This window comes from Myxozyma melibiosi (assembly GCF_037950935.1).
Source record: "Myxozyma melibiosi strain Phaff 52-87 chromosome Unknown BZA70scaffold_13, whole genome shotgun sequence".
Classification (NCBI taxonomy): Eukaryota; Fungi; Ascomycota; class Lipomycetes; order Lipomycetales; family Lipomycetaceae; genus Myxozyma; species Myxozyma melibiosi.
This window is the reverse complement of record NW_027042927.1, coordinates 1-124,681: the sequence shown is the minus strand read 5'-3', so window position 1 is coordinate 124,681 and position 124,681 is coordinate 1. Positions and strand designations below refer to the sequence as shown.

At 49.3% G+C, this 124,681-nt stretch overlaps 41 protein-coding genes and 1 non-coding gene across 42 annotated transcripts in view; 19 read left to right on the top strand and 23 right to left on the bottom strand.

Annotated features, from left to right (window-relative positions):
• The window catches only part of BZA70DRAFT_283846 (ATP-dependent RNA helicase eIF4A), a 1,881-nt gene extending 48 nt beyond the window's left edge, over nucleotides 1-1,833 (top strand). The window contains exons 1-5 of the mRNA XM_064913499.1: nucleotides 1-212; nucleotides 275-290; nucleotides 361-413; nucleotides 473-831; nucleotides 903-1,833. The exon at nucleotides 1-212 is cut by the window's left edge and continues 48 nt beyond it. Coding sequence (XP_064766119.1) covers nucleotides 104-212; nucleotides 275-290; nucleotides 361-413; nucleotides 473-831; nucleotides 903-1,556 — 1,191 coding nt within the window. The 5' untranslated portion in view covers nucleotides 1-103 and the 3' untranslated portion in view covers nucleotides 1,557-1,833. The remainder of the gene's footprint in view (nucleotides 213-274; nucleotides 291-360; nucleotides 414-472; nucleotides 832-902) is intronic.
• Nucleotides 1,834-2,639, top strand: BZA70DRAFT_283843 (DnaJ domain protein). Its single transcript, XM_064913498.1, has one exon. The coding sequence runs from the start codon at nucleotides 1,952-1,954 to the stop codon at nucleotides 2,612-2,614; it is 663 nt and encodes a 220-aa protein (XP_064766118.1). The 5' UTR covers nucleotides 1,834-1,951; the 3' UTR covers nucleotides 2,615-2,639.
• On the bottom strand, nucleotides 2,640-3,721 carry BZA70DRAFT_283841 (P-loop containing nucleoside triphosphate hydrolase protein). The gene is made up of 5 exons (XM_064913497.1): nucleotides 3,586-3,721; nucleotides 3,487-3,522; nucleotides 3,352-3,423; nucleotides 3,066-3,268; nucleotides 2,640-2,987 (listed from the first exon to the last, which is right to left on the bottom strand). The coding sequence occupies exons 1-5, from the start codon at nucleotides 3,599-3,601 to the stop codon at nucleotides 2,742-2,744; spliced, it is 573 nt and encodes a 190-aa protein (XP_064766117.1). The 5' UTR covers nucleotides 3,602-3,721; the 3' UTR covers nucleotides 2,640-2,741.
• Nucleotides 3,722-3,776: 55 nt separating this feature from the next.
• Nucleotides 3,777-6,771, top strand: BZA70DRAFT_81218 (kinesin-LIKE protein). The gene is made up of 4 exons (XM_064915430.1): nucleotides 3,777-4,630; nucleotides 4,695-5,823; nucleotides 5,884-6,445; nucleotides 6,507-6,771. The coding sequence occupies exons 1-4, from the start codon at nucleotides 4,033-4,035 to the stop codon at nucleotides 6,663-6,665; spliced, it is 2,448 nt and encodes an 815-aa protein (XP_064766116.1). The 5' UTR covers nucleotides 3,777-4,032; the 3' UTR covers nucleotides 6,666-6,771.
• A 3-nt stretch (nucleotides 6,772-6,774) lies between these two features.
• On the bottom strand, nucleotides 6,775-8,261 carry BZA70DRAFT_283838 (uncharacterized protein). Its single transcript, XM_064913496.1, has 5 exons — nucleotides 7,888-8,261; nucleotides 7,801-7,819; nucleotides 7,637-7,741; nucleotides 7,381-7,579; nucleotides 6,775-7,342 (listed from the first exon to the last, which is right to left on the bottom strand). Exons 1-5 carry the CDS (start codon nucleotides 8,108-8,110, stop codon nucleotides 6,878-6,880), a joined length of 1,011 nt encoding a protein of 336 aa, XP_064766115.1. The 5' UTR covers nucleotides 8,111-8,261; the 3' UTR covers nucleotides 6,775-6,877.
• A 19-nt stretch (nucleotides 8,262-8,280) lies between these two features.
• BZA70DRAFT_81197 (uncharacterized protein) lies at nucleotides 8,281-9,648 on the top strand. Its single transcript, XM_064915429.1, has 2 exons — nucleotides 8,281-8,855; nucleotides 8,923-9,648. Exons 1-2 carry the CDS (start codon nucleotides 8,443-8,445, stop codon nucleotides 9,461-9,463), a joined length of 954 nt encoding a protein of 317 aa, XP_064766114.1. The 5' UTR covers nucleotides 8,281-8,442; the 3' UTR covers nucleotides 9,464-9,648.
• Nucleotides 9,649-30,207: 20,559 nt separating this feature from the next.
• BZA70DRAFT_297249 (uncharacterized protein) lies at nucleotides 30,208-31,034 on the bottom strand (the record flags this gene model as incomplete). The annotated part of the gene is made up of 2 exons (XM_064914559.1): nucleotides 30,659-31,034; nucleotides 30,208-30,597 (listed from the first exon to the last, which is right to left on the bottom strand). The coding sequence occupies exons 1-2, from the start codon at nucleotides 30,986-30,988 to the stop codon at nucleotides 30,208-30,210; spliced, it is 720 nt and encodes a 239-aa protein (XP_064766113.1). The 5' UTR covers nucleotides 30,989-31,034.
• Nucleotides 31,035-31,688: 654 nt separating this feature from the next.
• On the bottom strand, nucleotides 31,689-32,725 carry BZA70DRAFT_283781 (uncharacterized protein). The gene has a single exon (XM_064913495.1). It carries the CDS (start codon nucleotides 32,521-32,523, stop codon nucleotides 31,942-31,944), a length of 582 nt encoding a protein of 193 aa, XP_064766112.1. The 5' UTR covers nucleotides 32,524-32,725; the 3' UTR covers nucleotides 31,689-31,941.
• Nucleotides 32,726-33,391: 666 nt separating this feature from the next.
• Nucleotides 33,392-34,321, bottom strand: BZA70DRAFT_291514 (uncharacterized protein; the record flags this gene model as incomplete). The annotated part of the gene is made up of 1 exon (XM_064914306.1): nucleotides 33,392-34,321. One exon carries the CDS (start codon nucleotides 34,319-34,321, stop codon nucleotides 33,392-33,394), a length of 930 nt encoding a protein of 309 aa, XP_064766111.1.
• Nucleotides 34,322-34,695: 374 nt separating this feature from the next.
• BZA70DRAFT_300095 (Peroxin/Dysferlin domain-containing protein) lies at nucleotides 34,696-35,859 on the bottom strand (the record flags this gene model as incomplete). The annotated part of the gene is made up of 1 exon (XM_064914688.1): nucleotides 34,696-35,859. The coding sequence occupies one exon, from the start codon at nucleotides 35,857-35,859 to the stop codon at nucleotides 34,696-34,698; it is 1,164 nt and encodes a 387-aa protein (XP_064766110.1).
• A 219-nt stretch (nucleotides 35,860-36,078) lies between these two features.
• BZA70DRAFT_283778 (uncharacterized protein) lies at nucleotides 36,079-37,966 on the top strand. The gene has a single exon (XM_064913494.1). The coding sequence runs from the start codon at nucleotides 36,205-36,207 to the stop codon at nucleotides 37,909-37,911; it is 1,707 nt and encodes a 568-aa protein (XP_064766109.1). The 5' UTR covers nucleotides 36,079-36,204; the 3' UTR covers nucleotides 37,912-37,966.
• BZA70DRAFT_81081 (uncharacterized protein) lies at nucleotides 37,958-53,832 on the bottom strand. The gene is made up of 14 exons (XM_064915427.1): nucleotides 53,031-53,832; nucleotides 52,813-52,964; nucleotides 49,824-52,747; nucleotides 46,174-49,770; nucleotides 45,796-46,113; nucleotides 45,380-45,737; nucleotides 45,228-45,322; nucleotides 45,037-45,165; nucleotides 44,880-44,976; nucleotides 44,704-44,812; nucleotides 44,499-44,649; nucleotides 39,901-44,434; nucleotides 39,319-39,842; nucleotides 37,958-39,257 (listed from the first exon to the last, which is right to left on the bottom strand). The coding sequence occupies exons 1-14, from the start codon at nucleotides 53,639-53,641 to the stop codon at nucleotides 38,004-38,006; spliced, it is 14,853 nt and encodes a 4,950-aa protein (XP_064766108.1). The 5' UTR covers nucleotides 53,642-53,832; the 3' UTR covers nucleotides 37,958-38,003.
• Nucleotides 53,833-54,493: 661 nt separating this feature from the next.
• Nucleotides 54,494-56,749, top strand: BZA70DRAFT_291510 (phospholipase B; the record flags this gene model as incomplete). The annotated part of the gene is made up of 2 exons (XM_064914305.1): nucleotides 54,494-54,551; nucleotides 54,609-56,749. The coding sequence occupies 2 exons, from the start codon at nucleotides 54,494-54,496 to the stop codon at nucleotides 56,747-56,749; spliced, it is 2,199 nt and encodes a 732-aa protein (XP_064766107.1).
• Nucleotides 56,750-56,790: 41 nt separating this feature from the next.
• BZA70DRAFT_81069 (RNase P subunit p30-domain-containing protein) lies at nucleotides 56,791-57,868 on the bottom strand. Its single transcript, XM_064915426.1, has 2 exons — nucleotides 57,650-57,868; nucleotides 56,791-57,584 (listed from the first exon to the last, which is right to left on the bottom strand). The coding sequence occupies exons 1-2, from the start codon at nucleotides 57,768-57,770 to the stop codon at nucleotides 56,833-56,835; spliced, it is 873 nt and encodes a 290-aa protein (XP_064766106.1). The 5' UTR covers nucleotides 57,771-57,868; the 3' UTR covers nucleotides 56,791-56,832.
• Nucleotides 57,869-58,317: 449 nt separating this feature from the next.
• On the top strand, nucleotides 58,318-59,400 carry BZA70DRAFT_291508 (uncharacterized protein; the record flags this gene model as incomplete). Its single annotated transcript, XM_064914304.1, has 1 exon — nucleotides 58,318-59,400. One exon carries the CDS (start codon nucleotides 58,318-58,320, stop codon nucleotides 59,398-59,400), a length of 1,083 nt encoding a protein of 360 aa, XP_064766105.1.
• Nucleotides 59,401-59,507: 107 nt separating this feature from the next.
• BZA70DRAFT_80977 (haloacid dehalogenase type II) lies at nucleotides 59,508-60,583 on the top strand. The gene is made up of 4 exons (XM_064915425.1): nucleotides 59,508-59,928; nucleotides 59,988-60,082; nucleotides 60,133-60,251; nucleotides 60,304-60,583. The coding sequence occupies exons 1-4, from the start codon at nucleotides 59,601-59,603 to the stop codon at nucleotides 60,473-60,475; spliced, it is 714 nt and encodes a 237-aa protein (XP_064766104.1). The 5' UTR covers nucleotides 59,508-59,600; the 3' UTR covers nucleotides 60,476-60,583.
• Nucleotides 60,557-61,031, bottom strand: BZA70DRAFT_291506 (magnesium transporter; the record flags this gene model as incomplete). The annotated part of the gene is made up of 3 exons (XM_064914303.1): nucleotides 60,557-60,641; nucleotides 60,703-60,824; nucleotides 60,900-61,031. The coding sequence occupies 3 exons, from the start codon at nucleotides 61,029-61,031 to the stop codon at nucleotides 60,557-60,559; spliced, it is 339 nt and encodes a 112-aa protein (XP_064766103.1).
• On the top strand, nucleotides 61,009-62,831 carry BZA70DRAFT_283773 (C2H2 type zinc-finger-domain-containing protein). Its single transcript, XM_064913493.1, has 2 exons — nucleotides 61,009-61,031; nucleotides 61,086-62,831. The coding sequence occupies exon 2, from the start codon at nucleotides 61,287-61,289 to the stop codon at nucleotides 62,796-62,798; it is 1,512 nt and encodes a 503-aa protein (XP_064766102.1). The 5' UTR covers nucleotides 61,009-61,031; nucleotides 61,086-61,286; the 3' UTR covers nucleotides 62,799-62,831.
• A 36-nt stretch (nucleotides 62,832-62,867) lies between these two features.
• On the bottom strand, nucleotides 62,868-64,051 carry BZA70DRAFT_241820 (HSP20-like chaperone; the record flags this gene model as incomplete). Its single annotated transcript, XM_064910547.1, has 4 exons — nucleotides 62,868-63,298; nucleotides 63,356-63,421; nucleotides 63,479-63,892; nucleotides 63,943-64,051. 4 exons carry the CDS (start codon nucleotides 64,049-64,051, stop codon nucleotides 62,868-62,870), a joined length of 1,020 nt encoding a protein of 339 aa, XP_064766101.1.
• A 344-nt stretch (nucleotides 64,052-64,395) lies between these two features.
• BZA70DRAFT_283770 (heat shock protein) lies at nucleotides 64,396-67,004 on the top strand. The gene is made up of 2 exons (XM_064913492.1): nucleotides 64,396-64,842; nucleotides 64,900-67,004. Exons 1-2 carry the CDS (start codon nucleotides 64,433-64,435, stop codon nucleotides 66,905-66,907), a joined length of 2,418 nt encoding a protein of 805 aa, XP_064766100.1. The 5' UTR covers nucleotides 64,396-64,432; the 3' UTR covers nucleotides 66,908-67,004.
• Nucleotides 66,961-69,287, bottom strand: BZA70DRAFT_283769 (acyl transferase/acyl hydrolase/lysophospholipase). Its single transcript, XM_064913491.1, has 6 exons — nucleotides 69,005-69,287; nucleotides 68,872-68,940; nucleotides 68,729-68,815; nucleotides 68,508-68,670; nucleotides 68,402-68,456; nucleotides 66,961-68,353 (listed from the first exon to the last, which is right to left on the bottom strand). Exons 1-6 carry the CDS (start codon nucleotides 69,026-69,028, stop codon nucleotides 67,156-67,158), a joined length of 1,596 nt encoding a protein of 531 aa, XP_064766099.1. The 5' UTR covers nucleotides 69,029-69,287; the 3' UTR covers nucleotides 66,961-67,155.
• Nucleotides 69,288-70,305: 1,018 nt separating this feature from the next.
• BZA70DRAFT_291500 (uncharacterized protein) lies at nucleotides 70,306-71,820 on the top strand (the record flags this gene model as incomplete). The annotated part of the gene is made up of 1 exon (XM_064914302.1): nucleotides 70,306-71,820. The coding sequence occupies one exon, from the start codon at nucleotides 70,306-70,308 to the stop codon at nucleotides 71,818-71,820; it is 1,515 nt and encodes a 504-aa protein (XP_064766098.1).
• Nucleotides 71,819-73,412, bottom strand: BZA70DRAFT_283763 (uncharacterized protein). The gene is made up of 5 exons (XM_064913490.1): nucleotides 73,251-73,412; nucleotides 72,883-73,198; nucleotides 72,682-72,829; nucleotides 72,136-72,625; nucleotides 71,819-72,068 (listed from the first exon to the last, which is right to left on the bottom strand). Exons 1-5 carry the CDS (start codon nucleotides 73,306-73,308, stop codon nucleotides 72,064-72,066), a joined length of 1,017 nt encoding a protein of 338 aa, XP_064766097.1. The 5' UTR covers nucleotides 73,309-73,412; the 3' UTR covers nucleotides 71,819-72,063.
• Nucleotides 73,413-73,696: 284 nt separating this feature from the next.
• On the top strand, nucleotides 73,697-75,590 carry BZA70DRAFT_283760 (major facilitator superfamily domain-containing protein). The gene has a single exon (XM_064913489.1). The coding sequence runs from the start codon at nucleotides 73,816-73,818 to the stop codon at nucleotides 75,280-75,282; it is 1,467 nt and encodes a 488-aa protein (XP_064766096.1). The 5' UTR covers nucleotides 73,697-73,815; the 3' UTR covers nucleotides 75,283-75,590.
• Nucleotides 75,591-75,681: 91 nt separating this feature from the next.
• BZA70DRAFT_283759 (cytochrome P450) lies at nucleotides 75,682-77,377 on the top strand. Its single transcript, XM_064913488.1, has one exon. The coding sequence runs from the start codon at nucleotides 75,779-75,781 to the stop codon at nucleotides 77,315-77,317; it is 1,539 nt and encodes a 512-aa protein (XP_064766095.1). The 5' UTR covers nucleotides 75,682-75,778; the 3' UTR covers nucleotides 77,318-77,377.
• BZA70DRAFT_80848 (Alpha/Beta hydrolase protein) lies at nucleotides 77,377-79,320 on the bottom strand. Its single transcript, XM_064915424.1, has 4 exons — nucleotides 79,087-79,320; nucleotides 78,792-79,018; nucleotides 78,124-78,725; nucleotides 77,377-78,072 (listed from the first exon to the last, which is right to left on the bottom strand). The coding sequence occupies exons 1-4, from the start codon at nucleotides 79,266-79,268 to the stop codon at nucleotides 77,437-77,439; spliced, it is 1,647 nt and encodes a 548-aa protein (XP_064766094.1). The 5' UTR covers nucleotides 79,269-79,320; the 3' UTR covers nucleotides 77,377-77,436.
• Nucleotide 79,321: 1 nt separating this feature from the next.
• BZA70DRAFT_80847 (enolase C-terminal domain-like protein) lies at nucleotides 79,322-80,829 on the bottom strand. Its single transcript, XM_064915423.1, has 2 exons — nucleotides 80,628-80,829; nucleotides 79,322-80,578 (listed from the first exon to the last, which is right to left on the bottom strand). Exons 1-2 carry the CDS (start codon nucleotides 80,726-80,728, stop codon nucleotides 79,435-79,437), a joined length of 1,245 nt encoding a protein of 414 aa, XP_064766093.1. The 5' UTR covers nucleotides 80,729-80,829; the 3' UTR covers nucleotides 79,322-79,434.
• A 261-nt stretch (nucleotides 80,830-81,090) lies between these two features.
• BZA70DRAFT_312539 (fungal-specific transcription factor domain-containing protein) lies at nucleotides 81,091-83,859 on the top strand. The gene is made up of 4 exons (XM_064914991.1): nucleotides 81,091-81,266; nucleotides 81,323-81,396; nucleotides 81,451-82,765; nucleotides 82,818-83,859. The coding sequence occupies exons 1-4, from the start codon at nucleotides 81,184-81,186 to the stop codon at nucleotides 83,701-83,703; spliced, it is 2,358 nt and encodes a 785-aa protein (XP_064766092.1). The 5' UTR covers nucleotides 81,091-81,183; the 3' UTR covers nucleotides 83,704-83,859.
• A 342-nt stretch (nucleotides 83,860-84,201) lies between these two features.
• On the bottom strand, nucleotides 84,202-84,273 carry BZA70DRAFT_t85. Its single transcript has one exon. It is a non-coding gene; the product is annotated as a tRNA-Thr (tRNA).
• Nucleotides 84,274-85,484: 1,211 nt separating this feature from the next.
• On the top strand, nucleotides 85,485-87,698 carry BZA70DRAFT_283752 (major facilitator superfamily domain-containing protein). Its single transcript, XM_064913487.1, has one exon. It carries the CDS (start codon nucleotides 85,643-85,645, stop codon nucleotides 87,353-87,355), a length of 1,713 nt encoding a protein of 570 aa, XP_064766091.1. The 5' UTR covers nucleotides 85,485-85,642; the 3' UTR covers nucleotides 87,356-87,698.
• A 1,843-nt stretch (nucleotides 87,699-89,541) lies between these two features.
• Nucleotides 89,542-90,239, top strand: BZA70DRAFT_283749 (uncharacterized protein). Its single transcript, XM_064913486.1, has one exon. The coding sequence runs from the start codon at nucleotides 89,711-89,713 to the stop codon at nucleotides 90,155-90,157; it is 447 nt and encodes a 148-aa protein (XP_064766090.1). The 5' UTR covers nucleotides 89,542-89,710; the 3' UTR covers nucleotides 90,158-90,239.
• Nucleotides 90,240-90,270: 31 nt separating this feature from the next.
• On the bottom strand, nucleotides 90,271-92,434 carry BZA70DRAFT_80287 (uncharacterized protein). Its single transcript, XM_064915420.1, has 2 exons — nucleotides 92,150-92,434; nucleotides 90,271-92,083 (listed from the first exon to the last, which is right to left on the bottom strand). Exons 1-2 carry the CDS (start codon nucleotides 92,244-92,246, stop codon nucleotides 90,384-90,386), a joined length of 1,797 nt encoding a protein of 598 aa, XP_064766089.1. The 5' UTR covers nucleotides 92,247-92,434; the 3' UTR covers nucleotides 90,271-90,383.
• Nucleotides 92,435-92,940: 506 nt separating this feature from the next.
• BZA70DRAFT_80285 (uncharacterized protein) lies at nucleotides 92,941-94,148 on the bottom strand. The gene has a single exon (XM_064915419.1). The coding sequence runs from the start codon at nucleotides 93,950-93,952 to the stop codon at nucleotides 92,984-92,986; it is 969 nt and encodes a 322-aa protein (XP_064766088.1). The 5' UTR covers nucleotides 93,953-94,148; the 3' UTR covers nucleotides 92,941-92,983.
• Nucleotides 94,149-94,160: 12 nt separating this feature from the next.
• BZA70DRAFT_283745 (peptidyl-prolyl cis-trans isomerase-like protein D) lies at nucleotides 94,161-95,609 on the bottom strand. Its single transcript, XM_064913485.1, has 4 exons — nucleotides 95,416-95,609; nucleotides 95,348-95,357; nucleotides 95,084-95,294; nucleotides 94,161-95,030 (listed from the first exon to the last, which is right to left on the bottom strand). The coding sequence occupies exons 1-4, from the start codon at nucleotides 95,518-95,520 to the stop codon at nucleotides 94,214-94,216; spliced, it is 1,143 nt and encodes a 380-aa protein (XP_064766087.1). The 5' UTR covers nucleotides 95,521-95,609; the 3' UTR covers nucleotides 94,161-94,213.
• A 985-nt stretch (nucleotides 95,610-96,594) lies between these two features.
• On the top strand, nucleotides 96,595-101,797 carry BZA70DRAFT_291488 (uncharacterized protein; the record flags this gene model as incomplete). Its single annotated transcript, XM_064914301.1, has 3 exons — nucleotides 96,595-97,283; nucleotides 97,346-98,902; nucleotides 98,953-101,797. The coding sequence occupies 3 exons, from the start codon at nucleotides 96,595-96,597 to the stop codon at nucleotides 101,795-101,797; spliced, it is 5,091 nt and encodes a 1,696-aa protein (XP_064766086.1).
• A 237-nt stretch (nucleotides 101,798-102,034) lies between these two features.
• BZA70DRAFT_80385 (general substrate transporter) lies at nucleotides 102,035-104,346 on the bottom strand. The gene has a single exon (XM_064915422.1). The coding sequence runs from the start codon at nucleotides 103,960-103,962 to the stop codon at nucleotides 102,271-102,273; it is 1,692 nt and encodes a 563-aa protein (XP_064766085.1). The 5' UTR covers nucleotides 103,963-104,346; the 3' UTR covers nucleotides 102,035-102,270.
• BZA70DRAFT_283741 (Alpha/Beta hydrolase protein) lies at nucleotides 104,286-106,771 on the bottom strand. Its single transcript, XM_064913484.1, has 3 exons — nucleotides 106,158-106,771; nucleotides 105,456-106,096; nucleotides 104,286-105,396 (listed from the first exon to the last, which is right to left on the bottom strand). The coding sequence occupies exons 1-3, from the start codon at nucleotides 106,636-106,638 to the stop codon at nucleotides 104,707-104,709; spliced, it is 1,812 nt and encodes a 603-aa protein (XP_064766084.1). The 5' UTR covers nucleotides 106,639-106,771; the 3' UTR covers nucleotides 104,286-104,706.
• On the bottom strand, nucleotides 106,772-107,861 carry BZA70DRAFT_283740 (uncharacterized protein). The gene is made up of 2 exons (XM_064913483.1): nucleotides 107,663-107,861; nucleotides 106,772-107,551 (listed from the first exon to the last, which is right to left on the bottom strand). The coding sequence occupies exons 1-2, from the start codon at nucleotides 107,725-107,727 to the stop codon at nucleotides 107,080-107,082; spliced, it is 537 nt and encodes a 178-aa protein (XP_064766083.1). The 5' UTR covers nucleotides 107,728-107,861; the 3' UTR covers nucleotides 106,772-107,079.
• A 131-nt stretch (nucleotides 107,862-107,992) lies between these two features.
• Nucleotides 107,993-109,783, bottom strand: BZA70DRAFT_291484 (multicopper oxidase-domain-containing protein; the record flags this gene model as incomplete). The annotated part of the gene is made up of 1 exon (XM_064914300.1): nucleotides 107,993-109,783. The coding sequence occupies one exon, from the start codon at nucleotides 109,781-109,783 to the stop codon at nucleotides 107,993-107,995; it is 1,791 nt and encodes a 596-aa protein (XP_064766082.1).
• A 2,693-nt stretch (nucleotides 109,784-112,476) lies between these two features.
• Nucleotides 112,477-114,018, top strand: BZA70DRAFT_269313 (cytochrome P450; the record flags this gene model as incomplete). The annotated part of the gene is made up of 2 exons (XM_064911211.1): nucleotides 112,477-113,766; nucleotides 113,821-114,018. 2 exons carry the CDS (start codon nucleotides 112,477-112,479, stop codon nucleotides 114,016-114,018), a joined length of 1,488 nt encoding a protein of 495 aa, XP_064766081.1.
• Nucleotides 114,019-114,130: 112 nt separating this feature from the next.
• BZA70DRAFT_80307 (general substrate transporter) lies at nucleotides 114,131-116,602 on the bottom strand. Its single transcript, XM_064915421.1, has 8 exons — nucleotides 116,045-116,602; nucleotides 115,928-115,981; nucleotides 115,509-115,865; nucleotides 115,372-115,454; nucleotides 115,051-115,304; nucleotides 114,765-114,981; nucleotides 114,438-114,712; nucleotides 114,131-114,378 (listed from the first exon to the last, which is right to left on the bottom strand). The coding sequence occupies exons 1-8, from the start codon at nucleotides 116,131-116,133 to the stop codon at nucleotides 114,244-114,246; spliced, it is 1,464 nt and encodes a 487-aa protein (XP_064766080.1). The 5' UTR covers nucleotides 116,134-116,602; the 3' UTR covers nucleotides 114,131-114,243.
• Nucleotides 116,603-119,121: 2,519 nt separating this feature from the next.
• On the top strand, nucleotides 119,122-120,492 carry BZA70DRAFT_283730 (uncharacterized protein). Its single transcript, XM_064913482.1, has one exon. It carries the CDS (start codon nucleotides 119,392-119,394, stop codon nucleotides 120,313-120,315), a length of 924 nt encoding a protein of 307 aa, XP_064766079.1. The 5' UTR covers nucleotides 119,122-119,391; the 3' UTR covers nucleotides 120,316-120,492.
• Nucleotides 120,493-124,681: the final 4,189 nt, after the last annotated feature.

Genomic DNA, 124,681 nt, shown 5'->3' with positions numbered 1-124,681 from the left:
AGTAGAGCACTACTACAGCTTCCCTTTTTCTGCTATCTTCACCGAAGCAGACCCCCTTTCCTACTCCACTTGTCTTCTTATCAGAGATAAAAAACCACCCAACATGGCCGACCAGCAGCTTACAGATATCGCCGGAGATCAGATTGAGTCGAACTACGATGAGGTTGTCGATGAGTTCGATGCCATGGATCTGAAGCCCGAGTTGCTCAGAGGTATGTGCTGCTACTTCCATTATTTGCATTTGTTTGATTGTGCTCTTGCTAACTGTCAATAGGAATTTTCGCTCACGGGTACGTCTGATCATTTAACAAATAATATACAGTTTGAGCAGCAGGACGTTGAATACTAAAACTTATGCAGTTTCGAGCACCCTTCCTCCATCCAGCAGCGTGCTATCATGCCCGTCATCAAGGGTTCGTCTCTTCTTTCTGAATTTGGCTATCCTCTTAATTGTTGACTAACGGCAATCTAGGCCGTGATGTTCTCGCCCAGGCCCAGTCCGGTACCGGAAAGACTGCCACTTTCTCGATCTCCGTTCTCCAGAAGATTGACACCAACGTCAAGCAGTGCCAGGCTCTTATCCTCGCCCCTACCCGTGAGCTTGCCCAGCAGATCTTGAAGGTCGTCCTCGGAATCGGCGAGTACATGAACGTCACCTGCCACGCCTGCATTGGTGGTACTGCCATCAGAGATGACGTCCGAATCCTCCAGGAGGGTGTTCAGGTCGTTGTCGGAACCCCTGGTCGTGTCCACGATATGATCCAGCGTCGTGCTCTGCGCACTGACAACATCAAGCTCTTCGTTCTCGATGAGGCCGATGAGATGCTTTCGGTAAGTATCTTGACGCTTATTGCTGGCTTTATAGGTTACAGAGACTAATTTTACTTTTTTTATCACCACAGCAAGGTTTCAAGGACCAGATCTACGACATCTTCCAGCTTCTCCCTCCCTCCACCCAGGTTGTCCTTCTTTCGGCTACCATGCCCAAGGAGGTCCTCGAGGTCACCACCAAGTTCATGCGTGATCCCGTCAGAATTTTGGTGAAGAAGGATGAACTTACCCTTGAAGGTATCCGACAGTTCTACGTTGCTGTCGAGAAGGAGGACTGGAAGCTCGACACTCTTACCGATCTGTACGAGACTGTTACTATCACACAGGCTGTCATCTTCTGCAACACCAGAAGAAAGGTCGACTGGTTGACCGACCAGCTCCGCGCCAAGGACTTCACTGTCTCGGCCATGCACGGAGACATGGACCAGAACCAGAGAGATGTCATTATGTCTGAGTTCCGATCCGGATCCTCGCGTGTGCTTATCACCACCGATCTGCTGGCCAGAGGTATCGATGTCCAGCAGGTTTCGCTTGTCATCAACTACGACTTGCCCGTCAACAAGGAGAACTACATCCACAGAATCGGTCGTGGTGGTCGTTTCGGTCGTAAGGGTGTTGCCATCAACTTCTTGACCGACGATGATGTCAAGGTCATGAGAGATATCGAACAGTTCTACAGCACCCAGATCGAGGAGATGCCCATGGACGTTGCTGACCTTATATAAATGCAGTAACCGTTTGTTGGTGATAATACTACTACATTAACCTAGTTGTAGTGAATGAAAATTTGTTGCTTTTTTCTCTCTTTTTCTTTTCCATTCGTCGTGCTTATTTTGTTGAATGATCATTTCAAACGCTTCTTCTTTTTTTGTGTATTCCGATGCTTCTCTTCCCTTTTCTTCACTGAAGACTCTTTGGCGACGTAAAAAGCCTGGCTGTAATGTAGCAATCTTTTCATGATAATATAAAGTCGAGATAATAATAAGCGAAGCGGTGAATATTTATTTGCAGTGGCGGTGCTGGATGGGGCTGGTGGGTGTGGCTAAGCGAAGTTTGGGACTCAGGGAAATTGATTTGTACGTCGTCGATGACCGTCGTCAACCTACATTCGGACTGAACAATGAGAGCATCATCGCTGAGATTCGCAAGCCGGACTTTGAAGACCGTGCAGTGGCAGAGCAGCAGCCGCCTCGGGTGCAGCAGGCTATACAGTGCCGCTTCGACAGACCAGATCGGAGAGGGACGGACTTACTACTCGCTTTTTCCAAAGACACTGAAAGACGGTCCTCCGCCCAAAGGTCCGTTTGCAATCAATAACCGTGAATTACGACGGGAGTTTTTGGAGTTACAGTCACAGAACCATCCTGATCTCGCGAGAAGCGAGGCCGAGAAAGAGTCGTCGGACAAGATATCGTCAGAGATCAATAAGGCGTACTCGACCTTGAGCTCCGTGCTTCACCGGGCTACCTACCTTCTAGAGCTACATGGACTCACTCTAGCCGAGGACGCTGGTCGAACGATGCCGCAGGATCCAGAGCTTCTGATGGAGGTCTACGACGTGCTCGAGGATATAGAAGAATGTGAGACAGATGACGAGGTCGAGCGTATTCAGGAGCAGGTCACCGAGAAAATAGCCGATGCGGAGAAACGGGTAGAGCAGGTTTTTGATACGAATGACCTGGAGAATGCACAACAAGCGGTAACTGTGCTACGGTATTGGGTGAACATAAAGGACTCTCTAAAAGAATGGGAACCAGGTCGGCCGTTCCGGATGATTCATTAGTTGGAAAATTTGTATATTCTGATATGTCACTTTTGAGTGAGCTCTATATATTAAATATGTCTATCATAAAGAGGCGTTTTGTACAAAAAGTCGATCGAAAATTATGAAGATACTGAATTTCACATCTTTACTCGAAGATGAAAGCCTTGAGGTCCTCGTAGCACTTGTCCAAGTTGTCGTTGACGATAATCTTATCATGGGCACCGGTCTTTGCAAACTCCATCTCCTTGGTAGCCTGGTCCATTCTCTTCTGAACGCTCTCAGGGCTTTCGGTGCCTCTGCCTTCCAATCTAGCACGCAGAGTCTCCAAGCTGGGAGGAGCAAGGAAGAGGAAGCGAGCATTCAGGTCGGTCTTCTTAACGGAAATGACACCCTGCAAGAACAAGACAATAGTCAGCAAACTGATGAATACACGAGCGTCTTAACTTGAAGTCAGATGGTGTCACAGTACCTGCATATCGATATCCAGGATGCACGTCTTTCCCTTCTCAGCAACATCCTGCACGGACTTGATCGAAGTTCCGTAGTAGTTGCCAGAGAACTCAGCATGCTCAAGGAACGCATTCTCCTTAATCAGCTTCTCAAAATCCGGTCGCTCAACGAAATGGTAGGCAACACCGTTGACCTCACCGGGTCTGGGCTTTCGGGTGGTGTCTGTCTCCCAGTTAGTCTCTCCCATCTGCGTTGATTACAGAAAATCTGGAACAAGTCATTGATAAGGTGGGCGGTTGACATACGCGAGACCGAGAATCCAAAGGTATCCGGGTAATCAGCAAACAGACGCTTGAGAAGCGTCGACTTTCCGGTGCCTATAGAGTGGTTTCTTGTTAGTCCTGAACAAAGCCAGGGAGATGAAAACTACCGATACTTACCAGAAGGTCCAGAGATGACGATGGGTCGCAGAGAGACTAGAAGAAATATAACGTTAGCCACAGTACCTACATGCTCAATACTCAAGAACAATAACCCACCAGAAGGGGCAACCATTGCTGAAGCAGATACAAGGTAAACTATGCAAGAAAAGGTGAATTGAGCGCAGGTTTGTATGCAACAGGAAGCAGAGCTCCTTTTTACGGTCGCTCCTAAACGACGCCTCACGTAAATTTCTGCTGCGTGCGGCTTTCGCGGCGTGCAGCACCCGGCGCCGCCTAACACAATGACACAAAACCCGCTGCTCACTCAAATTATCCCGTTGCCTTCGCAACCGGGCAATAATGTAAACAAACAAACCGTCAGATCCAGTTCTTATGCTCCCGCTCGACACCTTCCGCTATCCCAACCCAGGCCTGTGATCAACAACTCAACAACTACGAATCGCTGCGTGTATCTGTTATATTCAGCACAGACGCAACAGCTGGCACCAAAACCACACTCTCCTTTTTTGGTTTGGTCTATTGTCTTCGCAGTCATTCAACAATATGGCCGACTCTTCAGCCTTCCCAACAGTGCCCTGCACCCCCATGGCTACAGTCTCTCGCATACCTCAGAGGCAGGTTAATGCCGCTCCCACATCCCCTCTTTCCGGAAAACTACGAGGAGGCAATTCTACGAATCCCTTGGGTGATCTTCCCCTAGGCACTATGAACCGCGGTGCTCCTAAAATGCAACAATACCAGGCCATGCCCAAGAAACCGGCAGCTACTCGCGGCGTCAGCACTACCATCGCGAGCACTCGTGCTTTAGATGTCAACGACAAAAGGGGTGTTTCCAACAACACGAAGCTTGCAGCCGGGCTGTCTCGAAAATCCTCAACTTCGAGCTCGGTTTCGGGCACCACCACTTTCAATGGCGGACATACCATTCGATCCAAATCTGCTACCTCCATGAGGCCAAGACAGCTTGGATCTAGACCAGGAAGTGCGCAAGACGACGTCTCCTCTTCTCGGATCATGCCGGTTTCTGTAGATGCAATCAATGCACCTTGGGATGTCAAAGGCAGACTAGACGGAATGGAGCGGAGCTACGACATGCTTCTGACGAGACTCAACGAGACTAGCGAAGAACTTAACGCTAAAGGTATGCCATTACATAATATTTTCCACCATATCCCCTTCATTCAATCATATTAATGTCTATCTAGTTGCGGCACTCGAGACCGAACGAAGAGGCTCGGAACTGCAGCTTCGACAAATGGAAATGGCAAACATGGAACTTCAGCAAGAGCTGCGCAAAGCAAAAAGCGATATGGATGACGATCAGCGCCGGGCCCGCATTGAAATGGAAGATCTCGAGCGGAAATATCGGAATGAACTTGATGAGCAACGCAGACTGGCGAGAATAAAAGAGGAGGATCTTCACCACGAGCAGCGAATGAAGAGCGAAGAGCTAAAGACGACTTCCCAAAAGACACTAGAAGAACGCGATGTGATGCACTCTAAGGCTGTCGAGGCACTACAGGCTTCCTTTGAATCAGAAAAGTCAGTTCTCCAGACTCAACTGGAAACGCAGGAGCAGCAGCTTCGCGAAAAATACGAAGCCGAGGCCGTCTCGCTACGTGAGGAGCTACAGATTCTTGCAACAAGGCTAGAGTCTGAACGCGCAACTGCCACGTTTGAAGTGTCGAAAAGAGATGAGGAATTGAAGACAACGCGTGCCTTGGTTGCTTCAACCGAGGAGCAACTTCAACGCCAGCAACAGATAACCGGAGATCTGGAAACAAGACTTCGCCAACAAGCTGAAAGCACACTCTCTATGGAGACCACTAAGGCGTCTTTGTTTGCAAAAATAAACGAGCTGGAAAACGTGGTCATGAACAAGGACAGCAGAATTCGCGACATGGAGAAGCAACTTGCAGACGCGACAGATGCAGCTGCCTTGGCCAAAGAGAAATTGATCAAGGAAGAGACCTTGCGTCGTGTATTGCACAACCAAGTCCAGGAGCTGAGAGGAAACATCCGAGTATTCTGCCGAGTTAGACCGCCGTCCGCCAAGGAGAGTTTGGATGTGGCAGATATTCACTATCCTGATAAGGACAGAGAATGCTCGGCAATCGAATTGATTGGACCAAGCAACGAAAGCGCTTTGGGAACAGCTATGGGAACAGTCTCTACAAAGACGCACTCGTTTGGATTTGATCGGGTGTTCTCTCCTGCCGCTACCAATGCTGACGTTTTTGATGAGATCTCACAGCTCGTTCAGAGCGCTCTCGATGGATACAACGTGTGTATTTTCTGCTATGGTCAGACCGGATCTGGAAAGACATTCACTATGTAAGATATGGGCACAGTTATTTTTTTTGACTTTGAGGTCATATGCTAACAGAACTACAGGTCGTCTGACGATGGTATGATTCGACGTGCTGTCGACCAGATTTTCTCGACAGCCGAAGGCTTGCAGGATAGAGGATGGACTTACAAACTGGAGGGGCAATTTCTCGAAATTTATAACGAGACAATCTACGATTTACTAGTCGAGTCCGACGAGTTTGATAAGAAGAAACTGGACATACGGCAAGATATCAAGGAGGGAAAGATCTCAGTACCAGGACTCTCATCGCTCCGTCTGCAGAGTCGGACTGATGTTGCTGATGTACTCAGAAGAGCGGCCAAGAATCGAACCGTTGCAGCAACAAAAGCTAACGAGCGTTCATCTCGTTCACACAGTGTTTTTATTCTCTCGCTGCACGGCACAAATGAGTCTACAGGAGAGGAGAGACATGGCACGCTCAACCTCATCGATTTAGCTGGATCTGAGCGACTGGCACATTCACAGAGCAAAGACGAACGATTACGTGAGACTGTGGCTATAAACAAGAGTCTAAGTGCTCTGCGCGAAGTTATAACCGCCATCGGAACTAAGGACCGTACACATATTCCATACCGAAACTCGAAGGTAATATTTCATTCTACGTTTCTCTATCGATATCGACAAAGTCTAACATTGCTTTACCTAGTTGACATATCTCCTTCAATATTCTCTCGGGGGAAACTCGAAGACCCTTATGTTTGTCAACATCTCTCCGGTCAAGCAGCACATCCCCGAGACCGTGAATTCACTCAGATTTGCTACAGTAGTCAACAATACCCATATCGGACCGGCAAAGAAGAAATAGATCGCTGCACAAGGCAACAACGGCGGATGCGACTGACAGCTTTATTTTTAGTTTGTGCTTTTGTTCAGATGACCGAATATATATCATTAATGACTTTGATGAACTGAATACATCGCAAAAACTTTTCACCCAATTCACACATATCTATCGTAGTACTAGAATGCTATATACATATACTGCGGGCCTCTAGTAGAGCCTCGTAATACTCACACTCAACCTTCTTTCTCTATGACCTTCACCGACGTATTGCCATATTTTCCCGCCACTTTAACACCAGATTTTTCATCCAAACCAGACCAAAACTCAGGATCCTTCAGACGTTCATCTTCTTTCGGTAGACCAAGTCCGTCTCTAACTTTCACAACAGATTCACGAAGCTTGGCTGCTACCAAAGAGCGAAGCTTTCGCGCCTCCTCCCCATCGTATTCAGTCTCCGGAATTTTTTTCCACTGTTCTCTTTCACTGGCGAACATTGCTGGATCCAGTTTTTGCCCAAAGTTAAATCTCAACTTCTGTCTGCTTGCCCCGAACTTGGGAAATATCACCGATCTGGGAATGTATTTCATAACTTCACGGTCTTCCGAGAAAATGTTCTGCAGACCGCAATGGAATATGGGGACAATTTCCGGTAATTCCTCGGATTCCAGAATGATTCTGGACACTCCCCAGTGAAAATACTTCATTGTGGTGTCGTGGGGGGAAGAGCCTGATGCACGAGCGACTCGGGAAATATATGGATCCACTGAGGACTGAGCTGTTTTTCTGGAAACGCGAATGATTCAGACTTTAACTGGGCAGTGGTCATATTCGGGGAAAGCAGGCTAATCGCGGCATCAATTGACCCCTGGTATGGGCCTGTTCCAAATCGGTACGTTGCTAAAACCTGGCCCATCGAGAAAAATTTGCTCGTTACTCTATAATTTTGCGATTAGTTGCTGAGTACAATTCACAGACAAGATCTGATTACTCACGATGTAGTGAAGCAGATGTTGGCAGCGCCTAAACTCCAGCGCAAATTCCTCGGGTTGAACATCTTTCTGATTGGAAGCAGCCCCCAAAGGACGGGATCGTCGACGCTGAAGATGTCGAGTCAGTTATCATTTGACACTTGGTATGGTGTGGATATGCGACTTACACTGAAACATGATTGGAAACTACAGCACAGAATTGTTAGCAATTGAATAATGGCGACACGTCAATCAGCTTCAAGAAAAGCACTTACCCGTCAGGACTCCTCGATTTCTTCGTCGCGCCTCGTCCAGCATATTCTCAAATTCTTTGAGACCTGAAGTTTCCACCTTATGAAACCCGTAGAGAAAAAAACGAGACAGTATTCCTGTCATTGACATAATCATAGTGCTGCCAAATTTCCATGATGTCTTGCTGCGGGGATAGCTGTTGAGAAACTGGAGACCGTTTGCAATCGTTGGATATGGGGGAGCCATGGTTGCCGAATTAAAGGTAAAGAGATTTACCACGGGACGCAAATCTCGACGCAAAAAGATTTCAGATGCCTTTTCCTAAATCCTAGACTTGAAGCCTCTCTAGACCATTGCAGCGTTATGTTGGTCTTTTGATTTCGGTTCAATATTGCACTTCCAAAGAAGCGACAAAAGATGCATCTAAATAGAAAGTCTTTAATCAATGACGCGCTAAGATCACATGACCAACTAAAGCCTTACTGAGCCGCGCCGAGCTTTCAGGACTTGTGTATCTGAATCGCTTGCATTCAGCTTATCGAAGTTGCTTCGGCTCCAACAAGTTGTGTGTTTGCGTAATGGAGAAGTTTTCAATATGGCGCGATAAAGGGACTGGAATAGCTCCATTCCTACCTCATCCTTCTTCAACTTTCCGCAGTGATGGCGATACTAGCGCACAAGCTATCTGCTTGCGCGCCGGTAATATACTTCTTGCGATAGTCTCGGTCGCGATCAAATTACCATTGTGCCTAATCTACTGTATTTTGCATTCAGTGATAGTCTTGCTTCCTCTGCCTCCGGCAGTAAAAAGTTTATCCACAAAAGTCTTGCTTCGCATTATCGGCCTGTTCTACTGGAGAGTATCCTATGCCAGTGGAAGATCTGGTGTCAGATCACGTCGTGCCTCTTCGTCTAAGAAGACACCGAACGCAGGCGATGTTGTGGTTTCCAACTTCGTGTCTCCTTTGGATGCCATGGTATATTCTACTGAGTAAGTTTTTGGCGGAGTAACTGCCTTCTATTTGCAGTATGTCGAGGGTGTCTAACTGGTACCACAGGTTCGATTGCTGCTTCGTGATTCCAACTCCAACCGGTGCTTATCAGACCTACAACACTCTGCAGGCATTTATCGCTGCGACGAGGCTACCTAATATTACCAAGCTTAGTGGATCATCGTCGGTATTGTCGGATATCGTGTCCAAAGCCAAATCGAAAGATAAAGTCGTCGTTCTCTTCGCTGAAGGCACCACAACTAACGGCAGAGGCTTCCTCTACTCTTCTGCCATGAAAATCAAGCTGGATTCGACGTCTACCGAAAATACATTGATCCCTTCCCATATCAAGTACACGCCGCCGGACGTCTCTACACCAGTACCTGTCTCGTCTGTTTTCATATACTTATTGAAGTTGATGTGCAATTGGAAGGGCTGGAGTGTGAGAGTTCAGTTTGGCACACCTGTCCCACAAACCGCAGAAGGAAGTATCGCTCAGTGCATTGATTCTATCTGCACATTGGGCCGGATCAAAAAGCTCGGAGATGAGCTCAATGCCGAGTCAAAGGCTGAATTTGTGAAGGCCTGGACAAAGAGCAGATGCTAAGCTCAGCTGTCATCACTTGGCTTGTCTTCATAGACACAGTAGTATGATGTGTGATCAGCTGTGACTATCTATTTCTTGCAGCTTTTTGGAATTTGTATTATACATCGGTTTGGTTTATATTGAGAAAGAATGGATCTGCTGTATATAAAAGGTTATCATTTTATGATCTATCATTTAACATCACATAAGGATTGCAAGAAAGCTACGTTCTTTGAGGCATCTATTGTAGGAGACCACCGACTACTTTAATTGATCTCTGATGGGTTTGAATCACTTCATCTTTAGTAGTCGGCTTGATCACAAAATGCATGCTCTTTCCCAATTAAGCATGAGAGTAGGTTGGAAAATTCAGAAATGTGCCCTCATCAGTTAAAACCATGGGACATTCTCATCATCTGAAGGCAGGCTATAGTGAGCTGTGAAGTCAGCTCTTTTCACCAACTCAATGTGAATGATTGATTGATTAATAAATCTATTTCGAAGTCTGTGTGCAACAACTAGGCTATGACAGGATATCTCCCCCTTCTCTACCAAATAATACTGGAAACAAAACAAAACAAGACAAAATAAATCTACAAGATCGTGCCGCAATTTTAAATAATTCAATATCAAATAAATCTCCAGGTCAAAAACACAGAGAAACTTTGCAAAACTTGACATATCTCAAATCTCAAATCAAAGATAAATATCAAAAACTTCAAATATAACCATCCAAGCTATTCACTGCTTCAACTCACTATGAGGATGATGATTATGATGGCATATCTTCTGATTATAGAGTCTACATAGAACAGCTACTTATGACAGACTGTCGCCAATTTATCCCATTATTTTTTTGTCTCCATTCTCTAGTCCAACTTCAACACCAAAGTCTCGATTTATTGGCTTCGCTCTGCTACCAAAGTTGAAGGCAGCAATCCCGCTCTTGGCCTAGCCACTCAAGCAGCCTCATCGCCGGACCAGGTCAATCATGACTGTTCATCGCGCAGTATTTGCCAGCTGTATTGTTAGCTTCCGAACTGGACATGGCAGAGAGTCTCGTCCTTCACCAGAGTGGTGGTGTGGAATCTCACTGCAGTCCGTCCAGCATGTGCTTCTTTATTGTTGCAACCACAGAGATGAATAAACTAACACCTTTGAAGGTATCCCTAAGGCCGAACGCACGCTTAACTTCCTTCTGCGGACAGATGAATGTCTTTCTGCACTTGTCCGATATCTTCAGAAGACCCACATTGGCTCTGGTCACTGGTATCACCAGCAAACCGCTCTCGCACAGAGCCAGAGGAATGAGTTGTAGATCAATTGTTTGGTGGATTTGAGAGTAGCACTTGGTGACCTGGAGTGGGATGGGTAACACTGAAGCCTTTTAAGGAAGTCAATAGCTTGGATGTTTATTATTGAATTTGTTTGAACTTTTATCTTTTATTTGAAATATTTTATAGTGAATTTTTGACAAATTTCTTTGTGTTTATTTTGATTAGGAGATTTATTTGTTATTGATTTATCTGTTATTGTGACACAATCTTTGGATCTCTTTTGTTTATTATACAGTGGAGAAGGGGGAGATAGTCTGTCATATTAACGAACCGTCATAACCTAGTTGTTGCAACAGACTTAAAAGAGAGATTTATCATCATCATCACCTTGTTGTTGCAACAGACCTAAAACAAATATTTATCACCATCATCATCATCATCATTTAGTCCAACTTCAATTTTCTGTCTTCTCAATATTATAATCGAAGTATGCCTGCCTGAAGTGGAGGACAGGCTAGCCAGTAGGAGCCTGTCTTCAAATTCTTTTACAGAAAGGGAATGTGTTGCTGTAAAGTCCATTGTGTAACCCATAGAATGCAGCTTTCTTTCACAGCTTTGTTTGCATAATTGGTCCTCATGCTGATGATGACTCAAATCTATTTTATAGTCTGTGTATGACAACTAGGCTATGACAGCCTGTCTCCCCTTCTCCACCAGTGATGGTAGAAAGCAAACAAAATAGGACAAAACAGAACAGATATTGGGATAGTGTCATAATAATACAGAAGTCTACATATATTAAGTCTCAAGGTCAAAAAAGAACAAAGAAGTTTCGCAAAATTCACTAGTTATGACATGATGTTGAGCCCCTTGTAGCAGCATGCTTCTACATAGAATCCAACCGTTCCCCTTTCTCCGCAAAATCCCACACCAACCAACTATGGCATCCGATAAAAAAGAAAACGAAGAACTTTTATTATCACGCTATCTGAAAGAAAAAAAAAAGCGGAACTGTAGAAGCACTCCTGAGGCATATTGATTGCGAAAGTACCCTAGGTGACAGGATGAACAAACAACAGGTTGACAATATTGCCGGACAAATTGCTTTATATAAAATGAAAGAATAGAGTACTTTTATTTGATGTATTTTCAACCTAGGAAGATGAAGATTTCGTTTCATGTTGGCAGACATGGAGTCTCCATATGGCTGATGTTTTACCAGCAGAGCATGATGCAGGATCTCGCTCTTGAGGAATGGAATGCAAGGTTTCAAGCCGCACCGCGATCAGAATATTATCAATATGAAGGCAAGCCTCGACTCTCTATTGACAAGCCCCTTGTGGATATCCCTCACAGCATTGCCAGCTGTATTGTGAGCTTCCGGACTGGACATAGCCTTTTCAGCAGCTACTTTGCAAGGCATGGCAACGAGCCTCGTGCCTCTCCAGAGTGTTGGTGTGGAATCCCAATGCAGTCAGTTGAGCATGTGCTTCTTTCTTGTCAGAAGCACAAAGAGGAACACAAGAGCGCCTTTAAAGGTATCCCTATGGCCGAATGCATGCTCGATCGCATTCGGTGGACAGACAAAGGTCTTTCTGTACTTGTCAAATATCTTCAGAAGACCCACATCGGCACTGGTCACTAATTTCTTGTAAATTTGAGAGTGTGCATTGCCCATGTTGAGATGGAGGAGTAGCAGTGGGGTCTCTTGAGGAAGTTGAGAGCTTGCTTGGTTATTATTGAGATTTGTGAATTTTTATCTTTTATTCGAAATATGTTCTAGTGAATTTTGCGAGATTTTTTCGTGCTGTTTCTCACTTGAGGATCATTTATTTTATATTAAACTATCTTTTATTATGACACAATCTTAGGATCTATGTTGTTTTATCATATAGTAGTAGTGGAGAAGGGGGAGAGAGTCTATTGTAACCTAGCTGTTGCAATGGACTTAAAAAAGAGATTTATCATCATCATCACCAAATAACTAATTACCCATTTTCCCAATAGCTTATCTTTCCGGCTCTGAGTGAGAGAAGTCCTCTGATGGTACCAGTGACTTTAATTATCTGATGGAGATGAGAGAGTTTTTGTAGGGATGAAAAACCCTGAATACGCCCTAAAACCCTAATGCCCTATTGATACTTTGTATCTTTCGATTTGCCCACAACCCCTCATGAGTGCATAAAGCTCACAGATTTGATGATAATTATAGTAAATTAAGTCCGTTGCAACAACTAGATTTTGACAGGGGAGTGTGCTGTGGTAAAGTTCATAGTATGATCCATAACCCAGGGCTTCTCGTCTCTTTTACTGCTCCATTGTGTAACATAATTCCCGAAAGATTCGCTCATGACTAGGGTTCTGCACACCTCCACATGAAAACCCACCCACCCTCTTTTTCTATTCCACACCAACCAACCATGGTAACCCCTTCACACGAAGATAGAATAATACTATTAAGGCTGTTAGGAGAGACCCAAGTCTAATCATTCAAAGCACTGCGAGGGATCATGATATGCCCGAAAGTGTTGCAATAGGTGGTCTGCTGTCTCTACTGTTGCAATAGGTGTTCTGTTGTCTCAAGAGTTGTGGTAGCGAACTCTGGAAGTGCAGGAGTCTCTGCTGGAGTTGCACTCATGATGGTTGGTAACACAATTTATTAAAAGGACTAGTCGTTGGTCAGATACACGTTTGTTCCTTTCGCTGATAATAAATTCTGACAACGAGCTAGGGAGGTGGGAGAGGCTCCTTTTATGTTCACAAAACAGCCCAGTCAGTCAAGACAACCCTATACAACTTCCTGGGTATTTCCTCTCCCACAAACACAAAGTACAAACCCCTCAACAACAACAATGGTTGGGGGAAAAGACTTTAAACAAATCTCAACAACAAAGTACAATAAAATCATGATAAAGAGTCACAACAACTTCATAAAAAGTCACAACAACTCCCCACTTTCAACCCTTTCAACACTTTGAACTCATTGATAGAGTCCAAATCCTTGCCAGTAATAATCAGATCATCAACATATACAGCAAGCAATAGGTTTGATTTCTTGCTTCTGTAAATGCCATAGTCATCGCTTGACTGAGAGAAACCGGTCTGTAGCAAGTAATCATACAGCAGCTCATTCCAGCATCGTAACAAATAAATAACAAGTAAAACTCACCTAGTCGTTGGGAGGTGGACAATGTTTAAAACTGGCAGTGCATTCCTTAAAGGAAGTTTCCAGAGACTTGTATTCTTCAGGGACGCTCATAGTGATAGATGTTGCAAATTGTCTTTGCCAGTGGAAGTTCCAGACATATTGAAGTTGTCAGAGTTATCCATTGATGATGATATTCCTTAAGTGTGCTTTGATAGATAATATTATATGTTGTTGATTGAATGATATGTACAAAACAAGGGAGGGAGCTGGTCAATATATAGACAAAATAAGTTCATACAAAATTTATACAAAGTTCTTCAAGTATCATCTGATCAGTCATCTGACCAGTCATCTGATCAGTCATCTGATCTTTCCAGATCATTCCAGCTCCTTCCAGATCCTTCCAGCTCCTTCTAGCTGCTTCCAGTTCTTTCCAGTTCCTTCTGGTTCCTTCCGGTAGATTCCAGTTGCTTCCGGTCCCTTCTAGCTGTTTCCAGTTGCTTCTGGTTCCACCTAGTAATTTCCTTAGGGTTTCTGTTCCCTCCAAGGAAACCCTTGATCCTGCTGCATAATGGAACACTATTTTCAACACTCCCACTTTTTCCATTATTCAGTTCATTCCCATCATTGATCTCAGCTTTCCAAATTGCTCTCTTGCAATTCCTTTGGTCAAAAGGTCTGCAACCATATCCTTGGTTCCACATCCAATAATGTTGATAATGCCATCAGTGATTGCTTGTCTGGTGAAGTGATAGCTGACATCAACATGCTTTGTTCTCTCATGGAACTGTGGATTCTTTGCCAATTTGATTGCTCCCTGATTGTCTTCTGCGATTTGAATCGGCCGGTGTGAATTCTGGCTCATGAATTCATAAAGTCTCTTCAGCCAAACAGCTTCCTGAGCTGCTAGCTTCAGTGCCATATATTCTGCCTCTGTGGTTGACAAGGCAACTGATTTCTGGCGCTTGGATTTCCAACTCACTGCTCCACCTCCAAGGACAAAGACATATCCTGAGGTTGATTTCCGCTCATCAATATCCATTGCATAATTTGCATCTGAGTAGCCGGTAAGTAAGTTGCCATGGTGTTTGCTGAAGGTGATTCCCATGGATGCCGTTCCTTTGATATATCGCAAAATTCGCTTGACTGCTGTCCAGTGCTGCTTTCCATAATTGGAGTTGAATCTGGAGACTTCTCCCACTGCATTTGCAATGTGTCCCAATAGCCAAATAATTCAGGCTTCCAACAGCACTCTGATAGGGAATTTTCTCCATTTCCTTTTCCTCAGTCTTGGTCTTTGGACTCATTTTCTGAGAGAGTGTAACACTCAAATCCACAGGCGTTGTGACAGGGTTGCTGTCTTGCATATTGAAGGTTTTCAAGACTTCCTCAGCATATTTCTTTTGACAAATTGTGAGAGTGCCTTTGGCTCTGTCTCTGGTAATTTCAATCCCCAAGAAATAGCCTGTCTCACCCATATCAGTCATCTGGAACCTTTTGCGCATGTTCTCTTTGAACTTATTGATAGAGTCCAAATCCTTGCCAGTAATTATCAGATCATCAACATATACAGCAAGCAATAGGTTTGATTTTTTGCTTCTGTAAATGCCATAGTCATCGCTTGACTGAGAGAAACCGATCTGTAGCAAGTAATCATGCAGCAGCTCATTCCAGCATCGTGGTGCCTGCTTCAAACCATAAAGACTCCGCTGTAATCTCCATACTTTCTTGCTGTTCTGAAAATATCCTGGAGGAGGCTGCAAATAAATTTCCTCTTCCAATTTTCCATAGAGAAAAGCAGTCTTTATGTCCATCTGATGAATATGGTAGTCATTGATAGCAGCATGAGCCAAAAGGATCCTGATTGATTCAAATCTGACCACTGGTGCAAAGGTCTCATCAAAATCAATTCCATATTCTTGAGTGAATCCTCTGGCAACAATCCGAGCCTTGTATTTTGTGAGCTGGCCATCCTTGCCATATTTCTTCTTGAAAACCCATTTGGAAGTAATTGCTTTTCTCCCACTAGGTAGTTCACTCCATCTCCACACTTGATTTTCTTGTAGAGAATTCAGCTCGTCCTCGCAAGCCTTGCTCCAGTGTAACCATTCTGGGCTTGCCTTTGCCTGCTGAATTGTCACTGGCTCTGCCGTATCTTTTGTCCTGACTGCCCATGCTTGAAGACTGAGTGGATCCTCAGACTCACTTCTGTCGCTCCTGTCGAGAATCATTCGATCGCTGTTGATCCTGTTGCCGTCGAGCCTTCGTTTCTTTGAATTTTCTCTGATGAATCGAGCATCATCGCCGTCTGACTCTTCTTTGTCGAGATCCATCTCATCGTCTTCCTCATTGTTGTCCTCATAATCGTAGTCATTGAAATCGAATATTTTGAGAGTGCCCTGGGAGTTTCTTTCATCCCTTGCAATTCGCTGTCTGATTCGTTCCTCAATGGCGTCCACATCACGGATTTGCCGTCTTCTCGGCCCTTGGTCCTCATTGCGAGTAACGACTCGCATCTCTCCTTGATTTTCCTCCAAGTCGTGATCAATTTCCATGTCTTCAGACTCCTGAGCCTCGACCGACTCATCCTGAACATCCTCAGCTGGTTCATCATTTTCTCTTCTCCCACTTGATCTATTATCTTCTGATGATAGAGCACTGGATGGATGATGAACTCGAGGCCAAAAACCAATACTGGCTCCAAGTTGTTCAACTGTAACTTCTGAAGATCTTTCCAACCCGCTATCCAAGCGTGCAGGCTTGTACCAATCAAGCCCCAATGTTGTCTCATCGAAGACAACATCTCTGGCAAAAGTTACCCCTCGTGATGGGATATAAATCCTGTATGCCTTTTTGTTTGCAGCATAGCCAACCATCACTCCTCGGATTCCTTTTGGGGAAAACTTGCCACCAGCCTGAGTTTTCGATTTGTGAATCCATGCCGTACTTCCAAAGACCCGGAAGTAGGAAACATCAGGCTTCCTGCCAAACCAGAGCTCATAGGGTGTTGTGTTGGGCGCTATAGCTCTGCTAGTGATCCGATTTGCGACATGAACCGCGCATTTGATCGCTTCTGGCCAAAACTTTTCCGGCATTTTTGCCTCGATCAACATGCTCAATGCTTTCTCAATTAAAGTCCGATTCATTCGCTCAGCGACGCCGTTCTGTTGAGGAGTCTCTGCAACAGTAGTCTGGTGCTCAATTCCTTGTTCATCCAGGAATTTCTCCAGATCTTTCGAGGTGTATTCGCCGCCATTGTCTGACCTAAGGGTCACCATTGTCTGTCCTAGTTTGTTGCTAGACTGACGAATATACGTCCTGATAGCCTCTGCCGCGTCCGACTTATTTTCCAAGAAGTAGACATTCACATAATGTGAGTAGTCATCGATCATTGTCATGAAATACTTCTCACCAGTCAAGGAATTGTAGACTGGTCCACAAACATCGGTATGAACGAGTTCCAGTGGACGCGTCGTCTTGGTAGTGCTTTCCTTGTATGGTAGTCGATGAGATTTCGCAGCAGCGCAAGTATTGCACTTGCAACTTGAGATGTGAGTGTCAAGACCTTTGACAGTGCTGTGTTTTTGCATCTGCTCCAGGATCTGATCAGAGACATGTCCGAGTCTCTGATGCCATATAGAACTGACTGCATTGATTTTGTTGATATCAATTTCAGCAAACTGTCCATCAAACCGGCACAGCTCTTCGAACTTTGAGCGTGTTCCGATCTTGATCTTCTGTCCTTCCGAGGTGCTCACAAAACACTTCAGCCCTGCATCAATTGTCCAAACATCTGAATCCTTGCTCAGCATGCTGGTAGATACAAGACCCATCTTCGCTTCAGGCACATGCAGTACATTCTTGAGAGGCACAGTGTATTCCTTTCCTCTGTCCTGGACTTTGGCAAAGGCATTTCCTTGTCCCACTGCTCTCATATACTGCCCATTAGCAACCTCTAATATTGCTTCCAGAGGTTGATAATCCTGGAGAACGGCTCTGTTGGATGTAATGTGCCTGGTGGCTCCCATGTCGATGAACCACCCACTATCCTCAAGCCTTCCAGACTGATTTCCTGCCACCAACCCTGCCCTTTCCACCCGCTGTTCAGCACCGAGGTTGCTGTTAACCACAGCTGCATGGATCTTGAACTTGTTGTCCTTGTTCTGATCCTTTCCTTTAGGGCAGTCTCTCTTGAAGTGGCCTTCCTTTCCACACTTATAACACTTCAGTTTCTTCTTCCCTGAGTCTTTCACTGCAAGCAAGCTACCTCTGCCTTGGTTTCCTTGAGGCTTCCTGGTCAGGGAGGTCCTGACTCCACTGAAGACATCCTGGACTGTGAGCGTATCCTTCTGCTGCTCAAGGACTGAGATAGTGCCCTCAAGTGCATCTGGGAAAGATCTGAGGAGAATGGAGGCATAGACATCTTGAAGTTTGACATCTAGCTGGTCCATCTGCTCAAGAACCCCCATAAACTCACGCTCATAGGACTCAAAGGCTTCAAGTGTTGCTTCCTCCAACTTGAGGAACAACAACTTGGCCACCAAAGAGGCTTTGACTCCTGCTGCATCACTCATGTATACACCCTGAAGATTTTTCCAAGCCTTCCTAGCATTACCGCATTTCAAGTGCCGATAATCCTTGACTTGTACCGCGCCCATCATCAATATAAGAGCCTGTCTGTTGATTGACTCAAAGTGGGGATCCTCCTCTTGTGACTTTATGTCAAGGTCACTCAAAGGTGTGCCCACAACTCCCCACAGGCCCTTCTGCTCCATCACCATCCTCAAGGCAAAAGCCCATTCAGAGTAGTTGAGAGCATTAAGGATTGGTAACTTCAAAGAGTCATTGCCAGGGCTCATAACCTGTTGCAAATTGTCTTTGCCAGTGGAAGTTCCAGACATATTGAAGTTGTCAGAGTTATCCATTGATGATGATATTCCTTAAGTGTGCTTTGATAGATAATATGATATGTTGTTGATTGAATGATATGTACAAAACAAGGGAGGGAGCTGGTCAATATATAGACAAAATAAGTTCATACAAAATTTATACAAAGTTCTTCAAGTATCATCTGATCAGTCATCTGATCTTTCCAGATCATTCCAGCTCCTTCCAGATCCTTCCAGCTCCTTCTAGCTGCTTCCAGTTCTTTCCAGTTCCTTCTGGTTCCTTCCGGTAGATTCCAGTTGCTTCCGGTCCCTTCTAGCTGTTTCCAGTTGCTTCTGGTTCCACCTAGTAATTTCCTTAGGGTTTCTGTTCCCTCCAAGGAAACCCTTGATCCTGCTGCATAATGGAACACTATTTTCAACATGGGTCCCTGATTTAGCTCCTGCTTTGGGGGCGGAAATCCTTGCATTGGCGTCAGTATTGGGGCTCGCTGAAGAGGCCTGTCTCTCCTCTTGCTGGCTATCCATGGCGTGCTTCTCGTTAGAGTCGTTAAGGGCTTTCAAAAGGTTAATCACTCCGGTGATGTCGAGTCCATATACTTTCACAAGCTGGGCAATGATCGAAATAACATTAGACAATTGGTTAGGTGGCAGCTGCAGTTGCATCCCATCAGGAATTGCTTCAAAGAGCGTCTCCAACTTCTCAAATCGAGCATCTTTTTCAGAGGTGCTCTTGGGGGGTGAAAATTGTTCAACCGCTCCCTTAAGCTGAGTATTCTCAGCCTGAAGTGTTTCAATGGTACGCTCCATATTGGCAAGGCGGTCCTCAATGGAAGGAGATTCAGTAAACAAAGGCTCTGCGTCTTGGCCAGCCTGCTCAGAGGCGCGGTCAGGTGTCGGTTGGGGTGTTGATGTCGGATCATCTGGAGAAGCGGAAAAATTTTCACCTTCTTCAGACATCGCATCTTCGTCAGATTCGATGGCAATTAGGTCGTTCGAGATGGTTTCGTAGTCCTTGGCGTTCGTAGATTCAGTAGATCCCGCTTCCGCGCTTTCATGGATTCGATGGGGCGGCGTAGAAGCCAGTCCATCCGGTGGCAAATCCGATGATTGGCGGTGCGCGTTGTATTCGTTTTCAGCGAATAGAGCCTCTTCCGGGTCCCCATTTTCGAGGAGAGGGGGCAATCCAGTCTCCTGCATCGCTTGAGGACCAGGACGAGGCGGCGTAGGCGATTGTTCCGATGGTTTCTGGCGTTTGAGGCCAATAATTGGAGTCGGAGTTGAGGGCAAAAAACTCAACATTTCTCTGGTTGGAGCCACCACCAGGTCAGTACACTCTGACTGGGGCTGCTCCGAGTAGGCTTCAGGCGGCCTGTCCCAGGACGAGCTTTCCTCTGCCATATTACTTGTTTGATTGTTGTTGCGAGTTGTTTTGATTGAAATATGATGATGTTGGCCTTGTTTGGAGCCACCACCAGGTCAGTACACTCTGACTGGGGCTGCTCCGAGTAGGCTTCAGGCGGCCCGTCCCAGGACGAGCTTTCCTCTGCCATATTACTTGTTTGATTGTTGTTGCGAGTTGTTTTGATGATGATGATGGAACGTGATATATCAATTTTCTGGTGGATTTTTCTTTGGGAAAATTTTGTACATAAAAAGGGCCCCTCCTACCTTCCTAGCTCGTTGTCAGAAAACCATACGACAAACCAAAGCTAATATTTCTGATCAACGACTAGGTGAGGCTTCTTTGTATTGTTGTCAGAAAACCATACGACAAACCAAAGCTAATATTTCTGATCAACGACTAGTTAATAATATATTGTCTACTCTATTGTTGAAAATAGTGTTCCATTATGCAGCAGGATCAAGGGTTTCCTTGGAGGGAACAGAAACCCTAAGGAAATTACTAGGTGGAACCAGAAGCAACTGGAAACAGCTAGAAGGGACCGGAAGCAACTGGAATCTACCGGAAGGAACCAGAAGGAACTGGAAAGAACTGGAAGCAGCTAGAAGGAGCTGGAAGGATCTGGAAGGAGCTGGAATGATCTGGAAAGATCAGATGACTGATCAGATGACTGGTCAGATGACTGATCAGATGATACTTGAAGAACTTTGTATAAATTTTGTATGAACTTATTTTGTCTATATATTGACCAGCTCCCTCCCTTGTTTTGTACATATCATTCAATAAACAACATATCATATTATCTATCAAAGCACACTTAAGGAATATCATCATCAATGGATAACTCTGACAACTTCAATATGTCTGGAACTTCCACTGGCAAAGACAATTTGCAACAACCCAGTCAAGCGCGCGAGCCAGCAATGTTGCCTCTCAATCCATTGCTCGCAAGCCAGTTTCATATGCCTCCAAAGCTGCTGCTAACGTTGCTAAGACGGGAGCAACTTATACGTCTACTGCAGCAGCTGGAGCTGCGAACGCTCGCCCTTCCGGTGGAGAAGAATGGAACACTGTCAGCTCGTCCAAGGCGCGTCGAAACAGGGCCAAGTCTAATGCAGCAACGCCAGCTGCACAGACATCAAAGAGAGTCACTCCTTCTCCTTTGATTTTGACCCTGGCTGCACCTGCCGGCAGCATCGATGCTCGCTCCTTCCGCACACGAGTCAATAGTGCATTGAAGGATGCGAAAGCGCCTGATGAGATCCGCCTAGCCAACGTGACTCTCAGCCAGCGACAGAATCTTCTTCTCCATCCGAACTTGACTACGGAAACTGATATGTTCCTTGCCTACAGGGAGATCTTCAAGCAGGAAGCCAAAGCGGAGGGGCTCAAAGTCGAGAGCGTGGAGATCCAGGAGAGCTGGCCAAAGGCGGTTATTCATGGCGTTAGCTTGTTGGATTACCCCGACAATGACGATGGACTCAAGTTTCTTCAGGAGGAAATTGAGGGCTTCAACAAGGGAATCGCTTTGAAGACTAGACCCTACTACTTGGGAGCGGATGAGACCCGAGAACATAAGGCATTTGGATCGGTAGTTGTGGCTTTTGCTACCAAGCGTGAGTTGGAAAAGGCTCTGGTGACAAAGGTTCAGCTGATGGGCCGCTGGCTCAGGACGTCTAGGTACACTCCTTTCAGGCCGATCGATCGATGCTCGAGATGTCAGTCTCTTGGCCATCAGCAGACCCGCTGCGCCCACCCAATCAGATGCGGAGTCTGTGCTGGAGGGCATACGACTCAGCAGCACCGCTGTGGCGATTGTGGGCAGCGAAAATGCGAGCATACCTTCTTCAAATGTGCCAACTGTGGAGGCCAACACGCCGCCTTCGACGACAAATGTCCAGAGTACATCAAAGCAAGGGACAGCTGGTCACGCCGCTTTGCCAGACAGCAGTCCGACGAGATGGAAATGGACTCGGAATCCTCGACTTCGACTCCTCCAGAAACCTCTCCCTCGACCGACGATTATTCGACGCCCTCCCCTTCCACCGACGCCCAACAACTCAACAGCGGAATGCACCATGAATAGTTACAACCCAACGCCATATCAAATTCGAATCATTCAACACAACACAGCTCATTCTTCCACCTGCATGACAACAGCCTTTCAAAACTTCTGCAACAAGGCCGACATCATCATATTTCAAGAACCCTACATCAACATCCAAAACCAAGCAACAATCACTCATCCATCCTATGACCTATGCCACTCAATCAACATCACAAGACAACGGCGTGTGGTCGCCTTCAAGCATCGCGAGAACCGCCATCTCAATATACGGGCAGCTAATGAAGGAATACCAGATCCAAACTACATTCAAGGCCTCTATGTTTCAACTGAAAAGATCCCAGAGTTTCTCCTCTTGAACATCTACAATGAGCAAGATAGTTCCTCCCCCAATACCTCTTATACTGTCGAGCGTTCTCTGGTCAATTTTGTCCCACCTCCCAGGACAATCATGGCTGGTGACTTTAATGCTCATTCCTGGTTATGGAACTCCAGATTGACCAAAGAGGGGCGTCATAAGGAACTGCTCGCTTACATGCAGCAGTACGACTTTCAGCTGCTCAACGAGCCTGACAGGATCACCAGGCGAGAGGGAACAAGCTCCTCTGTCCTTGATCTTACTTTTGCTACTGATAAAATGATGGATGAGATGGGAGAGTGGGCTGTACTCGACAGACAACCTACAGGATCTGATCATGAAGTGATTCTATTTTCTGTGCTATCAAATGACCTGAGCTCGCCAACAAAAGAAGAAACAGCGCGGCGGAACCTGAAGAAGATTGATTGGACGATCTTTACCGCCCGGCTCAAGGCTCTGGGCGCTGAATGGAGGGAAAGCATTAGCGCTTACAATTCTGATGATATCAACAACAATCAGGGACACATGGAAGCCCTCGCTTGCACAATGCGAGATATTATCAACCAAGCGGTGAAAGACTCGACGCCTGAGCTGAGGTTATGTGCAAGATCAAAGCGGTGGTGGAGCGACGAGATCAACCAAGCGATGAGGGCTTTTCGGCAAGCTCGGAATCGATGGATGCGAGACCCGAAAAATGTGGTGAAGCACAAGGAAATGAAGCGCCTCCGCTTTTGCTACAACAAGACAATTGTGAAAGCGCGCAACACTCCCTGGCGAGACTTTCTGGAGAATTCAACGGGAACTGAGGCCTTTGGTGTGCTGAGATATTTGAAGCCTCAGTCCAGCAATCAAACTCCTGATCTGCAGAAGTCTGATGGGGGAATGGCGACGAGTTTTGAGGAGAAAAGCCAGGTATTTCTTACCTCAATGTTTCCAGACCCGCCTGTCTTTGAGCCATCAGTCGCTGCCGGAAGCGTCAATCAGCATCGATGGGAGCCACTGCAAGAAAGCGAACTCAGAGATGCAATCATGGGCTCGAACCCCAAAAAGGCGCCGGGTCCTGATGGTCTTACCTTTGCTGTCTTGAAACGGGCTTATCATGCGATCCCCGACCTGTTCTTTCATGTCTTTCGAACGCTGCTGGACTCTGGCCATCACCCTCGAGCCTGGCGCGAGGCGATCTGTGTTCTGATTCCAAAACCGCACAAGCCAGACTACTCTGTTGCGAAAGCGTACCGGCCTATTTCTTTGCTGAATTGCCTCGGCAAAATCTCAGAGAAAATCATGGCAAATCGGATGGCGTTCATTGCAGAAGAGAATGGTCTCCTGGATCAGTATCAGATGGGAGGTCGAGCTCAGCGATCAGCGGTTGATGCAGCGATGCTTCTGCTGCACGAGCGTCAGCTTGCAAAGTTGAGAGGAGAACAGACTACAGCACTCTTCATTGATGTTAAGGGAGCTTTCGATCACGTGTCTCGCGAGCGGCTTCTTCAGACGCTTAGAGAGATGGGATTTGCAGCTCAAGTGACGTCATGGGTGGCTCAATTTTTGACTGGGAGAAGTATCGCCTTTGCTTTTGATCGCAAAGTGGGAGAGATGCAAGCTGTGTCGACCGGTATTCCTCAGGGATCACCGCTGTCTCCGCTCTTGTTCCTTCTCTATTTGCGCCCTCTTTTTTCGAGGTTGAATGCGAAGCACAAGCTGGTCTTTTGTCCTAGCTATGTCGATGACGTTGCGCTGGTTTATTCCAGTAAGTCGATCGCAAACAATGTCAGAGAGTTGACTAACGCGCTCGCGACTGCTGTTGAATGGGGAGCAGAGAATGCTGTAGCCTTCGACGATAGCAAATCCGAGCTGATTCATTTCAGTAACTCTCAAACGCCTCCTACCGACTCCCTGACGACTCCCTATGGCACAGAGCTCAAGCCGGCGCCTATCGTGCGCTGGCTAGGCATCTACTTCGACTCCAAGCTCCGATTTCAACATCATGCTCAACAGAGGCTGGGGCAGGCATTGCGCTCGCTCATGTCTTTTCGCCGGTTTGCCAGATCAACAGGCGGTCTCCCGCACTCATCCCTTCGACAGCTCTATATCGCCTGCATCACTTCTCTTGCAGACTACGGTACAGAGCTTTACTGGACTGATCAGAAAGCGGGAATCAATGAGAAGTTCACAGGGCTGCAAAACAAGGGACTCAGGATGATTTTGGGCGCGTTCAGGTCCTCGCCAATCGCAGCGCTTGAATGTGAAGCAGCGATCCCTCCAGCGGCCATTAGACTCCGACGACGAATGCGAAAGTATGCTCTTCGAATGGCAACACTCCCAAGTACTCATCCTTTGGTTCCGAGATGTGATGCTCTTCCCAATCACCCGGAGGAGTCTCGCACGTCTCCTGTCGCTCCCTTTGCGAGATGGGACCAGGCTGAAGAAGAGGAACGCTTCCAGAGTCGATTAGACTATTTGTTATGGACTAATCAGCTTTTCCTTCAACGCCAAACGACAACTGAGACGTTCAACGTTAGAGAATACCCACCCTGGCGCGTTCCGGACATCTCCAACAAGCTTGAGACACTACCGGAAAAGGAGATTTCGGAAATCATTGGCAAAGGCTGGGACATCTACTCTCGATCATTTTACAACACTGAGAACAAGGGTGTAGGCTGGGCTTTCACTGTCGAATATGGAGGACGTTTAGCGCATGAAGAGCATGGCTTTATGGGCTTTCATTCGGATCTGTATTCTGGGGCGATAACTGCCTTAGCGAAGGCCACAGCTTGGACATCAAAACGAAGACTGTCAAACCAAACTATCAGTTTCTTCACAGATGCCCTTAATGTCATGAAACGCCTGGAGAAGCCTCGGCGCGCTTCAAATCAACGGCAAGCTACTGTTATCTATCAAGCCATCAACAGACTGTCCGAAACCAACACAAAAGTCTCCATTTATTGGCTTCGCTCTGCTACCAAAGTTGAGGGCAGCAATCACGCTCTTGGCTTAGCCACTCAAGCAGCCTCGTCGCCAGACAATGTCAACCATGACTGTTCATTGCGCTTCCTTTATAAGCTAGTCGATGACCGCGGTTTTTATGAATGGAATGCCCTGTTTCAACACGAGGTTTTCAGTGCTTATGAAGGCAAACCTCGGCTCTCTATTGACAAGCCCCTGGTGAATATCTCTCGCAGCATTGCTAGCTGTATTGTGAGCTTCCAAACTGGACATGGCTTCTTCAACAGCTACTTTGCAAGACATGGCAGAGAGCCTCGTCCTTCTCCAGAGTGTTGGTGTGGAATCCCACTGCAGTCAGTCCAGCATGTGCTTCTTTCTTGTCCACACCACAGAGATGAACGAAATAGCGCCTTTGAAGAAATCCCTATGGCCGAACGCACGCTCAGCCGCATTCTGTGGACAGACAAAGGTCTTTCTGTACTTGTCAAATATCTTCAGAAGACCCACATCGGCACTGGTCACTGGTATCATCAGAAAATCGCTCTCACACAGAGCCAGAGGGATGAGTTGTGGATCAATCGTTTGGTGGATTTGAGAGTAGGACTTGGTGACCTGGAGTGGGATGGGTAACACTGAGGCCTTTGAAGGAAGATGATAGCTTGGATAGTTATTATTGACTTCTTTTTGGATTTTTATCTCTTATTTGAAATATGTTATAGTGAATTTTGCAAATTTCTTTGTGTTATTTTGACTTGGAGATGTATTTGTTATTGATTATTTGTTATTGTGACACGATCTTAGGATCTATTTTGTTTTATTATATAGTTGAGGAGGGCGAGATAGTCTGTCATAACCTAGTTGTTGCAACGGACTTAAAACAGAGATTTATCATCATCATCATACTTAAGGAATATCATAATCAATGGATAACTATGACAGCTTCAATATGTCTCCAACCCCGGCTGGCAAAGCCAATTGTCAACACCTAAAACTAGATTATTATCTACATCTAATAGACTATAATAAAAAGATTTATCATCATCATCATCATCATCTACATCTTTAAAATAATTATGATCAAGCTCTTATAATTAGGTAGGAAGAGTAGCCGCACCTCGATCAGAATATTATCAATATGAAGGCAAGCCTCGACTCTCTATTGACAAGCTGCTGGTGAATATCTCCCGCAGCATTGCCAGCTGTATTGTGAGCTTCCGGACTGGACATGGCTTCTTCAACAGCTATTTTGCAAGACATGGCAGGGAGCCTCATCCCTCTCCAGACTGTTGGTGTGGAGACTCACTGCAGTCAGTTGAGCATGTGCTTCTTTCTTGTTCCAAGCACACAGAGGAACGGAAGAGTGCCTTTGAAGATATCCCTATAGCCGAACGCACGCTCGATCGCATTCTATGGACAAACAGAGGTCTTTCTGCACTCATCAAATATATTCGGAAGACCCATGTTGGCACTGGTCACTGGTATCATCAGCACAAGTCTCTCACTAAGAACCAGAGGATGAGTTATGGATCAATTTTTTGGTGGATTTGAGAGTGGGGATCGCCAGTAATGAGGAGGAGGAGTAGCAGTGAGGTCTCTTAAAGAAGTTGATAGCTAGGAGGGTTATTATTGAATTTGTTTTGGATTTTTATCCTTTATTTGAAACATGTTATAGTGCATTTTGCGAAATTTCTTTGTGTTATTTTTGACTTGGAGATTTATTTGTTATTGACTTATTTGTTATTGTGACACGATCTTAGGATCTATTTTGTTTTATTATATAGAGGTGAAGGAGGTGTTAGTCTGTCATAACCTAGTTGTTGCAACGGACTTAAAACAGAAATTTATCATCATCATCATCATCATCATCATTTAGGTAGGAAGAGTATATGTAGGGTTTAAAGATGCCCTATAAAAACCCTACTAAAATCTTAAAATGCTGCTATAAACCCTAATGCTATCTGAGACACCTCTATAATGTTTTCCTGAGGTGGCTCTATATCTTTGTTTTCAATCCTGCAACAATTATCCGCCGCTATTTTATTTCATCATTGCGTGTTATTGCAAAATGGGCAATCTCAAAAGTATTTAAGGCTTTCTTTCCTTACTATTTTTCAAGTTATTTCCTTAGCTCAGTTTTGTAGCCTATAGTACAGATATTTCTCTGCCTCTCTCTGGAGAGAAGGGAGCAAAGCAGTGGCCAAAAGTGCCAAAGCCGGACTCGAACCACAGATCTAAAGGAAGTGCTGATGTGGCCAAGCAGTTAGCTTGAACCGCAGATCTAAAAAGAGCAAAACAGTGACCATACTGCTTGGCTTGGCCACAACTGCCTGGTCACATCACAGCTCCCTTTGGATCTTTGTTTCGAGCCCTGCTTTGGCACTTTTCTTGGATTTTGGTCTAATATTGAAGACCGACAACTTTCGCCTTGATAATTTTAAGTGTAAAATTATGGTCTTTGTCCTAAATCTGTATTTGAACCCCCCCTGCGGTAGACCAAGTTGACAACAAAGCAGCAACAGAAATGAAATTCCCCGGGTTTTATGGATTATGGATTATATACTATAACACCTTCCCTTTATAATAATATGTTTGAATAGAAGCATCTACTCGAAAGCCTGTCCTCCACTTCAGGCAGGCATACTTGGATATTCTAATTGAGGGGATGGAAATTTCGAAGTTGGATATCAGAAAAAGGGGACAAAAAAATTGGTGGAATAAGTTGGAGACAGTCTGTCATAACCATAACCTAGTTGTTGCAGATATATTATGAATTAAAAGATTCAGCTGTCATAACCTAGTTGTTGCAACGGACTTTAAACAGTGATATAATTTCATCATCATCATCATTATCCAATGGATTTCAAGTACAGTGACTGTCTTTTCAGTCCAGCTTTTCATATGATCTTCTTTTGAACAATATCCTGGCTTTTGGGTGTCGGAGCTGTGCAGATAGTAAGATTGCACCGCAAACTATTGACAGATTTGAGCGCGCCAACAATAAAAGATACACCGAGGCGGAATCTGGAGAAGATTGAGTACCACTGCTAGCTCATGCAGTTGACTGAGTCCCTGATCTAGCTCCTGCTTTGGAAGTGCTTTAGAAGCGGAAATCACTGTATCGACGTTAGTATTGAGGGCTTTCAGCTGCCGCCTGTCCCTCCTCTTCTTGATTCTTCATATGATGGAATTTCTGCCAGAGCTGCTGGGGGCATTTGAATGCTCAAGCACTGAAGAGAGGTCGAGACGTGATCCAAAGCCGGGCGATAATCGAAACAGCTTCAGACAATTGGTTCGGCGGCTGCTGCGGTTTGGTCCATTAGCATTATCTTTAAAGAATCTCTCCAACTTCTCCAAACGATCATCTATTAACGAGGTGCTCTTGAGAGTAGGCGATCTGTCTCCCTGTCTCTGAAGCCGAGCTTTCCCAGCCTGATATTTCTGGGATTGTTAGTTCTAAACTAGCAATGCGGTCCTCATTGAAGGACAATCCAGTAGACAAAGGCCCTGCGACGCGGCCAGCCTGATCCTAGTTGCAGTCATAAGTCGGCTGGGCTGACGATGCCGGGTCATCCGGATAAGCAGCAGAAGGCGCACTATCTTCATACGTCACTTCCTCGCCAGATTCAATGAAAATTGGGTCGTTCGATTCGGTTTAATACTCCTTAGCGGTCGCAGATTTAATATATCCCGCTTCTGTGCTCTTATCAGTTTGGTTGGGCGGCGTAGAGACCAGCGCATCCGGGGTAGACCTCGACGATTGGCGAAGGGCGTTGTATTCGTCTTCGGCTAATAGAGCCTCTTCTGAGTCCCAATTATTAAGATACAGGGCAATCCGGTCTTCTGCAACAATTGAGGACCAGAATGAGGCGGCGTAGGTAATTGTTCCAATGGTTTCTGGTGTTTGAGGCCAATAACAAGGGTCGGAGATGAGAGAAATAGTATTCCACTGGTCAATTCAATTAATTTACCAAGTCAGTTGTAATATTTGCGGATTCCAATCTTAAGTAATAAGACCAAATATCAACTAGGGAAAAGTATGTATTGAGCGTAAAGACTCGAGAATAAACAAACAGAAGGAGCGTCCCTATTATAAGGTGGCGCTGGACAAATGTCAGGTCACAAGACAAGAAGTGGCTAAAGACAAACTAAAGATAACAAAGTAGAAGTATGAAAGGTAAATGTAACGCTTCTCAACACATACTGAAAAACCCTTAATAATCAATAACAATAAACAATAATAATCAATTACTCATCACGAGTGCAGTGCAGAGCACATACACTACATCAGTGCACTCTGGCCGGGGTTGCTCCGAGTAGGCTTTAGGAGGCACGTCCCAGGACGAGCTTTCTTCGACCATATCACTTATTTGATGCGGGAGAGCTTGATTGGTGATAGAGACTGACTTACCCGAAACATGGGAAAAGCTTTTCGAGTCGACTACGTGATGGGTAGTGGCAGAATAAAGTAGTAGGGACCATTTTTTATTAACACTAATGCTAAAAATATTGGCTATTCCCTGCCCATTGAACTGTGCAATAGCTCCAGGTATACACTCATAGCATTCGGCAGATTTATGACCATTCATGTAGCAAAGCGCGCACTCTGAAGAAGACGAGCGGGACAAACCCCTGTCCGGTCCAAATGACAGCAAAGGAGCCATAGCCATAGAAATAGACAGACTAGCCGGCAATACGGCGGACCAGGGCGTCAAGATTACCAACAGGCATGTCAACTGAGTAATCCGGATGCTTAAACACCCTGTGAACGACGTCCGGAGGAAAGAGACAAAGGTACATAATCTTGTCCGCCTCCATCTCTGGGCGCGAGAAGACAAAATAACGAAGCGACCTGACAAGACGCCCATTATCGAACGCATTAGTAGAAGGTGAATTGGAGATTCGTTCACTGATGTAGGTGACAATTTGATAAAGGCTAGGCGAACTATACAGCTCTTGCATGAATAAGAAGGCACCGCGATGAGGGTAGGTAAATACCCTCTCGCCGTAGAGGAATCCCTTAGCTTCGGTTGTAACTGTATCATCCACAATAATGAAGCAGCAGCGATCAAGCTGATCAAGAAGTCAGAGAATATTCAAACGCAAGGGAATCGAAGACAGAGTTGTCTGTCACGGAAAAGAAGCTCGGAATAGCAGAGAGGCCGTCGCGGAGATAAGCACCAAAGAGACCATCTAGCCCGGAAGCTCGAGTTATCACAAGATCAAGCCATTGCGGATAATTGGCCCAATTTATTAGCTTTGCTTCTTCAGCAAAGAAAGTTTGAGAGCAATCCAGCAAGATATCCCCAACTTGTTGCAACCACGCAGTTTTGCTGGTAACAGCGGTGCGCAACTGCTTGAGATCGGCTTCTGAAAGACTGGGCTTCTCAGGATCTTCAGTTTTCACATCATGGGCAGTGATGGCGACGGGCGACTCCTCAGCCTTGACTTCTGTAGAAGCCATAAGGACGAGTATGGGTGACGGATAAATATTGATAGGGATATCGAAGCGCTACAACTTAAGAGCTGACTAATGAGTGCGGCTTCTCCAAAGTACATACAGATGAAGGGGACTAGTCGATCAACAAACAAACACAAACCCTACTGTCCCAACTCCACTATCAGAAATCTACAAAGCAATATCATAAATGAATATTCCAATTCCAGCATATTCGCTTGTTGAGGCTGTGTGGGAAGAAAGGTAGGATTAGAGATAAAAAGAGTATTATACCAGTTAATGGGGAGAGTCGACAGACCGGCCAACGAAGGCTTGTAGTAGTATGTGTATGTCGAGGACAGGCTGTAGAAGTCTGGTTCCAGCTGAGGCGTTATAATTGCTCAATGACTTTACAGAGATTGGAAATGGATGTATGATTAGTCCATATACACCAATAAAGGTACGACAAAGAAGCACGATCTTTTAAAGATCTGAAGGAAGCTGATATAGTAGACAAAAGGCCCCGCGACAGCCAGCGCGAACGATGTCAAGTTTCACCAATGACGATGGGCGTCGTAGTAATCTTAGGCAGCTAGAGCCTCTTTCAGTCTTTTTGTTGATATTTTTGTTGCGGGAGAGCTCTATGTGCAATCAAGACAGACTTACTTAAAGAGAGTTAAACAATTTGGATTTGACTACGTGATGGGTAGTGGGATAATTCATATAGCAGGAAGGTCAATTCTGAATAAATAGTAACACTAAAGTCTATTTAAATTTCTCGTAGCCACCAAGCTCCTGAACTAGGTCAAAAGCACGCTTGTGACACTGGGAGTTTTCATGACCAAACCTGTGGCAATATCCACACTTGGTCGAGCGCGACCTGGACGCGCCGTTCCTGCCAGTGTGAGTCGTAGCAACAGGCAGGGAATCAAGCACTGCAATATATTTGAAGGCATCCGTAATCAGCCGGTCGAGGTCACTCATAGACATACCCGATTTAAATCGGTGATCGCGACGCACATGGTCGACCACCGCCGGAGAAAGGCAGCTAAGGAACAGAAGAGCAGCCGACTCCTTCGGAGGTCGAGAAAGGAAGACTTTTCGAAGTGCAGCATGAAGTGGACAGGCTCATTATAAGAACAGTGCTCGCCCACCTTTGAAAACCATTTGTTGAAGTAGGGGGGGATCTCGGCATATTCAGTGACACCATAGCGTTTCTGCATGAGCTTAAAGGCGCTGCGGTCACGTCTGGCCTCACCTCTCAAGGTAGATACGTGAAGTCTTTGTGCCTCTGGAGTAGTCGTGTACATCACTAGCATATGGCAGTAATGGTCGAGCATGGTCACAAGCTGGCTGTACTCAGCCATGGATTCGAGAGCTAAGAGAGTAGATTGATCCTTCACTGCGAAGTAGGTCGGGATAGCAGTGCTGCCTTGAAGAAGATATTTTTCAAGAAGACCGTCGATGAGCCCCGAAAGATATGACACATGCCTCAGCCAAGTGATATAATTACTCGAATCACGGAGCCGGTACTCCTCGGAGTCGCACATATTGGGGGTCATTCTCTTGTAATCGATCCATTTTGTTCGTAATAGCAATGCGCAACTGCTTAAGATTGGCTTCTGAAGAACTAAGCTCTTCGATTTTCACATCTTGGCCAGTGGTATCTATGCCCAACTTCTCAGTATTGGCTTCCGACACACTCATGAGGACGACTGTAGATAACAATTGATATAGATCTCGAAAATCACTCGATACAATAACTGACGACTTACGAGGAGCTGACAAGACCCTACACAAACCCCTTTGTCCCAACCCGACAGCTACGAACCACAAATCCAGATTAGGATAAACAAGACTCTCATTTGAATGTCCAAGTGTACTCGCCAGAAGCGAGACCATTTATAATACAGAAAGGTTCTTTGTAATAGTAGGGTCCATAGTAGTACATTGTTGTACTTAAGAAATTGGAGATTCAATCTTGTTACTAATTTAGTTCCCTACAATGTTGTGAATGTTGTATACTACTGTGGCGGGGATTCAGTAATACTTTTCAATGAAGATAGATCTTCAGTCAATCTACAGAGGGATACATTGTAGGCGCTCGATATCAAGCAGGTTTCAATGACGGCAGTGACAAGAAATGAACCGGGAACACCTGAAAGGGAGATGATTAACCAGCTAGTCAATTTCGAGAACGCAATACAGATGTCAGCCCTCTGCGCCTTATCCATGCTCCTACTCTACTGCAGTCATTACTGGCTGGATGAGCGGGATTAAATGCGGGCAGTAAGCAACATCCAGTAAAGTTAAATATGAAGCTATAAAAGAGTATATTATTAAAACAAGATATGTGCAGGAAAACATGTACGCCTTGGAAACAGATGGCCATATTATATATAGTTATGTACAGCAAGCACTGGGAAAAACCTATGAAGTCTTTGGGCCCATGGGCTCGCTGAGTTCATCGATAGCCAGGCGAAGCTTGGTGAGGTCAATGTCACTCCCGTCCATGTTTGCGAGGTCTTCGGGAGTGAACCCTTGACGATAGAGCTCCTCAGCGGTTTCCGCATCCGTCGCGGTGAGATGGGCGAGAACAGCCTTCAGTCTGCGAACGGCGGTCTGGCGGACTGTTTCGTTGACGCGAGCCGCAGGACCAAGGCCGGATTCAGGGGGCGGGGGTCTGGACACTGAGTAAAGTCGACCGGAGACCGAAGATGCGGAGGTTTGGTAGGAGTCGGATTTCGTGGTGTATTCGCGGATGCGACGTCTGAGGCGTTCGTAGTCCCATTCGTCATCGGGAGAAGCAAAGCGGGTGGTAGACTTGTACCAGAACATTGAGTCATCGCCGTCGATATCTGTCTGGACGAGCGAGTTGATGATTGTGCGCACAGAGGCAGGCTTCTTGGGGTCAGTCGGAGATGGTGACCGTCTGGGAGCCGACTTGGCCCAGGCGACACTTCTGACGTCGACTGCGATAAGTGACTGTTGTTTGGCGCGAGAGGGGCCTTCTGGGACGTCAGGCACTTTCAGTTCCTGGCGCTGCTGATCTGCGACGGCGAACCAGTCAATGTCGCCAAAACAGGTGGTCTGGAGAGGATAGCCCTTGTTTGTGTCTAATGGTCGGTCGGGAACACACGGTGTGGGTGGTAGAAGGGGAGTCTGGGTCGGGGCGACTCCATGCATGATTCGCTTGGTGAAGGCCTCGGGAGAGAAGTCTGCGGAGTACTCCTCGTCAGGAAGGTCGCGAAATGCGGTTGAAGATGGACCGGAGGAGGCGGCGGTCTGGCCGAGCTGCCGGTGCTCGTGAGCAGCAAAGAAATGCTGCGTGAGCGTCGACGACGATGCTGAGACTACCATTGCTGCTGGTGTATGTGCTGCTCTCTTGCTGGAGGATTGCGGGGACGGGGTCGGATCCGGAGGTTGCTGGCTTCTTAATTAAGGCCGGGCCCCGGTGGATGTCTGGCGCTACGCGACTTGTGGGCGCCGAGACCGCGGAGTGGACCCTAACCCAAATACCTCATCGGCCGCAGGATGGTCGCGGCTTGAGCCCGGACGATGATGCGATCAGACATCATTCATTCTCTTAAGGTAGCTTCATTTAGCGAAGAGAGAAAGAGGTTTGGTACAGGAAGCAGGGAGTATAATGCTGCTCTGGAATATCGATATTGTATACACTTGCGCAAAGACAACGCAGAGAGAGAGAGAGAGATCTCGGACAGAGAAAAACACTACTACTGACTTACGGGATCAATTGGCTGCCGCTCACACGCGCGTAGCCAGCGTCGCCGGCGCCATTCTCCATGTCTGCCATCTTGGGTGAGATCGTAGACCCACTTAGAACCTTCATCCACTTCGGTCCCGACCACATTCCTCTGCGAGACCCAGACTGACGGCCGCAGATCGAGCTTCCAGGCCGAATCATGCACAAATCTCCATCCCTCTGGCGGCTGCACCTCGTCCAGAAACCTTACACCTTCAGGCCGCTGCTTTGAGATTCTGCGCGAACTCGCCGACTCATACGGACTCGCACTGAACAGCCAATCGTCCCACTCGTCAACATCAATGTTGTGTTGACGTTGCAGCTCAAAGATCTCAACCTGTCTGATCTCTGGTGGCTCATCAATCACAATCTGCTTCTCGACAAGTATATCAAACACACTCGACAGCTCCTTCTCACGCGCCGAAAGATACTTTTCATGCGACATCTTCATCGTCCGTCTCGCGCGCGGATGGCCGGCTGACACGGCCGCCCAGCCAGCGACCAGAAATACAAATCTCCATGGAACATAGGGAGCTCCCATAAATACCACCACACCCGTGGTCATCAGCAGCAGATACACGGCCGATGAGTACGCCTCGTCCTTGAAATTCGTCGGTCGCGACAGAGCCAGCACGATCTTGTCATAAGCACGAGTGAAATCGTCCATAGCATTCTGAATGTCGCGCATGTTCATCAAAAAGTCTCGCGAGAGCTCCGGTACGGGTTTGATCTCCGCGGCTTCAGCGAGTGGTGGACCGCCGGCAGGAACCGGAAATGCCGGTAGCGGTGATGGTGGAGGAGGATGGCGGCGGGTGTAGGCTGGCACCATGACTGCGATCAGTATGATCGCAAGCGGGACCACAACAAGTAGAAACGGATAGAGGCAAATGTATGAGTAGACTGCGAGAAAGGAGAACGTATGTGTAGGAGTGCGCCAGGTGAAAACTCGTAAAGCCTGATACTGAAGCCTGAACACGATCCCGATCCGAGCATTAAGACGAGTGAAATTGCGTGCCATAACAGGCACCGAAAACGGCGGCCTGTTCTTCTGATCCTGCAATCGCTCAGCAACATCTGCCGCATCGACAGTCGCATCTCCTCCAGACGGCAGCGCGGTCGAGAAAAGACGCTCCATGATCTTATCCGTCAGATGATCTTTCCGGCTACCGCCTGACGAAGAAGACGGCGACGCCGGCTCCTCGTCGCTGCCATACAGAATATCCTTGAGCGCCGTCAGCTCCCGGAAGCTGCGAGGAGCGTAATTCATCGTGACTGCATGAACTAGAACCAACGAGCAGGTGTTGTGTCTTTGAATTTCTCGCAGGCAGATCGTGGCGCATGTGAACGCGATGATGATTATCGATGAGTAATGACCAAAGGTCACGTGACGATAGCACTTTGGTCCCAAAGCACGCCCTGTCAGCCCGCCTGCGATAAAGAGATAAATCTGAGCAGGAACACAAAAGATCAGTGAAGGAAGATGGACGAGGAAGAAGAGATTGCGACTGCGCTTTCAGGAAATGCGTTTGACGTGCTGCCGCCGACCGACGCCGTCGCCGAGGATCTGCCGTTCGAGCCCAAGTACGCGCTGATAGAACGTCGGGAGCGCGAAGAAGACAATCTCAAGCTCGGCTCAGGCGCGCGATTCACAGAGCTTTGCGAGGCCTGTCGCCGAGGCGATCTCGAACAAGTCGATAACCTCGTCACGACCTTTGGAGTTGACGTCAATGCGATCGACGAGTGGGACTACACGCCGCTCATTCTGGCTTCGCTCTGCGGCCACGAGGCGGTCGTTCTCTACCTGCTCGAGCACGGTGCCGTCGCCGACCGCGACACTTTCCAGGGCGAGCGCTGTATCTACGGTGCTCTCAACGACTCAATCCGTAAGCTGCTTCTCAGGTTTGACGTCTCCAAAGCTGTCGATGCTGCCCAGCCGTTTGCTGCACACTTCGCCGGTCTGTTGCGCATACACGAGCCCGACACTGTCGACCTGCGCTTCTCCCACCCCGACCTCGACGCGCCTCTCGAAGCTCACCGATTCGTTCTTTCCGCCCGGTCACCAGTACTGCGTCGCCGCCTTACCGGACCCTGGCGCTCAAAATTTACCGTCCCGCTCGCGCTCTCAACCGATCCGAGGGCATTCGAGGTCGTCCTCCGTTTCCTCTATGTCTCGGACATCTCTGCAACCCCTCCAGATCTGCTACCTGCAGTCCGTGCTGCTGCTCGAAAACTCGAACTTCCCGCTCTTTCTGAAGCTTTGTCACCTGCTTCAGCAGATCTCTCGACCCGCCGTCGTCGTGAAATGCGCACTTTGGAAATGCACAACGCCCAGGACGATTTCGAACATTTCGTTCGCAACGACGTCATCGCTTCTGCTATCGTTGTCTCGAGAGAGAAATTCCAGTCTGATAAAGAGTCTGCATGCCGCGTGCCCATCAACTCGACCGCGGACATCCTCCTAGCTGTCGACGACAGCAACGAGTCCGGCGTTGTGCTTTTCCCCACACATCGCGCTGTGCTCATACGATCCGAGTACTACCTCACAATGTTCAACTCGTCTTTCGCCGAAGGTGCTTACACCGCACCATCACCAGCCACCGGATCCGAATTCCGTCAACTACCGGTCATCTCTCTCGCTGCTTCTCGCGAAGTTGCCGAGATCATTCTCACATTCATCTACGCCGATCGAGTTGACATCCCCGGCCAGCTCGCTCTTGATGTCCTCTACTGCGCGGACGAGCTCCTGATAGACAAACTAAAATCCCTCGCCTCCATCGCACTTTCCTCAGACGACAACGTTCTTTTCGCGGATATATACGACATCCTCCGTGCAGGCTGGGCGACTCGAATGGACCGCCTCGAACGTTTCGCCGCAAAGTACTTTGCTAACAACCTCGCCCACTTCATCGTCCAGCCGGAATTTGCCGAGATCGTCGCCGAAAGTGCTCGCCGTATCCGGTCTCGCGATGAAACCGATACCATCGAGCTTATCGATGATGTCAGATTCTATCTTGCCCAAAAGTTTGGCATCATTTTCGAGGATGACTTCCACGCGGACTCTGTGGATCCGGTCACCGGTAAGATCCAAGAAAGTGCCTGGCGCAAAATCACAAAGTACGAGCAACAGTACAACTCTCAGCTCGATCTTATCGACAGTCTACTAGAGAGGTTGGATCTCGACGCTTGAATGATCATATTAATTTTATTTATCCTGTAATATATTACAATCTATATCAAACATTACTATCGTACAAATAACACCAAATTTTGTTCCTATCTTCATGCTAAATCTGCAACCTCTGAAAAATACTGTCGAAGCACAAGAGACAAAACCGCTGGCAGCTCTGCAATATTGCGCACAATAACATAGAACTCAAAGGGGAAAGTATCCAAGTACTTTGTCATCTTCATCTTCTGCGTCCCATCCTCATCTGGATAGTATTTCACTTGCTTCAAATCAAGGATAGACGACGCAGTATCAGAGTTTCCGCCCTTTGTAAGTCCGTCGACGATGATGAACACCATCATAATCTTCTGCTCTCGCGCTCGTCGAACCAGCTGTCGCAACTTTTCGTGATCCTCGCACACTCCGTCGGAAATGATGATCTCCAACTGCCACATATCTCCCTTGGCTGAATCAACTCGCGCCTCATCGAAAAGACTGATCGAGTTCTCAACAAGCGAGTACATATTCGTTCGTGTCTGTGCGAAACCAAACCACTGGAATGCGTGAGCGCCTGCTTCGGAAGTGAACGGCTTTTGGAACGGATGCACAACCTCGCATTGCTCACCAAACCGCACAATCGAGACCTGTCCTGCCTCCAATCTTTCCAAAGCCTTTGATACAAGCGTGAGTGTATCAAAAGCTAGATTAACACTCTTAGACTCGCTCATAGACTTCGAATCATCGAGCGATATCATGATCTGGTACTCGCGCTTGCTCGGCTTTGTTCGTCGGAGCCAAATCTTATCTTTCTTGAATTCACTCGCAATGTACGGGATGATCCGTTTCATATTGAGACGTTTCCCGCTCCGGAAATCACCGCGCAGTTTGGTAGATTGAGTGGGTTCCAAAATGAGTCGCAGCTGCTCGCATAGCGCATTCGATAGATCACCAGTAGTTCGCTCGTGCTGCTGCCATACATCTCGGGCCTCGTCTAAGCTTCGATACGGTGTATCTTTGCTATCAACAACTTGGATAGCCGCAGTGACAGGGGTCTCTTCCTCATTGATTTCATGTTCAAACTCTTGCTTGGTCATGTTGTCAACTTCCATCTCATCCACTGCAGGTTTGCGTTCACCGATTATTCCTCCTGTGACGGTACGCTTGGTTTCGCCATCATCATCAGCAGTTTCGTTCGCATTATCAGTCGCGTCGTCGATCGCTTCAGCAAGGTCTTCGGTCTTTTCGACCTCGTCGTCGACTGCCATTTCTTCGTCGATAGTCTGTTGCTGATCGTTCGAGGCCATGCCTAAAGCTTGAGTATCGTGGCTAGCCTCATTCTCTTCCAAATGTCGGTAACTTTCCGCATTCTGTATAGCATAATGTTAGCACATATATCAAGAAACCAAACAATTCGAGAATCAAACTCACCTCTTGCTTTGAGTCAACATCTTTCTCGATCTCAGCATCTGCGACATCTTCAATCTCCTTGGCAGACCGATGGAACTCTTCCTTTGCATCGCCGAGTTGTCTTTGCGCCTCTCCAGTATTCTCATTCTTCTCGTCTTTTGAGGAAACATCTTGCGTTGGCAAGTCCTTCGATGCAGCTCCGCCTTCTTTCGATGCGGATTCCTCGGTTGCGTCTTGTGCGCCCGAGTCACGTCCAGAGTCTTTCGAACCATCTGCCGCACCCTTCGAAGCTGCCTCGTTCTCTTCTTCATCTGCCTTGGATTCCTCAGGACCATGCGCTCCTTCACTCTGCGAAATTGCAATCTCCTCCTCAGTCTTCGCCTCTTCCCCTTCTGTAACTTCTTGATCAACGCCGTCTGTGACTTGGTTCTCTCCCTCATCCTCAACATCCATTTCTTCCTCATCGCCATTCATATCGTCGTCACTTCCACTGTCTCCATCTCCACCCTCAATATCGCCCTTAGCTTCCTCCTCTTCATTTTCTTCTGCAGTAGAAGTTAGTCATTTGTTCCAGCAAATATTCGAAAAAACAATTTCACATACCATCAACATCCATAGCCTCTGGATCGGGTACGTCTGGGATCTTTTCCTGACCTTCATCATCATCTGCTGGCTCGTCTTTAGAATTCGGCATCTCTTCGATATCCATCTTACTATCAAGTGGATCCTCTTCCGGTGGATATTCATCGTCGTCATCTTTCTCTTCTCCACCTTCGCCTTCCTCTTCGTTGTCGAGATTCATATCCTCAGGAAGATCAAGAGCATCGCCTTCCGGAGCCGTACTTTCCATTTGTTTGTCGTCGTTCTGAACAGCATCTTCTTGATCCATGGCACCTTCTTCCTCTTCTTCAGCATCATCGTCCATATCTTGTTCGTCAGCTGCGTCGTCGTTTTCCTTATCTTGGTTGTTGTCGGTCGGGGCATCCTGTTCATCCTGGTTGGCAGCCAAATCATCCATAGTAGTTGTATCCTGAAGCTGTTGATCGGTGCTTTTGTCGTTGGATGTTTCATCTTTGACATCATCGTTCCACATCTTCTCATCAACAGCAGTCGGATCGAGATCGTCAACTTCTCCAACCTCTTCATCCATCTCCTCCTCTGACTGCTCACCATCACTTCCGCTCTCGTTTTCATCTCCCGACTGATCAACGTCCTCGAGATCGCCCTCCATATCACCATCGATGTCGACTGCATTATCCTGCTCCTCTCGATCGGCTCCATCATCCTTCTCCTTCTTGTCATCAGGTTGATTGGCGAGATCGCTCAGATCCTCATCGTCGCCAACGGTGTTGCTGATATTCTGCTCACCGTCGCCGTCGCCGAGGCCAGTACCCTGTTGAAGATTGGAGCTTTCCTCCTTGTCACTCGGTTCTTGCGGAGAGCAGTAACCGTTAGTAGCAACAGTGTTGAAAGCTTTCAGTAAAGTCAAACCCGACTGAGACATCTCGTTATGTTGAGTAGCAAATTTGATCAGTACTTGGTCCATGAATGATCGATACTCATCGACAAACGGAGCAGTGATTGAGAATAAGGCACCAATACTTTCTGATGACTTGATATCCAAACTGTTGACAACATCAAGAGACTTCTCAATAGCCTTCGAGACATTTCCGATATGCAACTTTTGCAGCACTTTAGTCGTACACTGCATCATTTTCGGAATCCAATCCTCATCATCCACAGAAATCGGTTCAGACATAAGCTGGCGGACTTCCTGCACGACGACGAGAATAGAGTCGGATAGCGATCGCAAAGCCAGTTCCAAACTTTCGATGTCAGCCAACTCTTGTCGAGTTGATGTGACACTTCCCCAGTTGCTAAACTCCTCAGCAAAGAAAGATCGAACGCCAAGCAGAATATAGGCGTACGATTCTCGGGAATCCGAGAGTTCGCTGAATTCCGCATCGCAACTCTCCAGATCCGTCTTGATAGTCTGGAGTATGCCATTTGATGTAGAATTGATGACGCAAAGCGTAGACGGGACTGTGACGGACTCAAGGATTTCAATAAGAGTAGCCAATCGAGATGTCCACTTCGTGAGAGATTGTAGTACTTTATCGTCACTGTCCTCACAGAACTTTGCATGAGCAACAGCAGCCGAACTAGCGACGTTCATAACTGCCCTGCTTAGCTTGATCTTGCGTAGCAAATCCGGCATCATTTGGCCGCGGATGTCAAATTCATGAAGTGGCTCAGACTTGGACACCGTTCGCAGCGAAACAAACTCAAGATAGCGCGAAGTAAAGCTTTCCTGAGCGGTTTTGGCTGTATATAGTCCATCGCGTTGCATAAGCAATACATTCAGCAAATTCTCGGAAATACCTAGTCCTCGCTGAATTTGTCCAGGTGTCAGTTCCTCAGAATGATTTGAAGTCAGAGATCGAACTCGTGGCATGAACTCAAGAACTCTGAAGAACCAGTCTTGCGTATCACTAGGCAAAAGTCCATCCAGAACCTTAGTCCCGCGAAGAATTTTCACCACAGTGTCCTGCCGTTCAACGACATCAGCACGAGCGCGGAATCTGAGACCCATTGCCTTGAGCTCCTTCAAAGTCTCGCTGAGAAGCTTAGTTTTTCTGGCCTTCAAAAACTGAACAGCATGCTTGGTCTCTTCGTTGAGAACGGCGGGTGTCTCCTTTCGTAGCTTTTGCATCTCGTCGACGAGACCATCCGCGTACTCAGCGAGCGAAGGGATTTCCAGAGTTATACAGTCTGAAACAAAGCCTCTGATGCGGCTAATCGTAGGCACGATAGCAGTCAATCGCTCCGGGCGCTCGCTCCAAGAGCTTATGCCCAAGCAGATATGAAGACTTCGCTCGAGAAGTTCTTGGTCCAGAGAGACACCGCTTGCCAGGCTCGTAGCGGAGGGTGTGGACTTAGCCTCCAGACTCTCCAGTCCGCCATCTATCAATGGCCGAACCGGCTGGTCGAGGACCTCACGGAATTTTCTGATTGACTTGTAGAGTTTGTGGTGAGACCTCCGCGCACTCTCCTTGAGGGCAATGAAGTTTGTATCCTTCCAACTGGCAAGTAGAACAGTTTCAGTCACCTCTTTTTCCAAGACTTTCCGCTGCGATGCAATCGATTTGGCCACGATAGGAACAAACTGTGAGTATAGCCGGTCCACTGCTCGTAGAGCCTCACCGACTTGGGATAGTCCTGGAAATGTGAAGGAGTAAAGAGAAAACGCTCGGACTAATTTAAGTCTCTTTTCAAACTGCCCCTTTGGCGAACTTCCAATGAAAGCGGTGACTGCTTGAGCAAGCTCCAAAACATGATCGGAGATTCTCTCATTGTCGGCGCAAAGTCGCACAGGGATTGCAATAGCGTTTTCATAGAGATAGAAGAACCATTTGGCGATGCCATTTTCTGCTTTTGCAACCTCTTCATCAAAGAGACTCGCCCAAGTAGACAACTCAAACTTTCTCCATTCAATGACCAATTTGCTCAGAATATCGATATGATCGGTGACCGAAAACTCCCGACTGGCCACTTTCTGCCACTCGTGAAGAACGCCCAGCTGCTTCTCGACATAGATGAGCATGCGAGCAACAGGCACAGTGGTCGGCAGATCGAGGAAGTCGTCACAAAATCTCAGACAGTCGCCAAGAATCTCGTTCTCGGGCCATCGTTCTACCAGCTGGACGAGACGCACTCTGAGAGTGAGAAAGATGCGCACAGCCTTTTCACTCTCTAGTGCACTGCTGCTGGTGTAGAAGTTCAGCTTTGCAGAACCAGTACCTGAAACATCGTCAAAGACTTGCGAAAACTCTAGCACGACTGAACTGATTGTCGTTCGAATATCAGAGTCTTTGAAAGAGAGCATTGAAAAATCGATCTCGTTGAGCAAACTGAAGGACTTGCGAACTGTGGACTGAACCGATGGATTGGCGGCCATCTGATCAAAAAGTGCCAGAAACGCGGAACACACTTCCTGAGTGAAACTTTCCTCATCAAACTTGGTTTCGACGGATTCAACAGACACAAAGTCTTCATAGTCAGGGAACATAGACTTGAATTCTTCGTCGTCATCTTCGTCGTCGTTGGCCTTGTACACAGTGGTCTTTGCCATCTGCTCTGCCTCTAGGCGGCTTTTGTTCAAAGACCAGTTATAATATAGCTGCTTGAAAATTTGACCAATTCCGGACAGAATAGTCGTATCACGCTCACTTGTGTAGGAGTAGCGGATTTGAAGCCACTGTATCAGCGTTGTGGTAACTTTTGATGACAGTCTCTGCGAGAAATTGAGGCTTTTCACAGTCTGCAAGATATCAGAAATGCTCGCCACACGGTCACTTCCAAAAAGAGAGCTGTCAACAAGCCAAGTGAACGCAGAGAAATCAGTATTTGAAGCTGAAATGCTGATGTCAGAAACCAGTCCAACGCCAAGGCGCATCATAGTCACAAACTCCACTACCGGATCAAACAAATCAGTGTAGTACTTGAACTGAGACTTGAGTCGTTCGATAAATTGAGAGGAGATCCGGTGAAACATCTCGGAGACATTTTTGGATCTCTCGTTTCCAGCACTGATGTCGCCCCAGAGCTCATTAGCCTTGTCAGGCGTAGCATATCCCTGTAAAAATCGCGAAATCTCTTGGAAAAAAGCTTTTGACTGAGAGACTTCAGGTCGATAACACGTAGGCTCAAACCCTTCAACTTCCAGAGAGCTCAACTGCTGCTCGAGTTCAGCCTCACGAATGCTCTTCTCATCACCAACAAATGCGCGTTCAACAATCTGTACAGCTCGCAACTGCGAGGAAACTTCAGATCGCTGTTCGGTCAAAAAGTATGCTTTCACATAAGGTTTTATCGCTGGATCGTGAGGAACATTCGGGATATAAAGATGCAACAGCAGAGACGCGTAGCGTATAAACAGGGCACCAACTCTTTGCTGTGGGTATGAGTCAATCTCATCATTGATCTGATGAGCTTCTTCAACACACTGCAGCAAGACGCTGGCATCGGGAGCGTGGATCTGAACCAATGAAGCTAGCTCCGCATCCGAAATTGTAGAGGCGGATTCTTGATCTCCAACAAGGGGTCGAACTTCCTCGGGAATGTGTGCGAGAAGCATCTAAAGCAAAGAATTAGTATTGTATCACCCAAACAGTAATGCAGTCAAAGAGGCTAGGACTTACATTTCTCATGTGCTCTATGAGGCCCGCCATAAGCCATTTGAGCTTTGAGAGTGATATGATATTCGCGTTCCCGGCAACTTCCTTTCCGTATACTGACAGCTCTTTCCGGATTTCAATGACATCTCGAATACGTCCATATTCGGCAGAGTCCCTAATTTGAGCGTTAGAGAAGTCAAGCTTCTAGTTCAGACTAAGTCAAACTCACAGTTTCATGATGAACTCCTGTAACACTTTTCCGCCGAAAAGCTCTGATACAGACAATGAAAAGTCGTCGAGCGAAGAAAAGAGATGCAAGAAATCCAAGAAGTTTTTGCCTATACATGACGAGATTAACAACTGCCCGCATATGACCCAGAATATCAAACACTCGGAGAAACTCACCAGACATAGTTTTACTTCTGATACAATCAATTCCCACAGACAAACTGATTCCTGACAGATTTGCCAACTTCAAGTCAATGGAATTTCCACCAATGGTCTGAATGTATAAATGTTAGTATGATGGAAACGAATGCCAAAAAAGCAGATGATTACGTACCGCAGATGCTTTTAGGCTCTTACTGGCCAGTACATAGCCCAAGATTCTGCGCCAAGCAGATTTATTCCCCTTCTTCAATTGAGTTTGGGGTAAGCTAGACAAGAAAGAAGCACAATCCATCAATAAGTTCTAGATAACATCAATAGTTAGGATCCAAATCACTCATAAATCGTCAGCTGGAAAGGACTCACCTCAATAGTCGACGTCGACTGTGATCCGTCATATAGTAGAATATCAGCAGCGGCAAATATTCTTCTCTGAAGCCCAATCAGCTCCTCCAAGCCGTCTAGATCAATCGTTGTCAGTACTCTATAAAAACTCATGCAGGATCGACTAAACATACCCATATCCATATCCTTCGTGGCTTCATCCAATTTATGGGAACAAGAGAGCAGCTGACTATACAGATCCCACGTCTCATACGATTTCGGAACAGCAGGGCGTAGTTTTGACCAGATGATTTCCATGGACTTTCCACTCACGAGAGAAAGTCGTTTGGTGAAAGCATCCAGTGCTATCTTCCAGTTATTCCATTCTGAACTCTGAATGAAAGGATCTCCAATCTCTTCTATCCGAAGTGCATAGGCATCAAAGATGTCATGGAAGATCGGAAACTGGCTTTCGTCAACTTGAGCGTGCTGAGCAAGAGCAATGACTCCCCTCAACGTTTTCAAAATTTCCGAGGACACATGAACAGTTTCCTAGAATATATTGTAAGCAACAAGGAAGACAGCATGAAGAAAACTTTCAAACACTTACGGATTGCGCAGTCTGAAGACTTGCAGACCTCACGAACTTGCTAATGAGCTGAATCGTGGCCGAAACAACCTCAAACAGGTGCGAGGAATAGTCTGCAGAACTCGAACGCTTGTAACTGGCCGCGGCAGATCTCTCCAAATAGTTCAGTTTGGAGGCTCTTAGAGTCTTAGCTCTGCTAGTTGTGGCACTCAAGCAAGATTCGAGATCCATCGCTGCAAAAGTTGCCTCATACAACAGCGAGATCAATGATTTCTCACAATCAGTTAATGGATTTTCGAACCAGTATATGCCATGCGGGTTGGACGATGGATAGAAAGACTGTGGGTAGAAATGTTAGAAAGTGGTCAAGAAATGGAGGTATAATCTTGCAGACCGTACCTGAAAAGACTCGTAATTTTCAATGGCAACGCTTTTATACGCTCCAAGAACTTCCGCAGCGTAGGGAAACGTAGCAAACTCCGAGTAAATCGCAGCAATACTATGCGCAAAGGAGGTCTCAGATTCCGCATAGAACTCGAAATAGTTGAGCGCCTTTGACCACCGCGATACTGTGCTCAAGAGCGATATAGGTAGATGTGCGATAGCAGCGACTGCGAGTTCTCGTTCAGCTTTGGGTTCCTTGGAGATCTCGACCGAGTCCAATAGGCCATAAACTCGCATGTCAGCCATGTCGACGGGAAGCTCGTTGATTGCCATATGCTTGCTAGACTTGTTCATAAGAGTCAAGTCTTTGAGATCAAGCGATAACTCGTCCGATTCATTCAGCAAACGGCCATGGGTGTCAGCCGATGTAGATAGAACCTGGAGATCCCAAGAAGTTGCGCGCTGCTCCAAATCGCTGAGATAAATCTCGATACCACGATTCCGCATTGCGCGCGATAACTCTCCATGTCGAGGATCAACAGTCAGGAAAAGTCTGAAGCCAGGGTGCGGTTTGACGATCCTCAGCTTTCCATCCTCGAGACCCTGTTCGTTGATTGCAAGGACTCCGTTCGGCTCCAAAAGTGAGTTGAGCCGGTCAAGAACAGAGGGTCCGCAAAGATTGGCGTTGTCAAGGACTAGCCACTTTCCTGCCTCCATCGCGCGGACAAGAGTACCATCGAACCATTCAAATGCTGCCGCTTGCTTTCCCATGTTTGACAGATATGCCTGAAGGTTCTCAACGGCAACAACAAGCTCTCGGAGGACAGACGACAGCTGACCACCAACAGTATCGGCAAGAAGACCTGCGATATGTGCAGCTTCCAAGAGATCAGAGACAGAAGAATGATCAGCAGTAAATGTCTTCTCGTACAGGGCAATCGCAGTAGGCTTTGCCGTCACAGGAACCTCGCCGCGACCACACTTAGCAAGAACGCTTCTTGCCGTCTCGCTGATTTGACTCCACAGCAACGACATTCTTCTAGTAGCGTCAACTTGCTCATATCCACCAACAATATCCATGCTATCAATATCACTGTTGATTGAGAATTCCTCCAAATCAGCGCCAACAAGACTAGCCAAAAGACGAATGAGACTGCTCTTTCCTGATCGAGTCGGTCCGACAATGATAGCTGGCCACGCCATATCCACACATGTCATCAGAGACTCAAGCGGCTCCATGTTACATTGCAGCGCAACCAGCTTGTTGTCAGGTAGTTTGTAGCCGCTCAGTAACTTCTTCCGCTCGAGAATAGCATGGCCGACTTGGAGATAGTTGTCAGATAGAACCAGAGAAAGATGTCTTTGAGCTAGCTTGACAGAGAACTGATTCTCGTAAAGCAAAGTCACTTCCTGCCGGTCCTCCTTCGTTCGGAAACGCTGCTTGACGATGATATCGAGAAACTCATCGGCCGTCCAGCGGCATTTCCGCCTGTCGGCTTCAATCAGGAGCTGGAACCATCTCAGCGTATCACGCAAGTTGAACTCCCACGGCGCACCAAGTCTTCCAAACGATCTCTTCACAGAAACCTCCCTCTCTAGAGAAGACACAAACTGCACGAGCGACTGCGCCAGTGACTCGTCAATGGATGGAAACAGCTGGTTCGTGATAATCTTCAGATCGAACGGGGTCAAGAGATCGACATAGACAACCGTGAAACGATTGATAAACGACTTTGGAAGACCCTTACGGCCGCCACCCTGATAATGTGGATTTTGAGCAGCAAACACCCGGAAATTAGGATGTTGCACAAACGTTCGGTCCAACTCAGGGATATAGGCCTCGCCACGGTGATCCAAACAAGCATTAAGGCCCTCTAGAACCGATTGCGACGCCAAGTTCATTTCATCAAGGAGAACCCAGTACCCGTTCTTCATCGCGTGCAAGAACGGGGCGTCTCGCCAGACGAATTCACCGCTGCGAGCGCCTTCAGCAGGGGAATCAGCACCGAATAAGTCCATCAAATCAGTCTGGTCCGAGAGATTGATCCGAGTGAGTTCGACATTAGCAGCGGCAGCGAGTGCTGTCATGATACTCGTCTTGCCAACTCCCGGACTTCCTTCGAGCATGATCGGCTTTTTCAGCTGCATACCGCGGATGATTCGCATAGCGTTGAAGGCAGTTGTGGGAGCTTTGAAACTAAACTCGACCTGCGTTGACTTTCCATCAGACGGTACTCGTTTCTCGAGCTCGAACTCGCCAAACCCGATCCGGTCGTCCAGAACCGCGACTTGCACCGCTGAAGTGTAAATAGGACGCAGATCCACCGACGCAATGCTAGACAGGTACTCAACGCATCGCATCCGCTCGCGGGCTAGGAGCTCTGCACTCTCTGAGAGGTAGGCATAGTTGTTTGTACCCAGTGTATCGATATAAACCATGCAGGCACCGTGCAGCAATCGCACTTCTGGAGACTTGTCTTTGACTGTATTCACAAACGCAATCCAGGCCAAAATATCTCTCAAGGAGACAATAGCTTGTGTTCCGATCGAGGTATTGTATGTCTCCGAGAACCAAACCGAGAACTCAACCATCGGTCGACCAAAGAATTTGACTTCACTTGGCTGCATTTTCGACTCGACTATTTGATAAACGTCGTCGACATTCGTGATTGCGGGAACCCAGATTTCAGTAAATCGATTGCGCAGGGCAGGCGATAACTCTTTCTTGCCGTAATCACCGCTGGGATTCATCGTCGCCAGGAACTGAAAGCCATCTTGAGCGGTGATCAGACTCTCGTGGGATCCCTTCTCGGCTAGAAGAATGGACCGCTCGGGCTCGAGCACGCTGTTCAGTCTCTCGAGGACTGAGTCATCGGTCAAAGAGATCTCGTCCAGCAAGAAGAAATTTCCGGTTTTCAGAGCCTGGACCAAGGCACCGTCATGCCATTCAAAGAGAACGTTGAGCTTGTTGCGCAGATTGCCGACAGTCTGTACAGTCTCAGGAGACGCATTCCCATCCTTAGCAAAAGACTCAAAGGCGTCAATGAGATCCGCAATCGAAGTCAACTCAGCAGCCTGGGGACCAAGGACATTCCGAATATGCTCGACCAACATGTTCTGCAGCTCTCCGCGGTTACGAAGCGGTCGCTGAGCGCCAATGATATCACTGGCCTCGGTGTTTTGATGAGCATTGACGATATGCAGAGCCTTTCCATACTCTTTCGCAAGGACTTGACAGATGGAAGTCTTTCCGCAGCCGGTCTCGCCGACTAGTAGCACAGGCTCGTTGTTCTTGATAGCTTCGCTGGCGAGCGTGTACAGACGGCGCATAGCATAATTCCACACAATCCCAGACTCCGAGTCTAGATTTGACCCGTCAAGGCGATAGAGTTCGTCGATATCAAGCGAGACTCTCATGATCTTCTCGATAACCGACTTCACGATCTGCTGCTCCTCGTCGCTGCGGACACGTTCACCAAGAAGAAGGTAGCCGTTCCGGGCCAATTCCTCGTATCCGACAGCAGGCCGATTGGCCCATCTGAAAAGGTCACGCAGGGTCGCAAAGCCGTTCTTTTCGAAAAGTCGAGTCGATTGTCTTTGAGTGGAAAGTGCCTATAAGGATGTTAGTACAGATCTTGTCACTGATTGCAGATAGATCTACTTACTTTGTAAACCTGGACTATGCGCTTTGCGTAAGACGGAGCAATCTCGCATCTTCCTTTCAAAATAGTCTCAAGTTCATCCTCGGGGATATCATCGAAATGCAGCTCCAAAAAGCGATTTCTGAACGCTCGCGAGAGGTTCTTTCGTCCGCCGTACAATCCAGGTGGGTTCTGAGTCGCGAACAGCAAGAAATGCGGATGCGGTTTGACAACTTCTTGCGTCTCGGGGATGAAGATTTCGTGATTATCATCCAGCAATCTATTCAATGCCTCCAAAACATCAGTCGGTGCAAGATTAAGCTCGTCCAGCACGATCCAGTGGCCGTTCCGCGCAGCCTCAACAAGTGCTCCTTCTTGGAAATGGAGTCGGCCTTGGTCATCTGCGACGTAGGTTCCAAGATATTCTTGGAGATCAGTGTGTTCGTGATTGTTGATACGAACGAGCTTATGACCGGTTTTCTTAGCAAGATAGCCAATCATACTGGTTTTTCCGCTCGATGTCGGTCCTTGGATCAACAGAGGGAATCGTCGGGTGGCAGTCGCCCGCACGAGATTCAGCAAGTTCTTCTCCACAAAAGGTGTGACGATGTAATGCGCCTGTTCGTCGACTTCGGAAGGTCCCATTTCGATCCAGTAATGCTTGAATTGGACGTACTCCCCTTCGTCCGGTTTCGGCGGCATTTTTTTCAGCACCGAGCGCGGATTCGAGAGTCTTCCGATTGTGTACTTGATAATGATCGGCACTAGAAGATCCTCTGACGGTTTATCAAGCAGAGTCAAGAACGACATGCAAAAGCCCTCGTAGAGCGCTCTTCTCAGTCCGAATGTGGGAGAGATATCTCTGACGTAAAGAAGCGTGCGGGAGAGCGTGCGAATGCTGAAGTGTGGCTTCTGATTAGCTCCGTCGACAATCTGATGGCTCTCAGCAAGTGTCTTGGCCTCGAAGTACAGCTGCGCGACGTCTGAGCATGCGCCCTCGTTATCCCTTCCAACTGCGAGCTGGCCGATATACTTCTCGACGATAGCGAGCAAGTCATCTCTATCCTGGTCCGGAGACTCGACAAAGACTTCGGTAAACCGAGCTCGGAACCCAGCCGGGAGATCGCGCTTGCCGACATCAGTGGCAGGATTCATGCACGCAAAGAGTCGGAAGTTGGGGTGCGCCATGACGGGCTCCATATCGCCTTTTTCAGATAATCTGATGCACGCACCTTCGCTGTCGGTGGCTAGGAGGTCTGTGATGCTCTCGAGAGTATCGGGGGTAGCTAAATTGATCTCATCAAGCAGAACCCACTCTCCGTTTCGCACGGCGCGGACCAAGGCACCCTCGATAAACCGGTAGACGAATGAGTTTTTCAGGTTTTCCTGCTGCGCCTCAAACTGCTGAACCTTTTGAGAAAAGACCGACCAAGAAGAGACCAGATCACGGCCGTTGACTCCGTTAATTCTTCTCCTTTTGGTGGGTTTGCCGTCGCCAGACTCTGCGTTCTCGGAGGAGTCGGTCTGCATGGCTATAGTTTTCATCGCGGTCTTGACGGACTCTTTCCACAGACGAATAACGTGAACCCATTGCTTTCGGGCAAAGCACTTTGAGAAAACCTTATTAAACTTCTCGTTTTTCTTTGCGGAAAAGGTAGCTTCAAACAGGGTCTCGAATTCCTCGCGCAAGGGAATAGCGACTGATCGCGCATCAACGGGTTTGAATCCACCGAGGAGGTCAGAGGTATCAGTCTGCTGGGACAAGTTGATGACGACGAGCTTGGAGCCGATTGAGGAGGCGAGTTGCTGGACGATTGTGGTTTTGCCAGTTCCGGTTTCGCCGACGAGAAGAAGAGGTTCCTTGAGCTTGACGCAGGTGGAGATCTTTTCGAGGTGCTTGAGGGTATGTTTTGTGTATGCGAACAGAGAAGGGGCCAGTTCTCTCCTCTTGCGCGCGGCCAGAGATTTTTGTAGTCGCACACGGCCGACAACGACTTCGGGACCGCTGTTTTCAAACGGCGGGACGTAGGCGTTGATGTAGTGACTGAGAACGTGAGGATCGATATTCATAGCACTACCAATCACACCAGCGATTAGGTCGCGCGCCTCGGCGACCCGAATACTGCCGGCAAAGCAATCGATAGCCTCGAATAAGACACATTCGTAGGTCGAGGAGGCAATCTCGTTTGTGGAGGAGGATGAGTCGGAGGTGCGCACTTCGGAAAGCACGAGATCGACTCTGCGAGCCCACTTCATCAGGTCACGGGTGGAGAAGATACGGTTTTGAGCGCCTCTTGTAAGAGCCAGAAATCTGTGGTCTTTGTAGGTATCACGGGTGCGAACATAGACATCACGCATGAGCCGAGCCAGCTGCACAAGTCGCGGGAACTGAACTGTGAGGAGCTGTTCGAGTTCTGGGTCGGTAAACATTCTCAGACGGACATGGTGCCAAAGCTCTCTGCCGATGAAATCTTTGGAGACGGAGGACTCGAGTTCGGAAGCGGTTGCAATCATCTGGAAGGTATGACCAGCCTGGATCGATTCGCCGCGGGAGGGGATGATGATTCGGCGCTGCTGGACGAGGGAGAGGAGAATGCTGATGACTTCGTTTGGGGCTTTATCAATGTCTTCGATGACGATTACTTTTCCCTCGCGAACCGCGTTGACTAGAATTCCTTCTTTCCAAACAAACGAGCCGGGAGTTTCGCCGGTCGTGTAGGTACCGATCAAAAGCTTTGTATCAGTTTGGTCACCCAAATGCAGCTTGACGACGTCCTTGGTGGATCTTGAGAGAGCAGAGAGGATGTAGTCTGAGAGAAAGGTTTTTCCACAACCGGGAGGGCCAGTGACGAGAAGTGGGTTCATTGCACGAAGGGCGGAGGCTAGTGATCTGACGTTGTAGATTGTAGTTTCGGTGAGAACGATAGAGAGGGGTGGGGATTCGAGGGCTGTGAAAAAGAGAGAGATTGTTAGGCTTGTTGTGAAGGAAAAGAGTAGATTGGGAAAGACATACGCTTATGACGAGGAACGAGTAGGCCACACAGATTCGCTGTTCGCGCCGAAAGCTGCGAGTCATCAAAGTAGATGGCGTTTGGGGATGGCGAGAGGTCGATGTTTTCGGCAATCGACTTTTTGTAGTAAGCAATGCGCTTTGCTTCCCAGAGTCTAGATGAGAGTAAAGAGGTTAGTGAATTCGGATGGCAGACTGGCGAGAGATAGGTGAGGACTCACTCGAAGAAGAAGAAATCGACATTTGAAGATCCCTCGTAGTCTCCAAATAGCTCGTGCTGGATTCCACCGAGGTGCTGTTCGACCAGTCTATGACGCTCTTGGTCGGATATACCGAGATGCATGGTCCATATTCTGACGGCGAGATATCTAGCAGCATCGCTGGAGGTGGAGTCGATGACGTTGGCGATTGATTTCAGGTCGACGGAGGATCCGTAGACGAGGAAGTCAAACTCCAGAAGACGATAGAGAGCGATCAAATCCTCGAGAGAATCCTTCGCTGACCAGGAGTGGTGTTCGAAGAACGCGATTGCGTGCGAAGCGATGTGAGGAATCAGCGGCAGCACACGGGCAAAAGCCTGGGCGACAACAGAGCTATCGCGCGCACTCGACAGCCAGCGCGCGGAAAGATCGGGGAACAAGGGGTAGAAAGCACATAGCACAGCCTGGGTATATTTCGGATCCAGCGCGCGATCAGCGAGCGCGTCGAGATCGATGGTGCTGTCGCCGACGACTAACTGAGAAAGCTCGAGGTTGGACTTCGAATCTCCGCTGAGGAGGACGTCAAGTCGCTCGAGCGCGAGATCCAGATTGAGATAGAACCTGGTAGACATACTGACTTCTCGACGAACTGAGTAATGTCTGGGTCCAGTCTGGTCTTTGTTTGCAGTCAGGCTGAATTGATAGCAAACAAAATTTTGCCGGTCGAAGATTTGTTTTGGGACTTGAGGATTGGGACTTTGAAAGTTTGAACAAAAAAATTTGAAGGCGGACTGGCGCTGACTTGTTTTCAGGGGTTGCGAGGGGTTGGTAGTGTTAGTAATGGTTATATGTATATATTACTAATACATGACTTAATAAGTAAACTTTCTAATTATGCTAGCCGCCGTACGTCGATGACCCTGCAGTCGGAGTCCCTGCAGAGTCCAACTATCTAGATTGAGAGGAAGAAGATGATGATTATGATGAAGTAGAATAACAGCTTCGGCGATAACAGTAAGATTAGTCGACGAGGGTGAAACCCGTCGGCTGCAGTGAAAGCGCGGCGCAGGAGTTCCGTTCCCCTGAATATCGCGAGTGTGATGCCTTGTTCTGTAGCTGAGCAAGAGCCGGACGGCAGGCCTCATACTCTCATTATCCTTAAATACTCTGAATAACACATATAAGAATAGTAAACGAATACAATTGTTTATAAGCACCGTTATAACTCATCAGCTCATCATCTCATCAACTCCCCAACTCATCAGCGGTCGGTTCCGGGTCTCGGGGCCGCTTAAAGCAAAACAATTAAATTCAAAGTTCCGTCAACAGCACCGGTCTCCGCCTCTTCCGCTGCTCCTCCTCAGCTACTTCTTCTCGACAACTTCCTCTTCTTCTGTTCTTCTACTCTCTATAACAATCTCCTGCTCTTGGTTGACTCTGTGCTGAACGCAGTCGGATCCCTCGTCGCGTTGTTGTCTGTCCTCATGATCTCTCTCACTTTGACCCCGCACTTGCTCCTCCTGCTGCTCCTCATCATACCAGGTAGTCTCCACAACAGCCTTGCCGCTTCCTTTCAGTACACTGACTCTCTTACATTAGCGTTTGCTACCCGCCCTCTGATCACCGAAGATGATCTCGCAATCCTCATCGAGCAGGTCGGCCCCGAGCTCGCCCGTACCGAAGCTGAGCATACCCCGCTCGACATACGTGCCTTCTACGGATCCACAGACTATAGCCCATCTTTCACCGACTGCCCCGACGGCTCACTTATCAGACGCTCGACTGAAGGACTCAGCTCTCAGGAACATGCGTATCTCGACGGCCGCGAAAACATCACCCGCGACGCCCTGATCTCCCTCCTCGACCGCATCGATCTCGAGGACTTTTCTGCTTCTGAGTTCATTGGCTCCAACACCTCTATCCGTGTCGGTCTTGCATTTTCTGGAGGCGGCTATCGGGCTATGCTCCAGGGTGCCGGCGTCCTCGCCGCTGTCGACAACCGCACCACTAACGCAACCGACAGCGGCCACATCGGCGGTCTGCTGCAGGCCTCTACCTACGTCGCCGGCTTGTCCGGCGGAGCCTGGCTTCTGAGCTCCTACGTTCTCAACAATTTTACTTCAATTGAACAAATCCTAGCCACTCCAGATCTGTGGAACCTCACAAGGTCCATGTTGGCTGCTCCGGTCTCGTTCAGCTCAAACAGCAAGTACTACGATTCGATATTCGAAGATGTCGAGAGCAAGTACGATGCGGGCTTCAACGTCAGCATCGTCGATTTCTATGGTCGTTTGCTTTCTTACCAGTTCTTCAACTACACCGATGGCGGCATCGGACTCGTGTGGTCCGACATTGCGGATTCAGATCCGTTCAAGTCTTACCAAGTCCCGTTCCCGATCGTCCACGGTCTGGCTGTCAACCAGCATGAGGCCTACACCATCAACACCACCTCAGTGCTAGAGTTCAACCCTTACGAGATGGGAAGCTGGGACACCGATGTTGCTACGTTCATCAACATCAAGTACATTGGCTCTGATGTAGTCAACGGCACTCCGTCTGACTCTTCACAGTGCGTAACCGGCTTCGACCAAGCTGGCTTCATCATCGGCACTTCATCCAACATCTTTGGTACTTCGCCGCTCAACAGTAGTATTGTTCAGGCAGCTTTCCTTCCCTCTGCGATCGAGAGCTCTATATCAGATCTGAACTCAAACAGCTCGCTCCGAAACGTCGCAATTTACTCGCCCAACCCGTTCTACGACGTCGATGACAATATCTACTCTGAAGGTTCAATTCTAACTGCTATCGATGGCGGAATCGACGGCCAAAACGTCCCCCTGACTTCTCTTCTTCTTGAAGAGCGTGGGGTGGATGTGATTTTTGCTGTTGATGTCAGTGCCGACTCTGACTACACCTGGCCGACAGGCAGTTCGCTCGGTCTTACCTACGATCGTCAATTCCTAGGAAACAGTCCTGCGATGCCATATGTCCCCGACCAAAACACATTTGTCAATCTCGGACTCGTCAAGCAGCCAACCTTCTTTGGCTGTGACATCACCAACAGCACGTCCGACACTACCCCTCTAATTGTCTACCTGGCCAACTATCCGTACACCTATCTGACAAACACCAGCACGGTGAATCTCGCGTACGATACTTCTGAAATTGAAGGCTTTATCACAAACGGGTACAACCTGGCTACCCAAGGAAACGGCACTGTCGAGTCTGAATGGTCAGCCTGCGTTGCCTGTGCCATCATCCATCGCGAGGTCGAGCGCCGCGGTCTTTCTCACACAGACCAGTGCCAGTCCTGCATGGACAAACACTGCTGGGACGGAACTGTTGACGACTCTGAGCCTTCGGAAGAGCTCTATACTCCTGATTATATTATTGGAGCTAATGAGTACGTCGCTGAGAGCTCGAGCTCTGCAAGCGCGTCGTCCCATCACTCTTCGACTGCTTCAGCTCACTCATCGAGTGCCCTTTCTTCGAGTCACGCATCGGGTGCTTTTGCCACGGCTACGGGAGGTTCCGGCTCTTCCTCTGCATTGCAGACTTCCTCCTCTGCCTCTGCATCTCCCACTGCCTCTGCCTCTGCATCTGGCTCTGGCTCTGGCTCTGCGTCGACGAGTGCGTCAGCCTCTGCGACCTCATCGACCTCGGGTGCAAACCATGTGAATAACTACGGCGGTTTTGTGATTTTGGCGGTCATTTTGACTTCTATTTTTGTGTCCTTGTAAGACTATCTGTTGGTTCTAAAAATTGTGTATTTGAGTAAAGACTGCAATGATCTTGTTGGGCTATGTGCATAAAAACTCTGTATTTATCCATCAGTAGCCTTCCGCTTCTTACTATTTCTCCTACTCTTCCCCGTCTCACTCTTCCCCACACCCTTCCCTTTCTCTTCCCGTGTTTGCTCCTCCTTCTTCTCTTCATCACCATCCTCGCCCACAATCTCAACCACCTGCTTATACGACCGCCGTCTCATCCGCGCGTGCGTGCACACCGCGCGCGCGTCTCCCTCGACCGCCAGTTTCCCCTTTTCCTGCGTAAACCCCCACAGCGTCGCCAAATTCGCGACATCGTACGGCCCGCGGCATTCGAGCGCCTGCTGCGCGGCCGAGGAGATGACGATTCCTTTCCCCCGCGTGGCGCGGAAGAGCGCGGCGGCGTTGGAGATCAGGTTGCGGCGGGCGTAGTGGTCGTTTTGCCGCGTGGCGGGGGAGTAGCATATCTCGATCTTGATGCCTCTTGCGACTGCGACGCCGAGAGCTCTGTGTTTGAGGTAGAACGGCAGGCGGGAGGAGAGGTCGACTGAGATGAGGTCGATGTCGAGGTTTGTGCATGCTGCGAGCAGGAGTTTTTCGTTCGTGGGGCGGACGGCGAGGATGTCGAATTCTTTTGTGAGGGAGGGGAGGGATTGCGCTTGGGCGGCGTCGTCGAGGAGGAGGGTGACGCGGGAGAGGAAGGTGATGCCGGGGAAGGAGGCTGCGAAGACGTCTTTTTGGATCGGGGAGGTTATCGATGATGTTTTCCCGGCTGCTTCGTAGTCGTATGCTATCGTCGTGTAGCCCACTAATAATCCATTAGCACACTATTTTAACAAAAGCAACTGATAACAAAAGCAGGAGGAGAAGTACAGTCTACCAGCGTCGCGACTGTTTTGAATAGATCCGCAATGGGACCAGTCGGTTTCGCAAACTCAAGAGTCGCAGACGCGGGCACGTTCTTTGGCCAGGGAATATTCAGGTCGTAGAACATGTCTAATTTTCTTTTCTTATATCAAGAAGAACTATGTAGACATGTAGGATATAATTGTCAAGTGGTGTCGTGTTAAGTTGAATCAGAACACATTTGGGAGACTTCAAAACTTCTCTGTGAGCCGCAGGATTTCTTTTTATTTTTATTTGTTTTCTCGCTCCTCTTTATCTTTGCTATATCGATACACCTCCGACTGACAATTGTATTCACAGCTTGCATCAAGCTGCATCTGCACAATTGCATAATGACTCGCTTTCTATCATCGCGGCCTCTGCTGAGGCGGGCGATACGTTCCCAGCGGTCAGCTATCGGACTCGTCGGGACTCTGCAACATTACCGTCTCGTCCACTCCTCAGCTTCCAGCAAACCACCATCACCACCGAAAAAAGGACAAAAGTTTCCGAACAGCAAGACAAGCAGCAGCAAAAAGACCGACAAGAAGACAATAAAAACCGAGCCACCCAACAGCTCCGTCCTCCGATCGGCAGAAAGCGACCCTGCGTTCACTACTCCCGGCAGCAACATCTTCATCACAAAACCGTTCACGATGGAACACCTGAACGCAAGGATCGACAGCGAAATCCTCGCGAAACCAGTGACGGCTAAACTACCGCACCAGCTATGCGGCGACGCGCTCGAGGCGTGCGAGTTGATGATTACTAAATTTGGCGATAAGAACGACCAGGCGGCCAAGGCGAAGATCTCGTCGCTGCAAGATTTGTTGAAGCTTGCGCCGCCGGCGTCAGCTAGTGAGCTTGTTACGGCTGTGTTTTCTCACCCTGCGGTGCCGGTTGGCAATGAGCTTCTACGGCGATATTTCCTGCTCCGGCCGGATACAGACCGTGCTATCGGCGCTATGCGCGCGTTCTACCAGAACCCCGCCAACAGCAAGACCGGCGCTGTGATTGAGAAGGAGACGTTTATGATTCCGTTTAGGAAGACACTGCGGGAAGAGGACGTCGACGGCGCGTTCAAGATCCTCGATTTGACTGCCGCCAGTCCGCAATGGCTCAGCAACGTCAAGCGGCAGTGGGGTAGAGCAGCAGCCTGGTGGGCGGGCGGGTTTCTTGCAACGATTCAACTATCTGACTTGTTTGTGACTTCGGATTTGATTGCGGTGGGAGGTCTTGAGGGTGGGTTTGTGGTCAAGACTCTGGTGGGTGTATACTTGGTAAACTCGACCTTGCTCGGTCTTGTCGCCTGTGCGTCTAGGCCGGGCGACAACGGCGGCCGGGTTAGTTGGCGCAACGGCGTGTTTCAGAACAAATGGTACCTGCACGCGCAAGAATCCCGCATGCTGAGCCAGATCGTGGACATGGACCAGCTCCGGCTCGAGAACGACGGCGAGGTGTCTGCCCGCGTGCTGTACGAGCTCGACGCGCGGCAGCGGAGACTCAGCGACAACGCGGACGATATCATGCTGAAGGAGTACTGGGCGAAGCAGGGACAGGGGTTTGAGTGGGTTGAGCCGGATATCGATCCTGCCGAGGAAGAGAAGATTGCTCGTGATAATTTGAAGCGGAAGACGAAGGGGATCGCGGATGGGCATCATGAGCGCATGCAGGAGCAGTATATCGAGGGTGAGCAGGACGATGGGTGGATCCAGAGAGTTTTGCAGAAGGATATGTGATTATAGAACCGCTGTATATAACTGTTTTTGTATATAACCATTCAACAAGTTTTACTGTCATATGTGAATATATGCGATAAGGCGTGCGGCTTGACAACCGAGGCAGAGCCGAGATACAACAAGTCAGCATCTACTCCACATTTATATCACGAGAACAACAGCAAAAGCAAACCGCAACTAATAACAATAACAACAACAGAATGCCAGCAGAAATCAAAGCTCTACTGTTCGACGTCTTTGGCACAGTCGTCGACTGGCGCAGCTCAGTGCGCGAGTACATGAAGACCAGCATGTCGGACGCCGCGCTGCGGGAGTCGATTGACTGGGACGCGTTTGCTGAGGAATGGCGGGTGGCGTACTACAAATACACAAAATCAAACGCGAAAGCGGACGATACGACCGCCTTTGAGACGGTGGATCAGCAGCATCGAAAGTCGCTGGGGCCGTTGGCGGAGAGGTATGGGCTGACGGAGGTGTGGGGTGAGGATGATCTTGATCATGTTGCGGATGCGTGGCATTTTCTTGATGGTGGGTTTCGTTGTGTTTAGTTTGGGTTGTTGATTGATGCTGATTTATGAGATATCCAGGCTGGAGCGATACAGTAGAAGGACTCACGCTGCTCAAGTCAAAGTTCATAATCTCCACACTGTCGAACGGCAACGTCAAACTACAAGTCGACATGGTACTTCTCCCTGCTGTTTCTCTATACAACCTAAGCTAATCTGTTTTGAGGCTAAATACGCAAAACTCCCCTGGGACCTTATTCTCGCGGGCGATATCTTCAAGATCTACAAACCGTCGCCAAAGGTCTACCTAGGCGCTGTCGAGATGCTTCAGCTGAAACCGGAAAAGTAAGAGTCTACAATAGCTTTGTCGTTCGTCGTTACTAATTGCTCTGTCTAGCGTGCTTATGGTGGCCGCGCATATATACGACCTACAGGCTGCCGCGAGTCTTGGTTTGAAGACCGCGTATATAGACCGCGAAGGTGAGGATGCTGGAATTACAGTTACGCCTGATCAGGTTGACTATTATGCGACTGATTTTATCGATTTGTATCGTCAATTGACACAATGATTTCTGAATGGATGAGACTAAGTTGAATTGAATATATATCGTCATTAAATATCGTACATGCTCTATGCCGTCAGAGCCTCTTTATGCCTTAATACTATCCTTATAATCCGAGCGTATTTGCTGAATATTGACGAATCCGGCTCTGCGTTCGAGATACGCAAACGGGCTACACCATCGTCAGAATCATCACTAAGACATGAATGTAAAATATAAAAATGAGAAAATACCTATTTCCTTCCTTTTCAACCTGCTTTGCCCATTTCGCAAACGACACCGGCTGCAACGTCGGCGCAGCGATAACCTGGCCGAGACCAAACAACGCAATCGCCACGACTGTCTCGACGATTATCTATATCCCGCCGTTAGCACTAATTCTCGTCACGGTATGTAATTGTTCTCGTCACGACGTGTAGTTCAAACATACATCGGCGGGTAGAGAAGCATTCGACTTGATGGTAAGGTGCTTGAGGTAGTGTGAAAACTCGTATGCCGAGAATCCCGCGTGCGCCAGCAGAAGCAGTGAGATTGTTGTGACGAATTTCGATAACGCAGTCATCTTCTGTGTAGTTGTAGTATGATCTGATCTTGATACAACAAATACAATACTCACGGATCAAATAGTTATGGCGAGCTGAACCTCGACTGTGAACTCGGCACGTCAGCAAGGGGCTGGTACTTCACGTGACCTGGATGACGTTTATTCTGGGTTATTTTCTTGGGACTTTGGAAATTATTTTCTTCTCGAGCAGAGATCGTCGATAGTCAGCAGCAGTTGCTATCTTCACCACAGCATCACACTCAGCACATAGAAATGGCAACTACAGCAGCAGCAGCAGCAGCAGCGTCTGCAGCAGAGGCAGTGCTGTACACATGCAACAGCTGCGCCGTCGGGTTCCCGACCGCAGATCTCCAGCGTCGCCACATGAAGACCGACTGGCACCGCTACAACCTCAAGCGCAGGGTGGCCACACTCCCTCCCATCTCCGCCGAGATCTTTGCCGAGCGCGTGCTGCAGCAGATGGACGTCACGCGGCAGAACGAGGAGCGCGCGAGTTATCTGTCTGTGTGTCGCGCGTGCGGGAATAAGCGGTTTACGTCGGCGGGTGCGTATGAGAACCATATCTCGAGCGCGAGACATCGCGAGAATGCGAAGCGTGCGGAGGAGAACCGGGCTGCGGGAGGAGAGGGGGAGGAGGAAGAGACTGGAAGTAGTAGTTCAGCAGCAGCAGCAGGTAGCTCGAATGTGCCGCAGATCGCCAAGGACAGTTTGGCAGGTAGCGCGTTGACTGTTGCCGACGCCGAGAGAGAGACTAGTTTCAAGGCTCTCTCGTTCCGGGAAACTAGAGTCGGCGGCGGCAAGAAGACGTTGAGAAGAAACCATATTGGTCCTGATGCCGCAGCCGACACCGAGAGCACTGTATCCTCGTCGTCAAGCGCCGCACAGAAGCGACCTGCGCGGAAACCACAAGCGCCACCGAAGGAGGAGGAAGAGGAGGAGAGCTTTGATGCCGAAGACGAGGACGAGGATATCGATGCGATTATTGCGCGGAAGCTGAAGAACGCGGTGAAGTTGCCTGTGACGGCGTGTATCTTTTGCTCGGCCGCGAACTTTGCGGACGTCAACGCGAACGTCAATCATATGCGGAAAGATCACGGGTTCTACATTCCCGAGCAGGATTACTTGGTTGATCTCGAGGGATTGATTACGTATCTGTCTGAGAAGGTGTCGATTGGAAACGCGTGTCTGTACTGTGCGTTTATTGGACGCAATCTGAATAGTGTGCGTGACCATATGATTGCCAAGCGACACTGCACTATTCCGTACGACACTGAAGACGACAGAATGGAGCTCTCGGACTTTTACGACTTTTCGTCGTCGTACCCTGAGGGATACGAAGGCAGCGGAGACGACGAATGGGACGATGTGTCTGGAGACGAAGCAGAAGCTGCAGAGGAAGAAGGTGAAGGTGCCGGAAAGACAGTCGCTACTGCGGCTGCTACCGAGTCGACTTTGTTTCTCGATCCCTCTGGCTACGAACTCTCTCTACCCCTTGCAGGTCTGCGTATCGGTCACCGCTCGCTCGCGCGGTACTACAGACAGTCTCTTCGACCCACTCCCGAGCTTCGGGAAGGCCAGAGCACTGTTATCGCGGCCAACTCGAGACCGACGATCGGCGCTGCGGTTACTTATGACCCGGTTCGCGATCGGGCGACGAAGAAGCTGTGGAAAGATCAGCGTACAAAGAAGAACCAGGATATTCGGCGCGAGATGCGGTATATCAACCAGCAGAAGCATTTCCGCGATCCTATGCTCGGAGGTTAGACGTTTTTTCTTTATTTTTTTGTAGGTTTAGTGTATTGTAATAGATGTTTTGCATACTATATAATGAAATCACGACTGATTTCGGTATATGATTTCTTTTCCTCCAATCGTACCTGTCCTACCCGAGACACCGAATCTAATCATTCCCGCCCCGGATTCTCCTGCCCGCAAACCACCCCAAGACAGACCGTTGCCCTTTGCCAGCGTAAGCTCTACTTTCGTGCCCATGACTTTGTACTTTGATTTCTCGGGAACGATCGGCCCAAAGAGCTGGAACTCGGTCTTGAATCGCTTTGTACCGAGATGCAACAAGTCGAGCACCAGTTTCTCTTCGTAAAACTCGATGGTGGATTTTGATTCTTCGCATTGCTTGGCAAAGATGGAGACAATCACTGTTGACGGGGTTTGGTAGAAATCGGTGCGGCAGTCTACTTCTTCGACGACGTTTGTCTTTTCTTCTTCTTTGGGGCCGAGGTAGAGATGTTTGCCGGTTTTGCAGCCTAATTGTTTTAGAGTCAGTGGACTGTGCAATGGGATCAAGGTGGATCAGGACATACCTGGTATTTTCAGGAACTCGTCAAATTCCAAAACACGGCGCTTGCAGCATGACCATCCTTTAGATGCTGTTTATGATTGTCAGTATCGATGATCTGTCAGAAAACATCTAAGAAAGACCTTACCATCATGAAAGATCGCTGTTCCAGGGTGAAAAACACAGCCGTCGCGGTTCGAGCCATCAAAAGTAACTGAACATCCATTCCGCTTGCACTTTGCCCCCAGCGGGATCTGCGCGTCCTCCGGATCATCCAAGAGCGCGAGATCAACCTTTTTCGTCTCGTTTATTGTCTGCTGAGTAGGTTTGACCGCCTGAGGAACTGCAGCCGGTGCTCCTCCTTCCTCTGATTTCTGCGGAACTGGGGCGCCGTAGACTTCTTTGCCGTCTTTGTCTACGTGAGTCGGGGCGGCAGATGCAGCAGGCTTCGGGGCAGCAGGAGTAGGTGCCTCGACCTCGGTGGTATGCACCCCTTTAGTGCAGCCAGGCATTGACAAAAAGTCATCGAACGAGATGACTCGCTTTTCGCAGCACGACCAGCCTACAAACTGTTAGTGACCTGAACAGATAGAAATCAGATCAAATACTCACCCTTCAACGCGTCGTGGAAGACGGGAGGTCCAGGATGATACCAGCACTCGCTCTCGTCCACGCGGTCGAATTTCTTGCCGCAGCCTTTCCGAGTGCACGTCTGTGACATTTTTAGCAGTTTCAAAGACGAAATAACAAAAAAAATAGTCGATTCAAGCGTTCGTGGAGAGCAAGAAACAGGCGCAGTCCTGGAAATACGGAGAAGTTGACAAGTGACGGCGGCGAGAGCGAGTTTGGCAGAGCGGAAAAAATAAGATTCAGGAGAGTTTAAGGTTAACAAAATTACTTCTTACGGCTAATTACTTTACAAAACAGGCAATTTATGGTACTCTCTCGAGCATTCTGGAAACTGAAAAACTGGAAATCACGTGCAAGTTGCGGCACCGGGTAACTCTCGGGCCGGCATTTACCGCCGTAGGTTTCCAGGCATTTAAAACAATCCGCTGCTGCTCTGCTCGCATCGCCACTTTTGTGTAGAAACAAAACAAAAATGCTTCGAAATACAACAACTTCACATACATCGATCGCACTCAGAGCCCTTCAGCGGTCGCTTGGTCGCTCGGCTGCCCGTCAGCAGCTGCCGCGAGTCGCGGGTTCTCTCGGCGCGCGCGTCGCGAGCAGGTCAGCCTTTGCGAACAATCACCAGAACTCGCTCACTCTGACTCCTCGCGCGCTCTTCTCGACCTCGGCTGCTCGGCCCGCAGCAGCTGCTGGAGATGGCAAGAAAAACAAGAACAGCAGCGGGTTCGGCAAGAACTTCAACATGAACCTGGGCGGCAGCGATAGTGCGTTGGAAACATACGGTACTGATCTCACTAAGCTTGCCATGGAGGGAAAGCTTGATCCGGTTATCGGTCGAGACGAAGAGATCCGGCGAACGATCCAGATCTTATCACGAAGGTATGTAGTCTTCTTTTGTTGTGTGCGTGCTATGGCATTGATCTAACTTTTATCCAGAACCAAGAACAATCCGGCATTGATCGGAAACGCGGGAACAGGAAAAACAGCAATCATGGAAGGTCTAGCCCAGCGCATCGTTCGCGGTGATGTGCCCGACAGTATGAAGGAGAAAACCGTCATCGCTCTCGATCTCGGAGGCCTGATCTCGGGTGCAAAGTACCGTGGTGACTTTGAACAGCGATTGAAGCAAGTGCTCCAGGAAGTCGAAGAGGCGGAAGGAAAGATCATTCTCTTTGTCGACGAACTCCACATCCTTCTCGGTCTCGGAAAGTCCGATGGATCTGTCGACGCTGCAAATCTCCTCAAACCACTTCTTGCTCGAGGCAAGCTGCAGTGCTGCGGTGCAACCACCCTCGAAGAGTACAGAAAGTACATTGAGAAAGATGCTGCTCTCGCCCGTCGGTTTCAGTCTGTGCTTGTCAATGAACCCTCGGTGCAAGACGCCATCAGCATCCTGCGAGGTCTGAAGGAACGTTACGAGGTGCACCACGGTGTCCGAATCACCGACGGTGCGCTCGTCACTGCGGCTACTTACAGTAACCGCTACATCACCGACAGATTCCTCCCCGACAAGGCCATCGATCTGGTCGACGAAGCTTGCTCTGCTCTGCGCCTGCAGCAAGAGTCCAAACCAGATGCAATCCAAGAACTAGACCGTGGCATCATGACCATCCAGATCGAGCTCGAGTCACTCAAGAAGGAAAGCGATCCTCTTTCAGTCGAACGACGGAAGAAGCTTGAAACCGATCTCAAGCTCAAACAAGACGAAGTCAAACGGCTGACAGAGATCTGGGAGAAGGAAAAGAAAGAGCTCGAGCGGATCAAGACCGCCCAGTCTGACCTCGAAAAGGCTCGAATCGATCTCGAGATTGCCCAGCGAACAGGTGACTTTGCCCGTGCTTCCGAACTCAGATACTCTCGAATCCCGCAACTCGAAAGCCTGGTCCCGAAAGAAGGAGAGGTGAACACCTCTTCCCTGCTCCATGATGCAGTCACTTCTGACGACATCGCCGCCGTTGTCTCGAGAATGACCGGTATCCCCACTCAGTCGTTGATGCGGGGTGAGCGCGACAGACTCCTGTACATGGAGGACTCGCTCAAGCAGCGCGTAGTCGGCCAAGACGAAGCTATCCATGCTATCTCCGACGCCGTCCGCCTGCAGCGCGCTGGTCTCACAAACGAAAAACGTCCTGTCGCCAGCTTCTTGTTTCTCGGTCCTACTGGAACCGGTAAGACCGAGCTGACGAAAGCTCTGGCTGAGTTCCTGTTTGACGACGAAGGTGCGGTCGTGCGATTCGACATGAGCGAGTTCCAGGAGAAGTTTGCAGTCTCGCGACTGATCGGTGCACCCCCCGGCTACGTCGGCTACGACGAGAGTGGCGAGCTCACCGAGGCCGTCCGGCGCAAGCCATACGCTGTCGTTTTGTTTGATGAATTTGAGAAAGCACATCCGGATGTGTCGAAACTGCTTCTGCAGGTTCTCGACGAAGGATTCTTGACTGACTCGCAGGGCCGGAAGGTGGATTTCCGCAACACAATCATCGTCATGACGAGTAACATCGGTCAGGAATTCTTAATCTCCGGATCCGATGAGGAACTGACCTCCGGCCACGTCAGCGAGGACGCAAAGCAGAAAGTACTCAAGACAGTCAGCCAGCTCTACCCTCCCGAATTCATCAACCGTATCGACGAAACCATCGTCTTCAACAGGTTATCAAAGGAAGCCCTCCGCAGGATCGTCGACATCCGCCTCAGCGAAGTCCAGGAGCGCATCCACGACAAGCGCATCACGCTCCAAGTCGACGAGGAAGTTCGCGACTGGTTGTCCGACAAGGGCTTTGATCCGCTGTATGGTGCGCGGCCGCTCAACAGATTGATCCAGAAGTCGATTCTCAACCAGCTCGCTATGCATCTCATTAAGGGACAGATTTTGCCGGGCGAGAACGCGGTCGTGAAGATTGCTGATAACGAGATCTTTGTCGTTCCAAACCATGATGCCAACTAGTTTCTGTTGTCATGTTTTCTCAACTAGTTATCATTTTTTGTATATAGTATTGTCTTTATTAGGACATTGGTTAATATAGAGTATTATGATAAGCTTAGAGTAATTACTTCTTAGAGTACTATCAATCAGCTACAGGCACAGTCAGTCCTATTGTACAAAACCAGAACCTACTTAACCCCCGACGCCATATGCGTCGATAATCTATACAGCAAAAAAGCAAACCAGCGCCAAACACCAACTATCCCAAGCTACAGCTTCCGAGCATTGCGACTCCGAAACATAACATCATAAACGCTATCCAGCATAAACTCAACCCCGCACCGCTGCCTAATCAACGGCAAAACAAACCACGCGCTCTGCTCCCCCTTCTTGCTCCAGTACCTTATATCCTCGCGCGAGTGCGGTGCGTCGACAAAGAAGCGCCAAAAGTCGCTGATTGTGAGATTTGGTGCGATCGTGATGATTTCAGAGTTCATCAGCCGGCGGTCGTCGGAAAGAAAGAGCTTGTGCAGGAAATCGGGCAGGAGACCGAGGGTTTCGAGAAGGGAGAGCCGGTGGCGGATTTCAAACGCGACTAGGCGCAGAAGCTTTATACGCCATGAGCTTTCGCCTTGGTGGAAGTCCTGCATGATGAAGGGCGCGATGTAGGGACGTGCTTGGGAGACGATGAAGTGGTTGACGTTGAACAGCTCCGAGACACGAGTATACGGCGCCTCGCGCTCGGCGCGCGGGGTGGCTGTCCATGACTTCCATTTGATTGTGGAGCCGGTGGGCATCCAGGGCACGATCTGGCCGTGCTCGTTCTTGCACATGAGGAGGATTTCTTCAAAAAGACCTGGTAGAGCGTTGCTAGCGCAGGCAGCGGACCAGATCAGGACGTTGGGAGTGGTGAGGTAGTTGAATAGGTTTGGCACGTATTTGTCGTCAGAATGGACCGAGATGTTTAACACTCGTCTAGTTCGTGCGTAGGCCTCTTCGAATGTTAAGTCGCCGGTGTTATCGCGGACCACCTGCTGCAGGACCTGGATGTCGAGTAGATACCCTTTCGTTACAAACCGTTTTATCCGCGTCCATGCATCTTTAGACTGGACCTCCGGGTCTTGAGATCCAAACGCAGACAGATTGATTCCGTTCCCGTCCAGAAACTCAGGCAGCTCGTCGTCCCTGTGAATACACACAAGCGAAGCAATCAACGCGCCGACCCCGACGCCAGTAATAATACGCGGCAGCAGCTGATGCTCATGCAGCGCCCGTACGACACCGAGATGGCATAAGCCAAATAAAACACCACCTTGGAGAACGAGGGTTGAGAGGCCGTATGACTGACGAGTGTCGTGCACGAGGTCGAGCTTTGCTTGCACGCTGAGAGTCGAGAGCGGGTGCTCGAGGAGGAAGTTGAAACTGTCGATGACTTCGAGGTTGTATTTCTCGATGAGGAATTTGGTGCTAGTGAGTGTTAGTGGTGATTAGAGCAGAAGGAAGTGGAGCGCTAACCCGGTATAAGTGAATAATTTTTTGTTTGCAATATTTCCCAGATTGCGAACCAGACCTATCAATATATCAGCACCGTGTCTTAACATAAAAAATAAGCGGTACTAACCAGATCTTATGTTGTTGGTAAGAGAGATGACATCCCCCATCTCTTTCATCTCCATAATCATATCAAGCCGTTCAGAGATCAGCTTGTAGTCGTAGAGATCAGATTTTGGATTTGCTCGCCACAGGTCGTTTCCCAAAACACTGTCAAGCTCAAACGCTAGGTCCTGTCAAGAATCAGTTAGGGACATTCTATATAAATCAAGACGACAGGCTATAGATTACCATCCATTCCTCATAGGTCTCGCATTCTCCCATTTGTTGGAGGATCCTTGATTCAGGCCGCGAGCCAAGTATGACACTCCACATCCTCTGAGGTCAAGTTAGCCACCAAGCAGTATAGACAGCAATATATATAAAATACATACAGTATGCCAGAACATGGCAACTTCGGCCACGGTCGAAAGGAGAGAAAAGAGGAAGTCGACGAAGAATGCCTGGATCATTGCGTATTAGACAAGAATCTGAATTAAGAGCCAGCAAAGAGAGGAGACAACGCACATAAGTACGCCATAGATTATTCATCTTGACTGATATCTGCTCGGGATTAATTGTCAAACTGACACGGTCCAGCGAAAGAGATAAGAACTGGGATAATCTGAATCAGCCTTGTCTCGGCCTCGCAGCGGTGATCCAGCGCCTCGCCAGCTCAGCAGCGCCTCTTCAGAAGACTATAATAAGCAGCACGGTATTCTGTCGCTTCCAGTTTTTATATCTGAAAAATAAGAGGATACAAACAGCAACAAGGCGGTGAGCGCATGTTTACAAGCAGAGTTGTCTTTCACATGCAAAGCGCTCGCTTACGCGCGGGGTGTAAACCCCTCAATACTCTATATAAAGTAACTAGGTGTTTTACTCTTCAAAGGACAGCTGCACGTGACCTCGATCAGATCGCATCGAGCAGGACTGAGAAGCAACATCAGAGAAGGCCGAGAGCAGGATGAACGGCCAGACTGCGAGGAACCTGGCCGGTCGACGGAAGCATGACGACGAGCTCGAGGTGGTTGACTGGTCCGCGACAGCTCCGGGACGAGATGTTGTGCGGAAATCAGAGCATTATCACGACTTGGCCGCGGCACTGCTCGAGAAGGGTTTGAATGAGAGCGCGTATGCTGCTGCTTCAAAGGTATGTTGTTTGTCGAGCTGATTCTGGGTGCTGTGCTGAAAGTATGTATGTAGGCAATTGATCTTTATATCCTTCAATCGCCAGAGATTTCACCTGCTTTCCTAGGCACATGCCTGCGCCAGCGATACATGGCCGCGAGGAATCTTGGTGTCATGACGTTTGCTGTGCAGAACGCAATTGAGGCGATATTCGTTGAGCCGTCGCTAGGATTGGTAACTATCGCTCTCGGCTTTTGATTTGTTTGAATACGCGGGGTCTGACGCAGACCTGACAGAGATACATCGATGCGGGCAATCTCTTTCAAGCACAGCAGGATTACGCTGGAGCGCTGTACATTTACTCTCGAGCACTTCGACATATTGAAAAGCAGGATCCGTATTACTACACAATTGTTCTGTTTAAAGAAGCATGCAAGTCGCAGCTAGAAGCGGACAAGCAAGCCGACGACAAAACCACAAATCACAAAACGTCAACAGAAGCTCGGTCAGTACGAGTTGCAGTCGATCCAGCCCAAAAACTGCCACAGGAGATTTTATTGAAAATAATGGAATATTTATCTCTGCCGGAGCGGTTTCACTTAATGAGAGTCAACCGTGCATGGTATCGGGCCACACAAAATTACATACGAGAAGATATAACCAACCTCGATCTCGAAGACTTTGAGTGGCCGCTGACGATGACCGAGCTCAGGTTGATTTTGGACAAGTCGAGAAAGTCGATAGAGGAAATATCGCTTGGTCTGATTAGCAGTGGCGAGGTCGATATCTGTACGCAGCTGATCTTGTATGGGAAATACAAGGTCGGGGACAAAATCATCGAGCCAGAATCCGAGTTTTCTGGATACAAACTGGACTCCCTTCGATCGCTAAAGTTCAATACGGTGAGCTCGGTCTTTGACCGGCTAATGGACTACCATTTCGTGTTCAAACAGTCGATCTTTGGTCAACTAGAGGAGCTGAGGATCAGGATTGAAAATGCTCCTACGGTGCTTAAATACTTTGGGTTTAGCGAGTTCCCCCGCCTGCGTGTCCTGGAATGCTACACCGGACAAGATATAGTCGGATCGTCAACAAACGAAGTCGCATTCCTCGACAGCCTAGACGAAGCAGGCGGAGATCGGGACCGGTACAATCAGCAGCCGCAGCTAAAAGTTTTAAGACTAGGCTTGCCGTTCAAAATCAGCAAGGTGAATGAGTTCCCATACTACCGGTCTCGAGCCAGTGTTGCAATCTCGCCTCAAAGTCTCCAGCGACTACTACGGCTAGTTCCCGAGCTAGAAGAGTTTAGCTGCAGGATGGTAAACACGAGAAGAGTGACAGACCGAATGATGAATGTGCGCGGAGCGGGCTTGCGCCTTAATCTGCGGGAAATGACGCCAAAGCTGAAAACACTTGACCTCAGCTATTCAGAACTGCGGGCGATGCCGCTCGTGCCTGCCACATGTGAAGTGATTAGGTTGGACTACTGCGAAAAGATGGGTCTACGTGCCTGCGAGACTTTTAGAGGAGTGCGGTATTACACCGACGTGCTCGACAGCGAAGGCGACGGTTATTTTCTCGCAAACATGCCGGACGAGTATTTAAATCTATGCAAGGTCAGCCTGGTCCACAGCGCTGTCGAGACCGAGAAGTTGTTTGACGGTTTAGTGCGGTGCGATACCGAGCGCCTGACGCACTTGAACCTGCATGGCTGCGACCAGATCGATTTCTCACAAAGCTTGCCTGCCAAATCTGATTTCTGCAAGAACTACAAGCGGTATGGGTTTTTCGACGATCCGTCGCGTTCCCCGCTTGCTCAGCTTGTGGTTCATATATTCCCTAATCTCGAGGAACTGTATGTAGGGGGTATAAGTTCAGTGGACGACGCTACTTTGGACGCGTTCACGATGCTTGAGAACCTGCGTTTGCTTGAGATTACAGACACGAATACTACACTCCGAGGAATTACGCATGTGCTCTTGAAAGAGAATACACCAACAACTACCGGCGATTTGCAAAAGTCGCTAGCGCTCCGGCAGTTTGATAAATTCAGGACTCGGCTGGCTAGTATGCCTATCGAGCTGTTTCCGCTTTCACGGGTGATTATTTCAGAAGCTGTGGTTGCGGATTGGTTTATAGATGCGTTTGTGGAGGTCGGGGTTGTGATTGAGGTTGCAAGCAATCTTTTTGAGGGGTATCATAGCTCGAAGTAGGTGTAATATAGATTTCATTCACAAGCAAAATAATCCAAAAAACAATAAATCATAGAGCATTACACAAGAATTTAGAAAACAACTTATATAACAGTGATTCGATTCCCTGCTGCTGCTGCGGTTGCTGTTGTTGTTGCTGGTACTGGGGTCCTTGGGGTATGCTGTAAGGCTGCTGAGTCTGGTTTTGAGACTGCATAGGATGTCCTAATTAAGAAACACCGCACCCGCCGATAGCATAATTGTTTAGTCTTCAAATGCAAAAAAAGAAGAAAGCTTAGCTATGATCAAGAGAAGAGTAGAAGAGGGGAAGCTTACCGTTATATCCCTCCCAGGTGATTTTTCCCAGCTCGACGACGCCGGTATGTTGGTCAGTCCAGGAGACTAGGAGTTCGCCGCCGTTGGATTCCGGGAACGCCCAGGGATGCACGTTGACGCAGTAATTGAACCCGGACTGGGGTTTATAAAGCTGGTAGAGCAAAGCGTCGGAAGTCCAAGGTCCTTCAGGCCGTTTGGCATGGCGCACGATGATTTTGTTGTCAGCCCACATGGTGCATCCGATGAGAATGAAGCAGTTGTAGTATTTTGACCAAAAGACGGTTCCGGACTGGAGTTTCCAGAAGAGATCTTTGAGGTTCTTTTGCTCTTTGGACCAGGTGTTGTCTTTAGTCCAGAACTCGTATTTCGAACGGTCGGTAGGGCAGTCGTTGGGCACACGGGAGACAAAGATCTGACCGCCTTTTTCGCCGTAGAGGTAGATGTAGTCGTGGTCGATCAAAGTCTCAAAGGAACCCCATGTGATTGTGTTCTGTATCAACGTCAGTAATCAATCGATTAATATAAAAGGCGAAAGAGGAGACTTACATGGGGAAACAAGGGCTCGTTCATGCAGCGAGTGACGACGGGCATGCCATGTTCGTCGGTGGATACACGACCGATCTGAACGCCGTATCCGACGTTGTCGGAGAGGTTAGTCGATTGAGTACGTCCTTTGGTAAAGAAGACCCATCCTCTGATGTCAAGTTAGCAAGAAGAAACACACTGCCAAATCAAAAATGGACGCACTGTCCAGGGGAAGTCTCGACTATGCTCGAGAACGACCACAGAAAGTATCTCTGCTTGCCACCTCCCTGATGCTCCTTGTTGAATCGCCACTCTTCGTCTGTGAACGGGATAAACTGAGCCGGCTTTCCGTCGCTCTTGCAGATCCAATACTTGCTCTTTGTCGGTTCGCGCTCGTTGCCCATCGCGGCGGTGGAGGTGAGAAGGCCAATCATCTGGCCTTTGTCGTTGAGCGGGAAGGTGTCGCCAAACAGCCAGATCGGCTTACGGTTGAAGACAGAGGAGCATCCGATGTCTCGGGTGTAATTGTGTCCGTTGACTGCAGAAGTGTGAGTATCAGTGAAGAGAGGAAGATCTGATCGACGACTGACCATCTTTCAAGGTGCCGATTCGCTCGAATTTCTTGAGTTTAGGAGGAGGAGAGGGCATTGCAGTATCTGTTATTCAGTAGTATAAAATGTATATATAAGAACGGACTATATGGGAATATGAAGAAGAAGCAGTTATTTGGCAATCACCTCGAAGAAGTGAAACGAAGCGGTTCGGTCGGAGCATCCCTGCGCCTCGCTGCACGGCTACGTCATTCTGACACCTCGCTCGCACCAACGCCGCACCACTGATCACTAAGTCATTACATAATACCCTAAAACCCTACAGAAACGCGGACTATAATCCGAGGCTCGGCTCGGGCCGACCCCAGTTCGAATGCGGCTTAGTGCGAGTTACCTAATCCGGTTTAGCTGCGGCGCACATCAAAATAAATTATTGCTGCGGCTGCGGCGCACAACATCTCGCGTGCTTTCGACTTTTTGCTTATCGGAAAAGCGCCGGCTTTTTGCGATTTGTTTTATTTTTCTTCTTACAACCGCTGTCTACAATAAGAAGAGAGGAGAGGGCAGATGGAAAGAGTTTGCAACAGGATATAGTAGATGCAATATGTCTGTTACTTCTGCTGAGTCTGCCGGTGTGCAGCAAGAAAAGCTGGCTGTTGATAATAACTCCGCGATAACCCCGACGGAGAAGAAGACGAAGGAGGAGGAGGAGTGCAATAAGGCCTCCCGAGCGAGCTCAGACGAGGCCGTTGACGTCGACGGCAGCGGCGATGCAGATGCGAATGCAGCAGCAGAAGACCTCGAAAAACAGAAACTGAAAGAGAAAATACACGGCCCGTCGTTCATCTCAGACCTCGAACACGGAGTCGTCGGCTGGGACTCTGAAGATGACCCTGCGAACCCCAAAAACTGGTCAAATCGACGAAAGCTGATGGTCATGAGCTTCGTGATAATCACAGGCCTCATGGTCCCTACTGTCTCGACCCTCTTCGCGCCCGGTCAGGCGCTCATGGCCGCAGAGTTCGGCCTCACAAACTCCGTCGTCAAGCAATTCACCGTCTCGTCCTATGTCCTCGGCTTTGGCTGGGGCCCACTCATCCACGCGCCAATGTCGGAGATGTACGGCCGCAAGTACGTCGTTGCGATATCAAACCTCCTCCTCTCGATCCTCAACATCGGCTGCTCGGAAGCCACCTCGGTCGCAATGTTTCTCATCTTCCGCGCGTTGTCCGGTATCCTTGGCTGCGCGGGAATGGTCGTCGGCGCCGGCATTATCTCAGACATGTTCAGAGTCGAAGAGACGGGAAGAGCTACAGCGCTCTACCTCCTCGGCCCAATCATGGGTCCCGTCTGTGGTCCCATTCTCGGCGGCTTCATCTCGCAGCGCGCAGGCTGGCGCTGGTGTTTCCGCGTCATCGAGATCTTTGCCGGTATAATGTCTCTCTGTTTCTTCTTTGCCGTTCCCGAGACCAACGCAACCGTCCTCCTCCGTCTCAAGGCCGCCAGACTACGGCGCGCCGGTGGAAGCCCTGACCTGATTTCGATCATTGACTCGCGCATTCCGCCCATGAAACCGCGCGCAAAGTTCACGGCAAATATATCGCGCGCGTTCAAACTGATGCTGTTTGCGCCTATTGTTGTTGCCTTCTCTCTCTACATGACAGTCGCGTACTCATATCTCTACGTCTTTTTCACAACCCTCACCGAAGTCCTGACCGAGCAATACGGCTTCTCGATCGAGATGGCCGGCCTTGCCTATCTCTCTGTTGGCGCCGGCACATTCACCTCCGTCATGGTCGTCGGGTCCACAAACGATAGAATGGTCGCCTACCTCACCACACGTAACAACGGCGTGCGGAAACCTGAAATGCGTCTCGGCCCCATGATCATCGGCAGTATCCTCATCCCTGCATCAATGTTCTGGTACGGCTGGGGCGTGCAGACTCATATCCACTGGTTCCCTTTAATCCTCTCGCTTTTCCCAATGGGCTCAGGCCTACTCGCCTCCCTCCTGCCGATCCAGGCATACCTGATCGAGCTCTACGCCCCCTTGGGCGCAGCTCATACCTGATCGAGCTCTACGCCCCCTTGGGCGCAGCTGCCTCAGCGACCGCGGCCCTGAATCTCTTGAGATCGACAGCAGCGGCTCTGATCCCGCTCTGCGTGCCGAGCATGATCGCCACTCTGGACTACGGCTGGGGATACTCGTTGCTGGGATTTCTGGCGATTTTGTTTTGTACCGTCACTAGTATTTTGTTTGTAAAGTGGGGAGAAAATCTGCGCGAGCGGTTTCCCCCGAGGATTTAGTATACTGCATGGAAGGTTATTGCATTGTTAATGATATATCTTATATAATATGAGTAATATGAAGAAATGAGCAAAAGTAGAAATATAGAAAGATATCTGAGTGTTATCGAAGCCGAGCGGCTGCTGCGGCTGCGCAACTTTATCGCCGCTATCAACACTTTTCTGCTCATCGCTGCTCATCCCAACTCTTCTCTTCTTCTTCCTTTACTTCAGCAACAGCAACTCGCAGAAAGAAGAACAGAAGAACAGAAGAACAGAGAATGATGGACCTCTGGCACACCCTCGTCTCCATCCTCTTCATCCTCGCCCCCGTCTTCCTCTACCACAATGTCGCCCTCCGCTCAACCTCCGCCGAACCCCCACTGATCAAAGGCCGACTGCCCTTCATCGGCGTCGCGCTCAACTTTGTCTCGGATCCGCAGCCGCTGCTCGAGAAAATGCGCGCAAAACTCGGCTGGATATACACCCTCTACCTCGGTGGACGGCGCATGACGATTGTGTCGGACCCTGTCCTCGGTATCAGGCAGGTCTACTCCCAGGGCAGGATATTCGACGCCGGCGAGTTCTTTCGATACCTCAACATCAAGCTTTTTAACTACACCGAGCGCATAAACAGCAACTCGGAGTTTCAAGAAGCTCTCGTCCGTCACGTCATCACGTACCTCTCCTCTCCGGCAAACATCGACGCCATCGCCAAGGACCTGCAAGCCGAGTACCGTGTCCTCGTCGACGAGAACTCCCCCTTCTGCAACGACGACTACACTCTGCAAAACGGCACCACCGTCGATCTCTACGGCTTTGCCCGCAAGACAATGTACGTCTCCGCCGCCTACGCCGTCTTTGGCAAATCCTTCCCCGCAGACTCGCTCTACCGCAACTACATCAACTTTGAAGATTCCCTCCTGCGCTTCATCAAGGGGTATCCCTACGTCTTCAACCGCTCCGGCCAGGACGCTCGGAAAGCGGTGCTCGCCGACCTCGGCGACTTCTTCATTGACCAGGAGAAAGCCTCGCGCTCGTCGCCGTTCATCACCGGGATCTCGGCGCTGTTTGACAAGTTTGGGTATATGACCCGCGAGGATCTGTCGGGGTACTTCCTCTCGATTGTGTTTGCGAGCAAGTCAAACAGCATCCCGATCGCGTTCTGGTACCTCGCCTTCATCGTGCACGATCCCGAGTTCAAAGCCGAGATCATCGAGCTGATCAAGAAAAACTACGTCAAGGAAACCAAAGACTTTGACTGGAAAGCCCTGTACTCCGACCCGCTCCTCAACTCGGCTTTCAAAGAAACAACCCGTCTAGCATCAAACATCACCTCCGGCCGCGCAATCACCCGCGACGCAATGATCAAAGTCGCAGACTCAAAAGACCGCACAAAGTCAAAAGAGTACTACCTCCGCAAAGGCGACAGCGTCCTCATCCTCTCCAGTCTCACGCACTGGGACCCCGACGCGTTCCCTGACCCAATGGCATGGCACGCGCGCCGCTTTCTCCCCGATTCCTCTTCCTCCAGTAATCCTCTCGTGCCGCACGAGCACGCGGACAAGGACACCAAAGAGCCGCAGTGGAGAGCGTATATTCCTTGGGGCGGCGGCGGGCACATGTGTCCTGGCCGGCACCTGGCGATCGTGGAGGCGGTCACGCAGCTCGTTTACATGCTGTGGTATTTCGATATTGAGCCGGTGTCGAAAACTGTGCCGAAGATGAAGGTGGGTGAGAACTACGGCGGTGGTGTGTTGAAGCCTGCGTCGGCCTACACTGTCAAGATCAGAAGGAGATCCGAGCCGTTAGTTTCATAGATGCATTGTACACATTACTACGTATAGACAAGTATAGACAAGAACAGATCTCATTTCATAATCTCAATCTATCCCTCTTCTACCATTACTTTCACGGATGTATTTGTACATATCACAGATTACAAACAAGAACGAATCAACGCATCCCACTTCTCAACCGCAACCTTATCCCTCTTCTTAAACTCCTCCTCCTCCACAACCTCCCACTCGCCCATCCCCTTCTTATCCCCCAAGATCCCAATCTTGCCCACCTCCCACGGCTCCTCCCCGTTCGCAAACTCGATCCACTTCTTTGCAAAATTCACCGCCGACTTCTTCTCAAACTCCCGCTCGGACGCGGAAGCCGCAACAGAAGGTAGGCTTGCGATCCGATCGTTGACGTTTTGGAAGAGATAGAGGAGATCGACAAAGTGGTGGGAGTTCTGCTCGAACGGCGGTTCCGGGAAGGGGTTTTTCTTGGCGAAGCGGTAGTAGTAGGTCGGGATGTCGCGTTTCTTGATTGCGTACTTGTCGTAGTTTACAAGAAAGTACGCTTGCGAATCAAAGAGCAGAGCGCCGATCAAAGCGCTAATCTCAGAGCGCACAGTCAAGAGGTCGGAGGAAGTAGCAATCGCAGAAAGACCAAAGGCTTCAAGGACGGAGGAGGTCTTGGTTGCTGCGGAGGGGCCGTAGAAGATCGAGATGAGTTTTGTCGCTGCTTCGGCGGGAGTGCAGGTTGCTGCAACGCGATCGAAAAAGCCACCGAATAGACCGCCCTGGAAGATGTTAGCTATGCTCACTATAACTGTCAATGACAAGAAAGATACCTCGTCGCCGGTGTTACCAGCCAGAATCTCATCAACCCATTCACACTCATACATCATCCTACAGGTATCACCCGCACGCAGCGCGTCCGTAAACATCACGCCGTCAACTACAGGTTGCAATCTGAACGGGGGACTTTTAAACTCCATCAACTTGTCCACCTCTGCGTTGAGCAGCACGTCGATCTCTGATCCATCAGAAGAAACAAAAGCACAAAGCTTGTCGTAGGTATCCTGCTCGACATCGTGGGTGTTGACAGGGATAGTAGTCGCGATGCCAGACTGCAGAATCGCACGCTTGAACAAACCCGCCGGCAACTGCTTCGCAATCATCAAATACGACACCACGCTCGCGCCCGCGCTTTCTCCAAACGCAGTGATGTTCTTGTCGTCCCCGCTAAAACCAGGAATAAAAGAGTGGATCCATTCAAACGCGTGGACGGCGTCCCAGAGTCCGTAGTTGAACGGGTTCTCGTTGTGGGAGGCGGAGTAGGCTTGCAGTTGGGTGGAGGAGAGGAAGCCAAAGATGTCGAGACGGTACTGGATCGCGACAGCAACGACCGGTTTACCTTCTGCAATTGATAGATCGACAATTCTCGCGCAGTCTACGGTAAATGTCAGTCAACAATTCCTATGATCTTGAAAAGAGATAGAGTGGTAGTAGTAAATACCTTCAAGTCCGCAGCAGGCACCACCACCAGTCTTGAGTCCACCGCCATGAACCCACGCCAGCACCGGCACTTTTGCTTCATCCCCACTCTCAAGCAATGAAGTAGGTACCGAAATCGTCAAGTTCAGGCACTTGAACTCGTCAAACTCGTGCTCTTCGGGTGGCAGTTTTCCGCCAAACGCAACGCCGTCTATGAACGGGCCGTCGTAGTGTTGCGGCGATGCGGGGCTACCATACAATTCCCATTAGTATCATTACAAATAGTATGAAAGAGAAGGAAAGAAAAGAGAACACACCCCCATCCACTGAAATCACGACCGGTCTTGTCATCGAATCCATCTCGAACGACAGACTGTCGGAACCGCCCGGGCACGCTCGCGAACGGCACGCCTCTGAACTGCGTGACGCGGCCGCCGAGGATCTTGACGCCGGTGAGCTCACCGAGTAACGGATGAGTGTATTTGATTGTGCCTGTCATTTGTATTCAATTGAGGTGAATTGGGGCAATTGAGGGCAATTACTGAGAGTTGGTGGGGAAGAGGAGGGGAGGAGGAGGCTGCGGCTTATCCTTATCTGCTGAGGCAGATAACCTGTTGTTTATTATCATCGCAATCAAACACTTAACTTCTCAAACTACAGCAACACTACGACCTCTGTTCGACTTTAAGAGGTTTTTCAGGCGCAGGCGCAATGATCATGTCACCCGGAATCAATGTCACGGCAGGATTGACCTCCAATCCAAACCCAGGCTTGTCCAGCACAGACACATCGAGCACTCCAGTGGTGGGCACCGGCTCGTTCAAGAACAGACCGCCAAAGACAGGCAGGACCGAGGTTGCGTCCGGAGAGTTGGCAAGGTACTCTTGGAACGGCGTGTTGAGCTGCGAGGCGACGAAATGGTACGAGTAAGGTCCGCTGGCGTGCGGGACGACGGGGATATCATAAGCAGCCGCCTGGTTTGCGACTTTGACGAGCTCGGTCATGCCGCCGAGCCACATAACATCCGGCTGGATGATGTCGACGCAGCGGTTCTCAATCAGCTTGCGGAACCCGTACTTTGTGTACTCATGCTCGCCGGTGGTCCATTTCATCCACGGACACGCCGCCTTGAGCTGCACGAAGCCGTCAAAGTCGTCGGGGTGCAGGACCTCCTCTAGCCAGTTGATGTTTAGGTCTCTGAGCGCGTTTGCGAGTTCGATCGCATAAGGCACGTTCAGAGCCATGTAGCAGTCAATCATGATTGGAAAGTCCGGGCCGACGGACTCGCGGTACTTTCTCAGCGCCTCGACGTTCTTGCGCAGGCCCTCGTGTCCCTCGGCCGGGCCGTACGGGAGCGGAACTTTGCCTCCCCAGAAGCCCATCTTCTTTGCGCAGTCGGGCCTGATTCCGGTGCAGTAAAAGTTGATTTTTTTCTTGGTGGCCCCGCCAATCATCTTGTAGACGGGCTCGTTGCGGATCTTGCCGAGCAAGTCCCAAAGCGCGAGATCGATGACGGAGATGCACGCGACCGTGACGCCCTTGCGGCCGTAAAACATGCTTCCGCGGAACATCTTGTCCCAGATCTCGTTGTAGTCGCGAGGATCTGCACCGAGCAGGAACCTCTCGAAATGGTGCTTGACAAGCCAGCAGGCAGGTGGGCCGCCAAAGCCGGTTGCGAAACCCTTTGTGCCGTCGGAGGCCTCGATCTCGATGCAGAACGAGCCGAGGACGTTGATGCCCCAGGAGACGCGGGAGCTGCGGTACTCTTCGTAGCCAGACATGGGGTTTGCGATTGGCGAGTCTATGAGCCTTGGTGGTGTTAGTGTGGAGTTGTATGCAAACTGTGCTAGTTGCTTACCAGTGGCCACGGTCGACGTCGTGGTAGTCGCCGCCTATTCCGCGGCCGTCGATGAGAAACGGCCGGACAGCGACGATTGTGGGAAATTGTTTTGTCGTCATTGTGAGCGGTGAAGAGTAGGTTGAGAAGAAGGAGGAGGGGGAGGAGCAGAATATAAGCAGAACAGAGGCCGATGGCGGGGAAGGCTCGGCAGATCAATTGACCGTCGATCGACGCGAGGCTGCATCGGCGATGAAGCGGAAGAAGAAGTCAGGAAAACATGGTGATAAACAGGAAAATATGGAGAGAAAACAGGGAGAAGAAATCAGGAAGAAGGAAACAAGGCGAAGCAATTAAAAGCAGAAACAAGTAAACAATAAGAGGAAGAAGAGTCAAAACATAAGTAAGCGCTGACTAATAACTTTGAACCCCGCAATTTTGCACGTGTTTTGTCTTTAAATCTTATTCCTCATCTCTTCTACATCTTTCTGATCTGTTTTTGATCTTTTTTTTGTTTCTGGTTTTGTTTGTTTATCTGATACTCGAAAGAGCAGTTCTAACAGCATAAGACAAGATAATGGACCGCCATGACCGCAAGCGTAGAATGGTTTCTGTCGAGGAGCCTGCTTCGGACGATCCGGCCTCTCGCCTTTCACTATCGTATCAGCCCTCGTCTCCTTCCTTTCTTCAATGGTGCTTTACTAACCTCTTTCTAGCTGCAATGCTTGCAAAGACCGAAAAGTAAAGTGCAACAGAACGCATCCCGTTTGCGGACTATGTCAGAGAAACGGTCGGTTGTCCTCTTCCTCCTTCTGAATGTCTCCGCAATTACTGACCGTCTCAGGCCTCGAATGTCTCTACGTCGAGAAACGCAAACCAGGACTCAAACCGGGGTTCAGCAAAGACCTAGTTGAGCGTGTTGATAAACTTGAGGAGGCCTTTGTTTCGAATCTAGAGATCCTGCGCGAGGTTAGGAAGATCGAGTCGGTAGTCGCCGAGTCAGCTGCGAACCTCCGCAATCTTGAAGCTGCTATCGCCCCGTCTTTCGTGCAGCCAGAGGTGCTGCCTACTCAGCACCAGCAGCAGCAGCAGCAACAGAAGCAGAATGACCTGCCTCCCTACGACGTCCTCCTCAGACTCGTCAAACTATACATCGACAACATAAACTCCTGGTTTTGCATCTTTGATCCCCACGAGATACTCTCTCGCGTGTTTGACAGCTCCGGTCTGCTCAACTCTGACGATATTATCATCCCGGCAATTGTCGCCGCGACCTTACGCTTCCTACCTGCAGACGAAATGTGTGACGCCGACAAAGACCACTTCCACACTGCCGCCTCGCAAAAGATCATGCTGCAGGCCCTCGAAATCCCAACTCTCGAGTCCTTAGAAGCAATGGTTATCCTTGCTGTTGATGTGGTTGGAACTTCAAATGGTCCGAAATGCTGGCCTATCCTGGCAATGATCTGCTCGATTGCGCTCAAACTAGGCCTCAATCGCGACCGCCCGGCGCCTCTTTCGTCCGGCACGCTTACTCCCCAGAATGGTGCCCAGGAGGGGATCAACACAGCTGGAGTGCCAATTATTCCTGAGAGTGCAGATGCGATAGTAGAAGAGCGGCGACGGCGGCTGTTTTGGGGGATTTATCTTTTAGACCGGTACTCTGCTATTGGAAGCTCGTTTATGTTTGATATACCGTCGTCTGAAGTCCAGCGACGACTGCCGTTCCTGTCCTACAGTCCACAACAGAGCAGCAATTTATATTCTTCAGAATTTCCATGGCTATCAAATAGCCACCCACCCAAATCCAACGCGAGCACCTCATCTACCTCCGCCAACCCCTCAAGCACCACCGACATCCCTTCGCCGTCATCCTCCTCGACCCCAGTCTACCTCGAACCCTTCGCCTACCAACTCGACCTTCTTGGTATCCTCTCTGCGATTCACGAATTCCTCCGTCGGCAGGTGAATATCAACTCAAAAACCGACAGCGAGCGGTGGCAGATCCAGTACCGGAAGTTTGTTCTTTTGCTGGATGAGTGGAGACTTCGTCTGCCGTCTGAGTTTGCGACTACGGAGAAGGTTATTGAGAGGTTTAGGAGTGATGAGGAGGATAAGCTTGATCCGATTTGGATCCATCTTCATTCTCTTTACCATACGTAAGTTTCTGTTTGTTTCTATTTATCTCTTATATGCTAACTGGCAGTACAGCACTGTTATCCGCATCAACTCATCAGCAGGCTACCCTTACCGACAATCCGCCAACTTCCAAGCCAACTCCGAAGCCCGCGCCCGCTCTCTTGCCTCTGTATCCCAGATCGTGAGTCTAGCAGAATACCTCTCGACGAAGCCATCGCGGTTCTACAAAAGCATAGGACCGCACTACGCATTCACACTCTGGGTTGCCGCGCGACTATCGATTGTGCACAGTTTTGTGACGAAGAAGATGTTGTCGGACGATATCGCGACGCTGGTGAAGACGTTGGCGGGGATTGGCGAGTATTGGCAGGTTGCGAAACGGTACTCTGATTTATTGCTGTTTGTGATTGAGGAGGGGTGGTTGAATAAGATGAGGGGGCAGTCGTCGGTAAAGTCAGAAAAGAGTCAGAAGGCGGAGGGGGAAGAAGAGGAGGAGGATGAGAAGGAGAAAGCGCGGATGGAGAGCGCAAAGATTCTGTCAGACATGCGTCGGAATGCTTCTGATCTCGATTTCTTACTCTCGAGCAGAACTAAAAATTCTAGCTCGAAGAAGAATTCGGCGAATATTCTGTTTTATTATGGCGGTGTGAATTCAGAGACTCCAGCCAGAATGCCATCTCCTCCGCCTGCGCCTACGTCAGAGACAGAAACAACCTCAGAGCTACCTGACCTCGGATTAGAAGACGTATTTGCAACCTCTCTCGACTCTTTCTCCGAATTCAGCCCGACGCATCAACTCGACATGGCAAATATCTTTGAATGGTTTAATTGGCCTAAATCGTCTGATGCAGTGCTTGCGGAAGGAAATGCGGACGGAAATAGTGAGGGGCAGAATGGGGATTTGGGAGCGTTGGTGGCGGCGGCGGGGTTGGGTGGGGAGTTTGCATGGAGTAGGTGATGTCTATGATTATGTATAAGAGACGGATGCATTTGAATTGAGCTGTTGTGGAAATGCCCTACAAATATAAATTCCAAAAGGAGTAATTCGGTCGAGCGACAGCCTTTCGACATGTAGTAGGTTCCTGTAATTTCACAGTATAAACCAGCTTCTCTCTATTATGCCGTTTTTCTTGTACATTTTCATTAAAATTGAACTATTATTTTCTTTGAATTATACTACGGTCAGATCTGAGATGTAATACAGGTTTAAGTTTCCTAGTCTACTAGTAACCAGCTCGTCGGCTACATAATTGCTAAACCAGCAACGATTTTACTCTAGTATTATTCCTCTAGTATTATTCTTGAATATTTATCTTCCATCTGATCTAAAAAGAAAGAAGCAAAAAAAAAAGCAACTTCAAAAAAAACAACTTCAAAAAAAACAACTTCAAAAAAAACAACTTAAAAAAAAACAACTTCAAAAAAAACAACTTCAAAAAAAACAAAAACAAAAAGCTGCCTCCAACCGGATTTGAACCAGTGATCTCAGCATTACAAGTGCTGCGCCTTACCGCTTGGCCATAGAGGCGTAAGCTAACATCAAAAAAATGGGTCTGGTTCAATATAAACCTGTGCAATAATTGACGTAAGGTGTTATTAATAATAACTATTTTTTTTATAATTTGTGGGATGATGTGTGATCCTAATTGTGAAAAGTGAGGTGGATGTGTTATAATGAGGTTATAAATAAATAGTGTAAAGAATAATTGTTGAGGAAGGGGTAGAAAAGTGTAGAAAGAAGAGCACTAAACACCGACGCCGAGCAGCTGCAAAGAAGAGAGATCGGAGTCCGTCTGAGCGTCGGTGTCGGTCGGCGGCGGGAGATTCGGTAAATCGCGGAGTTTTGTGTTTAAAGTTAAAAAGTGAGAAGCGGAAAGAGAAAAGAGAAAACACAGGAAAACACAGGAAAACTGGAGAAAAACCCGGGCTCGGCTCCGGTTTCGCCGACGGGTTTGTTTGTTTTGATATAGGTTTATCTCTGTTGACTATATCTGCTGTTCTATTCTATTTGCCGTTGTTATTACTATTGTTGTTATTATTATCATCTACTGTTGTGGTTGTGTATACTACAGAATCTCGACACCGGATGGATGGACAGTGGACAGTCGGTGGACAATCCGCTATGCTTCTGCAACCGGAAGTCTTATCACCTGCGCAGCCACAGCCGGCGGAGGGCGCTGCCATCGCCTTGTTAGCAACAACCTCCTCAACAGGTGACTAACCGCAGAGTCAGCACTGGAGACGAATACGACGTGATGTTGTGGTGATTGTCTGCGCTAAGCAACTGTTGTGCCCTACTAAACAGTCTGACCAGCGCTCATCTTCATCTTCATCTTCTGCTTCAGATATCTTCTTCTATTCCTCATAACAACACCACCTGAGCTCCTTCCAAGATTCAAGGAAACTGACGCAAGGCGATCATGACGTAATCTTGTCGCGGGGCTACCAGAGTTACCGCCGAGTGCGGGTTTTTCTGGCTCCATAATTGCCGCCGAGGTCGTCGTACTCGAATATCAGAGAAGAGATGGTTTCTCAATGCAATGCATATATCTGTTTTATTTTATGATATCTACTGTAGATAATACTATACTAATACTAATACTAATGCTAATACAATAACACACTATCAACAGCACCCCCCAACACTTAACCCAGCGATAGATAAGACCGGCGCAAGGGGCTCAGCCGAGCGGCGCGCTGAGAAAGAGCCGAGCGGCTTCCGTGGCGAAACGCCGAGCCGCCGACGCCGCCTTTGGCCTTTTGAGAAACTATAATAACCACAACAACTGCCTCTTCTGCGCTGAAGTTTTCCTCTTGCTCTCCCGTCAATTACCTCCCTGCATTGTCTGTCCTCCTCCTCCTCCTCCACTCACCTCACTTCACCCACATCACACCCAATGGCCGACATCGAAAAAGGCTCGTCGAGCTCCGACCCGTCTGCCTCGGACGACCTCACCGACCTCGCCCCCGTTATCTCCCCCGAGCTGCGCAAAGAATACGAAGACGCCGGCGTGCCGCTCTCGGTCTCGCCCTCACAGCCTGAAGATCCCGAGGACCCTGTCCTGCTCGAGCGCGTCCGCACCGCAATGTCCATCGCGTCCGAAACCGTCGGAACCCCAAAGGCTCTCGAGCAGACAAAGTCGGGCAAGCCCCTGCCGGCTTTTGGCGGCGGTAAGCCCTACCCGCCGCTCGTCGGCAACCGCGAGGCCTACGTCGTCGAGTTTGACGGGCCCGACGACCCGACCCATCCACAGAATTTCCCGTTCCTGAAGAAGGCAAAGATCATGAGTGTCCTTGGTTTCTCGACCTTCACCGCTGCCTGGGGTTCGTCGATTTTCTCGTCCGCGACCGCAGAGATTGCTGAGAAGTTCCATGTGTCGAACGTGGTCGCCTTGCTCGGCATGTCGCTCTACGTCCTCGGATTCGCCTCTGGCCCGCTCGTCTGGGCTCCCTTCTCTGAGCTGTCTGGCCGCCGAAAGCCAATTATCGTTGGTATGCTCGGATTCTCAATCTTCAACCTGGCTGTCGCGCGCGCGTACGATCTGCAGACCGTGCTCATCTGCCGTTTCTTTGCCGGTTTCTTTGGTGCCTCGTGCTTGACCGTCGTCCCCGCCGCGTTCTCGGATATCTTTGGTAACCGATGGCGTGGTACTGCCATGGTTATCTTCTCTGCTGCTGTTTTCTGCGGTCCGCTGATGGCTCCTGTTGTCGGTGGATTCATCGCTGCTTCGTATTTGAAGTGGCGTTGGACTGAATACCTCACCATGATCATGGGCTGGGCTTCGTTTATCATCATCGTGCTGTTCATCGACGAGACTTATGCGCCTGCGGTATTGATCGAGAAGGCCTCGCTTATCCGTCGCGCGACCGGCAACTGGTCGATCCACGCGCGCCAGGAGCAGGTCGAGCTCAACTTCCGCGAGCTGATCGAGAAGAACTTTACCCGTCCTGTGCGCATGCTCTACTCCGAGCCTATTCTGCTGCTCATCACTATTTACACCGCGTTTGTGTATGGTATTCTCTACCTGCTGCTGGAGTGCTACCCCATTATCTTTATCGAAGGATACGGCATGTCTTCCACCGTCGGTATGCTTCCTTACATGGGTATGATTGTCGGCCAGCTGCTTGGCTGCGGAGTCGTCTTACTCTTTGAACCCCGTGTCTTGCGCGCGATTGCCGCCAACGGCAATCGACCTGTCCCCGAGGCCCGTCTCGAGCCGACGATGATCGGCGGCTTCCTCTTCCCGATCGGCATGTTCTGGCTGACCTGGTGCGGAGCCTATCACGAGCACGTCCACTGGATGGCTCCCACCGCTGCCGGTGTGTTTATCGGCTCCGGCATCATCCTCATCTTCTTGACCTGCATCACCTACCTGGTCGAATCCTACCTGATGTTCGCCGCCTCCGCGGTCGCCGCCAACACCGTCCTGCGCTCCGGATTCGGAGCCGGTTTCCCGCTGTTTGCGACCGCGATGTTCCATAACCTGGGTACCCAGTGGGCCGGAACTCTGCTCGGCTGTCTTGGTCTTCTGCTTGCGCCTGTGCCGATTCTGTTTTACAAGTACGGCAAGAGACTGCGCAAGGCGTCCAAGTACGCTCCCAACATCTAAGTTCTTTTTTTTTTTTACACTCTTCCATCGTTTAATATGTAATTTCTCTCATCCTTTCATTCTCTCTTTTAATATCAGTGTGTGTGTGTGTGTTTGTTTATACAATCGTCGAGATGAAGAAAGCGATGGCTCTTATGACGAAGGAAGGACCCTGGATACAGTTTGCTTTTGTTTGAAATGTTTCTGTTTTACACTAGTCTCTAGTCTCTGGTCATTAGTCTTTGGTGACTGGGGATTGGTCTAGGTCTAGTCATTGGGATCGGACAATCGTGTTGGTATTCTCATTATATTTAGTTTATAGAGGAGGATACTGATGTTTAATAAATCATCAAGAATACTAAAATCATCTTCATCATCGAGTGAAGTAAAAAGTAAACAAAAATGAAAACAGCCAAGCCTGGTCGTCATGGCAAAAAAGCTTAGCAAGAAGCTTAACCTTCATGAACCCCGAGCAGCGAAAAGAAAGAAAGAAAAGGAAAGACCGACGACGAGGTGGTCGCAGCGTTTACTTTACTTTATTCTCAGATTTACAGTGCAGCAGCGACGGAGACAACAAAGGCTGCGGATATAACTCAGAACAGAAAAGTTTGAGAAGTTTTCAGGTGCACGGTGGTTTTACTGTGGCGGTGAAATATGATTAAAATTGAAGGTGCGCCGTGCAAGGCGTTCAGTCAGTTTGAAGAGAGCTGTGGGAAGGTAAGGCGTTGGCGGTGGCTTGTGAGGTGAGGTGAGGTGAGTTTGGTGGATTTTGGGGTGGGTGGATCTGTGGGTGTCTTGATTGTCTTGATTGTTTTGAGATGCGTGTAGGTCGGGTAGGTGGATGAGTGATGGATCTTGAGTGAAGTGAGGATGAAGCGACGATGATTTATTTGAACATCTCGAGGTAAGCAACGCAAATGGATAATCAGGAGAAATATAGAGGATCTTTATTGATATTTTATCTGTTTGATTGAGGGGTCTGGTGGTGGGCGCGGGAGAAAGAGACTTGAGTGCGGTCGAGGCAACAATATTCTTGCTTCTTGATATCAACAACAACAAACCTCTTTATACTAATCTCTCATCTATTTCACCATCTGCTATCTCTTCTATCCTCTACAAGTATTTATAAGTAACAAACCACGAGAAAACCAAGACAGCAATCTCAGTCTATTTACTTTCCTCCCAATCGAGGAACTCAATAACACGTCTTTGTCTGACCTCTCCTTCTCTTTCTGTTTCCCAGACCACGACTGTTTGTATCCTTGACTTTTAATTATTTTTTCACAGAATTTAGAGTGACGCCGCTATTTGGTCTGATCTGAAGAACTGACTCTTTCCCGAGAGAGAGAGGGCGGAAATATTAGGGAAGGAAGGATGATTTCTGTGTAGCATGCGCTGCGAGAGGAGCGGATATTGCTAGTGATCAACCTTCTCAGAGGCGAGCATACCGCAGTTTTCATCCTCGACACTCCCCGGAGACTTTCGGAGACTTTCGGAGACTTTTACAGGCGCGCAAGTATTCTTACACGACTCAGAGAGTGAAGTCCCTGCAGATCGCGCGTGGGCAACCGGACTGCCGACTATCAACTGCCAACTGCCATATACCGTTTCCAGCCCAATCTCTCTGCGTGGCCGGTCTTAATCTTCCTCCTAGCGGATTGAAGATCAGCGCAGTCGTGATATTTGTTTCTAGCAGGCCGGCGTATCAGATTTAAATCGTCTCTGGTCTCGATACATATGCGCCATCGCGGAAAAGTCTCAGTCTCGATGCGACTGTCTTCCTCCTATCAGATTGAAGATCGGCGCGGTGATAAGATTCTTTTCCCACCGGGCAGCATACCGGATTAAAAGCGTCTGGGCTCGATACATATACGCCATCGCGGAAAAGTCTGAGTCTCGATGCGACTGTTGTGGAAAGCAAACACACCCCGACAGCCTCGAATACTAAAGTAATCATCATCACTGTTGTCTAATCAAACTCAGAAGACCACATAGCTATTATAATAGTATTCAACTCTTGTAGAGGATACCTTATGCTTTCTTTTCATCCTGGCATCTCTTTCTTTCTTTCTTTCTTTCTGTGTCTTGTTGCCTGTACTGTCGCCGTCGCTGTTTTGCCGTCAATTGTATCTGGTGAGCGACAGCTTTTGCTGCTCATTACTTATCTTATTGTAGAAGAACTGAAAAAGCTCTCCTTCATTCATCAATGCCATTCACATAATCTATTCACTTCAAGTAACTTCATACATTAGTAATTCCTTAGTCACGCGGAACTCCGGCTCCAACGTCATCGGTCCTCCAAACCACGATCTTGCCAGAAAACTTCCCCATTCTCATTCCTCATCTGCACACAGACAGACAGAAGCAGCAAGAAAGATGACAAACCCATTCCTCCTCCCGGCCATAATTCTCCTCGCGATTGTTTTCGTGCTGCTACTACCCGTCCTCAACGGCATCGGATCCTACAAACTGACGCCATCCGCCTCTTCAAAAACTCCCGCCGGCGCCCGCAAAAAGCACTTTACAACCTCCGACTCCGACGACGACGACGCCGATGACGACGACACAAGCTCTGCTGTGACATCCGGACGGAGTAGTAGCGGGTCTAGCGCCGGGCGGTTGAAATTCAAGCTTGCGAACGGCAAGGCAAGGAAGATTAAACGGGCGTTAAACTCGCGAGCGGAGAGGGATGAGGAGGAGAGTGATGTTGATGACGACGTTTTGCTTGATGATCAGGCGTCGCGGCTGCGGAAGGTGCGGACGACTAAGTCTAGGCCGGTCGCTGCTGCTCAGCCTGGGCAGTACGCAAACTACGAGGTCTAGAGTATGTAGCAGTACCAAACTACGAGGAAGAGTATGTAAATAGCAGTTGTATTATAGACATGTTAATAAACAAAACAATTATACATTTGATATCGAAAGCCGGACCGCTGGAAACGAAAACACTACACTAAATACACCGAAAGAGAGTATACAAAAATAAAAAAAAACCCATCCGATCCATCCTACCCCTCTCTGAAATTACATATTACAAGAAGCAAAAAGAAACCTACAACGAAGTAATAATCTCGTCCTGCTTCCGCCGAATCGCCTCTCCCAACGTCGTCACCATCACCACCGGACTGCTCGGGGTTCGAAGAGAGCTATCCTCGATCGTGCTGTCGACGACGGACTTTGTGCTCTTGCTCGAGTCGACGGTCGGACTTGACGGGCTGGAAGAGAGACCGGGTGAGCAGTCGCTGTTGATCACGTCCACGAACGAGTAGAAGCTCAGTCGGTGCTGCACGGTGGGGCTGCTGTTGTCATTACTATTAATCATGTTCTCTTCGTTGCTGTCGTTAGTGGTGTAGTTGTTCGGGGTGCTGTAGTTTTTGACGGACGCAGTCGGCGAGACAGGCTGCATCGAGAGCGCGATCGAGCCCATGGAGGTCAACGATGCATTCGAGTTGCTCCGGTGCAGACTACTCCGCGAGACCGAGACAACCTCGACCTGGTCAGGATCAGTCTGCTCGTTCGTGAGCACTTCGCACGACGCCGTCAGCACCGGCGGGATCAGGTTCGAGCTGTGGTGATGGGTCGGAATCGCGCCGCAGGACGAGCCGGCGCTGGTCGAGGCCGCGTCTTGCTGCACTTGTCGTTCAAAGATCATCGACGAGGCAGGCGAGATCTCGCTGCCGCTGCCGGCGGTTCGCGAGGACATCGATGTCGCGACGTCAGATGAAGGTGCTGCGGCGGCTGCTGCTTTGGCACCAGCGGCGGGTGGCGCATCGACATATGAAGAAGAAGAAGAGGACGACTGAGCAGAAGACTCGAGCGACGATCTCGAGGACGAGGCCGACTCCTCCTTTGCAGAGCTCGGGAGCGGCATACTCTGAGCACGCGTCGACAGCGTCTCACGAACACCGGGGGTTCGTTGGATTTGCCCCCGCTGCGGTTGATGCGAGGCGGTAGAGTTGTTTGATTTAAACGACCCCGACGAGACAGGCGAGGGCGAGTTCTTTGGTCGGCCGACGGCGGGCGGTGGCAGCTGGACAGGACCGACTAAGACCGACTTTGTCGGGCGCAGCTCGGGAGCAAAGTAGCGAGGCTTGGGCTGCGGCAAGGGCTGGCGCGCAAAACCGTTGTTTGTATTGCTGTCGCGCTGGTAGGAGCGCAGAGAAGGCGTAGCAAACTGATGAGCAAAGTGCAGGGACTGCGAGGAAGGTATTTGAGCGGACGAGGACGAGATCTCAGAGTTATGACGTCTTTGTTGATAATCGCTGGGGTGGTGATCGTCGGCGGTGGTCGCTGGCTGGGTTAGGTCTGGAGCCACTCTCGAGCTCGAAGCGGACGCGGAGGCAGACGAGGACGCGGACGAGGAAGACGTCGACGAGGACGGGCCCGCGAGCGAGGTCGTCGACGGCTGGCGACTGAGGACTCTGCCGACGGAGGGCTTGCGGAGCTCGTCGATCGAGACCGCGGACGCGAGCAGCTCGCCGAGGGAGAGGTTGCCGTGCTGCAGGGTGAAGGTCGAGGACATGCGTTTCAGGGACATGAAGCGGCGCGGGTTGGCGGCGTCCTGAGGCTGCGCGCGCTGGGGTCGGGGCTGGCTGAGGGGATCTGCAGGGTTGTAGGACTCGATGACTTGTCGGGCGGACTCGGCCACGAACTTGCTGGAGGTTGGGTATGAGCCGGATGGGGGGGTGTAGGCAGACAGCCAGGCGTCCGAGTCTAGAGCGGAGGACTCTTCGGGAGAGAGCGTGTCGTCGTCTGCGAGCGTTAGCAGAAGAAAGAAAAGGTGGAGGAGGAGGAGGAGAAGAATAAGAATAGACTCACCACCATAGTTAAAGGCAGAGGTGCCAAACATAGCAATAGCGGCTTCACGGCCGGCGGACGGCGGCGCACGTTTGCGACGAAAAAGCTGAGGCGCCATTGCGGAGAAAGACCAAAAAGAAGAAAGAATAAACGAAAGTAGGAATTCAAGAAACGAATGAATGGAAAAGCAAGCAAAGCACTGGTCGGAACGAGGGTCGAGCGAGATGTGTGGGGTTCAGGCGACTGTGATAGCAAAAGCGGTTTGTTTTTGTATCAATGCAGCACGCAGCATGGACTTTCACACGAAGCGGCTGTGACGGACCTGAGATTTCTGTCTGAATAGCAGACAGAGAAGAATAAAAGAAAATAAAGAACGGAGAAGAGGAAGAGGAAGAGGAGAGGAGAGGAAAGAGAAGTTCGAAAAGAATTCTCAGTGTCTATGTGTCTTGTTTGTTCACACCCACCAAGTCTTTGTTATCAGGAAGCTGCTGTTGATGTCGTTCAGCAGCGTATTTGCACACACAAACAAGCAGATACAAACAACAAATACAAAACCAATAACTTATCGCAGAATAAACACACTAAACCAGCTATTCGAAACAACGAATCCACGCGATGAAAAGGCACAGAACAAACGAGCAGCCAAATGCGAGCCCGAAACAGCGACTTTGACGAAAGAGGAAGGGCTCGGCCACTCGCCACACCCGCCACACAGTCGCACCGCCACATCTCCTAACTCTCCTTTCCGTTTCAGGCCTAGTCACAGCTGATCCCTGTATCATTTATAAATAGATTTATGTAAGAGATTAGTAATAATGTGTTATGTAATGGATTACTACTACTCTTACTGCTTCTCTACAAACTGCTCTCAAAGTCGATGTACTTCTGGATCTCAACCGCCTGCTGCTTCACCGCATCCTCACTCTTCCGCTGCATCGGCCGACGGACGTGTCCGCCGTATCCAAAGAACTGCTGCAGCGCACACTTGGTGCCCTCCGGTCCGAGGTTCGTCAGCACATAGTCGCTGTCCGACAGCTTCTGCTGCGCCGCGAACGCTTCCTCGTACTTGCCCGCCTTGAACAGCTCATACACCCGCACCACCGTCTTGGGCGTGATATTCCCCGGTCCGGAAATAACCCCCGAGCCACCGACTGCGAGCGCCTGCGTCAGGAAATCAGCCATACCCGCAATGCAAAAGTATCCGTCTCCGCTCGCGACGTCGGCCAGCGTCGACGTCTTGCTCAACGGACCGATCGACTTGACCGCGCCCGCGACCCGCGCGAGCTTGCCCGAGTTGCCGCACGTGAACTTGGTGCCGATGATGTTGGGGTGCGCAGACAGCTTGATCAGCAGCTCGGACGGGATATCGATCCCGGCCGTCACGCCGGGGTAGTTGTAGATGACGATTGGCAGCGGCGACTCGTCCGCCACGCCGGTGAAGAAGTCGGTGATGTAGGTCTCGTCTACAAACCCGCGGTAGTATGACGAGCACACCATCAGAATTGCGTCCGCGCCGGCTTCCTTTGCGTCTTTTGTCAACGCAACAGCGCCCTTGACGGACTGCTCAGTCACGCCCGCAACAACAGGGATATCAGTAAACCCAGCGTCATCGAGCGCCTTGCGTGTGGTTGAGTTCACGAGCGACCGCTCTTTGGGCGAGAGCAGTACTCCCTCGCCATACGATCCAAGCGTGACCATGGCCTTGATACCAGCCTTTGCCAGCCGAACAGTATGCTTTGCAATCGTCGCGGTGTCGACCTCGTCGTTCTCGGTGAAGAACGTCACCGTCGGCACCCAAATACCCGAAACCAATTGTCTGACCATTTTTGTAAGAAAAAAGAAGAAGATAAGAAGATCGTGGAGGAGAATAGAGAAAAAGTGAGGAATCGGGGCATTTAAGCTGGAGTGGAGTGGAGTAGAATGTGGGGGTAGTTGAACTGTGGGGGAGGGGCAGCTTATGTCAGCGTGGGGGCTATTATTTTCTGTGCTCTGAGAACAGTAGTTGACTTACATGTTTAGAATATAAGAAGAATATGGATAACTAATGATTATAATGATTATGTACTAGATAAACAATATTTACTTTTACTTCTTGCTAAAGAAACCAGCATATGCAGCCCGCTCCTTCCTCTTCTTCTCCGCAATCCGATGCTTTGCATTCTCCAACTCCTTCACAATCGCCTTATCGCCCGGCGCAAGCTTCAACGCCTCACTCAAGCTCTCGACCGCGTCCTCCTCATTCTTGCTTCTCAAATGACCAACTCCACGACGGTAGTACGCCTTCGCCTTGTCTGCGTCGGTGATTCCCTCGACCAGCAGCGCGTTGCTGGCCGACTTGACCGCGTCGTATGGCTGCTCGAGGCGGAGCTGGATAAGCGCCATGTTGAGCAGGACGCTGATCTTGAGCTTGTCGAATAGCGGAGCAGTGGCTTCTTTGTCATCGGGCGAGAAGTAGTTGAGGTATCGGAGGGCCTTTGCGTGCTTTTCGAGCGAGAGAGCGTACTGCTGCTCTTTAAACAGCTTCGTACCAATCTCCTTGATCTGCGTAGCAAGCTGCAGCAGCTGCTCGGTCGTTCGCTTGTCACCCTTAATCTCCTCCTCGTCCTCGGGATAATCCTCGAGCGTGTCGCCAGACCCATCCTGGCTCGCACTCTTAGCCTCCATGGCTTCTTCGTAGGTCAACTGACCACAATCCGAAATCACGCACGGAACAAGCGGTTTATCGCCCGAGTCGACAGCCTGCGATTCGAGCATGCGCACAATTGACTTGCCCACCAATACCTGGCCAAAGACAACGTGCTTGCCGTCGAGATGGGGGGTCTTGACGGTCGTGATGAAGAATTGCGAGCCGTTGGTGTTTGGTCCTGCGTTGGCCATTGAGAGGAGGAATGGAGATGTGTGTCTGTCTTGTTAGCCGATCTGCATATAGTCATCAAGATATAGAGGAGGACATACTTCAACTCAAAGTCCTCGTCGTCAAATCGATCGCCGTAGATCGACTCGCCTCCGGTGCCATTGCCAGCAGTGAAATCACCGCCCTGGATCATAAACTTCTTGATGATCCGATGGAATCCCGAGCCTTTATAATACAATGGCTTGCCAGCTTCGCCGATGCCTTTCTCGCCCGTGCAGAGCGCTCTGAAGTTCTCCACGGTTTTGGGGACGACTGATCTGTTAGCTGTATTTACTAATGTAAATAAGAGAATTGTGGGTAAATACCATCATTATACTAGATCATAGTCACTGTTAGAAATAGCCATCACTAATTATCACAACATCATACATACAAGTTCAAAGACAATCCGACCGGCAGGCTTGTCACCCACCGACACATCAAAGTAGGTGTAAGATCTCGATTTAACGATTTCTGGATCACGAGAAACAGCAGCCATCTTATACTGTGTGTATGTATAGTAGATAAGTGGGTATAGAGTAAATCTGGAGGTGAGGATGGAGCGTTGATTCAATAAATAAACGCGGTCGTCGAGCGCAGACGAAAGTTCCTGAAAATTCGACGCTAAAACCCTTTTTTTTTATTTTTTTTTAATTTCCTTAGCATTTTTTATTTTTATTTTTTATTTTGTTTTGTTCTCACTATTTTCACTATTCTCATACATTCACTCTTCTCTCAACAGCTTCTTATTCTCGATATTCTACTTCAATTACTCTAACACCACCTCATCTACATCTCACTAGTCTCTAACCTCTCTCTTAACTACAATAAGCACCATAAACTTCACTCTTATACCAGCACACCCAGTCCTTCTACCGAGACCCCCCAACCCCTCTCCATCTTCCTCTGCTGATCACTTCCGCGATAATATCAATCCCTTTCTAAACCCCTCCCAATCCCCTCTACCTCTCCGACGCCATCGCCGCCTGTGCGCCTGCGCGGTGTATGCGCCGCTGTTCTCCTGTTCGCTCGGTCGCACACCCGGAAAAACGATTTCGCGAGCGGAAGCCTAAAACGGAACAACCCTCATCCACCTGCTCCTCCCTGCTCCACACCCTGCTCCCCCTTCCTCCCCCTCAGACCCCGGTCACGCCCTGATCGCCGCCTGCTGCTCTTCGTCGTCTTTCAACCCTCAAACTACTCTTGTTTGTCCTCTTCCTGCGTCTCTGCCCGTCCTCGGCCCGCGTTTTGAGCCACCTTCGCCCAGCCCATCGCCGGTGGCGCGCGGCCTCGCGTCTCCTGATCTGTGACAGTTTTCGTGCTGTTTTAGAAAACCCTAAACGCCTCATCCCCACTATTCTCCCACAAATCCCCCCCAACCAGGCCCGTTCCGTCATCGGCTCTCCGCACCGCTTCCCAGCCAGGGAAAAAAAAACACTCATCCGTCGACCTTCTTCCTCGCCATCACCATCCCTGCTCTCTCCCTCCCCATCCCTCCTCCCGGCCCTGAACATCCCGCATCGTGCGCAATCACCAGCTGCCTCCACCCAGCCTGGCTTCCCACGCCACCACAATGGACGACTCCGTCTTGGACGAGGCTTGCTCGGCCGCCACCCGGAGACGAGGCTCCATACCCCGGGTCGCCCGTCGCGCTTCGATCAACATCGCCTCCCTCTCCTCCGCTCACCCGCCTGTGTTTGGCGCTGAGCTTGGCTCGGCTTCGCAGGACTACTCCGGCCATCTCGCAGACGACCTCATCCGCAACCAGGACCACTACTATCGGCATAGAGCAGACGTCAGGATCCCTGCCCTGCATGATCGCGAACTATCAAAAGGAACAGACAGACACAGACGGCCAACTCACGCCGTCATCGCCGCGTCTTCTTCATCTTCTGCAACCTCCATCGCCGCTCTTTCGCCCCAGCCACTCAGCCCGAGACGGCTACAGCCCTCGCAAAAGCATCAACAAGACAACCAAGAGCAAGACAATCATCCCCGTCTACAAAACCTCGACTCGCAAAAATCTTCATCTCAGCAAAACAAGAAACGGATCCCACCAAAGCGACTCAACATGCGGCCTTCTGGAAACGCTGCAGACCAGTACGACGACGATGACCACGCCGAATACTCGTCCGAGGACGAGGAAGTCAAATACGATCTCACCTTTTCTGCCGAATGGAGTCATCTTCTTGCAATCATGAAGAAAATGAAAGGCGTCATTCGAGGTTGGGCGAAATGGAAGACCCAAAGTGCTCGCGGGAGGTAAATACTTCTGTTTATTCTTTTCTCCAACATCTCACTAACATCTCATCTCATCTATTTAGTGGCTACTGCTACACCGAAGAATTCTCCGGCGCCCTACTCTTCGAACAAAAAGAATCTGTCGCCATCCTCATCAACGACCTTCGCGGCTGCACAGTCTCTCTCTCCCCCGTCTCCTCAACCGCAATCCAAGTCATCTCCGCTCGCGACCCTTCCAGCTTCGCCATCATCGAACTCGATTCCGCAGAGGAGTTCAACAAGTGGCTCGCCGTTCTGATCTCGTGGTCGCCCTTACGAGCCGCCGGCGTTTCCAGTCGTCTACTGCGATTTCGATATCCACAGCTCGACCTGTCCGTCAGAAGCGGCGATAAGCAGCAACCCAGCACCGCCCAAAAATCGTCGGCAAAGCCCGCACCCGCACCCGCACCCGCCCAGACCCCTATAGACGACGACCACAAAACGCCACCTGAGATTAAGGATCAGCAGCCAGTCGTGAGGACGATCAAAGTCGGGCAATTGGAGCTGTGGGATCCGCAATGGCGGCAACCTCCTCCTCCGCCACCTGCATCATCCGCTGCTCAAAAGCGCACAAAACAATCCTCAGCTTCCTCCAGCTCCACCACCACCACATCCGCTCCCTCCTCTGCTATGTCCTCATCAAACAAACTATGGGTCAAGGCTTCCTGCCTGTTGAAGACGAACGGCGACTTTCAGATCTTTCCCGAACTCCCTCTCTCATCCAGACCGCGACAACAATCTCCCGCGATCGCCGACACAAAATCCTCTTCTTCTGCATCCTCATCAAAAGCTCAAATCAACTCAAACTCACACTCACAATCCTCGGCCGCTTCTCTCTCCTCATCTTCCTCGTCCTCCGGTTCGGCTACCCCCAGCTTCACCCCTTCGACTCCATATACCGGCACAACTTCAAGATCGTTCTTGAACAACACTAGCTCGCACTATACCCTGCAGCTCTCCACAATCAGACGGTCGGCGATTCAAAAAGCCGATCCTTCGCTCACTGGACGGCAAAACTGCATTGTCATCTTCCTGAAAACGACCGTCAGCAAATCAAACCCAACCCCCGCAGTCGACCCCTCTCAACAGTCGCAGGGTCAACAACCACAGTCACCAACCTCGCAGCAGCACGCAAACCCAAGTCTGGCTTTCAGTGTTCATCATCATCACAACTATCATCGCCATCAGTCTCCAGCAGTCACATCGCCGCCCGAGAACCAGCCTAACCAGGTCGCTCCCACTCCCGGTGTACAGACTCCTGGCACAACCGTCCTCGTCACCCCTGTCTACTTCTTTTTCGAGTCGCGCACTCTCATGGAGGTTTGGTTTGTGCTTTTCCGCAGCATGAGCTTACCGGAACTGTACGGACCCGATACCGGAAGAGTCTCGGGGTCCTTCAGACAAATCAGAACTTTGAACATTAGAATCATTGACGGAAAGATTCTGTGGCCGCGTGGTCCTGGGTTGAGCGTTGACTCTACATTCATGCCCAAAGCTATCGACTCGTACGTCGACATCGAGCTTAACGACAAGGTCAGAGCGAGAACAAGGGTTAAATATGGCACTGCCAAACCTTTCTGGCGTGAAGATTTCTCATTTCCGTATGTTTTCCTCTATTAATCTCAACTTCTCTATACTAACAAACAAGCAGTGACCTCCCATTTCTGGTGAATTCAGTAAAGTTGAAACTTCGAAGCCGAAATCGGAAAAACCCGGATTTACTCTCTGATGCTACAATCGGCGAAGTCAAGCTTCTCATGTCCGACGTCCAGCAAGACTCCGATCTCGAGCGCTGGATCCCGGTCTTCAACCCCGCCCGCGGCTATACCGGTAAAACAGGCGAACTCTGCGTCAAAATGCAGATCTCCGAGTACACCATCCTAGCCGGCCGCGAATACGATCGTCTGCTCGAGCTTCTGCTCGATTTCTCCAACAGACTCACGCTCACGATCGCAGACATGACTGGTGATATGAAGCAACTATCCACAATTTTGCTCGATATCTTTCAATCCAGCGGACAGGCTACCGAGTGGTTGATTTCTCTTGCTGAAGAAGAGATCTGGGAGCGAGGAAACTATACCGGTCCTAGCAGGCAGACGCCTCCGCCTACAAAGCCTGCGCCGACTTCAGATGTCATCTCCACACGTCCCGCAGTTCCTCTGTCAGACGCAAATGCTGAAACCGTCTTCTCGACCGTCGGAATGTCGCGAGTGTCCTCCCAGGAGCGCGATACTAATAGCTCTAGTGGCGCGAGTACTCTCTCCCCGGGTACTCTCTCCCCGCCCGAAAGCTCCCGATCACGAGCAGATCTCCTCAGAGACGTGTCTCCTTCCCGCAACGAGCCAATGGCTCCCCGCACCGCCGCCATCGCAGACGCAAACCTGCTTTTCCGCGGAAACTCGCTCTTGACAAAATCGCTCGACGCTCACATGCGCCGCATCGGCCAAGACTATCTGATCGAGACCCTCGGCAGCACGCTGCAGAAAATTGTCGACGACGACGTCTTCATCGAAGTCGATCCTCAGAAAATCGAGCCTCAGCACCAACGTCAATCTGGAAACAACACTGCTTCGCTAGAAGAGAACTGGGCACGGCTGGAAGCTTATCTTGTCGCGATCTGGACAAAGATCAGAGAGTCGAAGTCGAAATGCCCGCCGGCGCTGCGACGCATATTTCACAACATCCGTCTTCACATTGAAGAGAAATACGGCGAGTTCCTGTCCGCAGCTTCGTACACCGGTGTCTCGGGTTTCCTCTTTCTCCGGTTTTTCTGTCCGGCTGTACTCAACCCGCATTTGTTTGGGCTAGTCAGAGACCATCCTGGTCCGCGGTCTCAGCGCACGCTGGTCTTGATTGCCAAAGGTCTTCAAGGATTAGCCAACCGCACGACGTTTGGCGCAAAGGAGCCATGGATGGCGCCGATGAACGCATTTCTCCAGCAGCGCATCGAAGAGTTCAAGGAGTTCATCGTCGACGTGTCTACCTGGCGAACACGGGTCTACCCCGCCGCGAATGCAGACCATCACGTCGTCTCATCGCCCGACGCAGACGGCGGGAACGACTACCTCGATGACAACGAGATCGAAGCCACTCAGCGCAGTTTGTTTATGGTACCATATCAGATTCCAAACACAGTCCTGTCTCGACTGCCGACCGCGTTCAGGGACGGTGTGCCGAGTTTGCCGTATCTGATTGATAGACCTGCGACGCTTGCTGCCCTGGTGGAGCTTTGGCTTCAATGGTACGATGCAAAGGTTAGTGCCAAAGCCGCGCAGCGAGCTGCGGCTGCCGCGAATGCGAAGCGAAACGACTCGTCCGATGACTATGGTGATGAGATTGATGATCGGAAGGCTGCGGAGAGAAGATCCCGTGACAAGGATCGCGCTTCTTTGATCGAGAGCTTGCCGGATACCTATACAGACGAGTCAGACGTCGCAGTGTCAGAGGACGAAGGAGACGGAGACGGAGGCGTCGGCTTCTCATCGTCGTCTTCTTCTGTACTCTCTTCCGACAGCGAAGAGGAAGAGGAAGGCCCTGGGTTCTTCAGCGACGACGACGCACTTGCAGATCTTGTCGACGAGGATGAGGAAGACGACAAAGCTTCTCATAAGCACCACCACCGCCGCCATCATACCCGCCCAGGCTTGCGTCGCCGCAGAGTGTTTCATGACGGAGAGGATACGCCGTCGGGGATTTTGTTCACCGGTGCGCTGGTTGAGTTTCACCATGAGTGTATCAGAATCCGCGAGGAGATCCGGAGACTGCGGAACAAGACCACGATTCCTGAGATGCCGTCCGATGTGCCGGAAGAGACTTGGGACTACTACGTCGCGAACTTTCTAAACATCAAGGACTTTAAGTTTTCGAAACGTGGGAATATCTTGAAAAGTCTCTTGATGACTACGGCCAGTGGATCTGTCAAGACATCTGGTGACAGCTCGAGCGGACGCAGTTCAGGGTTAGAGCCTTCTTCGACCGCGAGCACGGATTCGCACTGGTTTGGCGAGCAGACTTCTCCTCCCCTTCACCGATCGACGGAGAGAACGGAGGACGACTATAGCTACTTTTCATACCCTGCTGCTTCCGAGCCCGCGCCGTCTGCAGCTACTACACAGATGACGTCTATCCACGCGACCTTGTCCCCGGTCGAGATCCCGAACCAGAAGCGGCACTCCTCGATCTCCCGCACTTCCTCAACGTTCAATCGGCACTCGCGCGACCTTTCCGTGATCGACTCGGCATCGCGCAGTATCGACTCTACAATCTCAGCCGGTAGTTCTTCCACCAACGCGACGCTAAACATCGGCGGCGTTTCGTTAGGTACAACCTCGACCGCGACAACCGACTCTGTCTCATCTGAAGTCTCGCTGAGAGAAATCTCTTCAAGTGTGTCGAGAGGGTTTGGCACGCTGTCAAAGAAGAGCAAATCGATCAAGCTGCAATCTTGGAGAAAGTTTTTAGGTGGTGGTAGTTCGACGTCAAACAGTGGACATTGAGATATCTTTCTTCTTATATTTTCAATTTCTTTTCGTGGCCGTGGGTGATAAAAATGGTGGATGTTTGTACGATTATGCGGTTTCATTTTTTGGTCTCCAGTGTATTATACTCATATTAATTTTCGTTTTCTTTTTTCTGTTTGACTGCTCTACGGTTGTTACATATTTACATTCAACTCGTTACGAGAGCCGGTGTTTAGTTTCTTCAAACGTGTACTTTACGTGTGTTACTAAAGTCTGTACGATATCAATAATTTCCTTCACTCATACATTACACTATAAACGGGCGAATTTATTTGAAGTATGGTTGTTCCAGCTTGAAGATATGCGCCAGGATTAGACTGTATTGTCTTGGGTATGGTCGTCTATGACTTCGATGTAGATTGTGGATAACTAGTTCAAGTTTAACTGTATAATATATTGATAGACGATAATCGAAAACAAAAAACGGTTTTTTACAAAACAGAAACAATCTAGACATCAACCATAGCAATCGACGCTTTTTCAGGATCCATCATCTGGTGCACATTAGGCAGCTGAGCATCAAACATCCCAAGCTCTCTCCATATCCGATTCAACCTCTCAGCATCTGCCTTGCCCTCACCAGAGTCATCCTTGAACAACTCGTCCATTTCCTCTAGCGTGCGTCCTTTTGTCTCGGGGACGATGAAGTAAATGTATACAGAACCGATGACGCAGATTATACCAAAGAAAATGTAAGTGCCGTAGCGCATGTTGTCGAGCATATCTGAAGTCGCCATACCGACGGCGAAGTTGTTGAGCCAGTTGGATGACGCACCGATTGAGATACCCTTTGCACGAACGCCGAGAGGGAAAATCTCTGCAATGACAATCCATGCCGCGGGACCCCAGGAGTATCCGAAATGGACGACAAAGAACCAGACAAAGACAACAGCAACCCAACCCGCAGCCTTATGAGATCCCCACGAGTCCTCATACGCACCAGAAATACCAGCGACGATGAAGTGGCAGACCGCCATACCGAGAGCACCGCAGATGAGAACAGGTTTGCGACCGAGGTTGTCGATGAAAAGCACGGCGGGGATGGTCGCCAGAAACATAACCACTCCACACACACCAGACGCCAGAAGTGAGCTGGAGTTACCAGTCAGACCGAGGTCCTGGAAGATGAACGGGGCGTAGTAGAGAATGGCGTTGATACCCGTCCATTGCTGGAAAAGCATGACGAGGATAGAGACCGAAGTTCGTTTGAACAGAGCCTTGTTGGTGAACAACCGGGCATAGGCATGGTAGCCGAGCATGAAGCTAGACTTTGCAGATTTGTCCTGGTATTCAGGGAAGAGCATCTCCGAAGTCTCATCGTCAAACATCTGCTGCGCCTTGATTTCCAAGTACTCGAGAACAACAATCTCGTGCTCAACATCCGCATGACGAATCCGCGCAATGGTCTGCAGACATTCCTCGTCGCGGCCTTTAGACATCAGCCAGCGAGGAGACTGAGGCATGAAGTTCATGCCGACTCCGAGGATAAGCGCCGGCAAGATCTGGATGCAGATAGGGATGAGCCACGCGGCCTTTGACTGAGAGTCGCCTGTGCCGCCGATGAAGTTTGTTCCGTAGCCGATCCAGTAAGCGACCATGATGCCGAAAGTGATTGAAAGCTGTTGCAAAGCGACCAAAGCACCACGGATCTCAGCAGGAGCCAGCTCAGCGTTGTAAAGCGGGACAACCATCGAGAGTGAACCGACACCCAAGCCAGTGACGAACCGGCCGCCGAGGATATACGACGGCTCCTTCGCACAAGCTTGAACGATAACACCGACCACAAAGACAAAGACAGCAACATCAACGCAGAGCTTTCTTCCGAGTCTATCGGCGATATAACCGTTGGAGAGGGCACCAACCCAGGCGCCGAGCTCGAGGATTGAGGTGAGCAGACCACGTGCCGTCGGGTTGCTGATCGAATCAGGATGGACGGTCTTTGCGAACGAGCTCATGTTGAGAATCTGTCCAAACATTCCCTGGTTGTAGCCGTACACGAGACCACCAAATGAGGCAAAGACGGCGATTGCGAAAATCTGGCCATTGGCGAGGATACCTTTGACTCCTTTAGGTCCCGCCAAACGTTGTCGACGATCTGAGATAGCATTGGGGACGGGGGCACCGCCAGCAGTAGGAGCCATGATGAATGATGATTATCGAGATAGTGCAGAGTTGTGGGGAAAAGAGAGAAGGCAGCATGGCTGCAGCTAATATATGTCGCGGCCCTAGAATGCTGAAGGCCTGGGGAACGCATGACTACGCAGCTACGCAGCCATCTGATGCGTGGGGCGGGGCCCCGCACAACCCCGGAGAGGGTTTGTGGTACGAGCTTTGCCGGTGGATGCTTAGCCGGCGGATGCAGATTTAGCCGCTCAGATGACTGAACAATAGAACCCTACGGATACTCGGAACGGCGCCACCGGCTTCCGACTGCAAATCACTGATCGCCAGAACAGCTTATATCTGCTTGGCATGATGTTCTTTTTATTATCTATAAAGTCCATGGGAGATAGCGAGGAGTCTCTTTGTCAAAGGACAGAGCCTTAGTCAAAGCGCGCAACCAGGGATCATGTGTCTGGCCGTTCCGATAACTCTCCGAAACAAAGTCCGACAAGCATAGGGTTTGCCCATCGGATAATCCAACGGCTCGCGGACTAGGCCTCTTTCTGGCCCACCCCGCATCCGTCAATGAGGTAAAAATATCATTCATCTAGAAAACACGCAGTGTTCTGCCCCGCGAACTACATTTAAGCGGTGCCGGGTTGAATTTAACCAGAGTTTGAATGCTCCCATTCTCTCCTCCACATGCGATAATCACTTAAGGCAGGATGCATCATGCCACCTGACCCTTTCTATCAACCAGCTTGAAGGTGATGCCAGAAGGCTTACTCATCCGTGAGCATCCACCATGCTGCGAGCTTCCGATTGTTTGCAGCATCATCCTCTTCATCCGTCGTCACCTGCCAACTGCCATCCGATCCCGGATGTCCCAGTATCCCGACTTTGTCCTGCTCCCACGGCACTTTTCCGTTGCCATACTCTATCCATTTCAAGCCCATGTTCTTTGCTGTGCTCGCTTCAAACTCAACGTCAACTCCCTCCAGTTTTGAAATCCGCTCATTCGCGTTCTGAAACAAATGTATGACATCGACATAGTGATGTGACTGATTGTGGTAGGGCTCTTGCGGGAACGGGTTGGTTTTATCAAAGTGATAATAGTAAGCCGGAACGTCCCGCTTCTTCTCCCCATATCTTTCCCACCGTGCCAGCTTGTAGGTATGCGAATGGAAACACACAGCTCCAACAAAGTCACACATCTTCTTCCGCTTCTCTTCCGAGTGCGGCATCGGAGCGACCACCAGTGTTTTCGCGTACTCGATGATCCCAGACGCAATCGTCGCAAACTTGCTCACCGGTAAATCTGCGTAGTGGTCTAGATTATAGTGGCGCAACAGCTCGGCTAATTTCGCAGCGACCTTGGGGCCAAACATTCGCTCGAGTTGCAGCGAAAAGATGTAGTTTGGGTTCGGCACCCTGGCCAGGATCGAATCATACAGTTTCAGGAAAACACTGCCCTATAGATACACACCAAAAGTTAGTTCGGTAAAAATCAAAGCCGCAACAGGTTTCCTACCTCATATGCGCAATCACCAAGCATGATAGACTCAAGCCAGGAGCACTGGTATGTCCGCTTGCACACATCATCCAATGTATAACTTTGGCCAAACAGCTTCCCATCCAAGAACGGGTGCAGCAGCATGAATGCAAGATTCGTATCAACAATCGCCTGCACCGGCACTTTCCTCAGAGCTGCCACTCGGTCCCCATTCCAGCTTTTCACGGGATACACGATTCGTGAAACGTGTGTCTTGTATAATGTCTCGAACGCGGCTTGCTCCTCCTCCAATTTATGAACCGGCATCACGCTTGCATCTCCACTTTGCAGAATAGCCCGTTTGAACAGTGCATTCTCCTTCTCCTCTTGCGCCCAGCTACTGATTATCAGATACGAGATAATGATAGCGCCTGCGCTCTCGCCAAATGCCGTAACGTTGTCCTTGTCGCTGTTGAATCCCGGAAGAAACTTCTGAAGCCACTGGAATCCATGAATAACATCCCATATTCCAAAGTTTCCCGCGGGTTCACCGTTTCGCTCAGCCTCTTCAACTAGTTCTTGAGAAATCAGAAATCCGAGCGCACCGACTCTATAGTTGACGGCCGCCATTATCGTCGGTTGATCTGCATCCACAGACATCGCCACAAGTTTGCTCGCATCTAGTCAACAGTCAGCCAGTGCTTTACCACCCATATACAAACAGACATAGTGTAAAGTTACCTTCCAAGCCATAATTAGCTCCTCCGCCAAATTTCAGCGCGCCGCCGTGGACCCATCCCATTGCCGGCACACCCTTCTTCTTCCCCTCAAGCACACAGGTCGGCACAGTCAGAGTCAAGTTCAGACATTTGAACTCGTCATATTGCGAGGCCACAGGTGGCAGCCGACTACCACCGTACGCCAAACCATCGACGAAGACTGCATTATAAGCCTGTGGACAACTGTAGCCGTATTTCGTGAAATCTCTCTCGTCATCCGCAAATTCGACTTTCAATTTCGACTGTCTAAACCGCTCGCTCACAGTTGCATATTGTATCGCCCTGAACTGAACAGTTTTGCCATCTGGGCTCTGAACACCGGTCAGCTGGCCTAAAAGAGGGTGATCAAACGTATATCTTGGAGTGACCGCATAGTCTAGCTGAGGTGTATCTGTACTTGGCACGGCCAGGTCAGGCGTGGTAATAGAGCCTCCAAATTCCATGACAATAAAAGAATCTATCTGTCGTTTGAAATATCGCCAGAGAGTCTGATCAGGAGCGTCCTGTCATTCCTCTATTTTAAGGAATCTGAGTCGGCACATGCCAGCACCGAAGTGGATTAGAGCCGCATGTACATAATCAGGGACCGAGGCATGACAAAGCAATTAGCTGTCCGTCTTCGGGACCAGCGATAATGGATCAATAGCAATTTGCTGAGTCCGTTGAATCTGTCTATTGCAAGGACATGTGTTTTAATTGACATATTAGATAACAGAGTCTGAATTGCCTCCTAAACTACAATACTACACTACAATTGAGTGTTCAATGAGCTAGATGTCAACTCACGATCTACGCACTCGCAAGCACAGAGATTCTCATGCGATTAACATTGTATTATCGTATAGATTGAATATGGATTAGCAACTCGAACCAACTCTTGATGCTTATTCGGCAATAGTAGCGACAACAAAGCCCTTGGCCATAGCCGCAGAAAGAGTAACTCCGTATGCGCCGATCGCAAACAAAGTACCAAGGTTAACCAGCGTGGAGATTCCATGGATCATTCCAAACTTCTTGTTGAGCGCCTTCATCTCATCACTGACCTCCGCGTCGTAGTACTTCTTTCCCTCCTTGGTCTCCTGCGCCTTGCGCTCGTTCATAAGCTTCACGGTCTGCGGGCCAACTGAGATAAGATTGACGAGAGCAGTCACCGCAGTGAACGCCAGAATAGTCAAGGACTTCTTGTCATCCAGAATAGGGAAAGGAGCGGTCAGGGCGAGAAAAGCGGGAATAATGGCCTGCATAGCAAAGTAGGGAGGGAAGATCTTGCGCTGCAAGGCGGCGAAGTGTTGACGCGGCAGGGCGCGGAAGGCCGTGATACCGACGAAGAATGACTGATAGACGGTCGATCCAAATCTATGTAATAAAGCGAAGCACATGTCAGCTTGAGTCCTGAAGTTCGAACTGACAATCGTCGAATTGCGAGTCACTGAACAATCCTCCGCTGAAATCCTCGGGGTAACTCACAGGATCGAGTATGCAAAGACATGGTACGGCGCACCAGTTGCCAGGGTAGATAGAGCAGACGACATGTTTATTCTGTACAGATGAGAATCAAAGAGACTGTTCTGAAAACCGCGTAAGAACAAGAGAACTGTGAACGTTGGCTGATTCTTGAACGAGTCGGGATAAGCTGATTATCAGTAGTCGAGATCGGTCCATCGATCTCCTGACTTTCTGAGGGGTTTGTACTTCGGATCATCATTAAGCTACTGGCGAGGATTTATGCGATATAATTATTAAAAATCAAACTAAAGCTGATGAAGTCGCAAGAAGCTGGTATACAAAACTCAAATATCATGGACTGGTCTGCTTGTACTTTGCAGGCAGCTTCTTGAGCGCCTCCTCGCGATCCTCCATGATGACGACACCCATACCGCCCATCAGATGTGTGTTGAGATGGCAGTGCAACATCCAGGCTCCCGGATTATCAGCGACGAACCGCAAAACCATGTGTCCGCCAACCTGGATACTGTATCCGTCGCGGTAAACGGAATTTTCAAGGTTGAGGTTTGCATAGCCATCAGCGACCGCCTCGGCAACCGTGGCGTACGGGAAGTTCTCAGAGTCCGATTCCGAGACCAGGTAGAAGTTGTGGCCGTGGAGATGGATTGGGTGAGCAATAAGTTTGGTATTGTCGAGGATGATGTCAATAAGATCACCCGTCTTGATACCGGGATCAATAATAACACTGCTGTTGGGGAGATTGTCTGCCCACAGAACTGGTTCATCGATCTCCATGTTTTGAGACATCATGGCACCATCTTCGGTAAGGGAAAAGAACACCGCGCCAGTTCTGTTGGAGATGAGATGGATTGTATGATCGGCAGCTCCAGACGGGGGCTTCACCGACTTATCGAACGGAAAAGCAATGGAAGCATTGAACTGAGAAAAGTCTCCGACGAGGTTACCACCAATATCCTGATAGACGGTAACGTTCTCACTTGGTCTGAACGGCTGGCCGACGTCGGGAACGTACGACAAAAACGCAAGTCCCTCGATGACCTGCGCGAGCTCATAAGAAGCGAAACGCATGCCGTAAATGCCATATTCCTTGTTCGTCTCAACCAAGATAAGGAATCGGTGGCCAACACCGACGTAGATCTGCTCTACCAACTGAGGCTCGACATAGATACCCTCGACCATAACAACCCAAAACGGATGCGAGTCGATTGAGAAATGAACACCCATTTCTCCACCCATGTTTGTGAGATCGAAGAGCATGTAAGACGAGCCGTTCACGTAGATGACCTCACGATCGGTAGACGAAGGAGTGCACTGCAACGAATTTCCAGGAGCCTCGAGAGCCTGCTGGTCAGCACCGGCGAATCCGTTAATGAGAGTGATGTTGGTACAGCCCTGAGAGTCAAAGTTGGGAATGTATCCAGCAGCAGCGTAAACACCCTGCTGACGCCAGGCACCAGCAGCGAGAATCTCATCCTCGTTCTCGCAGACAATACGACCCTTGCCATTGATGAGAAAACTCTGGATGCAAGGCGGATCGATCCCAAAGGTGAACTCACGCGCGAGAATGGCGTCCGAGGTCCACTTGTACCAATCAGCAACAGTAAGTTGAGTGGGGTTGCTATCCTTCTCGAGAATCTCAGCGAGCGCTGCGGGATCGCTGACGATTGTTGAATAAGGCTTGGGACGAGACTCGTTGGGGTTGATGTAGATTGCACCATAGACACCGTCCTGGTATCGAGCGCGGATGTGCGCATGGTACCAGAAGTTGCCGTACTGACCTTCCGTGGTGAAGTTGTAGTGGAACGAAGAACCGGGAGGGATAGGATACTGAGAGATACCAGCAGCACCATCGAGCCATGGAGTGTCCTTCTGGTGGATACCGTGCCAGTGAATTGTCATGGAAACGGGGAGACTGTTGTAGACCATGACGCTCAGGGAATCGCCTTCATCGCACGTGAGAAGGGGACCAGGGCTTGAGCCATTGACGAGGAAGACCTCACGGAACACACCGTCCGGGGACGCATAGGTAGATGTGAGATTGAGGGTGTATTCGACAACCTTTGCAGCGGCCACTGACGCAAGGACGAGCGCCAAAACGAGGGACTTGAAAGAGGTCAACATGGTTGATAATGAGCGAGGAGCGACAGACAATGCAACATGGGGGCACGAGACAGACACTTATATGACGCTCTGCGGCGGCCTCGGTTAGGAGTCAAAGCATCATGAAGCATTATTACGTATATGGACCGCCGTGTAAGACATTGGTATTAGCACTGGAGCATAGACTGAACGGAGATGGTGCACCACATAATTGAGGGGGGAAAGAATGTACGGCAAAACGGTACCTGCTTAAATCAGTGGGGGGACGGAGCGCTCGTACCAAACGGCTGGCTGGCATCAACTGAATGCCTGATGCGGATGTGCGGCCAAGAAAAGACAGATAATGATCAAGAAGGATGTGAGAGTCAAGAGACTCAAGGTGAGCGTGGATGGTCAAGACATTAGACTCTTGCTCTCGTCGTAGTATTGGATGTACCCTACACGGACCACCCCAGCGTTGTCGAGTGAAATATACCTTCGGTAGCAGCGTCGCGAGCCTCCTGCTCTTTGCGCGCGGATGAGCCAACAAACAAAGTAGAGAAGAACATTTTCTGTTTATCAAAGTCGATATATTATGACTGATGGAGGATCGCAGATCATTGACGTGAGTGCGTAAGATGATGATGGGTGAACTAGACTAGTCCGGCTAGGGCTGAACCGTGATGAACAAAAAGTACACTTAGTCCTGGCTATGCCGCATGTAAACAAGTCATGTCTAAAATGGGAATCAGGGAATACCGAATTTGCAACTTCAGAAAACGCAGAAAAACGCAACAGGACGAAATATTGAGAGACTGTCAGCCGCCCAATTACATTAAAGTTCGCTCGCTTTCGCTCAAATAACTCCGCTTATAAACGACCCTTGACTACCACAAGAGTCGTAATATAGTTACACAGTGAAACAGTGTAGCGAGAAATCAATCAATTCCAGACTTTGAGAATCTCGGAAGTCCCTTCACGCTATGTCCTATCCAATGACCACTTAGTCCTCCGTTTAGACGAGCGGCGCGGTTGGTGTCCGCCTCTCGATTCAATATCACGTACTGACAGAATTCAAGACAGTTTTTAGCAACATAAAAAACTTAGAAGCTCGTGGTCTACAGGAGCTAGCCGCGGGTCTGTTCAGACGAATCGGTTTGAGTTTAGAGCCTTTCCCTCCCGGTCCGGCCTGGCAAAATTTCAAGGACGAAACCTACGCCGCCTACAACAAAAACAGGAACGCCAAGAAAGTTTTGCCGGTTAGACGAGCGAGGAAGCGGTTGCTCGGATTACCGTTAGTTCGTAGACGAAGTAGCTGAAGAGTCTATGCCTAATTATATCCTCTTTGTAGTGTATGTGCTCTGCACTGCACTCGTGATGAGTAATTGATTATTATTGTTTATTGTTATTGATTATGTTATTGATTATTAAGGGGTTTTCAGGATGTGTTGAGAAGCGTTACATTTACCTTTCATACTTCTACTTTGTTATCTTTAGTTTGTCTTTAGCCACTTCTTGTCTTGTGAGCTCACATTTGTCCAGCGCCCCCTTATAATAGGGACGCTCCTTCTGTTTGTTTATTCTCTAGTCTTTACGCTCAATACATACTTTTCCCTAGTTGATATTTGGTCTTATTACTTAAGATTGGAATCCGCAAATATTACACTCTTCTAAAACTCATTTGGATTACAGCTTCCACGTACCTTTTGCCTGGGCTGCTATATTGGGAAAAGCAATGTTTTTGTTTTTGTTAGGTTTGTTTACATGGCGTTAGACAAATGACGTGCAGCACTGCACACTCCACGATCGGTCTGCGGTTTTAATCGGCTGCAACACACATGTGCATGCAGCCAGCGGATAGGCCCGACTAAGATTACTGCGGCTGCAAGAATTTTATTCTGGATGCGCGGCATGTCCTTCGGTGCCGTACGTCTGGGCAGAGCAGATAGTTGTTGCGAGCTAGTGCTGTCAGATACCGAAGCCATAGCGGTATCGGAAATGTAGGATGTATGCAGCAGCGCATGACACAATCTTCAGCAAGCTCTTCGCTCCGACTTCTCAAAGCATTGATAATAGTCCCCACGAGTAAAAAGCACCGGGATCATGCATTCAGTATATGAACAGAAAGGTGGCTACTGAATGTCATCATCATATCCATCGTACTCATGCAAACTGTAGGGCTTTCTGCCAGTTTATTGTATATGGCAGTCTGCTGCAGGCTCCCGCAATTATCTTTTGACTTCCAAATCCCGCCTCTCAACTGACTTCCCTGGCTCTCTACGACTGTCGTTCCTTCTTTCCACCAAATTTTAGTTATCACGACACTGTTAAACTCTTGTGTGCTCCGCCCCATAACCCTCTAGCAGCAGCTGCAGGTCCGGGACTCTGCGTCTTTTGGCGTTCAACTACAGCGAGGGGAGGCAGGAAGAAGATAGAAAACCTTGTCTATCCGAACTGTAGACATCAAAATCCTTTCGGGATGTTATTACCCCGAGCCTTGTATTCCAGCAGAACATGTGAAAGCGTGCTCTGAGGGAGGCCGTCCGCCAACGAATGATCGACCTTCTATTTGGATGACCACAAGATGATGATTCCAAATCCCGTCACGTGACGCACACACCGGTTTACGCACTTGATGCCAGATCTAGAGCGGCTCAAATGTCAATCTCGAGATCTGAATTGGCGTTCTTATCGATAACTTCGGTCGGTTCGCGCCAGCAAGAAAGCAATTCGCAATGCTCTCGTTTGAAACAGTCGTGTGCATTGCAACTATATTTGTTGCAGGAGGTCTGGTGTATCATATTTTGCTCGGACCTACCGGCACTGCGCCATTTGTCAAAGGCCCGATACCAGGCCTTGGAGTCGCGCTCTCGTTCGTACAGAGCCCTACGCGCTTTCTTGAGAACCAGCGGAAGAAATTGGGATGGATATTTGAGATTTATATTGCAGGTCAGCGCATGACCTTGCTCTCCGACCCGATATCGGCGAATAAGCAAGCTTGGATGAGCAAAAGCCTCTCTCTTATCCACTTTATCTTGTACGTCGACCGTTCCCTCTTCGCCTACTCGAAGCGCATCGTCGACGATGTCCCATTCCTACGCAAGGCCGCCAAGCAACTAGTCGCTCTTCTCACCAGTCGCGTCGAGATGAAAGACACCGTCGACCTCATCCGCCAGGAATATCTGCAGCTTATCGAAGACGGCTCCAAGTTTGCCGAAGATACCGAGTCAGGCAAAGAAATCGATCTTTATGAAGAATGCAGATACAACATGTTTTACGCCTCCTCCGTCGGTTTGTTTGGCACCGCTTTTCCCGTCGACTCAATCTACAAACCCTATATGATCTTCGAGGACAGCATCATGAAATTCCTAAAGTCATATCCAAAATTTCTCAACCGCGAGGGCTTCGCTGGACGCCAAAAAGTTCTTGACGAGCTAGGCAGCTATTTCACCGACCCTGTCCGAGTGCGCAACTCTGCCCCCTTTGTGCAGAAGATGTACCAGCTTTTCCAGGAAACAGAATATACCGATGCTGAAGATTATGCCGGTTATTTTTTCTCGATTATCTTTGCCGCAAAATCTAACTCCGTCCCCGGAGCTTTTTGGCTCCTAGCCGAAATCATCAGCCATCCGGAACTGAAGGCTCAAGTTGAGCTGATCATCGCCGAAAACTACAACCCCGAGACCAAGTCCTTCGACTGGGACGCCCTCATGAGCAATCCTGTTCTTGACTCCTGCTTCAAAGAAACCCTGAGAATCAACGCCAACATCGTCTCTGGCCGACTTGCCATGGAAGACACGACACTGCGAGTTGCCTCATCGACCGATGCGAGCCCGAAGCCTTATCAGATCAAGAAAGGAACACAGCTGTTGATATTCCAGAACCAGATGCACTGGGATGCTGACGTCTATCCTGACCCGATGGAATGGAAGGGCGATAGATTCCTAGACGAAAACAAAGAGAAATTGATCATGCACACGGACAAATGGAAATCTTACGCTCCATGGGGTGGAGGAGCACACATGGTAAGCTTCCTGCCTTTGTTTGCAAATGAAAATACTTCTGCTAACAGCTTATAGTGCCCCGGAAGATTTCTTGCTCAAGTTGAGGCGTATGCCCAGTTAGTATACACGCTCTTTCTTTACGATATCGAGCCACTCGAAGATATACCAAAGCCTATAATTGGCGATCGATATGGCGGTGGTCTTCTGAAGCCCGAGCGTGGATACAGAGTAAAGATAATACGTCGGAAGAATCCGTTGAGTGCTCTCGCTTGAATAGGACTACAGTCTCATATGAGGCCTCATACCTTGGCATATACTACAGTTTGTTGGTTTTGAGAACGAGGGTCTCTACAAATCAGAAACGTTTTAGAAGTACATTATGATAGAAGTACATTACCACTTGTCGCTTATTATTACCATTTACTCGCAAAATTAGTAATTAAGATTAGCTCTGGTATGCAGATTGCCGCTTAGCCGGTAAGAAAATATCTCCGGGCATTATTTCTCTTCAGCATTCTCCACAAAAGCAACGTCCATCTTCATCTGAGTCTGAGCGTCGGTCAAGTCTCGAATCTCGACCTCAACCTTTTCACCAAACCTGGTATTGATTTCTTCCAGCGTCAAGCCCTTGGTCTAGAGAGATGAATGTTAGCACTTGATTTTTCTATACAGCAAAATCTATTGAGACATACCTCAGGGAAGTAAAAGAAGACGATCGGGAAGAAGAAGACATTGCACCCAATGAAAACTAAATTGAACTTCCAGTTGATATGGTCGAGGGCAATTGGAGCCGTTTGACTGAATATCAGAGTAACGGCGTTTGCGAAGAAAAGTGCGACAGCCATTCCATTTGCTCGAATTTTTGTAGGAAGGACTTCGGAGGCGAATGCGTAAGGCGAAGAAGCAAAGGTTGCACCGAAAAAGTAAATGTAGATCATGACGAAAGCAATACCGGCATTACCCCAATCTAAGACAGTCAGCAATGTTTGGGTTCATCAAGATATTGATAGATTTCTTACCAGTCGATCCAGTCTGGCTGTATCGCGCCGAGCAAGCCGAGAAGACTCCCAGCCAAACCGACAGGATGAATAGGCCGGTCAAAAACAAGATCCGTCTTCCCACACGATCGATGAGCAGCAGGTTGGTTGAGCCACCGCAGGTATTGCATATTCCAAAGATTCCGGCCATCAATAGCTGCTTGCGAGTCGTATACCCAAGTCCAGCGTACAACACAGTCTGCCAGACGCGTAGGGATTAGCAGAATTCAAACGACAGACTTATTTAGTGATATCACAGGAGACTTACCTGATAAATCTGGATAGTTTGGGCGCCGTTTGTCTGAACTGAAGTCATCGCAGCCACTGCTAGCGCTAGACGTCTCAACTCTGATCTGTTTGTAAACATATGACTCCACTTGGCATTTTCCTTTTCAATTCTTTCGACCGCCAATTGGGCAGAAATCTGCAGATATTCTTTCTCCCAAAACATTGGGTCCTCATGGTCGTCATGGAGACGTTTGAGAACCTCTTGGGCTTCCAATTGTCTGTCTTTAGAGATCACTAAAGAGAGAGAGTAGTTTAGTAGTTGGAACGACAATGATATAGCACGAACTGATGAAAAACTTACACCAGCGCGGAGAAAAGGGAATAAAGAAGCATCCGAAAATCAAACCCAGAGCGGGCAAACATTGTAGAGCAATTGGGAATCTCCTATAGGCCAAGTTAGAACGACATCAGGCAGAGACCTAACAGTGACGGACTCACCAAGCAAAGCCCTGATTAGAAGAGAAGTTGCAGCCATATCCAACCCATGATGCCAGAGTTCCCGCGATGTTCAGAGTGACGATCTGGAATGCCACCATTGTTCCACGAAGATGAGGCGGAGCGATCTCAGATTGATAGACGCTGACGGTGGTGAGCATAATTCCAGAAGCCATGCCGGCAATGACACGCCCAACGAAGAACTGGGCAATCTGATACGAGCAAGCCTGGAGAATACCACCGATAAGGCCGATTACGCCGCCAATCTGAATGGTGCGCTTGCGACCAAATCGATCAGCAAGGGCAGAGACAAACGCAAGCCCGACGATCAGACCTGCAAAGTAGACTGACCCGATAGCACTGAGTTGATGGAAAGACATGGATTAGAAAGTGTAGTGGAGATATGATGGCATGAGACGTACCCTTGTACTTTCGACGACGGATTGAATTGATTGTTGAAGCCTTCTTGAGCAAAGCTTTTGCTCAACGTTAGAACCTGTATATGATAAACGCGTAATAGCAATGCATAGTGTACTTACGTTCCAGCAATTACAGCAGCGTCATAGCCGTACAAGATAGAGCCGGAGCCTGCGATGATTGCGCATCGCCAATTGTAGAGTCTGCCCATGATTGAAGAGGTGCGTAGGGTAGAACAGCGACAGCGTGGATCAAGAGGCAGAACTAGCAGAGCCAGTCGCGGTCACAGGGACCGATGAATATATATTCAGATCATAGCGGACCCAGGGAAGACGTAACAGCGCCCGAGCGTGAGACGACGGGCGGGGACAGAATTAGATGACAGACAGCGTGACATCTTCCCCGCTTTTTGGACGAGCGAGACGTGCGGGGTTTTTGAACGAGAACAGGTTAGAGCGCGTGCAGTCGACGATGCAAAGGGAATTCGCGAGAGAAACACGGAGGGTTTTGGAGAGCGCGGTGCTGATGGGGTTCTTAATGACTAATAAATGACACCCGCAATATTATCGCCAACCGCAATCGCAGCGCTATCAGATATGTTATTGTTGAAAATATATAAGATCCGAGTGACTTGATATGCCTAATTCAGAGACGTCAGCAGTTACAGCTGCCCTTTATCGTTATCAATCACGGATGGACGATTAGACTTGGCCTCCAGAGCGAGCCAGAGGTAAATTATCCTCCGCTTCAACTTCGGTACTCCCACCAGGTTACGTCATATGTTATGAAGTCGTCTGGCAATCCGCAATCCGGATCATAATAATCCGTTGTTTCCTACCCCGCACTGGCTTAAGTAAGAGACATTGTGCAGATTAAGGGAAAGCCTAATTGAAACATCCAAAGAAGAGAAAGAATGGGCGTGGGCTATTTGACCATAGCGACCTTAGAAGTTCTCGATATCATATCTTGGAAGACCGGTGCTCAGCTTCGACAGCGCATCAACAAGAAGTAGAATACTGTGGTCAGCCCGTTCGATATCTTCCCGCTGCCCGAGACATGATATAACCGATCGTTCTCTTCTCTGGAAGCTTACTTCCATTTGTTGCTCCTTGGTCATCGCCAGCATTATAACTGTTGTGCTCGCTTGCAATGCTCTCAGGGGTTTGTGTGACTCTCTCCTGGCTCAATTCAAACCTCCACCCGTTCCTATCATCAAGCTCAGCTCTCAGCAGTATAAGGTACAAGACCGCCATCATTCGAACAAGGCACCGTTTAAAGGCCTTCGATTGCTTCATCCCTCAATCTCTCTTCTCTTCCAACCTCACCTCTCAACACTTCCTCACCTCAGCAGCTACCTCCCCCGTGTCCCTATCGCAAACAGTGGCTTTCAGCAAGAAAACACGCTCTCTCGTGCATCGCAACATGCTGCTGCGAGCTCCAAGCACGATGGCCGACCCATTTCTACGCACTCGCACTCGCTCTCCTCTTCGCAAAGCACCTCAATGACTGCGATTGCGACGCACACTACGACAGCGAAGCACAATGGAAAGAGCACATCAAAGCTGGGCAACGGATGGATCGCAGGATCGAGTCCGGGTTTCTATTTCAAACTGCCTATGATCGTGCTTTCTAGAAACGATTTAAATTTGCTGGCTGTCATGGCTTCGCTATGAAGCAGCCAACCTATGTATACCGGTCCTTTTATCTCTTGTTCCTTCTCTCAAGCTTCACTGACTTTCCCTTGTTCATCTAGCTGTCCCCCCGCAGCATATCCCAGCCTGGAACGAACCAGAAGAGTCCTATACGTCGACTACCGCTCAGGCCAACTCCCCGACAGCTTATGAGAAAAGTGGTCTACCTCGACTGTATATCTATCCTGCCATTGTTCACAATACCGTTGCTGAAGTCATCTCATTGAACTACATGCTGGTGTCTGTCTAAAGAAGGAACGCTACTGTCTGTCTGCACCCTCTTCCCGCTGTACAGGCGTCACTGAATGTTAAATCCTTGGCCTCTGCAAGTTACCAGCTCGGAATACCCTCCATCCTTCTCTGTGGATCAGCATTATCTTTATACCCGCTAAAAACCAAACAGAGGTACCGACTCGCGCAGAGCTGGAGGCGAATCATAATTTCCCGGGCTCTGTCGCTTGATTCTCGCGTGTGTAATGGCTCGTGTCGTACTCAATCAATTGATTACTTCTTTCAGTCTCTAGATTTTTGGTTTTGCTATTCGTTTTGTCTTTTTCGAATTTTTAATATATCGGGAGTCAGTGGGGATCATCTCTTATGCCATTCGATTGCTGGTGGCTCCCTTCTTCACCTTATCTATATATCCTGTAGCCGTCTTTGTAGATCGCTGTATAATACCGCAGCATCAGCATTTAATCGACGCTAACCTTTGCTCTCATAAAGGTCCATCAATACTCAATGACAGTCTGAGAAGAGCTGCATATCATAAAGTTTGTCAGTGCTTCATTGTGTAGTAGTAGTTTGCTGCTCTGGAGCGTCATAAAATAATTCACACAAGTGGTGTCCCAAGTGCTCAGCTCAAGATGCGACATTAGCAAGTTGACATCGGCGTAATGGTTTCCTAATATCGAGGTTTATTATAAGTCATTTATTCATAAGTACCGGTCCAAGTCTCCAGAAGTGCCCAAAGAAGTGCCCAAAGTCGCCAAAAGTTGAAGCAGTGGTGGGACTGGGATTGCTACAAAGCAAACCCTAATTATCTGAGACCATGTTCTCACTTCCCAGCAACTCTCTCTTGTTCAAGAACAGCTCGAACAGCGCGAGAGTACCGTCGCATCAATAATATATCGTGCATGATGATTTGATTCAAACAACGAATCTAGCCTGTATGGATATATTGTTACCGGCTTTACGAATACAAGAGACTGGAAAGGAGAGGCCGGCGGCAAGGAGAATGACTATTTTGCTAGTTTCCGGTCAACAAGGCTTCGACTTGCACAGCAATCACGGCCTTCCTTCCGTACCTGACGAAGCCACTATTTGCTCTTTATTTTTAGCTACCATGTGCGGCCTCCTGCCTTGTTTGCTTGCTATGCCTGGCTATAAAATGTACGTCCCGTGCCCTTCTTTCCTTTCCTACCCTCTCCCCCGTTCATAATACCTTTCCCTTTTTTTCAGCATCTCGTTCCCAACCTTCGGCTCTCCCAATGACCATGGCTTTTTCCGATCTTTACATTCAACAAGCTGCCTTGGGTCTTTTCTCTTCTTCCACTTTTTTCGATCCTGTGCCGCCCACGGAAAGTCCACCAGCGTACGAACCTGTTCAAGGACGCGAAGTCATAGACCACTCGAACCCCTGGATCCGTTCGTTCGTTCGGCGGATTCCGCTCCCTCCCGGCTCACACAGCACATTGGAGTCTTTTGAACTCCACCTCCCACTGGTCTTGAACGATTTTTTGAACCGTCAAAGATCTCTCACCCGACAGGCCTTGGAACGCATGGTCAACACGCCCTATCCCGAGCGGCTTTTGAGTAAAGAGGGCTGGCGCTTAACTCATGAAAACATGTCCACGGTCACCTTCTCGTCTCTGTCAACAAATACCAGCGGTTCTTGCCCTTCGTTCGAATCCGTCCCCTTCACTGCAGTGGCAGATGGTCGACTCAGCCTTCGCCAATTGGACTCTGCTTTGACGACCTTGATGCGCGACTACGAGCGTGTCAATCATCTCAGTCGCTGGTACTCCATCTATCTCACGATTGACCCCGACCACAGACAGATCAGACAAGAATGGGTCGACGCCGCTCTCCTACATCATCAATTATCTCTGCTTGGAAACACGCTCATGCGCGAAGATTGCGAGCGTTTCTTGGGCAGCCTTTCTAGAGTCGATCAAGTCGGCAACGGCTACAAGCTCAGTGTTATCGTCACCCCTTCATTGAACAAGTCATACTTTGAGGATGAGCTCGTCTGCCCTGAATATGCTGAGAGCGTTCCGGAACATGGATACCGAAGAACCCATGCCCACGGCGGCTTCACTGTGTTTTCGGATGCATTGGAGCGCTCCTTATCCCCCAACGATCATTACAATATGTTCCGGGTGTGCAGAGTGATAGTCTGGTTCAAAATTTTAACGCCAAGTCAGCGCAAAATGTTCCAGATGCTGTACGATGAGATGAGAGCTGTTTTTTACATTGTGCACCCAGAGCACGCGCCTCCGTCTTATGACCCGGAACATCAACAGACCCCAGTTGAGAATAACGAACAATTAGGCGCTGGCGGATCTCCTTTGTCTGTGAGCAGTCAGGTTAATCCAGCCAAGCGCGTCGCCGACACGGATGCAGATGCAGACCTGCGCCCAGTGAAACGACGACGATGCTTGTCTGGTAGCGAAGGAGACCACAGACGCTGCCCCTTTAGTTAATTCGATTCTGCGGACGTTACAAGTAGTGATCACGGGGATGGTTTTGGAGGATAACATCACATGGACAATCGCAACGAGTGTCATCTCTAGCTCTTGCCGACTCGTCTGATCCTTTTAGTTTCCTGCGCGCTCGTCTATCTGTTTTTTCTGTCTGTGTGTCTGTCGTTCTGTCGGCCTGTCTCAAGCATCTGCTGTCGGCATTGTATTATGGGGCGTTCTTGATTTTTGTATAGTCATTGTTTTGTATCAAATATATTATCATCATTATTATTATTATACCTTATAGTAAACACTGCTCCAACAATCTCATGAGAACTGGGACTTACTACGTTCTCGAGATCTAGTAGGAAGAGCAGTTGATAGAGATGTTCATTGAAAGCAGCAGCAGACACATGGCGCATCAAAGGAGTAGAAGCATGCGACCAGCAGATTGTCGTGGACGCTCTGATCTCGGCTTTGACAAGTGCTAATCAGCGCTCTCGGAGAGTTTGGCGCAGCTTGACGCATCTACCAGGGGTGTTGCTGAGAAGTGCGCAGCTAAATGTCGATAGGGTGTACGGTCGAAGGAGGGGTGAAGAAGTGTCAGTAAGGCGGGATTGGAAGCGTAGGCATAAAGGCGAGTGTAGGGAGAGGTAGCGTCGGGTAGGTGTTGGATGAGTGTAGGCAGGCGAGCATCGTAAGCGTCGGGTAAGCGCAAGGGCGGAGGACAAGAAATGGATTCGAAAGCTCGACGACCAAAGAATAGCAGAAGAACGTAGTTTAACGCTCCTTAAGGGCGTGGGCAAGTGACCTTCAACTTGGCGCGCTCTGTGGGACTCAGCCGGAAGTTTGAGATTTCGTTTGATCCTGGAATAGAAGGCGTAGACGTATGGGAACCGACGCATGGGAGGAGAAAAGACCGAAGTGTAAACGCGAGGGTATGAAGAGACAGTATCAGCGTCAACATCGACGAAGCGTAAGGGTGAAGGACGAAAGAAAGAAACGGAAACTTCGATCAGCTCGACGCACTTACGAACACTGGCTCGGGAGGGAGGTTGGCACTCAGTAGGTGGGAACGACAAGAAGCGAGCAGTTAAGTAGCGAGCTTAGAAGACTCGGTTGAGGAGCGTGACGCTGGACGCGCCTGGCACGTCCAAAAAGACTTGACCAGACAAGAGCTAGGAAGCGTGAGTTGGACGGACCTGGAAGCATGGGAATAGGATCAAGAGTGAGAAGAGAAAGCGTACTAACAGCACGCAACAGAGCAGAGCAGAGCCAGCGTTGGGTAAGCTGAAGTACAGAAGACAAGAAACGAAAAAAAAGGCGACATACAAGTGTAGCGTTAAGGTAACGTGCTCAATGGGCTTTGCCAACAAGCGTGCAGTAAGCGCAGTAAGGAGCTAAAGACATCACTCGCGAGATTTGGGAGGGTGGTGCAGGTGGGTAGCGTCAGTGTCAACGTCGAGGAAGCGTAAACGAGGAAGAGAAACACGGAAACGGAAGAGCGACGCACATCAAACAACAGCCAAAGAAGAAGACAAAGGGTACAAAAACACCGTACCAAGAAAACAAAGCAGCGCGGTTAGGTGTTGAGGCGGCTCGGTTGACAAGCGTGCAGCTCTACGCGTTTGACGAGTTCGGAATACTCTTGGGTTTGAAAGAGTGTGCGCGCTTGAGCTGAAGAGGTTTTCAGAAAGCGCGTCGCACGAGGACACAGACTGTTGAAAAAGACGAGCGTTTGAGTGGACTGGTATGGGAATCTGCTAGGAACGTTAAAGTGAACAGGGAAGGAAGCGTAAAGGTTGAGACAAGGAAAAGTCATGTGAGCGTCTGGTCATTGGACAAAGTGTGAGGTGCGTGGAAAGAGATGTAGCCAAATAGCAGCGACGAAAGCAAAGATCACAACAAGCGAGCAGGAACGATGAAGAGAATGAGTGGTATTTCAAGAGCGTAGGCGTTCAGCAAATATGAATGAATGAGTAGTTGGAGCACACAAGCGTTGAACAGTTCAGGAGAGGAGTGAGTAGACGGCACAGGTGTAGGCTGTGGAGGTTTCATGGGAAGGCGGGTTTCCATAAAAGCAAAGCGAGTAGCAAGGCTAGCGCGCTCACGCTACTGGGGAGTATATTATTATAAATTCATATCATTATTATTCAAGATTTGACAAGAGAGTGAAAAGGACTTGTATCTGGGGGACAGGGACAGTGAAATCAAAAACAGACTAATCTCCACGCAGCTGCAGTGCTGGAGGATGCATATGGGTGACTGTGGTGATGATGCTGATCAGCAGCTTGAGGCGTTGAGGGGCAGTGTAGGCAAAAGTAATGAGAGATAGCGTTAGCGTTAGGTAAGGTCAAGAGCAGGAGACGAGCCCCATAAACAAAAGAAAGTAAAGGAGCAACAAAACAAAAAATACTCTCCGGTAAAGGTGGGGTCTGGCGTAAGAGCGATGAGCCAGGTTGAGGAAGCGTAAGAACGAGGGGCAAAAAAGGCGGGAGAATGCAGGTGAATGTAGTTGAGCGCGTTCAGATTGACTCAGCCGGGAGTTTGTAGACGGGCACAGTCAGTGAGGTGAGCTTGCAACAACAACAGCAGCGTAGACGTAGGAAAACGGAAGCGTGAGAGGTAAGGAAGGGGGCGAGTGATGAGAGGCAGGGAGGGCGTCAGTGTCGAGGGAGCGTAAGGACGTCAAGGTCGAGGCGGGGGTGGAAGCGAAGGCGTAGCCGTGAAACGTAGGGGTGGAGGCGAGTGTTGGGTAAGTGCAAGAGCTGGACAAGATAAAGGCGAATGACTGTGTTCAGTACTGTGAGGTTACACTCCGCACGGTGGGGCGGGGTTTGTGAGAGCGAGAGCGAGAGGAGCAAGCAAGGGACAAGGGAACGATAGCGTGAGAAGAGACAGGGTCTGCATCGAGGAAGTTGAGGAAGCGCAAGTGCGGGTTGTGTCGGCGTTGTTCAACGACAAGAACGAAAAGAGTGAGCGAGGGACAAAGAGCGGTAGCGTGAGGAGGAGAGGCAAGGTCAAGGAAGAGTGGAGAGAGAGAGCAAGGCGTCGATTTGGGAAGCGCAAGGGCGGGTCGTGCCGGGGTTATTGAGAGGCACAATGGAGAAGCGTGCGAGCGAGGGACCAGGGAGTGAGAGAAGCAGTGTCGGCGCGTCGAGGACGAAGAAGCGTAGTGCAGAGGCGAGTATAAGGAGAGGTGCGAGCAGTGTGTGGCTACTCGAGAGGAGGACAAAGACAAATGCGAGGAGGGACTGTGTTCAATCCTGTGATGTTGCACTCTGGACGGTGGAATAGAGGAGGGTGAGAGCGATACGAGCGAGCGAGGGACAATGGAGTGGTGGCGTGAGCAGACGGGTTCGGCGTCGAGGTTGAGGAAGCTTAAGGGCGGATCGTGACGGGGTGGTGGAAGGACAAGAACAAAGAGAGCGGTCAGAGAGAGTGAGACGAGGCAGTGTCGGCCTTGGGTGAGGTTGAGGAAGCGCAAGAGTGGGTCATGTCGGGGTTGTTCATAGGACTTTGAAGAAGCGTGCGAGCGAGGGACCAAGAAGTGAGAGAAGCAGTGCCGCATCAAAGATGAAGAAGAGTAGGAGTAGAGGCGAGGACAAGGAGAGGTGCGGGCAGGGCACGGTAAGCTCAATAGCGGAACTAAGACAAAGGCGGGGAGGGCCATCGGACGTGTGAGGCTGCACTCTGAATGGTGGAGAGGGGAGGGTGAAAGCAATAGCAAAAGCGAAAGCAAGGGCCAAGGAAATGATAAGGTGTGGAGAGTGTGCGAGAGAGTCAAGGTCGATGACGGAAGTGTGAAGGCAGAAGACAAGAAAGTAGAAGGAAAGCGCGATGATGGAAGTAGCAAAGAAAGTGAGATGTAAAAAAAAAGAAAAGCGAGCTGAGCACAATCAGGACTCACGTGACAGAGGCTGGATCTAGAGAAACACTTAACAGTGGCGGATAGGTAAAGATTTGTGGAGCACTAGGTAAAAGCAATAACAGACCAAATTTCACAAAATTCGGGGACTACTTTAGTTCTGAGAAGATCTAGATGGAGAATATACGAAAGGAAAGGAAAGTATTAAATAGTGGGAGAGCGCAGGGAGCAGAGGAGAGGCGCCCACCAAGAGAGTGAAGTGAGGGGTTTAAGCGGCTCACCAACAGCGAAGGGAGTTGGAGCGGTCCCAGGCCCATGAGCAGAGCGATTTTGTTCATTCAAAATATCGGTAAATATAGATGAGGAGAAGATGAGGAGCATTATGAGACATATTGATAAGGCAGGTCGAACAAAAGGCTGGGAAGGGAGGAGGAAGAAGACAAGTAGAGCGTTAGCAGTAGCAAGCGATAAGCAGGAAGAAAGAGCGATAAGCGACAGTCGAAGGGAGAGTTCGAGAGG

What these genes read in the sequence shown, in the direction of transcription:
- BZA70DRAFT_283843 (XM_064913498.1), top strand. Translation starts at nt 1,952, where the DNA reads ATGAGAGCATCATCGCTGAGATTCGCAAGCCGGACTTTGAAGACCGTG.
- BZA70DRAFT_283770 (XM_064913492.1), top strand. Translation starts at nt 64,433, where the DNA reads ATGCTTCGAAATACAACAACTTCACATACATCGATCGCACTCAGAGCC. An exon ending in ATCCAGATCTTATCACGAAG is followed by an intron (nt 64,843 to 64,899) that starts GTATGTAGTCTT and finishes ACTTTTATCCAG; the next exon opens with AACCAAGAACAATCCGGCAT.
- BZA70DRAFT_80385 (XM_064915422.1), bottom strand. Translation starts at nt 103,962, where the DNA reads ATGGCTCCTACTGCTGGCGGTGCCCCCGTCCCCAATGCTATCTCAGAT.
- BZA70DRAFT_81197 (XM_064915429.1), top strand. Translation starts at nt 8,443, where the DNA reads ATGGAGAAGTTTTCAATATGGCGCGATAAAGGGACTGGAATAGCTCCA. An exon ending in GCCATGGTATATTCTACTGA is followed by an intron (nt 8,856 to 8,922) that starts GTAAGTTTTTGG and finishes CTGGTACCACAG; the next exon opens with GTTCGATTGCTGCTTCGTGA.
- BZA70DRAFT_81081 (XM_064915427.1), bottom strand. Translation starts at nt 53,641, where the DNA reads ATGTCTACCAGGTTCTATCTCAATCTGGATCTCGCGCTCGAGCGACTT. An exon ending in CAGAAGTAAAACTATGTCTG is followed by an intron (nt 44,813 to 44,879) that starts GTGAGTTTCTCC and finishes CGTCATGTATAG; the next exon opens with GCAAAAACTTCTTGGATTTC. An exon ending in CAGGAGTTCATCATGAAACT is followed by an intron (nt 44,650 to 44,703) that starts GTGAGTTTGACT and finishes CGCTCAAATTAG; the next exon opens with GGACTCTGCCGAATATGGAC.
- BZA70DRAFT_283759 (XM_064913488.1), top strand. Translation starts at nt 75,779, where the DNA reads ATGATGGACCTCTGGCACACCCTCGTCTCCATCCTCTTCATCCTCGCC.
- BZA70DRAFT_283749 (XM_064913486.1), top strand. Translation starts at nt 89,711, where the DNA reads ATGACAAACCCATTCCTCCTCCCGGCCATAATTCTCCTCGCGATTGTT.
- BZA70DRAFT_80977 (XM_064915425.1), top strand. Translation starts at nt 59,601, where the DNA reads ATGCCAGCAGAAATCAAAGCTCTACTGTTCGACGTCTTTGGCACAGTC. An exon ending in TGCGTGGCATTTTCTTGATG is followed by an intron (nt 59,929 to 59,987) that starts GTGGGTTTCGTT and finishes TGAGATATCCAG; the next exon opens with GCTGGAGCGATACAGTAGAA. An exon ending in TCAAACTACAAGTCGACATG is followed by an intron (nt 60,083 to 60,132) that starts GTACTTCTCCCT and finishes ATCTGTTTTGAG; the next exon opens with GCTAAATACGCAAAACTCCC.
- BZA70DRAFT_80847 (XM_064915423.1), bottom strand. Translation starts at nt 80,728, where the DNA reads ATGACGACAAAACAATTTCCCACAATCGTCGCTGTCCGGCCGTTTCTC. An exon ending in GACGTCGACCGTGGCCACTG is followed by an intron (nt 80,579 to 80,627) that starts GTAAGCAACTAG and finishes AACACCACCAAG; the next exon opens with GCTCATAGACTCGCCAATCG.
- BZA70DRAFT_283745 (XM_064913485.1), bottom strand. Translation starts at nt 95,520, where the DNA reads ATGGCTGCTGTTTCTCGTGATCCAGAAATCGTTAAATCGAGATCTTAC. An exon ending in GACGAGGACTTTGAGTTGAA is followed by an intron (nt 95,031 to 95,083) that starts GTATGTCCTCCT and finishes CTAACAAGACAG; the next exon opens with ACACACATCTCCATTCCTCC.
- BZA70DRAFT_283773 (XM_064913493.1), top strand. Translation starts at nt 61,287, where the DNA reads ATGGCAACTACAGCAGCAGCAGCAGCAGCAGCGTCTGCAGCAGAGGCA.
- BZA70DRAFT_312539 (XM_064914991.1), top strand. Translation starts at nt 81,184, where the DNA reads ATGGACCGCCATGACCGCAAGCGTAGAATGGTTTCTGTCGAGGAGCCT. An exon ending in CGGACTATGTCAGAGAAACG is followed by an intron (nt 81,397 to 81,450) that starts GTCGGTTGTCCT and finishes TGACCGTCTCAG; the next exon opens with GCCTCGAATGTCTCTACGTC. An exon ending in CTTCATTCTCTTTACCATAC is followed by an intron (nt 82,766 to 82,817) that starts GTAAGTTTCTGT and finishes CTGGCAGTACAG; the next exon opens with CACTGTTATCCGCATCAACT.
- BZA70DRAFT_283778 (XM_064913494.1), top strand. Translation starts at nt 36,205, where the DNA reads ATGGACGAGGAAGAAGAGATTGCGACTGCGCTTTCAGGAAATGCGTTT.
- BZA70DRAFT_283741 (XM_064913484.1), bottom strand. Translation starts at nt 106,638, where the DNA reads ATGGAATTTGGAGGCTCTATTACCACGCCTGACCTGGCCGTGCCAAGT. An exon ending in AGCTAATTATGGCTTGGAAG is followed by an intron (nt 106,097 to 106,157) that starts GTAACTTTACAC and finishes ACTGTTGACTAG; the next exon opens with ATGCGAGCAAACTTGTGGCG. An exon ending in TTGGTGATTGCGCATATGAG is followed by an intron (nt 105,397 to 105,455) that starts GTAGGAAACCTG and finishes GTGTATCTATAG; the next exon opens with GGCAGTGTTTTCCTGAAACT.
- BZA70DRAFT_81069 (XM_064915426.1), bottom strand. Translation starts at nt 57,770, where the DNA reads ATGTTCTACGACCTGAATATTCCCTGGCCAAAGAACGTGCCCGCGTCT. An exon ending in AGTCGCGACGCTGGTAGACT is followed by an intron (nt 57,585 to 57,649) that starts GTACTTCTCCTC and finishes ATGGATTATTAG; the next exon opens with TGGGCTACACGACGATAGCA.
- BZA70DRAFT_283841 (XM_064913497.1), bottom strand. An exon ending in CTTTGGATTCTCGGTCTCGC is followed by an intron (nt 3,269 to 3,351) that starts GTATGTCAACCG and finishes ACTGGGAGACAG; the next exon opens with ACACCACCCGAAAGCCCAGA. An exon ending in TCCTGGATATCGATATGCAG is followed by an intron (nt 2,988 to 3,065) that starts GTACTGTGACAC and finishes TTGTTCTTGCAG; the next exon opens with GGTGTCATTTCCGTTAAGAA.
- BZA70DRAFT_283740 (XM_064913483.1), bottom strand. Translation starts at nt 107,727, where the DNA reads ATGTCGTCTGCTCTATCTACCCTGGCAACTGGTGCGCCGTACCATGTC. An exon ending in GTCTTTGCATACTCGATCCT is followed by an intron (nt 107,552 to 107,662) that starts GTGAGTTACCCC and finishes TTTATTACATAG; the next exon opens with ATTTGGATCGACCGTCTATC.
- BZA70DRAFT_80285 (XM_064915419.1), bottom strand. Translation starts at nt 93,952, where the DNA reads ATGGTCAGACAATTGGTTTCGGGTATTTGGGTGCCGACGGTGACGTTC.
- BZA70DRAFT_80307 (XM_064915421.1), bottom strand. Translation starts at nt 116,133, where the DNA reads ATGGGCAGACTCTACAATTGGCGATGCGCAATCATCGCAGGCTCCGGC. An exon ending in TCTAATCAGGGCTTTGCTTG is followed by an intron (nt 115,455 to 115,508) that starts GTGAGTCCGTCA and finishes CTTGGCCTATAG; the next exon opens with GAGATTCCCAATTGCTCTAC. An exon ending in AAACTATCCAGATTTATCAG is followed by an intron (nt 114,982 to 115,050) that starts GTAAGTCTCCTG and finishes CGCGTCTGGCAG; the next exon opens with ACTGTGTTGTACGCTGGACT.
- BZA70DRAFT_283760 (XM_064913489.1), top strand. Translation starts at nt 73,816, where the DNA reads ATGTCTGTTACTTCTGCTGAGTCTGCCGGTGTGCAGCAAGAAAAGCTG.
- BZA70DRAFT_283763 (XM_064913490.1), bottom strand. Translation starts at nt 73,308, where the DNA reads ATGCCCTCTCCTCCTCCTAAACTCAAGAAATTCGAGCGAATCGGCACC. An exon ending in AATCGGCACCTTGAAAGATG is followed by an intron (nt 73,199 to 73,250) that starts GTCAGTCGTCGA and finishes ACACTTCTGCAG; the next exon opens with TCAACGGACACAATTACACC. An exon ending in ACGAGCCCTTGTTTCCCCAT is followed by an intron (nt 72,626 to 72,681) that starts GTAAGTCTCCTC and finishes ACGTTGATACAG; the next exon opens with AACACAATCACATGGGGTTC.
- BZA70DRAFT_81218 (XM_064915430.1), top strand. Translation starts at nt 4,033, where the DNA reads ATGGCCGACTCTTCAGCCTTCCCAACAGTGCCCTGCACCCCCATGGCT. An exon ending in CGAAGAACTTAACGCTAAAG is followed by an intron (nt 4,631 to 4,694) that starts GTATGCCATTAC and finishes ATGTCTATCTAG; the next exon opens with TTGCGGCACTCGAGACCGAA. An exon ending in TCTGGAAAGACATTCACTAT is followed by an intron (nt 5,824 to 5,883) that starts GTAAGATATGGG and finishes ACAGAACTACAG; the next exon opens with GTCGTCTGACGATGGTATGA.
- BZA70DRAFT_80287 (XM_064915420.1), bottom strand. Translation starts at nt 92,246, where the DNA reads ATGGCGCCTCAGCTTTTTCGTCGCAAACGTGCGCCGCCGTCCGCCGGC. An exon ending in CTCTGCCTTTAACTATGGTG is followed by an intron (nt 92,084 to 92,149) that starts GTGAGTCTATTC and finishes TAACGCTCGCAG; the next exon opens with ACGACGACACGCTCTCTCCC.
- BZA70DRAFT_283752 (XM_064913487.1), top strand. Translation starts at nt 85,643, where the DNA reads ATGGCCGACATCGAAAAAGGCTCGTCGAGCTCCGACCCGTCTGCCTCG.
- BZA70DRAFT_283838 (XM_064913496.1), bottom strand. Translation starts at nt 8,110, where the DNA reads ATGGCTCCCCCATATCCAACGATTGCAAACGGTCTCCAGTTTCTCAAC. An exon ending in AACATCTGCTTCACTACATC is followed by an intron (nt 7,580 to 7,636) that starts GTGAGTAATCAG and finishes GCAAAATTATAG; the next exon opens with AGTAACGAGCAAATTTTTCT. An exon ending in ATATATTTCCCGAGTCGCTC is followed by an intron (nt 7,343 to 7,380) that starts GTGCATCAGGCT and finishes ACCACAATGAAG; the next exon opens with TATTTTCACTGGGGAGTGTC.
- BZA70DRAFT_283769 (XM_064913491.1), bottom strand. Translation starts at nt 69,028, where the DNA reads ATGAATAATCTATGGCGTACTTAT. An exon ending in TTGCCATGTTCTGGCATACT is followed by an intron (nt 68,816 to 68,871) that starts GTATGTATTTTA and finishes ACTTGACCTCAG; the next exon opens with AGGATGTGGAGTGTCATACT. An exon ending in AAATTATTCACTTATACCGG is followed by an intron (nt 68,354 to 68,401) that starts GTTAGCGCTCCA and finishes AACACTCACTAG; the next exon opens with CACCAAATTCCTCATCGAGA.
- BZA70DRAFT_283730 (XM_064913482.1), top strand. Translation starts at nt 119,392, where the DNA reads ATGGTCAACACGCCCTATCCCGAGCGGCTTTTGAGTAAAGAGGGCTGG.
- BZA70DRAFT_283781 (XM_064913495.1), bottom strand. Translation starts at nt 32,523, where the DNA reads ATGACCCCCAATATGTGCGACTCCGAGGAGTACCGGCTCCGTGATTCG.
- BZA70DRAFT_80848 (XM_064915424.1), bottom strand. Translation starts at nt 79,268, where the DNA reads ATGACAGGCACAATCAAATACACTCATCCGTTACTCGGTGAGCTCACC. An exon ending in TGCCTGCTGCGGACTTGAAG is followed by an intron (nt 78,726 to 78,791) that starts GTATTTACTACT and finishes CATTTACCGTAG; the next exon opens with ACTGCGCGAGAATTGTCGAT. An exon ending in CTGGTAACACCGGCGACGAG is followed by an intron (nt 78,073 to 78,123) that starts GTATCTTTCTTG and finishes AACATCTTCCAG; the next exon opens with GGCGGTCTATTCGGTGGCTT.